The sequence below is a fragment of the Astyanax mexicanus genome, chromosome 6, assembly GCF_023375975.1.
Source record: "Astyanax mexicanus isolate ESR-SI-001 chromosome 6, AstMex3_surface, whole genome shotgun sequence".
NCBI lineage: Eukaryota > Metazoa > Chordata > Actinopteri > Characiformes > Acestrorhamphidae > Astyanax > Astyanax mexicanus.
The window spans coordinates 34,715,109-34,859,287 of NC_064413.1; the positions used below are offsets into that span (position 1 = coordinate 34,715,109).

At 36.9% G+C, this 144,179-nt stretch overlaps 6 protein-coding genes across 10 annotated transcripts; 5 read left to right on the top strand and 1 right to left on the bottom strand.

The window, feature by feature from the left end:
* Positions 1-229: 229 nt before the first annotated feature.
* LOC103024027 (tRNA selenocysteine 1-associated protein 1) lies at positions 230-3,914 on the top strand. Its single transcript, XM_007249594.4, has 7 exons — positions 230-339; positions 1,317-1,414; positions 1,502-1,601; positions 1,807-1,859; positions 2,117-2,270; positions 2,440-2,479; positions 2,588-3,914. Exons 1-7 carry the CDS (start codon positions 316-318, stop codon positions 2,710-2,712), a joined length of 594 nt encoding a protein of 197 aa, XP_007249656.3. The 5' UTR covers positions 230-315; the 3' UTR covers positions 2,713-3,914.
* Positions 3,915-5,387: 1,473 nt separating this feature from the next.
* On the top strand, positions 5,388-13,646 carry stx12l (syntaxin 12, like). Its single transcript, XM_007249592.4, has 10 exons — positions 5,388-5,706; positions 7,273-7,389; positions 8,407-8,476; positions 8,887-8,986; positions 9,069-9,206; positions 9,612-9,652; positions 9,856-9,961; positions 10,238-10,310; positions 10,465-10,547; positions 10,653-13,646. Exons 2-10 carry the CDS (start codon positions 7,308-7,310, stop codon positions 10,743-10,745), a joined length of 786 nt encoding a protein of 261 aa, XP_007249654.2. The 5' UTR covers positions 5,388-5,706; positions 7,273-7,307; the 3' UTR covers positions 10,746-13,646.
* Positions 13,647-14,987: 1,341 nt separating this feature from the next.
* popdc3 (popeye domain containing 3) lies at positions 14,988-36,274 on the top strand. 2 transcript variants are annotated; one of them, XM_049480126.1, is made up of 6 exons: positions 14,988-15,217; positions 26,762-29,517; positions 30,943-30,981; positions 31,653-32,463; positions 35,465-35,573; positions 35,677-36,274. In XM_049480126.1, exons 4-6 carry the CDS (start codon positions 31,967-31,969, stop codon positions 35,971-35,973), a joined length of 903 nt encoding a protein of 300 aa, XP_049336083.1. In that variant the 5' UTR covers positions 14,988-15,217; positions 26,762-29,517; positions 30,943-30,981; positions 31,653-31,966; the 3' UTR covers positions 35,974-36,274. The 2 variants fall into 2 exon arrangements, with proteins under 2 accessions (XP_049336083.1, XP_022529453.1); XM_022673732.2 differs by having other exon boundaries at positions 26,762-27,022.
* A 3,246-nt stretch (positions 36,275-39,520) lies between these two features.
* Positions 39,521-54,503, top strand: bves (blood vessel epicardial substance). 2 transcript variants are annotated; one of them, XM_007249591.3, is made up of 9 exons: positions 39,521-39,627; positions 41,804-42,051; positions 43,261-43,385; positions 45,290-45,477; positions 46,233-46,341; positions 46,475-46,642; positions 48,834-48,972; positions 49,320-49,349; positions 52,657-52,748. In XM_007249591.3, exons 2-8 carry the CDS (start codon positions 41,829-41,831, stop codon positions 49,340-49,342), a joined length of 975 nt encoding a protein of 324 aa, XP_007249653.3. In that variant the 5' UTR covers positions 39,521-39,627; positions 41,804-41,828; the 3' UTR covers positions 49,343-49,349; positions 52,657-52,748. The 2 variants fall into 2 exon arrangements, with proteins under 2 accessions (XP_007249653.3, XP_007249652.3); XM_007249590.3 differs by lacking the exon at positions 49,320-49,349 and having other exon boundaries at positions 52,657-54,503.
* LOC103022253 (protein lin-28 homolog A) lies at positions 54,069-77,637 on the bottom strand. Of its 2 annotated transcripts, XM_022673731.2 has the most exons (5): positions 77,068-77,637; positions 72,339-72,387; positions 68,700-68,884; positions 61,253-61,440; positions 54,069-57,772 (listed from the first exon to the last, which is right to left on the bottom strand). In XM_022673731.2, the coding sequence occupies exons 2-5, from the start codon at positions 72,370-72,372 to the stop codon at positions 57,445-57,447; spliced, it is 735 nt and encodes a 244-aa protein (XP_022529452.1). In that variant the 5' UTR covers positions 72,373-72,387; positions 77,068-77,637; the 3' UTR covers positions 54,069-57,444. The 2 variants fall into 2 exon arrangements, with proteins under 2 accessions (XP_022529452.1, XP_007249651.2); XM_007249589.3 differs by lacking the exons at positions 72,339-72,387; positions 77,068-77,637 and adding an exon at positions 69,378-69,623.
* Positions 77,638-78,002: 365 nt separating this feature from the next.
* hace1 (HECT domain and ankyrin repeat containing E3 ubiquitin protein ligase 1) lies at positions 78,003-101,203 on the top strand. 2 transcript variants are annotated; one of them, XM_007249587.4, is made up of 24 exons: positions 78,003-78,647; positions 79,167-79,221; positions 79,338-79,427; positions 80,158-80,262; positions 80,413-80,488; positions 80,758-80,889; positions 82,437-82,519; positions 83,349-83,445; positions 84,376-84,477; positions 84,971-85,077; positions 85,170-85,320; positions 86,642-87,033; positions 88,803-88,871; positions 88,988-89,075; positions 89,797-89,908; positions 90,031-90,128; positions 90,361-90,448; positions 91,141-91,290; positions 92,752-92,948; positions 93,370-93,501; positions 97,647-97,745; positions 98,822-98,892; positions 99,582-99,695; positions 100,074-101,203. In XM_007249587.4, the coding sequence occupies exons 1-24, from the start codon at positions 78,560-78,562 to the stop codon at positions 100,174-100,176; spliced, it is 2,799 nt and encodes a 932-aa protein (XP_007249649.2). In that variant the 5' UTR covers positions 78,003-78,559; the 3' UTR covers positions 100,177-101,203. The 2 variants fall into 2 exon arrangements, with proteins under 2 accessions (XP_007249649.2, XP_007249650.2); XM_007249588.4 differs by having other exon boundaries at positions 78,004-78,647; positions 86,717-87,033.
* Positions 101,204-144,179: the final 42,976 nt, after the last annotated feature.

The following is a 144,179-nucleotide window of genomic DNA, read 5'->3' on the forward strand; positions in this document are numbered from 1 at the left end:
ATATTTGACATATCCAATGGGACTCCCAAGTTTACAAAAAATATTATTATTATTATTATTATTATTAGTTGTTGTTGTTGTAGTTATAGTTAAATTAGTGGTAGCACTAACACATCTTTCTATAGCTTTTTTGGGCTACATAATGTAGAATAAACAGTAGACTCTTATCAAACTGTTATAAAAGCATTTTGTTTTTCCTGGTTCGCTCCAGCAGGTGGCGCCAAGCACCTCTCCGGGTGATCCGGGACTTCCTACAGAAGAAGCGCCTTCTGAGCTTTCAAACAGCAGACGGACACAAACAGGTCTCCTGTGATCATGAGCTGCTTGTGGATGGGAAATGTAAGTGTGTATTTAAGGGACGATTACACGTATTATCAACAGCTACATTTCACTTGAACTCCCTTAGAGAAGTTTTAATTTGTTAAGAGTTAGATCAGCAGTCACAGTAAACTCTGTGCAGTCTGTGGCTGTGCAGTTCTGCTAGCTGTAGAGTCATTTATTTACTAACTAACTAACTAACTAACTAACTAACTAACTAATTAACCGCTCATAAATTCCCTGTGAAACAGTTTTTAGTCTGCTAACCTATCATTTCAGCTTCAGCCATGGTGTTTATAGAAGAGCAGTTTGGGGCTACTTTGTTTTGTAAAGTTTCTCACTAAGCTGCAGAGGAAGTTGTTCTGGCTATTTTGGGAACAACAAACGAACTGGGCGTCCCACAAAGTTTTGGACCAATGTAGTACAAATGCAATCTCTCTGGACCTATTTCCTGTTTTAAAAACTGTACACTAAAGCATCTTCTATTTAGTCCAGGCCCCTTGAAGTAGCCTTTATCGGTGCTGTGTAGTCAGTTCAACCATTCCAGAAGCTGTTAACCCCCTGACCACAAATATCTAGCTTTATATTATAGTATTATAAGGCCTACTATTGATGAACGTCTATTTTCTGTTCTGTATTTAGATAATAAGGCACATTTTAAATGACGATAGTAAGGAACAGGAGTGCTTCAGTTTATTTACAGTAAGCTTAGATTCCCGATATTTTAAACAGCATGGTTAGCAGCAGCTCTTGCCATGGTTAGCAGCACATAGTGCTAGTAAATGCAGACAGAGCTACACAGGGACCAGAAGCCAGGGCACTATCAGCGGCTAATGCTAATACTGCTCTAGCTTTGGTGCTGGAGAAACTTCACTGAAACTCCTGTATAATGCTGTATTACAATGGAGTGGGAAAATTACAGGATTATTCACTTATAAATACGGTATATATTATTTATTTGAGTATCTTACTTTTATTCTCTTTTTCTTTGTTTAAAGCTTGAGCCCTACATGGATGAACAATTTGTGTCCCGTGCTTTTGCCACCATGGGAGAGCTGGTGGTTTCTGTAAGGATTATTCGGAACAAAATGAACTTGTAAGTTTATGATTAAATTAAATTTTATTTAATTTTCATGTGAGTGAGATGAGCATTGCTAGACTTTATATGGTGGCTGTATTGCAGGGCTTCTTCTGGTTATTGTTTTGTGGAGCTGACAGATGAAGCTACAGCAGAAAGATGTCTCAGAAAAGTCAATGGGAAACTTGTTCCAGGGGCAATGCCGGTACTTTATCTGCTTCCACTTTAGCCCCAGAACAACCATGTCAATATAAATGTGCATCATGTTTTTTCTGAATGCTGTTCTTCTGACCTAAAAAATACCCAGTTTCTGGCCTCTTTAGACCCTCTGCTTATGTTTCAGTACTATATTAAGTAGTCCTAAAATATCATCACTGTACAAATATGTTAAAATATTTTTTTCTTCTCAGCCCAAAAGATTCAAACTAAATAAGGCAAATTATGGGAAACATGGAGCGAACAGGTAGGCATTCTTATACTATAGTATTCAAATTATATTATCACCTGAGTAAGTCTCAGAAAAAAAAACTGCAATAAATTTTGATATTGTAAAAATGTAATTATTATGAGAGGTATATGCCCCAGTACGTTTTGTTATCATAAGCTATTTGTGTGTGTGTATGTGTGTGTGTTACAAATGATTTATTGATTAACATTAATAACAAGTGTCCAGGGCCTGGTCTATCCATTTACATGAAATATTGTTGCTTATTTTCCCAGAAACAAAAGTGGGTGCTCTCAGCCCTACCCCTATGACCAGAACCAGCATTATCAGCAGTACTCTGACCCTAGCTACTACTCAAGCTGGGGATATGATCAGAATGCAGGCAGCTATGGTGGCTACAACTACAGTTCATATAACATCTGTGACCAGGTATGTTCTAACGTCAGATGTAAATGGATGTCATTAACAAAAAAAAGTTAAATTAAATAAAGTCTCAGTCAAGTTAAAACTTTTGTTTGTAGTATTATATTCAAAGTATTGGTCACTTTTTTACTGTGGGTATCTTTGTCTTAATATGTGGTGTTTCTCTCTATTTTAGGACTCTTATACCGATATGCACGAAGATGGGGGACTTGAAGGTAAGCATGCTATCAGTTGTGTTAAATTACCTGTTGCCTCAAGAGATTTAGAACATGTACTATTGTTGAATTTTGCCAATGACAGCATTTTTCTTACCTCTTCTCCAGAACCTACTGTGGACTTAGATGTGGTGGCAGTGAACAGGCAGTTCCTAGAAGACAGTGAGGAACTCTATGATGCCCTCATAGAATGTCATTGGCCTGCTTTGGACTTACCTCACTCTCCTGAATAGACTAGTATTTTTCTGATGTGAGTGAGGACTAATGCGCTGATACACTTCAGGAAAGTGCTGTGATGGTGCAAAAATGAAAGTAGGGCACATGTAATTTTGAAATGGATATTTAAACTTAGTTTAAATAGTGCCTATCAGAAATATAAAGGGTCCTTTAGTGGGGTTCATGAATGGCAGTGCCCCACACAGGATGTTGATTCACAATTTAAAAATGGATGAGCCGCAGATGTTCTTGATTGTTATTTTAACTAACCCTTTTTACACTCATAGCATTGTGCTTATTGATTGATTTGTAAAATTATATTTGGATCATTCCATTCTGGGAATGTTTGGTGCCCCTGGTGTCCCTTTTAAAAGGCTTAGGCTGAAAAAATGAGAGCTTCTACAACAGTATAATGATCCAAACATATCTCATGAGAAACATAGTGAAACTTCTGAAATGACATTTGTCCACATTTGTGGATGGATTTTTAAAAAGCTGTGCTGCAAGACAACCAAAGAATATATCAAGTCTAGAGGCCTTTAGCAAAGAAGGGTGGAGAAAACAAGGACTGAAAAAGTGTTAGCTGGCTTCAGGCTGTGTTATTTTTGCACAGACAAATAAATGATTATGTAATATTATGAAAGAAACGAACTTGCTTAAGATCATTTATTATCAATTTTAAGCCTGCACCTTCCCCCAATATAATTTGATATTTGCAGACAAACAGGTATTTAAGTCACAGTATAATTGACTACCTTTGTTACCTCAGTTAATCATTAGTTTGACAGGTAGGATATAATCATCTTCTGTAGGATTATAAGAACAATCAAATATGGGCCTCTCTGGTATTGGAAGGATGGATTTCTGCACAGGTTTTGTGGTTTGACACTTTTACCTTTACTTAATTCTCAAAAGCAAGTAAAGTTAATACTTAACTGGTACACACCCTTTGTCAGTTAGAGTAGCTCCCATTGTTTCACTTCTGTAGCACAGAATTCTAAATACTGATGTAAATCTACTTTAATTTATTGTCATGATCTCATCGTTTTTGCATCAGGTTTGTATAATTTTAACTGTCATTTTATTTGCTGACTGTCAACAAATCAATTGTGCTGAAGATTGTGAGTTATTGCCATTGTTTAGAAGAATCTACACATATCAGACTAACACTTTCATAAAACAAGCAAATAATAAAAAAGTGCTATTTTTATTCTCTTGATATTCCCAAGTTTAAAACTTATTTTTTTTTTTAAATTTAGGTTGGATAAGTGAGGCTGTTTCCTAGTTTTTGGCCTTATATTAAACTACTTTTGCCATTCCGCATACTGTTTAAATACAGAGAGGACAGTGCCTCTGAAAATAAGCAATGTGTAAAGAAATTAGTGTGGCTGGCCTTTCACTTTTTGTGGCGTATTTTAGTTAGACAAGTTAGTTAAAGGGACAATACATGTAACACTTAAGAAATTACACATGCAGAAAAAAAATACAAAATTGTGATCCACCAGTTTAGTCTCATACCTGTAATAAAATACACCAGATTAACCTTGTATTGACTAAAGGAGAATGTACTGAAAAAAAGAGGAGTTACAAGAACTTGAAAGCAACAAGAAAATGAATTAACAGTGTGTTTTTAAGTAAATGTAACTTGTCTTATGTTACTTAAAAATATACGTAAAATAAATGAAATGCTCTGATTGGCTGAAAGCACTCTTACGTGCAGATTTCTGTGGCTCAGCTGCGGAATCAACTTCAGTGACAACCTAAGTGTAACTGACGAAATGCAAGATCAAAAATATGTGTACTTTAGTACATGGAACCGTACAAGTGTACAAGGAGGTCAAAATGGATGTATCAAAGTCAAAAAAGCATACATGTTGGCACATCTGCAAATAGTGCTAAATTTGCTTAACTAAAGTCTCAACACAGCAATCCTACCTCTAACTGCTGGTGTTCAGCATTGCAAAAACAGCATCCAACGCCCAAATACACCTGAAATACAAAAAAAAGCCTGTTACATTTAGCTTTTGAGCAAAGATCACACACTTACACCATGAACAATTTAAATAATTAGAAAAACAGGCAAAAAAAAATCATTCTGTATTAATGATCTTTACTTCAAAATATTAACAAATGCAAACATGTATTTTAAATTTCCCATTTAAATATGTGTGCCACAACTGTGAGCTGGTACAACTGGCACCTTAGGGGGGAAAAAAAGAAATCTTACTTTCAGCTTATGTATACACTGATGCACCTGTAGTTAATAATGGTGAAACGTTTAATACAGAACTACCCCAAATGGTGCTTAGTTTACTGTTCATGTCAAGCACTGCAGACTTTACTTACAATAGTAACAAAATTGCTGTTGTGTCATATATGTTACATCATGATTTTAGGATCACTGGATTTATCTGATTAAATTATGAAATTGGTTTCAATATTCAGAAATGAGTCTGGGTTTTTATGGGTTAAATATAATAATGCAAATAGAATTTGTAAAAAGTAGAAATGGTGAATTGTTTTTTTTTTTATTTATTGCAGAACTTTAACCACATCATGCTCAGTAAAATAAAGGTAGACCATTCATTCATAATAGCATTCCTTACACTGCAGGATTTGGCTCTGGGCAGAGGTCATGTGAGTGAAACACTGGGCTTGACATCTATTGGAGTCCTGTGAAAGTCATGAGACAGGCACGATGCTGGGGTTTCTATACACACAGGGCTAGGATAGAGGACGTGGTATCCTCTGTGCTTGTTTAGGATGGATATATAGGCTTTTTTTCATAGTTCAAGACAGGGGAAAAGTAGAGTTATTCCTCAGTTAGTGTCTGATATATTGTATAATATAAAGAACAGGGTAGAGTGGTGTACAGAGAGCGCGGGGTTGGTAGTGGGCGCTGCTGGTCTGTGCGGGTTTGTGGAGCGCGCTGTGTTTAGAGTGAGCGGCGGAGAAAGGGGCGGAGCTTCAGCGGCGGACAGCAGCACACAGCTTCATCACCACAGCAGAAAGTAAGACATTTATTCTCCCTTACTCGATTTAAATCCGTTAAATTGCTTAACGTATGTCTCATTCTGCGATGCTTTATTGCTCTGGAGCGTGTAGAAACTGCTGTCAGCTGGCGGCAGTGTATGAGCGGACTGTAAACATCAGTAAGGCTGGGTTTGGGCTGAACAGGCTGAGCTCACTCTGATTAAACCCAGTCTAATGCGACAACAACATCAGCTGATACACGCAGCCTGACGCCTGGTCCAGGCGTTAATTCCTGGTTTCTGATGTAACGCTGCGTGGTTTATCTATGGTTAGATAAATAACGTGGCCGCGTGTCCTTGATCAGATGTGGGTTATCTGCTTTAACCACAGGCCTAGTCCAGAAAACGGGCCACCCTCACTCGCTGGCGCAGGTGCAGAAACTCCTGATATAGTGGAGCTACATAGTGGTGCCTTACATGAAAATAAGGCCTATCAATGATACAAATAAATAAACATTTCACACTAAAATCAGCTATGACATTTTACCAGTAATAATAATAGAGATACACATCTATAAACTTCTATAAATCCATTCTGACTATGAGCACATATACATAATGTAATTTTGACTTGTCATACTGTATGTTAAATAGTGATCTACATGGAATTGTCACTCTCATCTAAAAAATCCAGTTGCAGGTATCTATACTGTATATTGTCCTTGCAAATGTTCACATGCACCATAGTCAAATTACATGTTATGACATTTTTCAATATTATTTGTTTTGATACAAAAGTAGCATTTGCACTCTCATTTTCTTTTTTTCTTTCTTATTTAATTGTTTATTGAAAAGGACACAGACAATGTACTTGTTTACAAATCCTTCAGATCAGTAAGTATGGTTAACAAGTTTACATATTATTACATGAAGACTAGCACACGCCTCCTTCAATACATGTGAAGTCATTGCCGAGTTGCCAGCGTGCTCGGAGGAAAGCACAGCAACTCGGTTCCAATACATCAGCTCACAGATGCCTTGTGCTGATCGACATCACCTTTTGAAGTGATGTGGAGAAAGAGCGCCATCTACACACCCAGAGAGAGCAAGGCCAGTTGTGCTCTCTCAGGGCTCCGGTAGCTGATGGCAAGCTATATGGACAGGATTCAAACCGGTGCCCCAGGGACTCTTATTGGTGTAGCACAGTATAGTCACCCAGACCAGGAATTGAACCCTAGTCTCCCATTATGTGGTAGCTACAATATATGTACATGGTCCTGGTAATATGACTTGCTTTGTATACAGTATCTGTGTATCTGATATATTATTAAAACCAATTAGAGCTGATATCTGAAATGATAATTTCCTTTACTAAAAACTTTTTTTTTTTTTACAGAGATCCCTCATTGAATTTTTTTACCAGTAAAAAACTGAGTTCGCACAGCTTGCTGGGCAGCTAGGCTAATAAAAGCCTTGATAATTTAAAACACATGACAGCCTCTAATCCTCCTGCAACTATTTGTGGTGGTCTTAGAAGTAGGGGACTTAGCAGCAGCCATCGTATTCCCAGTGCTTCTTACATGTTTTGATGATGATGTTTTGTAGGCCTTCACTGTGCTGCTGTTACTACAGAAGTCATCATGTCTTACCGCACCCAGCCACGAGACTTCAGCAACCTCATACAAACATGCAGCTCCAACATTCAGAAAATAACCCAGAACAGTAAGTGATCCTTTCCCTGACATTCACACCACACCAGAAATCTTCTATGGAGCCAAGGAGCTAAGTGACATTAATACAGAAACATGTCCTAAACACCATCGTGTCAGCATAATATATGTCTACTGTTACAGTACATTATCCTATTATTCTCTGAAAATATCTAGCATAAATTTAGTTAGCAGATTTTTCAAGAAAACCACAACATATGATAAGCATTCAGCTGCATTACCTTTTAATCAGGATCAGGGTCTGGGTCAGGATTAAATTCCCCAGTAATTAATCCTTGGAAGCTGTTTATTTTGTACTGTGGCAACAGAGGAAAAGAAATAACAACAGTGTATAACCTCTGAAACATGAATGTGAAGAGTTAGATCAAGGTGTTCATTTTTAGTTCTCTCAAATAGCACTTTTATAATTTGCATTATTATTGTGGTTGCTATCTAGATCATATTATATGTTATATACTTTAATTTGGTGAGAGCTCATTAACATGATTGGTATATTAACTTCATTTAAAAATGTATTTATTTAGGATCTATATTTTTAATTATGTTCCAATTTAAATGTCTGCAAATTCTTAACAATTTATTGTTCAGTAATTCAGTAAGACTGTAGTTGCATTATTATGCAATTACATTGTTATTATATCAGTGGCATAAAAGAGCCTTTTAAATTACTATAATATTGTCTTTCACAATTATTTCTCGGACAAAATATTGTCCAAACAAATATAATTTTGGTGACAGGCCTAATAATTACAAGTGGACATTCTGTTCAGGATTATTTAGATAGTGTAAAAAGGGTGCTGTTAGTGCTTGACCTCTGTAGTATTTGGGTCTAAGCATGTAAACTGACATTGCATGGGACTCCAGGGAACTGTGTTAGCTTGTTGGAAATCAGGTACAATACATCACCTTCAAGAACACTTCCCTCGCCCAACAATATTGGTGATAAATATGAAATGTTACATTTTCTGTACATATCCCCCAATCATTTTTCCTTGTCTTGTGTGCTCAGCTGGCCAAATCAAAACCATGCTGTTCCAGCTTGGCAGCAGACCAGACACACCTGAACTTCAGGACAGACTGTGAGTCAAACCTGTCTTCACTGCTAGAACATTCATCCATCATCCAGTTTATCTAGAGCCAATTGGAATGCTCAGCTAGTCCCTCTGGAAATACACAGCCTGCACAAGATAATTTTGTGAGAGCGTGTCCCAGTTATGATTTTAAATGAAGAATGAATCAGGGACAATGGGTCTAATTTCCCCACGAGATACATGTGCTCTGACTAAAACGTGTTTATGATAATTCTCTAATTTATATTCCACATATGTACTTTGACAAGCATAATGAGTTTTTGCAGATCTGTGTCTTACTGCATGAATCCCCAGCTTTTAACATGTTGATTGCACTGTGCCATTTGTTATCACAATTATTGTACCACAATTTACAGGTCTGCCTTTATAACTTGTCAGTATCTCTTTATGGTGCACAGTCAGCAGATGCAGCATTACACAAACCAGTTAGCCAAAGAAACCAACAAGCACTTGAAAGAACTGGGTTCTCTACCTCCACCTCAGTCTCCGTCAGAGCAGGTGAGCTTATTTCTCTAGTTTACGCTGGGGCAAGCTAAAGGTGAGCAGAGAGCAGTTAAACACATGTAGATTCTCCACACAGCGGCAGCAGAGGATCCAGAAGGACCGGCTGATGAATGACTTCTCTGCAGCCCTCAATAACTTCCAGGTGGTCCAGCGTCGAGCAGCTGAGAGGGAGAGAGAGTCAGTGGCTCGGGCCCGGGCAGGTGGCCGCCTGCTGGTATGTAATAGTGGACTCCACCTTGCTATTCATAATGACTAAGGGGCTAATTCCCGGACAAGGATTAGGCCTAGTCTTGGATGACATAGCATTTTGAATTGAGATTTTCTGTTCAAAGAAAAATATTATATACGACTAGGCTTAATCGTTGTAAGGGTTTATATCGACTTCTATTAAATGTTAAACTGTTTTTGGTTCGATTTTTTCCCCTTCTTTTGAAACGTTGCATTTTTAAGAAGATTCTTGCGTGACTGTGACAATATATCACTATTTTGGAAGTGACATTCAGGCCACAATAATACATAAATATTTGTAAATGGTATACATAAACTGTTATTTAAATTATTGAATTGTTTGAATCTAAAATGCAATCATTGTCTGGATGATTCCTTCATCTTTTTCTAGGTTGACGAGGGACAGGATGAACAACTTGTGACATTTGAAAAGTTAGGTGAACTCATAATTAGCATCTTTTCACATTAAGCCATGAATAATCACAGTCAAAACAGCCTTTCCAATTTTGCTATAAATTGCATGCATTATTAGGGATAGAATACATATTTCTATAAAATATAAATTTAGCAAATGATGGCCAATAATGTGAGCTAAAACTTTAGATAGCACTAGTAAAAATGTGCTGTTTGTGTAGGAATGAAGACTTGAGGCAAACACAGAGTCTGACAGAGGAGGAGCCCATCACAGAAGATGACCTGGAACTGATCAAAGAGAGAGAAACCAACATTAGGCAGCTGGAGGTAAAGTCTCCTTATCAGCAGAGTAAAACCAGCTTTGTTGAAATAACTCTGTAGGGTGCTGAGTTTGACCCTTTATGATTAATAAACTTTAAAAAAAAATGAATTAATACATTTGCAAATTAAATTAAGTTGCTAATTACAGTTTTAAATGGTAAGATCTAACAATTTGCAAAGTTAAAGATATTCTTTTGTGCATATTCGATCCCAGATGGACTGAATTCAATAAATTAATTGAAGCATGCACACAGAAACATAATTCATTTCTGCTTTTTGCAGTCAGATATCATGGATGTGAACCAAATTTTTAAGGACTTAGCAGTGATGATTCATGATCAGGGGGATATGATAGGTGAGTCTTTAAACCCATTTCTTCCCACGTGGTCTTTAAAATATTGTTTGCACTGATAATCTCCCATTTTAACAAATTTAAGATTTATTTTCCTGACATTTGTAAACTTCATTGGGCATAATAGCATAAAATCAGCTATGCATGTCCCACACAGACAGCATAGAGGCAAATGTGGAAAGTGCTGAAGTGCATGTAGAGCATGGAGCTGAACAACTCCAGCGTGCTGCTTACTACCAGGTACAATGACTGCAGCATGCTGCACATAAAATCAACTTAAAATCATTTTATTGTTGCAGAAATAATTTCACAATGCGTTAAATGTTGTCCTTTTGTCTCCTGCAGAGAAAATCACGCAAGAGGATGTGTATTCTGGCTCTTGTGCTGTCCTTGGTGGTGACCATTTTTGCCATAATTATCTGGCAGGCTATCAAGTGAGGTGATGCCATTTGTTCGATTTGGTGCATTTTACGATATTCAGTGTCGAATGGAGTGAGATTGGCTGGATGATTGAGCATCTTCTTTGATGTGCGTGTGTGCATGTGTGTATGTGTGCTAAAACTACTGTTTATCAAAGAATGAAAAGTTCCTCTTATTACCTAGAACACGTCTGGTAAAATGTTGATGTGCAACAGAAATACTGACCTAAATCTTCAAAGCATCTTGCATGGCCAGCAGCCCTTTCTACAGGTTACCATCATGATAGTGCTAGTGAAGTGAAGGTGTGTCCAGTTCCCAAATATTAGGCAACATAAAAGAGAGAGAGAGAAAATTATTTGTTTATTTATGTGTATGGGTGAGTGTGCACAAATGTGCATGTGTATGCAATACAATCCATATGTAACTGGACAGTGACAATTTTTGTGGTTTTGGCTTTGTACTCCTGTTCATTTGATCTGAAATGGAACATTAGTGATAGTAAGAATGTCAGCTTAAATTTGAAATATGACAACTGAATTTTTTAATACATACACTTTCATTGACATGCTTAGTTTTTTTCGGCTAGTTGTGAGTTGTTACAGAGCACTGAACATGCATTCCACTTACTGGACACAAGACTGAAAAATAAAAGCCTCAAAAATAAAGATATCTACAGATAGATATAGATAGCTAATGTCTGGAGATATTCATGGGTTGGAGATATGAATTATGATTACCAAAACTTAGTTCTCAAGCTGTCAAATTTAGGGTGTTTTCATGCCTAAAAGGTTCATGTGTTTGTTACATTGTCTACATTTGGTGCAGTAACCATGGCATAATATGTGGCCTGATTCACTGCTATAGCTACTAATGAGTCAGAGAATCTGAACCAAATAGAGTGGGTGTGAAAGCAACCTAAAATGCAAAAATATTGTTTAAAATATAGATTTTTTCAGAATAGCTCAATGTCTCATATATTTTACTGTACTAAAATAAATCAAAAGTTGTGATTCTTGTGTTGACTGTGTGGGGCAGTTACCCAGACTGAGCTTAAACCTACTTAGACATAGCTTTTTAAATGGAGATTGTCCTTTGAAAGGAAAATATAGTTTATGACTAGGCTTAATCCCTGTCTGGGAAACCAGTGTGTGTGTGTGTGTTTGTGTGTTTGTGTGTGTGTGTGTGTGTTTGTAAACATGGTTGTGATATTCTACTTCCATTTCTGATCCAGTGTGATGGAGCACAAAGCCAAAACTACTACAAATAAAATTGTTAATATCGATGTTTATTGCACTAATGGAGGTAATGCACATATTGTACATGTACTTACTAATACTCACTGTTTTTCCCTGTAATTACCATAACAATTACTGTATTTATACATAGTGTATTCTACTGTGGCACAATGTCTTTTTTAAGTGGTATGGTGTCCATAACGAAAGATCAAAGTCACTCCAAACCTGCTGCTGTTCATATAATGCAAGTACATATATATATAAGCTATGTGCTTTTACTGTAGCATCATACGAGTCTAAACATCCATTGAGACTCAGCAGGTCACGGGAATTAAATGTTTAATCTGAACCTCAGATTTGGTACATTTGATTATAATGTAATACCTGATGAAATATCAGATTATACTATTGCTGTCTGTATGTCCTATGAATAAGCATAGTGTTTCCACTGCACAAAGTGTATTTATTTTAGAAACCTATTTATTAATGAGGCTTTAGAATTGTTACGTTAATTTTTACTTTGTATTTCTCTTTATTGATTTTAGCAGTTCCTTTTTATTATCAGATGCTCTAACTTCACACACATTTATGTTTTGATTTGTTTAAACACATTTCCTGAATGCCTAAATAGTTTTGATTTATCTGAAGTTATAATTAATAGGTAAAACCAATGAATATGTCAGTTGTATCATACATATCCTGATGATTGCTGTTCTTACTGTACAAGTACACATTGCTGTGGAACTCTGACTGTTTTTATGTTAACCACTGGGTGGCACTCAGTGTACAGAAAAAAAAAAGGAAAGCTTCATTCATTAGTCCAATATTTACATAACATGTAAATGAGCACAGAAATCCTCCAGGTTTTAACCAGAGCCATTGCTGACCTTAGCTAAAATGAATTGTGTTGTGGTCTGGGACACTGGGACTTGAGTCTATATATTTAGCATATTTCTCCACAAAAGATCTTTCATTCTTATAGGTGTCCTTGACTTTATATTGCAACTATTTACACAATACCCATGGAGCATTGTATTAATTTGTATCTTTGGTCATTTAAGTTTAATGGGAACCTTCAAAATCCTCAGTTAAATCATTGCATTCTGTATGTGCTTGTTTTGTTTTTTAACTATTATTGTGATGCATTTAAATTATGATTGTATTTGTATTGCCTAGTTTTGCATACAGTCCTTAGATAACAAGGACCATAATGAATTTTTCATTTGAAGCCCCAAAAATGTCCTGAAAGCGACAGAAGACGAACTGCCACAGACATCTCCCCTGAGGACTGAGCCCATCACGGCTCCAAAAGAGTGTACTTAATATGATTTAAAACTTAATGTCACATTAAATTTGCATATTGTCTGACAATAGTCATAGTGTATAGAGGCTGTCTTACCAATATGCTTTATACATGTTCCTTGACTGCATAATGTAATCATTTTCAGGAATGAAATATGAAAATATGTAGTTGTTGTTAAGCAACATCCTTTCCCTTTTCCAGTTTCTGTAAGTGGACTGATGATTAGATCTGATGAATCGCAGTGTTGCCTTAAGCAGATTGTAAACTGATTGATTTGGTTTGTTACACATGGAAAATGCCACTGTCCTTTTTATTTTATGTTAAATTTGAGGTCATTTGATTTGTTTAAAACATTTATACTCCATTAAAAAGGAAGACTTCTCCCAGTGTCATCTGCGTGGTTTTTGAATATGTCATACGTTGACACTTGTATTCTTAAGTTGCATTTTTCTGCAAAAACCATGTACTTGAATTAAAGTAGAAATACCCAATGTAAAATATTCAAAAGTAAATGCAGAAGTCCTCCATTTAGATCTCCACTTATGTGAAAGTACAAACATATTTAGTTTCAAATGTTCTTAAACTTTAAAATTAAAAGTGCAATTTTATTTATTATGACCCTAATGTCCTATTTAGTCTAATTTTGGTTCACCAATCGCTTAGTAGAATGTCGTAAGGTAGTCTGATGCTGATGTCTATTAAATGATCATAAACAAAAAAAAAATTAAGGCAAAGTTTCCTACAGGTATAACTATTGCATGTAGTTTGTGAATATGCGATGAGTTTTCCTTTACTATACTGTACTATGTATATATATATTCTACTTTTTATGTTGGCATTTGCAATTTTTAAATTGTATAGCATTGAAGCATATGCTTGCACTAGGTATCTGCAGCTCTGGAAAAAAAATAAGAGACCACTTAAAAATTATGAGTTTCTTCGATTTTACCAAATTGAAAACCTCTGGAATATAATCAAGAGAAAGATGGATGATCACAAGCTATCAAACCAAGCTGAACTGTTTGAATTTTTACACCAGGAGTGTCATAAAATTCTCCAAAAGCATTGTGTAAGACTGGTGGAGGAGAACATGCCAAGATGCATGAAAACTGTGATCAAAACCAGGGTTATTCCACTAAATATTGATTTCTGAATTCTGTGAACTTTATGAATATGAACTTGTTTTTTTTTTTTTTGCATTATTTGAGGTCTGAAAGCTCTGTATCTTGTTTGTTATTTCAGACATTTCTCATTTTCTGCAAATAAATGCTCAAAATTATATTTTTATTTGGAATTTGGGTGAAATGTTGTCTGTAGTTTATAGAATGAAACACAAATGTTCATTTTACTTAAACATATACCTATAAATAGCAAAATCAGAGAAACTGATTCAAAAATTGAAGTGATCTCTTCAATTTTTTCTAGAGCTGTATATAGCTATAATGTAGTGAAATTAAAGTTGAAGTAAAAAGTCACCTGAAATTTTTAATCATTTTGTAAAAATACAAATACACGAATAAAATAATTAAGTAAAATAAGAGAGTAGATTTTACGTTGTTACTGTTCACCACTGTTCATTTGCGGACAGAACTGTGAGAGATAAAATATACTTTTAAGACTACTGCATTAGAAATACTACAATTCCCACAATGCAATGCAAATCGAACGGCGTACATCTTAAGCTTCCGTAGGGAGCGCGCGCTGATAAACTTCGGTTCCGCATTATGTTGGTCAGTCTTTTCTAGCTTACTGTGTACCGAGTATTCTCCGGGCGATTACAAGCACTAAACAGAGTTAGTTCGGCTCGAATACACGTTAACCCCCAACTTTAGACTTTACAGTACTCACTAAAAGAGCACAATAGTTTACACAGGCCTTCCGTAACATTAGTGTACCTGCACTAATTTGACTACGTAGCTCCCCTCTCCACGAGAGTTCTTGGAACACTTTTGGTAAGTACTGATCTCTGCATATAAAATAAATAAAATACTTGCCTGATAAGTAACCAACATATTTTAGCTCATATGTCCAGTACATGTTTCCTAAGTGATTGAAACCCATCACAACACTAAAGCAGTCACTTTTAACATCATTTGAAGGTAAGACTAGGTAGAGCCATTTGGTGTAGTAATATTAATCATAGATTAACTAATTATAAGAAACTATAATGATATACAAATATGACTATTGCCCTGAGGTAAAAAAAAAAAAATAATAATAATAATAATTATTATTATTATTATTATCCTGAACATTCAAAAAAATAAAATAATAATAATAATAATAATAATTATTATTATTATTATTATTATTATTATTATTATTATTATTATTATTATTATTATTATTATTATTCTGAACATTCAAACAAAAAACTTTTTAAAGGCTTAAAAGGCTTCCCGTATCTTCCTACAACATATTGTGCAATAAGGGGTAGTTTCTTTTGGAAGTCTTTGCTGACAGTCTGTTCTAAAACACTGTTCACACCAGTGACCGTCACTGGTGCACATTATAAGCTTTACATATATTTGTTTCTGTTTTAAGTCTTTTAAAATATGATACTTTATTGTTCAATAATATTTTGAAAGAAAAAATAAACACAATTGTATTCTGTTCATAAACAGAACACATTCAGTCTACAGTTCTAGAGCTTATTTTACACTATGTTCTGCACATTGTGCATACTCATCCTTTACATTATTCAGTTTTTCATTTACCCTCATATATTGGAGCCACAGTAGCAGCATTCCATATGTTACTGCTGTGATGCGTCTTGCACAAAGGGAGTTAATCAAAAATCTTTTTTAAACCCCCTTCTAAAAATAATCCATCTCTAGACCAGCTGGTCATCCAGAAAAAACAACAAAAACATGACCTAAGTTAGTAGGCTAGATTGTAACTAGCCCTTGACCAGCATATTTATATGTCAATATTATGGCTGATTTTCCAAACTTTTTTCCAAACTTTTCAACTTTCGTTTATGGAATGTAACTTACTTTACTTTTTGTTATCTAGCCTACTGCTTAGATAACAGCATGCCCTTTGGCTAGAGAAAAGCCTCCCAGAATCTGATGGTGTCTTTTGACAGTCTGAGTGTGTGCTGCAGAGTTTAGAGTGATTCTCGAGGTGCTGCTGAGTGGTCCTTATTCCCTTTCATGCGTCATGCGTGGTATCAATCAGCCAGCGTCCACCCACGCTCCCCTCCACAGCTCGCTGGACTAAGACCCCCATCACTTGGCCATGCACGTCTCCCCCTCTATCCACAGCCATTAAGAGTTAGCTTTAATCGTGTCTGAATTGCATCGCCCCCTTCATTAATGCTAAGCCAACCCTGGGTGAACGAGGTGCTCGCCACTTGAAGCCATGTTTGTAGTATTGACTGTGTGGGTGTGGTGAAAATCCATTGCTCACTGCGGTGAAGGGGATCAAAAATTAGTGATCTCCCTCTTAGAAACACCTCTGCTCTAGAGGAGGACACTTTTTCATGGAGTGTCTAGAAGAAATGAATGTTGGTCGTCTTTGAAATCATACTGCAGTATCCAAGATCTGCGAATTAAGTTAGTTGTGTTTTCCATATTGATGTGCTTTACAAAAGTAAAAAAAAATATGCATTAAATGATGATTAAGTCACAATTTACAATGCCGTTTTACACAATCAGCTTTTGACCAAACACACGTGAGAAGCAGAAGCCAGTTACACACAACGCACTCTCAACGAGATCAGAGACTAAGGCAGGTGTCGGCAATAGGTGGCCCGTGGGCCAGATGTGGCCAGCAAGCATGAAACATCTGGCCTGTGAGTTCTTTAAACTATAATAAACGATAATGAAGGAAAAAATGCCTCTTTGGTGAGCTTTTGCTTACATTCCTCTCCTGTTTCTCTGTCGCACTCTGCGTGACTTTAGTTTCTGCCTGTTCTCATTTTTCCGCCTGTTCTTGGGCTCCCTGTGGTGTCGACACAGGTTCTGCATGAGGAGCAGTGTGTTATTTATTAATTGTTTCCTTTCTTCTTGGGTTTACTGGCTTTGAGATCAACTGTTCTACAATTGGGTTCAACAACCCTCTGGGCTGGTGAGCTATTAGTCTGTAGCACTCCATCTGATTACACCTTATTTTCCAAAACAGAATTTTTTAGAGTTGTAAGGCTGCCCTGCAACAACCCCTTCTGTAAGGCAATTCTAACATGCTGTGTGGAATATAGATAATATAATGATGTTACTGTACAGTATGTAGTAAAGGGGTAGCAAACTAATTCGATGTAACAGACCAGATGACACACAGTTCATGTTATCAGCATATAGGATTGTAGGCTGTAATTATACACCTGCAATTACAGACTGTAGTTTATTTATTTCTTTGCATACTGGTACTTTATTATCCTCCTTTCCCCCTGTTCTTCAAATATCAGGAGCCCACATGACCACCACAGAGTAGTTATTATTTGGATGGTGGGTCATTCTCAGCACTGTATGGTGGTGGTTTGTTATTAGATACAGCAGTACTTCTGGAGTTTTTAAACACCCCAGTGTCACTGGTAGAATAAGAATAGTTCACCAACCTAAATATCCAGCAAATAGCTATAATAGATGAGCCTTTGTGTCTGACTTTATATCTGCAAGCTGGACCAGCTAGAAAGGAATCTCTAATATAGTGGACAGGGGCACTTCTATGCCTTATCCACTCATAGCATCATTCATTGATGTTATAAAAAATAATAGCTCCTCAACATTGACAGACCAAGAAGTCCAAAAAGATGCTAAAATAAAGGATGTAGAGAAGAATAAACCTCAAAATTAAGATAATAAATTAGGTTTATGTGCAGAGGATTTGGTAAATTAATCTGCTACAGAATCCTCCTTTAGATATGAATCAAATCAAATCATATATCACTATAGCACTTTTTTCAATAGATGATAATGCAAAGCTGCTTTAAAAAAATCTCTAATAAGACAAATGAAACACACATGAAACATCATATCAACATCAAATATCTGTGGGCAATTAACACACTCCAGTCTCTTCCAGTTCTCACAAAACAAAACAAACTAGGCTTACAAATTGGTCAATGGTCCAGTGTAATCTTCGAAACTCACTGATACTAAGAGCTCAGAAAAACAAAATAACAGAGTCACAATCATATCAGTTGCGTAGAACTGACAAATGTGGTTAAATATGATGTTTCACATGATAAAAAGTATATGAGGATACTGATGTGCATTAGCTTGTCTCCAGGTGCATTAAATATATATAGTATCCGTGTCCTTTGTACCGCTAGAAGGTAAGAACAAGAACTGATGTTTTAAAGGCATTTTACTTTGCAGTCAGTTCAGTTCAGTTCAGCTGAGTCCACTGAGATTACACCATAGCGAACGTGAATGCACTCACAGTGAATATTCTCTCAGCAGAAGAAGCGTACACGTTTTTAATCACTCCACATATTCGAGTAGAAGATAATCTCCAGTCGTTTTTCTTACCAAGGGTGATGGACAGTTTAAGTGTCCAGCAATGACAATGTGTATATTTGTGTATGATGTAAGAGACCCTATCTGGCTCTTAAGTGTTTCATGACTTATTGTTCTAACTTAACTCTGCAGCCTCATTTCTGTAAACAGCTTTGTCATTATTGTTAATCATTCCAATTACAAAGTAGAAGATGTAATCAGCTACGGAGGGTTGTTGCTTTTACAACATGGCCAAAGTAAACATGGGGTTCAGGCGCAGAAATGAGATTGGAGTCGTGAGGAGATCGGTTTTCAAGACCAAATAAAATAATCACTAATATTGCTAAAAAGGCATCAGTGTAAATCAGTGTTCAGTATGGAGTTCGGAAGCTGTTTAAGGGCTCTAAAAACTCCCTTAGAGAAAATAGCTGCATAAAATATTTATAAATTCACTACCTAACACCTGGGCATTCACACATGGATTCTAATGCAAAATAGTATTTTAATTCAATTATGTGTAAAATCTTAGTAGACAATTACAGTAGTAAATTTAATAATTTACAAAAAATAGAGATGCCCTACTTGAGCTGTTGAAATTGGGATTTCTGGTTTACTGTAAAGAAATATGTATTTACCAGTATGGTTCTGTACCATTAACCATTAACTCTGTGTTATCACACAGAGAAATTTAGTTTACATCCTAACTATTGAATAATGTATAAATTATAGAAACTGTAGAACTTAGTTGAAAATAGTTCCCTTTTAATGGCAATTCATTGGATTTTTTTTAAGTCTTTTGAGAACCATTTCTTTCTTATCTAGTGGAATTTGTGTTTATATTAGAGTAGCAATTAAGTTTTGCAGCTTATAATAAAGTACATTTTTGTGATCTTAAGTCTAAGTTTGGTCTGATCTTAAGTCTGTGTGATCTTTTTGAAATAACATAAAATATAATCCTATTATAGTATAATTTATTTTATTATTAGGAATAGTGCATTATATAGTGAGTTAGCCATTGTAGTCTGACTAGTCACGTCCTTCATACAGTAGTTTACTATCAAACTCCCATAATGCATTGGAAAATGCAGTGTACACTCAAATGTCCATTGTATCCTTAAATGCAGTGAGGTGGTGTCATACTGCTGGCTAAAAAAGAGTTGTGGCATTGTGTTAGACACATCCCAGAGTATCAGACACCAGTTTTATAATATGAATGTAAGTATATATAATTTTTATTACAATGATAGTATCTACTTATTAAGCCCATGCTAATCATTCCTATGTCAACCATTAAAAACTTAATGTTTCAGTTTTAATTATTTATGTTCAACACTGTGTGAGCATCCTAATTACAAAAATGTCGGGTTTGATTGGTTTATGCAACAGAAATTGGATGATCATAAAGTAAAGTCTGATGCTGTTTTTTTTTATGAAGCAGTGCTTCTGATTGTATGCTGTGTGTTTAAATCTGGAGGTAGCTAACTGTCTCGATGCCTTCAGGTCCAGACTCTCTTAAAAGGCAGAGTAGTGATAAAGGTGACTGTAATCGAACAGAAAAGAAAGAAAGAAATTGTGACACTGTCAGGGTATGGACTACTCACAGTTAGATACGGGCATGTAGCTGAATCAGTATCAGTATATGGTACTTTTTATTTTTCATATTTTATATAAACACAGTGTAACAATACATTTAAGATTTACTTTTAAAAAAAACACGTTATTACAAATAGAGAGGAATGTTATCCCTTACTTTAAAGTACTTTTAGTACATTTTTTAGAGTTTTCTTTGATGTGGAAGGTCGGGTTTTTGCATGTATGCAGTGCTGCATGCTAAGTTGAATCATTCTTTAATGGTTAAGTGGTAAAAAAAAACACATTAAAAAAACGTAAGTGTCTCAAACTTAGCCCAGGTAATGCTTAGGCTGTCCACACCATGTTGTGGTAAATACTTTAAAAATAAGTGTATCAAGGTCATAATGAACAACTCTAGGTCTTCCGTGTTTACATCAAATCTCAATTTTCACTAAAATCGAGTGGATGCAAGCATGATAGGAAATAAATAGGAAAACGTAAATATGTAAGGAGAATATGATTTCTGTACAGTCTGAAATCTTATACATATAATAAATAGTCAAACAAATTAAAAACTTTAAATCATGCATATTTTTTATGTTATGAAATCCCAAAATGTTTTTTTTTTTTTTTTGCAAAAATCAATAAGCTGTGTTGCCATTAACTATTAGCACTTTTATACCCGATAAAATATATGACCTGACTGGGTGCCTTTCCGGTCACTTTACTATGCCGCAAATGCAAGTGACTAAAGAATATAGAGAGAATGTTATCAGCATTTCATTCCTGCTTGTCAAATGGGCATGTCTTACAATTCTCTCATAGCACCACTGCCCCGTTGGACAGTGCTGAAACCAACAATAAGGATGGCCAGCAGGGAGCATGCTTGTTCACTGTTTTTCTTCACCATGCTCCACATAAAGAAAGAAAGGAGAAAGGAAAGCCCTTTGTACATCAGTAGGAGTGTAAATGTCTCCTGAGCCAAGAGAGAGAAAAGGTCAGATAGAATTCAGCCGTCTGCTCAGCCCTTATTATGCGTTCCACATGAAAAGAGCGATGTTTGTTCTTCATATTCCCTTTTGTCGGAGATGGCTTTTTCCTCTCTTGCCCTTCTTTTCATTTCCTCCTGCAGAAAGTCATCTCTGATTCCCAACTGTGATGGACACTCCACTGGCGATAATGACTGCGAGCTTCTCTGTGGTTATACATGAGAGGAGAGGAAATGAGAGCGTAGTGTGTGTGTGTGTGTGTGTGTGTGTGTGTGTGCATCTTGCTTGTTTTATTCTGAAAGAGAAGTCGACCTCCCATTCATCATATCACAAGTTCTTTGCCTCTGGATGCTCAAAATACTTTCTATCAAAAAATACTAAATACAACAAACCTAATATTTAGTTAAATTTAGTTAAGTTGCTTTGGAACATATAATGTTGCCAGATGCTTTTGGCAGCATTTAAGAGAAATATTAATGTCTAAAATGGTGACTTTATAGGAGAAGACAAACCATTTCTTAATGTTAAATGGATGTCAATGTAAAATAAAGGATTTTCCTGCATATTAGCACTAGTATTGGTCAATTCATCCAGTAGTAAGACAGTACAGAGAAGTTACAGGGTTTAATCTATCTTTGTTTGTCTGTCACAGGCCATATCTTTAAGCACGGTCTTGCTTGGTTGGTGCAGTGGATAACACCACTGCCTGCCAGTGAGCTATCATGTGGAAGACTGGGGTTTAGATCCAGCTCTGAGTGACTGAATGCTATGCTACACCAATAAGAGTCATTGGAAAAACTCATAACACTACATTGGCCCACCTCTGTAATAGAAATAACCTTGTAAGCCACTTTGAACAAGAGCATCAGCTAAATGCTGTAAAACATGTCTACATATTTTAGGTCAATGTTAGCTTAATGTTAGCCCACGTTATCCCACAGCCACCTTTTGATATGAGTTGTATGTGAGGTTATTGCTGTATGGCCCATGTGTGTCACTGGATATCATCAGTTCATCAACCACATCTGTATTAGCTGTGAGCTGTTCAATCAGTGAAGCCCAATAATACAATGACATGCATGTCCATGATGAATTTATGTAAACGTCCAACCTAAAATGCACTTGTTCTGTGCACCCAGCACCCTGTTGTGAGAAGCCAAAGTGTGTAATGTTAAACAGGCCCCACTGCCTTTGTTCAAAATGTCTTCTTATCCTCTTCTAAAACTCCCAGAGTGTGTGTTTCGCCGGATCCACTAACAAGGTTCAGCAGGCAGCAGGCTTGTCATATCTTCAGCTGATAAGAGAAGGACTCTAACTGGGTACAGCTTCAGCTAATCAGCTTGCAGGCAACCATCAACCCAGTGTGAAATTACTGTCGCCACAAGAGGAATTTGTCTTTTTCTTTACCATTTAGACCAAAAGTATCCAATGTGAGTCAAAAACCTTGTATGTCCAATGTTGAATCTGGCATTTGTTAGTATATTGTGTCAGATTTCATAATGAGGGGTCTGACAGAAATTCTCATATTACATTGACCTCCATTGAAATCTATTCCTCTTATTATTATTAACTTTGGAAGTTTAACATTTACTTCTTTCAATGTTTTATTATCTCTAAAAAACATTTTTGTGCATAACTTTTCCTAATTAAATGAAAACAACCTAGTACACATAAAATTAACATTAAAATATAATTGTTGTACACTTTTTGTATGCACTGGTGCTCTTTTAATGGGTCAGAAATTCCAGTTATTGTGTATACATAATCATGCTGCCTTATTGAATAAGAAAAAGGATGAGTGCAGGCTTCTTGAACATTAAAAAAAAAGAAAAACTGTGTAGATCAATAAATGTAGATGATTGCCCTTGTGGCTTAATTAAATCACAAAACTGTCTTTAGCAGAATAATTAATAAAATAGATCAATATTACTGAATTAATAATCTTATTACTAATAAAAGCAGATTGCTGTTTGCAGTCAAGTACACTTTGGGCATGAATACTCCATGCAGGTTTTGGCATATTGCTTTAACATTGTGTGCTTTGGGATTACATGTTACGCGTATTTCTTTCTTTCTTTTACTGCTGTGTCGACACTAACACACTCGTTTTATACTCATTTGTTAATTGGGGTGTGTTTTCTACAGTATAAGGGCAAAAGTATTGGGACACCTGCTCTGTCATCGGTTCTTTTGAAATCAAGGGTATTAAATGTATTGTGTGTGTTGGCTTTTTGGAGTAATGCTCTCTACTGTTTAGGAAAGGCTTTCTACCAGTTTTTTTAACTATTGCTGTGAGGATTGGACTGCATCGAGTGACAAGAGTGTTAGTAAGCTCAGGATGTTGGATAATCACTACCTCATCCTGAACTTTCCACCTCATCTCAAAAGTATTGGGTTTTTGGGTTTTTAAAGAACTTTATTAAGCAATCAACAACATTTTACAGGCATTTTCTTTACATCACACGCAAGCAAAACAAGATTTACAGTATCAACATCATTATATGTCCCACTTACTTATCCTTTTTTTTAAGATGTATATTTTAAGAAGCCCCATGATCATTTATTCTTCCTTTTAATTTCATATTTTTGTTTTTGTTTTAGTTTAACTGAAATTTGTTTTACTACTTTTTCACTAGGTATAAAAACATTATCCGTAGTCATTTTGCATCTTGTTGTCCAAATTTGATTTACAATTAAACATATACACAACCAATAGGGGATTCAAAAGTATTGGATGGAGCAAGACAGTTCCAGAAAACACTCAGTTTTACACTTCTAGACAGTGCCTGTATTAGGCATTGTGTCAATTTTATCTAACAGTGTGAGTGCATTTGCACATCTGTGTCAGCAACGGGTGTAACACAAGGTGACAATGTATTCATTAGAAAAGGTATTCACAATCATTTAGACCTGAAGAGGTCTTTCAAGGACAAGAGCATAGACGTTTAGGCATAGTGAGCTCTGTAACATTCACTATAGCAATAATTGCAACACTTTTCTCTATATTTAGCAAAAAGTATAGAAACCTGTTCACTTGAAACACTTATAATTGGCTTCTGCTGTGAGTTTTTGCATCTTTATTTTTAAAAGTGTCGGTTGAAGAGTTGCTGATGTGGTGAAAACTGTGCTAGGCAGAAAAAGACTGACTAAGCGTGGCATTGAAGTTGACTGTCTGCTGAATCGGCCTAGTATGAAATCACCTCAAGTCATTAAGGAATGTTTTGACCACTGAGCAGAAAATAAAACACTTTAATCTTTTCAGTCAGGTACATTGCCTGAAAACAGCTGTGTATCTCTAAGTACTGGCATTTAGAACTGCACGATATATGAAAATTTGACATCGCAATGAATGCTTTTTTCCTTTTTTGACGATATATCGCAATGTTCAACAGTGCAGGGCCTGTGACCCCACCTGCGCATGCTCTTGCGTCAGAGATCCAGATCAACTGAATTCTGAGTCCGCTATTTAGAGTAAGCCAATCACTCCAAACCCAAGGAAAACAGCAAAACAACAATAATCGCCCCTTTAATCAGGCATTTAAATAGCCTTTTCAGTGGCAAATAAGAGCGTTTTTCTGGGATTAAAGGTGTGACTTCAGCTGTAACTGGAAATATCTGCGCAAAACTGAGCCAAACTGAGGTGCACAGCTTTTGACAGGCTGTCAGCCCCTGCATTTACAAGCACATTCCCAGCCATGTGCAGGAAATGCTGTTATTATGTTTGTGTAATAATGCTGTGTGCATTATGTTTCACATAATTTAAAACTTTATCATTGTCCATCAGTATCATGTTTACACTTCCAGTTACAGCCTGCAATAATTTTCTACCACTTTGCACAATGGGCTATATTTTAATATAATGTGCAATTATTTACATACATATATATGTTTTTGTTCTTTATTTATATTTTTTATGTCTGTTAATGCTGAATAAAAGGTTTACTAGTCTTTTGTATATTTATTACATTTGCACATTGGAGCCTAAAAAGAAACGCAATCTAATTTAGCTTTGCACTCCTTGCTGTATAGTCTAAATGACAATAAAGTTCACTTTGACTTTGATTTTGTCTTTGAAAACCTGTATTCCTTAAAAATGTTGAAAAATGGATAAAAGAACTACCATGAAAATACTGCTCAGTTTTAAAAAGCTCTTCAGTGCTCATCTGCATGGTTGGCAAGGACACTCAGCATTAGACTCATTATTGAATGATGAGATGAGCTTTGAAACCCTTGAATGATGATTTAGACGTGCTAATTGCACATGTTATTTAGGGGCTTTTGACTTTCACATCTTATTAGCAATGTCAGCCTTGACTACAAAGCCAAACTCTGAAAAGCTGTCTTAGTTTCCTATAAGCACCTTAAAACCATTGCTTTATGCTTGTTTTTCAGAACTAGGAAGATGAAATTAACTATAAATTATCTTATCTATCTTAACATGATGCGTTCAACACAGATTTACCGAAAACTGTTTTGCTGATATGCTGCGTGTGTAGTGTTATTGCTGCTTGTGAAGAGAAATAATGGTAAAACTTTTTAGAGGCTACCTACGGGGAATTAATGAGACATGCATCAATATTGTATAATATCTTTTAAAAGCATTGCTTGAGTATTTATGAACAGCTTAGTATTTGCAAGTTTTATGAAGTGGATGAGATTGTTCTGGCATAAGAACCAGAACAAGTTACGATGATTTATAAATAGACCAAATGCCAGTCAACCCTAGTGAAAAAGGAGACTCAAGATTGCTAAACTTTCTTATGCTAAAGTTCACTAAAGTGTACTTGCAGCCATACTAATGATCAGTGTGCTTACAGAGTTTTGCACTTTTACTTATAGAGTCTAGTAGTAAATGCTTCAAATGTAAATATACAGCTCTGGAAAAAAATAAGAGACCACTTAAAAAAATGATGAGTTTCTTTGATTTTACCAAATTGAAACCCCCTGGAATATAATCAAGAGGAATGTGGATGATCACAAGCCACCAAAGCAAGATGAACTGCTTGAATTTTTGCACCAGGAGTGGCATAAAGTTATCCAAAAGCAGTGTGTAAAACTGGTTGAGGAGAACATGCCAAGATGCACGAACTGTGATTAAGAACCAGGGTTATTGCACCAAATATTGATTTCTAAACTCTTAAAACTTCTCTTTGCATTATTTTAGGTCTGAAAGCTCTGCATCTTTTTTGTTATTTCAGCCATTTCTCATTTTCTTTAAATAAATGCTCTAAATGACAATATTTTTATTTGGAATTTGGGAGAAATGTTGTCCATAGTTTATAGAATATAACAACAATGTTCATTTTACTTAAACATATACTTATAAATAGGAAAATCAGAAACTCATGGTCTGTTAGCTTTTTTTCAGAGCTGTATAAGTTGAAACTTAAAAGTATTTCTGCATCACTATTAAACATCACATGCATTATAAATGTATAGAAACCAACATTAAATATCTATTCATCCATGTTCTTATCCACTTCCTTCTTGTCAGGGACACGTTGGTTTGGAAGCCTCAAAATCATTGAGCACAAGGCAGGAATCCCCCCCGGACCAAGTGCCAGGTCATTACAGGTGACCACCCATGCCTTTTTACACCTTGGAGCAGCCAGTTGACCTACCCTGTGTGTTTCTTGGAGATGGGAGGAAACTGGAGTACAAGAGGGGAACCCGCACAGACACAGGGAGCACACACCAAACTACACACAGACCGTAACCAGTACAGGGGTCATAACCCTGGACCTGTGCGACACAGGTACTACCTGCATGCACATACCTGCTACCCGCCACCTCGACACCACTGATTTAAACTATTTGATTTTTTTAGTTATAAAAATAAAAGTACAAAATATACTTCTAGTAAATATACCTATATAAATATAATAAGCACATTTCTAGGGATACTTTGTAGTGAGTAGTAAATCTTTTTGGATATACTGTACTACACTTGTTTTAAATATACTTTCCAGTTCAAGGTAAAAAAAACATTTAAAGGTAAAAAAACATTTGGCAACCTAAAGGTGGCCAAAGGGGACAGTGAGATAAAGAAGGAAATAAGTTTAAAAGTAGTTAGTTTGTTAGGAGAGTAAGTGCTCTTTAAAGAGCTCTGTCTTCAGGAGTTTCTTAAAGATAGCTAGGAATGCTCATGATCTGGTAATAGAGGTTGTTTTACCAAATGTAAATATATATATTTTTTACATTTCACATGTGTTTTAAGTGAATTATTAAAGTAGTTGCAAAATCTATTTAAAAATAAGTATTAAAGATATATACTGATTTAACAAAAGAAATACTAAAAGAAATGTATTTGTATTAATGTATATATAGAGTTAAAATTGTAAGTATTGTAATCAAAGTTTACTTGCAAGTATGGAAAGCATGACTCTAATGTATTGTTAACATATTATAAAGGAAGTATATACATTTCCTAATATATTTATGTACAACACAGATAAATCACAGTCTCTTTTAAATACAATTAACTGTATTTTTTACAAGGGAATTTAATATAACAGTTCAATATGAACTTTAATATGTCCATTCAGTGTTATTTACCTTTTAAAACACATTTTGTCATGTATATAATATATAAGACGAAAAGTGTACCTTTTTTCTTATTTGTATGTGTATACAGTTACACATATGTATACAAACAATGCTTTAAGGTTTGTCTGATGCCTCTTATTGTTTTGATATTGTTTCTCAGCAATTAAAAAGGTTTCTTTAGTTTCACTGGCACAACTCTGATCCTCATTACAACATCGGAAATAAAGTCTAAAATCTAAATATACAGTGTAATAGATGTTATGATATGAACATTAACAAAACATTTCTACAACATGAACATTAATAAAGATGATTCACATTATATGGGACGCATGCTTGTGCTTTGAATTAATGCAATTTTAAAGACTGAATGTTTTTGTTCGACAGCATAATCAACTATTTAGTAACTACATTGAAGCTAAAATGGATAGCTACAAAGGTACTGTATATATCGATATGAAGATGTGTTTTGAGGATGATAATTGAAATGTGGCCATTCCTGCACTACACAGTCTTTTTAACACAACCTCCTATAAAGTCTGTGTACACAAATTACATTATATTACAAGTTCTCCATTATGCATAAATTCACGGGTTCTGTGACCTTACTGTAACCTGCTGTATAGTCTATGTCTGGATTAATTCTTATTCTCTCTCCTGGAAATCAGACCACTGGGTTTAATGGGTGAAAAACAACAACAACAAAAAAAACACCATAGTAGTATCATATTTTGCTGTATTATATTTTATACAACAAATACTTAGTAAACTATACAGTAAACTTGGCAACTATCCCCTCTTTTCCTTGCACCCTGGGACACACACACACATTCAAATAGACAGCTGCATTCTGGTTCTATATATAGATGTGTTGGGTGTCTGATATCCACCATTAAGAGGCCGGGTACAGCTAGTATGTGTGTGTTTTGGTCAGTAGAGCCTTTTAACAGTAAATAGAAGTTCAGAGTGGCTGCACTGCACACTGCAGAGAGAAGTATACTTACAGAACTACTACTCAATTTTATATTAAAACCTTTTTAAAGATCCTTTATTGTTTTTTATTGATTTATATTTTCGTATTTACACACATACTGTGCCAAACATACAGTATATAAAAACGCAGAAGAAGCACTTTTCGTTTATAAAAGAGCCGTTCAGTCTTTTAGCTGTATGAACAGTATATATAAATATAAAGGAGGAGGAGGAAGGAGCCCCTATCTATTTTGCAAGGTCAAACTAAGTTTAGGGACTGCAGCAGAATGTCGGTGTCTATTGTAAAGCAGGCATTACTCCGCTGAGGATACAGACTGTGGGAGGTGAGATGTATTTTCTATGAAATGTAGGTCATATTTTCACACTGCTGGGCCTGCAGCAAACACATGTCCTCAATCTCTCACTCAGGTGAGCTTTCTTTTCCAACCCAGAGCACCGCAAAGTCACCTTCCACTGCCAGGTAGCCCAGGAGAAACCTCAACAGCTATTTTAGACCAGAAAGCACACTGCTGTCTACTAGAGGGCAGGGACACTGATTTATCTCTCAGAGAGGAATGAACCAGTGTCACTGAACACACACACTCACACAACCACACACACACACACCTTACTGTGCCTCATTCGACAGAGAGTTTTTTCACCAGTGGAGTCCTTCTATCCCCTCCTCGAACTGCTGTGAACTGCCATCTTTAACAGAAAAAGAAGATCCAGGTAACAAAGGACAACACAATGATTTTAGAAAACTTTTGTGTATACTGATTTCTAGAAAAGCTGATTATATTATTATTTCTAAACAAACTAAAGAGATCGGGCTTGTTAACTTGCAAATTTAGATTTTAATAGATATAAATTTAAATGCTAGAGTGTCCCATATTACCATATTATAGTATCTTAAAAGTATACTAAAGGTGTTATATCATGCTATACATTAGGAAAGAAAAACATTTTTGATTCCCTTATGAGAATGATTAGAAACACTTTCCTAAATGCTAATAATCATAAGGTTGTAATGCTCCTTCATGCACTTAAAATAATGACTATGCACTTTACTGTTTACAAATTATTAGCAATTTTAGTTTAGTACTTCAAATTTTCACTTTGTGAGACTAAAAATATTTTCTGTAATTTTACTACAAAGAAATATCTCCGTAATAACTGTGAAATCTACAGTATACTTCTTTGTACATTACATTAAAACAATTCTATTGTAAAATTACAATGAGCTGATGGTAGGATGACGGTAAATTGTATATTTAAAGCATGACAATGTAAATTCATGTATACTGTAATTGGGTAGTCTATAATAAACTAAACCAATAAATTAACAATGTGTTTATAGCTAAAATGTGCAGTAATATGTTTAATTCAATTAGTTTTAACTGCTGTGGAGAGGGTGAGCAGCACCAAGTTCCTGGGTGTGCACGTCACAGAGGACCTCTCCTGGAGCACCAACTCAGTGTCACTGGCCAGGAAGGCAAATCAGCGTCTCTACTTTCTCCGCAAGCTGAGAAGAGCTGGAGCCCCCACCCCCATCATGACCACCTTCTACAGAGGGGCCATCGAGAGCATACTGACCAGCTGTTTCACCGTGTGGTACGGGGCCTGCACAGCATCCTGCCGCAGGACCCTCCAGCGCATCGTGAGAGCAGCTGAGAAGATTGTTGGCACCTCTCTCCCCTCCCTTCAGGACTTGTACAGCTCCCGCCTCACACGGAAAGCCCTCCGTCTGGCAGGAGATCCCTCTCACCCACTACACAGCTTCTTCATCCTGCTGCCATCAGGGAGGAGACTGCGGAATCTCGGGGCGAAGACCAGCAGACTGCGAGACAGCCCCATCCATCAGGCTGTGAGGATGCTGAACTCTCTTCCTGCTCTACCCCCCATCCCAATCCTGCCCCCAGCACACACTCACTCAGCAACCCCACTAATAAAGTACTGAAACTCTGCACTACAATGCACAAAGTACTGGTCCCTTCCAAACGGACTTGCACTACACAACACCTGTGTAACATTACTTGTAAAAGTGATTTTTTTTCATGCTTTCTATCTTTTATAAATCAATATGCAGTAATCTGGGATATGGTAATGCGGGATGATATTTTAAATATTTACTGGATTGTGCTTATTCCTGGTCAGGGTTGCTGAGGATCCAGAGCCTATTCAGAATCATTGGAGGTAAGACAGACCCTCTGGAGAGGGCACCATGCAGTCCATCACATATTTCTTTGAATCACCTACGTACATGCTTTTTAGGACAAATAGTGTAGCCATCTACCTAAACATGCTTATTGCTTATTCCATGTATGTGTTGTTAAACACTTGCTGAGGTGTAATGACAGTGGCAATGAAACATGAAAACCTTTCATGTTTTATGTGAAGTATGTTTATATAGGTGTGTTAGTTAACTGTGATGAATAGGATATGTATGTAGGTGTCCTACTGTCTTGTGAAAATACTCATACACTGTAAAAAAAGAGAAAAATTCAAGACAACTTACTGAACTAGTTTTTTTTTTTGTGCTGTGGCCAACTCAAACTTTAAAAAGTTTGAAAGAAAAAAAAACAGACAGTTGTCTCAACTAAAAATCTTTAGTTCAGATATTTATTCATTTTCTGTTTTATTTGACCCAATTTAAGTAAAATGTGCATTGTTTTGCTGACTACTATTTACTGACTACCATCAAGAAAATTAGTCTTTTTTTGCAGTTTTCTTTTTATGTATGGTTGATTAATAAACCCAATCAGGAGCTTCTACTGCACAATCACAGCAACTACACAACAACTGTGTTTAATACACACACATCTCATATGAATCCTCCTGCTGCTTGCTCTACTGTGTGATCTCAGGTCCAGACCAGCACTGAGGAGCTTCAGTGGTGTAATAATGCTCTCCATGAAGGAGCTTTTTTAAAGCTTCACAGCTGACATGTCGGACAGCAGGACCTCGCAGACTTCGCTGCCACCGCGCGGATCATATTTTAGGGTGCAGATCAGAATCAGACTGTGACATTTTCGGACAGAGGAGGAGCAGTCGCTCCAGCAGAAGCAGAGCTTTCAAATCAGGCTTTCTCCGGATTTAACAGCGTATTTATGGACAGAATGTGGCTCCGGTTCTGATCTCTTCAGCTCCGGTTCGGAGGTGACTTGTAGACTGTGTAAATATGGATCCAACGGCTGCGTCGAGAAGCGGGAACTTGTCTCTGAGCGAGCACCCGGAGTGCTCGGAGTGGCAGGAAACCCCCGAGGGCGCGGTGTTCCACTTGGCGCACATGCTGCTGGTGTTGGGCTTCATGGGCGGCAGCGGGGTGTACGGGCTTCTCTACATGTTCAGTTTCCTGGCGCTGGGCTTCCTGTGCTGCTGTCTGCACGCCTGGTCGGAGCCGTGCGCTCCGGACGCGTCCGCGTGGCCCTGCGCGCTCGCCGTGTTGTGCGTGGCGCAGGCGCTGCACGTGGCGCACCGCGCGCGCGCCGTTGCTTTTGGCGGAGAGCTCCAGGGCCTGTACGCGCGCCTGTTCAGAAGGCTGGGGGTCTCGCTCGCGCAGTTCGGCGAGATCGTCGCGTGCAGCGAGGATCAGATCCACACCATGGAGAAAGACCACTTCTTCGCCATCGAGGGAAAAACTCCCATCGATAAGCTGTCTGTGCTGCTCTCAGGCAGGTGAGTTCAGACCCTGCTCACTAAAAAAACTGAGGTACGATAATTGTACCCTTAGATGTATAATATGGGTCTTTAGAGGGTCAAAGGTGTTCCCTCTGAAGTACAAAAGTCTTTCCTAAGAGCAGAAAGTACAGATTCGTAACATTTAACCAGCCAAAAGGTACGTTCGCTATTTTGCATCACTGTTCTAATAAACAATATACAGCCCTGGAAAAAAAAACACTTAAAATAAGAGACCACTTAAAATGAGATAAGTTTCTTTGATTTTACCAAATTGAAAACCTCTAGAATATAATTAAGAGAAAGATGGATGATCACAAGCCATCAAACCAAGATGAACTGCTTGATTTTTTGCACCAGGAGTGGCATAAAGTTATCCAAAAGCAGTGTGTTAAACTGGTGGAGGAGAACATTCCAAGGTGCATGAAAACCGTGATTAAAAACCAGGGTTATTCCACCAAATATTGATTTCTGAACTATGTTCATTTTACTCAAACATATACCTATAAATAGCAAAATCAAAGAAGCTGATTCAGAAACTGAAGTGGTCTCTTACGTGATGTATAGAGATGTATATTTTAATTGGTACTTTTCATTTGAAAGCCAGATAATTTTGAATCATGAAGTTTTTGACACATATTCAGTTGATGATAATGTTTTTAATCTTTTTAATTTTTACTGATACAAAAAACATGGGCACAAAAATACTTCCACTTAAAGGTATTCTGTTGTACCTCAATATAAGGTACATCCCTAGCTACAGCTTTCTGATTTGTACACTTTTAAGTACAAATCTGTTTGAGCCACAGTGGCTACCATAGTTCACTATAGTGAATACCAGTAACTCTAGAAACTCTAGGAGCTGCAGCCATCAACAGGGCTCGATTTTAGCACAAGAGAATCCATATGGCTAAATATATAAGTCCAAATGTTTGTTGACAGCCTCTCTAATGAATGCACTGTGCTACTTTAAGTGCCACAGATACTTTAAAAGCTGTGTAAAGTTCCTTACAGCACTCTGTCCTTCACTTTAACTCATTAAGTCCTTAAAATTGACGTATACTTAACATCTTGAGGCATTATTTCAGGACAGTGTGTAAATTAGTGTGTGCTTATTTACAGAATGTATGTGTGATGGGTTAGTGCTGGAGATAAACAAAAAAACACATTTTAAAAGTGTTTAGCTTTTAAAGCTTTAATGAAAATTTTACATTCCATATATCTAGTTCTGACTCAGTTTTTTTTTAGAAAAAATTGTTAAAATACAAGTTATAAAATTGTTTTTGTGTTGTTTGTTACATATGGACTTTAACCTTAAAATCTTAAAGTCATGGACTCTTTTGATCCCAATATGAACAAAAACACTTGAATTGTTTAATTCATTTAACAAAATTGCTGTTTTTTAATTTTGTATCAATATCAATTGTGTAGACTGGGCTCTATTGTGCCTATTGCTGACACAGATGTGGGGAAACACACACACACACACAGCTTGTCTAATTCCAATAGAATAGGACTCTCTGGATGAAGCAGATGAAAACAAGAACCTACATGAGCCATAAACCATGGCTCGATTTTAAGGGGTGCTGGGGGAGAGCAAGGAGATCCATATAGCTAAATATATATGTCAAAATGTTTGTTGACCGCCTCTATAATTAATTAATTCAGTTTATTTTAAGTGAAACTTATTGCTGACACAGATGTGTATATTCACATACACATGCGCACACACGCTGTCTAGTTCCTGTAAGGATGGATTTCTAAAAGAATTGCAATCTCTGGAGTGGATTCAAATATAAAACATAAAGCAAGACACAATTTCAGGGGAGCATTGAGCTAGTGTGCAAGGGGATCAAATATTTGACACCACTGAGATACTTTAAGTTGCGATGCACCCAGCTGGCCACCAACATCAGTAGACAATAATTAAAGGTTGAATGTTGGTCATGACACCAGATGACAAAAAAATTACATAAGGATAACGTATAATACTGTTACGTGCCTGCAGGGCACTGAAGCAAATAAAAACATAAACCTATATGAGTCATGGGCTCATAAAACCAGGGCTCAATTTTTAGGGGGGCGGGGAGAGTGCAAGGGGATCCATATATATATATAAATACATGTTGTAATGAATGCATTAAGCTAGCTGAAGTTACTCCCATTGCGAACAAAGACACACACACTTGCACACTTTGGGGATGAGGTGGGGTGGTGATCATCCAGCATTCCAGGATTTTATTGCATTTGAGACAAGAGCGATAGAGTGTCCACTCTATCGCTCTTGTCCCAAATGCAATCAAATCCTGCAATGCTTCAAATGCTTTAAAACCTAATAGAAGCTATATTTAGATAGTAGTGAAAGCAGGATAAACTGTTTTAATGCTCTTTAATTCTGAAAGAAACCATGAATAAGCAATGTTCCAATACATTATTGTTTAAAAGTAATACACAGCAGGATTTTCAGTGTTAATTCAACACTTTTTTGCATTAAAAACAGTAAAAAAAAACTGTGTTTTACATTTAGGCATTTAGCTGACACTCTTATCCAGAATGACTTACAAGGTTATTTCTATTACAGATGTGTCTCAATGTAGTGTAAGGAGTCTGCCCCAATGACTCATATTGGTGTAGCGCACAGTGTTGGGCATGTTACTTTGAAAAAGTAATTAGTTATAGTTATTAGTTACTTCTCCAAAAAAGTAACTGAGTTACTCCACTATAAAAGTAACTAGTTACCAGTAAAAGTAACCATTGTGTTACTTTTGTTTTACTCGCCCCCGTAACCCCACAATAGTCACAATAGTTCTTCAACCAATATGTATAACCTCTCTAATGCTACTGAATGTACCACCCACCCCAGTGAGAGTTTTGTAATTTTTTTCTAAGAGTGTATATGAAGAGTTAATTTGAAAAACAGATAAAAACATATCTTACAGTGAGTTTGTGAGAAAGATCTGTGTGACTTTACGTATATACATAATGGTTTTAATCTCTGCAGAGTGAGAGTCTCAGTGAATGGAGAATTTCTGCACCACATTCATCCCTTCCAGTTCCTGGACTCTCCAGAGTGGGATTCCCTCAGGCCGTCAGAGGAGGGACTGTTTCAGGTCAACAGCTTTCTCCATCTTACATTTTACATTCCCATTCTGTATGTGTGGTCCACCTGGGGGTGATCAAACCTTTATGTGTCCTCTATTGTCTCTTCTTCAGGTGACACTGAGAGCAGATAGCAGATGTCGATATGTGGCGTGGCGGCGTAAGAAGCTGTATCTGCTCTTTGCTCAGCATCGATATATTGCACGGATCTTTGCACTGCTGGTGCGCAACGACATTGCGGACAAGCTTTTTTCACTGAACACAGCAGCGTTGGATGAAAAAGGCTTCAGATATGACCTCCGCTTACCCAGCTTCTGCCACGGCCCACAGGTAGAAAGGACAGGTTTGGTTCCCCCTCCACGACCGAGCAGGAACAGAAAGACAACCAAACCTGTGGAGAGCAAGTCTTAAAAGGACACGTTTATTTTGAATGTTTTTTGTTTTTGTGTTCAAGGTACTTGAACTCATTGACTTCACTGACTTGTATTGCTTTAATATTCTATTCTTGCATTTGTTTCAAGAATAATATTATTTCAGAATATTCACTGTTCATTCATGCGTCCTCAAATGCCATTGAGTGAATTTTCTATGTGCACAGATATTTTTGGACTTCTTTTCATTCACATACGTTAGTCTTAAAAGCTGGTAAAATGTTTGTATTTCATTTGCATTTCAGGATCTGTAACAAACCAAATAAACATTATTTTGTAGAGCTTTGGTGAAAGTCATGTCTTCAACTACATCTCCAGACTACATCTGGCATTTACATGTGGCCCACATATCACTTAGAATGATGGTCCAGAAGTGGGCCAGATGCAGTTGCTGGAGATTTAAAATTAGATCCAGTTGTTAAACTAATGGTTGAGTGTTGGGTCAGTTCATACAGTGTTGGTTTTAAGATGGATGGGATTCTACCTTCTCACATCTGTAACAGACTATAATACTATCCAGTTTCATTAAATACTGTACAGTGATAGTAATACAATTTATTATTTATTATTTTCTAGAATTTGCTAACATTTAATTATTTTAATTCCGAATATTCTACTAAATGGCACTGTTTAAGGCAGCAGTCCTTAAGATTTTTTTTCTTTTAAGCTGAGAGCAGTAGTAGTTTTGAGTTGGGAGGGTCAAGATATTAATGGTATTAATTGTATTAGTGTCCCTGCATTGTTTAATATATTTAAAAAAAACAGAATGGTCTGGTAGATTTGCTGGATGTAATTGCTCTCTACATTTTGACAGTGATTCATAAATGGACAAAATAATTAAAACAATATACTTAAAATTTTACAGTAATGAATTTACAACAACTTGCTAATTAAAGTACTCTTCCAATTCTTCCTCTGTGCAATTACACAGTCTGATCAGAGGGATCTCTAAAGCCCCAAATCCCAAAAACATATGAACTGTCACTTTAAGTCTGTGTATCCATTCATCAGATGTCAATCAAAAGACATAAAAATATAAATGTGGGCTACAAAACCACATTTCAACATTTCAAGTGAAATTTGGGCCACTAGAAATTGCCAGATGTGGCCCAGGTTCAGGGCAAAGTTGTGTCAGGGCTGGCATTGTTTTGTCGCTGGCCATGGTGCTGATTCTGAATAATCTCACTGCCAACCCAAAATAAGAAACATCTGTACCTTCAAAGTTACCAACTATTGTTGTAAGAACAGTTTCCACCTACACTGATCCCACAGCCAAGAGATGAACAGTCAGTGAACAGTCAGTTTTGCATTGATTAATACCAAACCAATGCATAAACAAAAGTGATCCAAGGAAGGACAGCTGGTGAAATTATGACAGGGTCATGGGCACCCAAAGCTCCCTGGTGTGATCCATGGAGGCTTTACCATGCATCCCACAGGACTCAAAGATCTGCTGCTATTAATGACCTGGTGACAGATACAACATTGATAATAGTAATATCAATAATGCAAATATCTCCCAATCAAAATTCAAACTAACTAAAGTTTCAAACTTTAGATCATGTATGATCCTGCATGCCTTCGTCCCTGCATCCTGGATGCTCCTGTTTGCGGCTGCATAGAGCTACGTGTGAGCTTTCCACAGTTGCATTCAGACAGCAGACGGGTTTCTAAATTCATAAAGTGGGTGTGGCAGAATAGGAATAACTCTGGTTAGCTTGTTAAACTGAAATATTGGTTCATTTAGGAATGGGCAGTAGCCTCCACCACTGATTATAACAGGACCCAAAATGTGATAAATGTCCATTGAAGGTATTTAAATGAACCCTAGCTGACTGAACCATTGTAACGATCCAGGGGCAGAATGCGAAATCAGTCTTTTAATTATTAGTCATTACAAAAAAAAGACTATCAATGACTAACTAATAAAGAAGCAAAATAAGCAAACAAAGAAACACAAACTAAAAAAAAATCAAACCAGAAACTGACTCAAACATGGCAGGCCTGAGGAAAAGCCAAACAGCAATTTAACATTAAAACATGGTCTTACTGACAGTGTCAAACACAGAGACTGAGGTGTCAAACATAAAAAGCAAAACCGAGAATAAAGACACATGTGGTGTGTATACAAACTGGGAAACTGTGAACACCAGGGGAAGAAAACGAGGGGGGCAGGGAAACAAACAGTATCGGTGGATACACTAATTACTGGGTGGAGAAAAGGGAAGAGACAAGACAGAAATAAAACAAAGCCATGTGCTATGAAGCACATTGCAAGGCAAATACAACAGACTAAAAAAAAGGATTGACAAAGAAAGAAAAAAGGCTAAGGTGTGACAACCATCTTGACCAACTGGCAGTCCTGTGTTAGGCTTAAGAAATTCACAATAGGTCACTGTATTTTTCAGTAGTATGCTTTTGCAGTTGTCATCCTTAAATCACTCCACACATGTGGGCTATCTTCAATTCTGTATTTGTGGTTTGTGTTCTGGTTTTACTACAATGTGTAATTTCAAATGTCTCATACAGATTTACACTTACAAACAAAGAAAAAACATGCTAATTGTTTTGTATCATTGCCGTACACAAACAAACAATCAGAAAATCCAACAAAAATGCTCTATTGACTATTTTTCTAGGAGAGGACAGTAACGTTTTGTACAGGTTCCCAACCCTGGACAAAACATTTGTTTTTTGTTTTGTACACTCCTATACTTAAAGACCTGTTTTACCAGTTGTATGCAGTTATATACATAGAGCTCTGGAAAAAAATAAGAGACCACTTCAGTTTCTAAATCAGTGTGTCTATTAATAGGTATGTGTTTGAGTAAAATGAACATTCTCGTTTTATTCTATAAACTACGTACAACATTTCTCCCAAATTCCAAATACAAATACTGTTATGTAGAGCATTTATTTGTAGAAATGACTGAAATAACAAAAAAGATGCAGAGCTTTCAGACCTCAAATAATGCAAAGAAAACAAGTTCATATTATAAAGTTTAAAGGTTCAAATATATCAACGTATCAATATTTGGTGGAATAACCCTGGTTTTTATTTACAGTTTTCATAAATCTTGACATGTTCTCCTCCACCAGTCTTACACACTGCTTTTGGATAAGGTGCAAAAAATCAAGCAGTTCAGCTTGGTTTGATGGCTTGTGATCATCCATCTTTCTCTTGGTTATATTCCAGAGGTTTTCAATTTGGTGAAATCAAAGAAATTCATAATTTTTATATGGTTTCTTGTTTTTTTCCAGAGCTGTAAATACATTTGATTAGTTCTGTCAGTTGCACGGATGGCGGGAAATCACTCCAGGATCAGGGTTTTGGAACCACGGGTTTAGAGCGATGGAGTTGCGCCTCCTGCTGGTGAGCGGAGTAACTGCAGGAGAGAGAGGCGAGGCGCTGTTGACGAGTGTCGCTGCGCTTCTTGCCCATTTTAGTCGATGCCTGTCAGCTCGCTGGAATGCGCTACTCACATTGTGCAGCCCCCCACTAGATAGATCCCACTCTACAGCCTCGCGTCACGTCTCTTACTTTAACCTCTCTCTCTCTCTCTCTCTCTCTCTCTGTCCTGCTGCAGACAGCGGCCTGCACAGACTGCACAGCTTTAGAGGCTCAGTAAGTCTGGTAAGTGTTTATTTCTTACTACTTTATTCTCGTGTTGTTTTTTTTTTTAAATGTTTCAGTGTCGGAGAGGAAAGTTAAAATAACGCAGTTATTATAAGTTCACAGCTGCCCCACAAGAGGGGGATACATCCGGGGAAGTCCGCTTTATTTTCCATGCACGACTTTCTGTTTTATTTTAATCGAGATTAAGAGAAAATGTACAGTGGGTATCAGTTAATACATAATTTAACATGTGTTAATTAAAGCTTAAGAGCTTCTGAAAGTGTTACATTGTGTGTAAATGCAGGAAATGGAACTGTAAATTGTCACTAGCCCTTTAGGAAAATATTCACGAGTCTGTTTTTTTTTTTTGTAATTTTAGAATCTCCTTCATCCACCTTGAGCAATATAAATGTTTTGAAGCTGGAGTGTATCTGTTGACCGAGGGCTCCTTTTCAAGGTGTTTTCTAGATATAGGAATAACGAATAATAGAGGAGATTAATCTAAATTAAGTTGTAAAGATAAGCACTGAAATAATATGGAGAGTAGGCCCCGGTGACTAGACTGTAGAAGGATGAAGTTCTTATTTGGCAGCTTGTAGCTTGAGCCAGCTAATTTGTACATTTATAAGGCATGTGTACTGTATTTATTTGGGTTGTGTGTGAATGTCAGCAGCAGCATGCGCAGTGTAAGTGTTTGTGTGTGTATGTGTGTGTGTATGTGTAAGAAGAAATACACTTAAAAATAGTTTTCTTCTAAAATTAAGAGTGTTTTAAGGCCTCATTTTCTCCCATTTCTGTTTGTTCATACATTGTGACATTTTGACAAAATATAAAAACAACTGTCAGAATTAAATTATATAAAAAAAAAGAAAAACAGCCAAAAATGTTTTTGGTTTTAGCATGACATTGGGAAAAAAACAAACATAAAACTAAAAGGTACAGAATTCATCACAGGGTCAAATGTTTTGATTGTGATTCTTAAATACTTAATATATAATGGAATCTATTGAACAAAACATTTGGACACTTTTCGTTTCTTCCAAGATAAAATGTATTTAAAAGAGCTTCTCCTACTTTCTTTGGAGTAAATGTCTCTACTGTCCAGCGAAGGCTTTTTACTAGATTATTTCTAGCATTGCTGTGAGGATTTAACTGCATTTAAATAACAAAACCATTAGTGAGGAGCTAATGTTGGGTAACCACCTCCACATTTGATCAGATTTTAACCCCTTAAAATCTAGTCCACACCTAGATATAGGCACGTTGCCAACATTTTCATAATTATCTGTTCCAGAGAGTCCGGTTCTATTGGCCATACTTCACTGCTGAAACTAGGCAAGCAGTGTGTTTCTGTGTGTGTGTTTGTATGTGTGTGTGTGTGTTTGTGTCCATGATATACATTGTGTGCTGTATTTACACTCTCTTATTAGATTATATTAAAATAAAAAGCTATTTTATGCAGGCTCAAACTTTAGTTATTAGTCTATGATATTATGCTGTGAGTCAAATTAACCCATTATGAAGTTTAAAATACAGGAAAATGTTATTAATCATTTTCGAGAATAAAAGCTTGATCTTAGCCCTAAATGGACTTGAATGGAATTGGTATAATCGCTATTTAAATTACTAATTCAAATTGTATGTATGTTCATATTAGACACTTGCTGTTTGAGTCAATTTGAGACAGAAGTGACAAGGATTTCAAACTGTAAAACTTTATACTAAATCTGAGGACAGGTCTAATGAAAAAATCATAGTAAATTTTAATAGGTAAGCAATGATTTGTAAGTGGTGAATATTAAGATTTATAGATTGTTATTAATTGAGATTAAGACCTGGGAACATTGCTGTTCTATACAGTTGAATTTAACAGGAACAAATTTATTTACATATATGTTTCATAAAAATATATTGAACAATTGACTGTTATTACTGATTAAAGTAATAGTTACTGAATAGTATATCATACAAATAGAATCGGTAAGTAATTATATGGTTCAATAGATTAAGCAAATCATTATCGACCAATGAAAAACATGGAGACAAAAATGACAAATAACGGACATACACAATATTTGTGCATTCCAGTGTGCAAAAGTGTAACCTCTGTAATGGATTTTGACCTCATAGTTCAGACAATTAGGACGTTTTTAGTGATTGTTTTCTCATGTTTTCTTTGTTCATTCTCTTCCAGATAGCTTCTTCTTGGAGTGTCAGCAATGTCGTCTCTAAACACCATTTTCTACACCACCATGGCCCCACTGGACCCAAGTGGGTCACCTGATTACTCTGATATGGCATCAAATACTACAACCTGCCAGGAATGGGAGAAAGCCCATCATCTGCTCTTCCATCTTGGCAATCTGAGTTTACTATTGGGGCTGCTCATTCCTACCACAGTGGGGATCCACATGATCCTCCTCCGACTTATGCTGATGACAGGTCAGAGAACGCCCTCTACTGGACACCACACACACACACACACACACACACACACACACACAATAGCCGAGTGATGATGTGTTGATATGAGTTTGGAACAGTCTCTCAGATGTAGTCTGTGTAGTGCAAGTTTTTTATATCCCAGGGCTGGTGGCTTCACACCATTTGTATGCATGTGCTTTTCCTCTTTTACTAGAATCAGTTTAACCAATTTTACTGGTGTAGTAGGGCTTTCTGATATATTATATCACATACAGTTATTTTTACTAAATGGCATTAGCACTGATGTTCCTATACATGCATTAACATTTGGATCTGGGCTTTTCATTGTTACTGAAATGTTTGCTCAATTTAGTGATTACAGCCCTACTCGAGGAATAAAAATCTTAGTGTTAAAAGACTTTGGCTGCATGCTGGACAATATGATTGAGTCTAAACCAGTACTAATTGCTCATTAGCATTAGGAATAGTATGGATTCAAATTGAATGCAGTGGAAGGTAGATTCTTCTTCATATCTTTGCAACTATGCCCAGTTTTCCCCTCATCAGCCAGACCTTGTTTGTTGCATAAACTTTGAGGTTTGCAAGACATGCTGCTTGAGAGAGCACATTAGGCTTTGCTCTTTCAGGGGTGGGGTAATGCCATTTTCTTCCCATAACACTCCTTGTGTGATGTGGGTCAACACAGGTATCTGTTAGCTGGTGTATCAAAACTGGGATTCTGGTGCTTTCCTCTAAACACACTGGCTGCCTAGTGATACTGCATGAGTGGCAGTTAGAAAAGAAAAGATGCCGTGGCCAATTTCACCAGTCTTCACCTTCCCATAGTCATTAATAGTGATAGGGGGAGTTCATATGAACAGGGATTGGGTAATTGGCCTTCCAAATTGAAAAGAATATGGGTGTTAAATTTGAAATTACAATGTTTAGTACTTTTGTTTAAGGATGAACCACTAATGTATCTAGCAATTTACATTTTTTTTTTCATTGAAACTGACTTGTACTTGGTTGCATTAGAAAAGTATAGCTTCAGTACAAAAAAGGAAGAACATTTTGGACACTGAACACATCCTAGCTAGCTGTCTACATTTGGAGTAAATAAAACCAAATGTGGGTTATTTGACCTTTTGGTGAATCATTAAATTAAGGCTGAATTACTGAATGAACTGTAATGTTTTTCAGTAAAAATCCAACTTCTTGTTTTTACAGGGTGCTGTCTGTTTATAGCCTGGGCTACTCTGTACAGGTGTACACTGGATGTGTTAGTATGGAACGCGGTCTTCCTCCTAGTCAACTTTATGCATTTCTTCTTCCTGCTGTACAAGCGTAGACCTGTAAGTACTGACAGTCCAGGTACACTCTGTGCTGTGATTTTAAAACGTGTGTGCCAAACACCATCTGACTTTTCCCTGCTGTTTTACTGAAAGGAGTGGATGGAGCTGCCCTCCTTTACCCACATATTCACAGACTGAGCTGTAACTGAAAGTGTTGACAGTGGCAAAGAACATCATTAACAGATGGAATGATGTGCTTCACACTGCCATTATGGGCTCATGACAGAGCTACCATGTTAAAATAACACAAGGCTAAAAACACGACAAGAGAAAATTAGTGAGAAATGGATTAGTAGAAGGAGATATTGTAGCTGCACAGAGGAGCCATTTTGTTGTTCTTTGGGGAGCCATAGGTTATTTCTAAGGCCAAGCTTTAGCTTCACTGCGTGACAGAATGAGACCACCGCATCTCTATTAGCTCCACAGAGCCCCAAATCTGAAGCCTTGGGGCCACCTTGCAGCCTGATGCCCCAATAATTCCTGCTGTCTTGAGCTCTGGAGGGATGGACTTTTTTCATCTAGTGAAATTTCAGTGTGTAATTGTGCAAGGGGAACAATTGGAAATGGGCTTTTCACATTTTGACTTTGCTGCTGAAACTAGGTGCTCTAGTGCTCTATATCAGTGGCAAAACTAAATAGTACAATGGCAGAGGCATTACCTGAACTTAATTCTTGAACGACACAGCATTTTAAATTGATATTTTCCATTAGACTAAACCAAAAAAAATGTCTGGGAAATTCAGTCACCCCTTCTAATTGGTGAATTCAGCTGTTTTGTGTTTAGTTGGACACATTCACACAGATTTTCTACATAAAAGATTTGCTAATGTAACTAGATGCTCAGACGTAGCCTCACATCCAAGGGTCACTATGTTGAATACCAAGTGTAGGATTATGGGGTGTAGACTATTTTCTGATACAGTGAAACTCTATTCACTGGCGGTGCAGAGATCCATCACATTCAATTGAAAAAACTGTAAAAGAAACATTAAATAAGCAGGTGCTGACGTACTTACACAAAATTATAAGGACAAACTTAATTCAGATGTTTCATTCAGTCCTTTTGGCACGAGTGTATAAAATCAAGCATCTGGACGTGCAGTCTGCCGTTACAGACTTGTGAAAAATAGTTGATTTTAAAAAGATCACTAAATTTAAGTGTGGTTCTCCAATAAGATAAGACTGCAACAAGTCCATTTGTATAATTAATATTAATATTCAATAATCATCTGTAAGAGGTATAATTGAAAAGTGCATGTAGTATTCAGTAACCACCATCATAGCTCCAAATGTATGCCTATGGATTTAGAATGGGATGCAATAAACGGGATAGGTGTCACAATATTTTTTTTCCATATACTGTATGTAAAAAGATTTATGTGCTACTGTATAAAATTATTCTAAATGTTGTAGATATATGTAATTTGTTTCATTCTGTAGGTTTATCCTGTTTGAACAACAACTGTATTGAACTGTATTTGTATAGAACTGTTCACCATGATGCTAGTAATGAAATATCATCTGAATTGTTACTACATTGTGCAACATTCAGTGGTAAAGTACTAATTAATACCTTAACAATGTTCTGTGATCATTTGATATGCAACAGTGCAAAATAGAGGACCTGATTGCAGTTTAAGTTTCAGTTCAGCACAAAGTCGGTACACAGTCACCTGAAAACTAAGGTCAATCTTGTGCTTTATCACCTTGTAAATCCAGGACAGAACAGGCAGCTGGGACGTCACTTCAGGCTTGGCATTTGTGTCTTTCACACTCTGCTGCTCTCTCCTTGGATACATTGTGGATCCAGATATTTTTAGATTAAATCATGTATTCTTGTTGATGGAAATGTATGTTTTGTACTGAAATCAAAGATAAAATATTGTTTTTTTTTTGTTTATCAGATTAAGATTGACCGTGAGCTGAGGTCGGTGTATAAGCGGATGTTTGAGCCGCTGCATGTGCGTGAAGCTCTGTTCCAGAGGCTGACCGGGCAGTTCTGCACCATCCAGACCCTGAAGAAAGGCCAAATTTATGCTGCTGAGGATAAGACCTCAGTGGACGAGCGCCTCAGCATTCTTCTAAAGGGGAAGTATGTGGCCCACTTTTTCACTACATTTTAGACTACGGATGCATTAAAATGTTTGTAAGAAGTGAAAAAACTTACTTTTAAGGTAAAATATTCAGTGATTGATCACTGATTTGAATCCCAGTCATGCAGCTTGCCATCAGCTGCCGAGCCCTGAGAGAGCACAATTGGCCTTGCTCTCTCTGGGTGGCTAGATGGCGCTCTTTCCCCTCATCCCCTGATGTATCGGAAATCGGGTCGCTGCACTTTCCTCAGAGCACACTGGCTACGCGACAATGCTTCACGCTCCTTGTGTTGAGGCATCACTAGTGAAGGGAGATATACAGCGGACTAGCAGCTGCATGGGTGAGACACTCGGCCTAGCTAAATTGGGGGGAAAAGATGTGAGAAAATGTGAAAAAAAAAAAGTTTAAGAATATTTTATAGTAGTTTTGTAAGTGCTTTTTTTTGAAAAGCAAGAAAAATATGCATTAAGGCTATTTACTTATTTTGGCAAAATGAGCCTACCATGTTCTATTACCATGATTGATTTGTTTCAATGTCAAAAGGGAAAAATTTGTTTTGCCAATGAGTCTGAAAAAACGTATGTAAAAAGAATAGGCAAACTGTATTCTAGTTTTTTTTTCTTATTACAAGATGACTGCAAGGTTTAAGATTTTATTTTTGCACTGAGGATGTTTCTACACATGTTTATCAACACATGAGACCTTTCTGAAAAGTCTTTACTCCTCCTGACCAAGTCTCTGTATCTGTTGTAGAATGAAGGTTTCATATCGTGGCCATTTTCTTCACAATATTTACACCAATGCCTTCATTGACTCTCCGGAGTTCAGATCAACACAGATGAACAGAGGGGAAAAGTTCCAGGTCTGTATGTGGTACTTATTGGGAGTGTCATAACTTTATAAGAGCATACAATGTAGATGCTTGTCATGTTAATAATGATGCTCCATTAGGATAGTTTGAATCATGTTGGCAATATGGAACTCTTTATCTACAGGTGACAATCACAGCTGAGGAAAATTGCAAGTTCCTGTGCTGGTCTAGAGAGAGGCTGACTTACTTTCTGGAGTCTGACTCGTTTCTAAATGAGGTGTTCAGATATATCATCGGCAAGGACATCACCAACAAGCTTTACTCTCTTAACGACCCCACACTTAGTGACAAGGTAAGATTAACCATATGACCATGACCCATATTGTTAATGTCCAAAAAACATGTTTATTTTCCATATTGGTAACTTTACTGGAAAAATTATTTATTTCAGTGGAACTTAATAAAAATGTAAATCATTTTATTTAAAATTAGCTGGATTTACACCCCCTTAAACCAAAAAGGAAAAAAGGTGGGAGAGTCAAACAAGAGATGCTACATGGCATGGCTCAAACAAAAGACAGACAAACAAACTTGAAAAAGGAACTTAGGAAAGATTAAAGATCTTTTATTTTGTGTGGCTTCCATTTAAAATCTCTTTGCTTTCTTTTGAGATTTTCCTTTTTGTTCTTTTTTTAGATCTTGTTTTTGGCTTTTTCTTTTCTTTTCTTTTCTTTTTATTTTCTTTTCTATGCCCTCTGTTACCAGTCACCCCTCTACAAAGGTGCGACAGGGCATGCTGCTTGCCATGGCCTTATATGTTAGTGCCAACAGGTGTCCCTGGTTTGCAGTGATCACCTTCTGTGATTTAGAGTTCCTTTGGGTGACAGTTAATTTTTATCTTCGCCCTCTGCTGGCAGCTGGCTGCAAAGGCCTACCAATTACACCATATTAACAATAGTCTGTAATGGGCAGCTGCTGTGTTAAAATTATGTAGAAAAAAAGACAAATACTTGTACTTTTACAGTGATATTCCAGTTGAATATAATGATAAATATTATACATTACAAATAAAAAATGTAAATATTGCATTGTATAAGCATATGTATTACCTCCTGCATGAATTTAGGAAAATCACAATTACTCTGGTGTATGTGCCTGGTCCAGATTATGCTCTAGCAGCCGAGCACATAGCTGAAAGCTATAATAAAGCACAATGTGACCTGCTGATGATCCAGTCTTTTTGCTGGGTGATTTTAACAGATGTACTTTGTCGACCCACCTGCCAAACCTGGAGCAATATGTGTGTTGTCCAACGAGAATGAATAAGACTTTAGATCAGTGCTTTGGAAATGTGGGGGGTGCCTATGTGTCCAGGTGCAGCCCACCATTAGGCTTGTCTGATCATAATGTCATTCATCACTTGCCAAAGTATCGACAGAAGTTAAAAATGGAAAGGCCAGTTGTTAAAAATAACCAGGTTTGGACAAAGGACTCAGTCGAGGAGCTGAAGGGCTGTTTTGATGCTACTGAGTGGAATCATTATATTGTATTATAAATCCTTTCACTTGTTTTTAATATATTTGGCTTCCTCTGCTCCCAGCACACCTGATTCAACTAATCAGTTCCCATGTACTGTGCAATATGTTTTTTTTATCTCAATATGTGTCTTAAAATATCTATTAATAATAAAAAATATATAATTAAACAGGAATTGTTCCACTCCAGCAAACATCTAATAGTCTGCCTCAATTGAACACTTTTAGATCTGGTGCTTTTAAGAACTCACACACTATAGGTGCATCTATTTCTGATCTGAGCAAGTGACCAAAGTGGGGATGTATGAGTAACACCACTACTGCACCTTGTTTTTGTCTCATGTATGTCTGTGTCCCTGCTGCTGTATTGTACACATAGTGTCTCCCCTTTTTCTTTATTTTTCTTTATTATCCATTATCTGTACTTGCTGTAAAATTGGGAAGGAGAGTAACGTAATTTCAATTCTATGTATGTCCTGTACATATGCAGCATTGACAATAAAACTACTTGACTTGACTTGACTTGAACAAGTAACAGTGTACCACTCAAATGCAAACTAAGGCCTTTTTTTACACATTAGGTCTCTTAAGAGTCGTAAAATTAAACCTATGCTATGGTTCTAAATGATTTTTTGGATCTGTTAAATATGTTTTACCTCCAAATGTACATTTATTTAAATCTGTTTATTTATTGTGCTGAATTAAACCCGTTTTGGATCAGGTGGACTCATATCAGTTCGTGTTTGCTTCCCTCTGTTAAAAGAACTGCCTTATTTTAGTACTATAATAAAATTTTTGTTTATGATCTCAAAAATGTATTGGATAGCTTAATATAACCTCTGCTGCATATTACTTCACACTCCAATATTTGTAATATATTTCTTTATTTTGCATGAGGCTGATGTTGTGACACAATATATGATAATTACGATGCTTTTGATGCACATGACATGAATGTAGATGGTGGCTGATGATCTAACCATGGTGATGATGCTGATTGAATCTCAGGCAGTAAAGAAGATGGAGAGGCAGCCCAGCCTGTGCTCTCAGCTGTCTATGATGCAGATGAGGAACAGCATGGCGAGCACCAGTGACACAGATGACGTACTCAATCAGATTCTGAGAGGATCTGGGGGCTCTTCACTACGTAAGTCTCACTTACTCCTTGATAAAAATCTGATGCTAAGCTAATGCTGATGCTAAGTGCTTAGCACTAACACTAACACTAACTAATTGATAACTTCCTTACTTACTGTGCCTTCCAGGAGGCTCAATTCAAGACTTTATTTCATGCCTAATACACTTACTTCGCTACAGTTCAAAGAGATATTTGATTTCATTACATATAACCTCCTCATTTCCATCCTATCAGTCATCTCTTCCAGTTTGATCCATTATCATGAACTAAATGTCTGCTGCTGTACTCCTTCCATATGAGCTCATGTTATTGTGAGAGTGTTTCACTGATACTATTTCCTCCTGTCCCTACTCTAGCTGTGACCTCAGATCGCGCCTGACGGGGGTGTAAGACGTTTTATTTTCTCTCACCATCCTCTTATTCTCCAACCTCCCAATTATCAGCTCAAATATAACCACATCACAGAATGACGTGTTATATTAATTCCTAACTCTCTTCCAGTGTTCTGACAGCGTGACTCCACTCATAGCCTGACCTGTTCAAGATCACCATTAACGATTAATCAATACGGCTCGGTTTGCCAGAAATTCTGCATCTCAAGCCAGAAATCCGTAACACATCATGTCATAAACGTGAGGCCATTAATATTTTATAGAAAAATGTATTCAACTTATACAGCTCTGGAAATAAATAAGAGACCGCTTCAGTTTGTTTCTGAATCAGTTTTTGCTATTTATAGGTATATGTTTGAGTAAAATTAACATTGCTGATTTATTCTAAAAACTACGGACAACATTTCTCCCAAATTCCAAATAAAAATATTGTCATATATAGCTTTTATTTGCAGAAAATGAGAAATAGCTGAAATAACAAAAAGGTAAAAAAAAAAAAAAAGATGCAGAGCTTTCAGATTGCAAATAATGCAAAGAAAACAAGTTCATATTCGTAAAGTTTTAAGAGGAACCCTGTTTTAATCACAGTTTTCATGCATCTTGGCATGTTCTCCTCCACCAGTCTTACACACTGCTTTGGATAACTTAAATACATTTAAGCAGTTCAGCTTAGTTTGATGGCTTGTGATCATCCATCTTTCTCTTGATTATATTCCAGAGGTTTTCAATTTAGTAAAATTAAAGAAACTTATCATTTTTAAGTGGTCTCTTATTTTTTCCAGAACTGTATATACACACACAGATACTATATGTCCAAATGTTGGTGGACATCCGTTGTCCAGATATTTAAAGTTGCACCCATTGCTGAGACAATGCCTGTAGAATTCTTTTAGATTAACATGAACCTATTTACACGAACATCATTCTAAATGCCAGGCTTGAGCAAGGAGGGTATACAGCCTCAGGGCACTGAGCTGTGGAGTATTGCAACTGTGTTCTCTGGAATGATGGGATGAGTTGGGGAGTTGGGGATGAGGTGAGGGGGTAAGCATCCAACATCCTGACCTCACTAATGCTCTTTCCATGAAGTGCAATCAGATCCTCACAGCAATGCTCAAATATGTAGTAAAAAGCTTTAATTATCGTGAGATCGCTGGTTCAAATCCCCGCCATGCAGCTGGCCATCAGCTACCGGAGCCCTGAGAGAGCACAGTTGGCCTTGCTCTCTCTGGGTGAGTTTATGGCGCTCTTTCCCCTCATCACTCCTAGGGTGATGTCAATCAGCACAAGGCATCTGTGAACTGATGTATCGGAACCAAGTCGCTGCACTTTTCTCCTCATTTTTGAAAAGATGCCGTGGCTGACTTCACATGTGTTGGAGGAGGCACGCACTATGCTCTTTGATTTGCCCCTCTGGGACATATAAAGTTAACTGAATCTGAATCTAGTCTTTACCCTCCTTGTGTTGTGGCATCACTAGTAATAATGGATATACAGCTGACTAGCAGCTGAATGGGTGGGACATTTGGCCTTGATAAATTTGGGAGAAAAATGGTAGAAAATTAGAAACAAATCTTAAAAAAAAAAGAAAAGGTTCCATTAACAATAGAGACAGGTACTCTGACAAAGTAGGATATACTTTTTTCTAATATCACTGAATTCAGAAGAAACAATAAATAATCAGGTGTCCCAATACTTTTGTCCAGATAGTATATCTTTACTAGAATCAAGTTTTTGCATTGCTCTCACACAAAAGTGTTGTATCTTCATTTTGGCTATTTTTTGACATCATTTAAAGGTGAATTGACAAACAGAAATTGGACAGAATGACAAAGAATAAAATATTCTTACATTGACTTCGATTTAAAGTTAAGTAGGGTTGTTTCTTCACTTGTCAAGTTATTGTTTTAGAAATACAAGTTTTGTTGGCAAAGCAGCAGTGTAAACAGTTATATGCCTCTAGTTTCATAGTAAAACTGCTATATACATTTTACTAATGTACAACAGACTTCTGATATTAATAGCTAATTATCAGTCTTGATTTTGTAACAAGCATGTTTTTTGGCAATTATACTGCCTACGTGAATTATGAATTTTCACACCCAGCTCTAATCTTGATTGGTATGGATGCTGACATCACCCACACAATCAAGCTTAAGATACTATGACTTCAGAACAGTGGAAATAATTGATAATAAAATTACAGCAGATTTGACGGAGTTTAACAGTAATTAGCATCAATATTGATGCCACTAAAATGATCATTTGCCATGTTTCCCAAATTACTGTTTGTTCTCCCTGCTTATACTCCTTTTCTTCTTCTGGGGTAGAAAGGGAGATGCAGAAAAGGAGGGGGAGGACAAGAGCAATAGGCAAACTTTCTGGATGCAGCCAAATAGCTTTGATGGCAGTAATTAGATGGAGAAGTCGGGAAGGATTTAGGTTGATGCTAAAGTCTGTTCTAACAGTCCAAGAGAGCTATTTATATTATAAGCATCACACATTGAATAAGAGCATGCTGTTTAAATTTACAACAGTCAATTCATTTAAAAAGTTTTTTACACCCTTACATAAACTATCATAAAACAAGAATGTTTCAATCAGAAGTGTCAGAGTGCATTGCTATTGGGAAAGAAGATAAAGGTTACCAGGAAACAATACATTGTAAAAAAAAAAAAAAAAACTGATATGGGAATTATTTTATAAGCTACACATACTGAAGTAGTGCCAGATGTCTTGGCATGGAGTACTAATAGTTTCTAATGATGTCCAGCAATAATCCATCCAGTGCGGCTTGAACAATGCTGCAGATTTTGTAGAAGGAATGGAGTGTTAATTGTGTGCGAAACAGCATCCCAAACATTTTTAACTGGGTATATGTCTGGTGATGCAGCTGGCCATGGCATGGCATCTGTCTTTATCCATCAAGTCATGGCAGCAGTATGGGCAAGCATTGTCCTGCTGGTATAGCGCCCCGGAGTGTGAATTCAGAAAAGTGCATACACTCTACTTCTGTATGTGTAGTTTACCATTACAATTACAGTCACTTCCTTTTGAAAGACACCATTTTTTGAGTAAGTATTTATATAGTATGTACAGTATGTAAATTATATGTTAAAAATGTAAGTGTTCACATTCTATATTAATCAGACAAAGAATAAATGTATTGTTAATAAATGTAAATTTGATTATTTAATGTGACTGCATGTGTTTGACATAACACACTTGTGTTAAATTTCTGAAAAGCATAAACTTTAGGAATTCATCACATGAATTTTCACTATAACACTTTACTTTTCAGAGAAAAATCCACACGGCAAAACCTCCACAGCCATGAAGCCAATTGAAGAAGCGATGGAAGATGATGTTTTTGAAACCGACTCACCTACTGCCTCCCGGCCCAGCCCCAGAACCCCAGAAGAGGTGTAGATTCACACCCTGCCTCCAGTAACATCTGGTGGGCTGTTGTGTGAAGATGATACAGACTTCTAGTTCTCTCAAAAACACCACATCACACTGTCTGCTCTAGATATGGAATATAAGCAGTACACAGCATGTCCCAGCAGAGATGTAGGTCATGATGTTATGATTGCTGCATCTCCACATTTTTTTTATTTTATTATTGGATTTGGGGGTTGGTTTTGCTTTTTAAGTGAATTCTCTAAATACATTAATGTATTTCTTGTTCAAAATTTAGTTGACGTTAGAATTTTGTTTATTTTCAACTTCTATTTTTAAATATCTTGTTTAATTATTTAGCCTGTAGGTGGCACACTTGTATTCATTAAAATGTCATTTGCATATGCATGTCTGTCATCATGAATGTCAGATAGTACACAGACTAGCAATTTGACTTAATGTAGATAAATGTAAAGTAGCCATGTATTTTTTTCCATTCACTATACTCAACAAGGATGACTATTTTTAAAGCTTGGGGTACATCTTTATAATTTTTGCTAGTTCACTATATATAATATATATATATATCTTTTGGGGTAGTTTAGGTAATTTATGTTTAGAATACAATTGAAAAATAAATAAAACATATTTTAAAGAAACAATCAGTCCATGTTTTATTCAATAACTCAATCATTTTAGTCATTAAAATAGTTATTATTTTTAAATTTTAAATTTAAATTACTATAATAAAAAACAGGTGTTGCCAAACTTTTGCAACTCAAAGACCACTTAACCCACCCACCAAAACATCCTGGTGCTCTGACAAAAAAGAATTGATCATTTGAAATCTACACAAATAAGCACCACAATTAATGTAGTTTATCAGATTGTTTCATATGCTTGAACTGCTTTAGGATCTTCTGTTTTAACTATTTATTTGTAGTGGGTACTAATACTCAGTACTAATAATAACATAATCTGCTTGCAAATCAACCAGCTAGCTTTATCAGTCATGTGACTGTACTATGCCAAACCAATGAGCTACTCCTAAATATGTTAAATATAATTTCAGTCACATCCTAAATAACGTGTGCTGAATTATATACACAAACACGTTAGAAGGATCTTTTACTTAGCAAAACACAATTTATTTTTTTGGGCAATGCCCCCCTACCATTACCCCTGCAGCCTACTGGTGGGCTGTTATGGACTGCTCAGATTATATGTGTGTCAATAAAATAATGCTGTAATATAGCTGCACATCAAATAATCACATTTTTTATGTAAAGAAGTCAGACTCTGTGACAACATAGCTAAAAAAAAAATCTAAATCAGATTTATTTTGCCAAATGCAAGTTGCAGAACATTCTTTAAGAAGGCCTTTAAATGCACTACGCATATTTCATCAAATGCATATTTCTTGTCCAAGAAAAGATTTCAAGCATTCAAGATCAGCTCCTGAGGTTTATCAGTGCTTGTAATGAATCTCATGACCATCAAACCATCATGTTCATCCAAAAAAAAAAAATACATCATTAATTGTCCGATAAAGCTTTTTGAAAATCTTGATCCTTATAAAAAATATATATTAAATATCAAACAAATGAAACAACTACTGATAAATGACCAGAAAACATTTAACTAACACCCACACAAACACACACACACAATGCCAAAACCATAATTTCTGTTAAAATCTTTGGTTTAAAAAATAAAAATAAAGTCATGATTTTCTTTGTTTTTCTCAAATCAGTGTCTGACCTTTGATTCCTTCAAACAAGAAATACTTCCTATAAAAAAATATATATATTAACGGAAAATATAAACATATCAGTAGTTCAGGTTATTTATCACTGCTGTCAGGAGAAAACCTCCACTGTCTTTACAGAAAGCCGTTTTGCTGTGGTTTCTAATGAAACGTCAGGGTGGGAGGAATTGATTTTAGGTCCCACAGGTAAAGACAGGTTAAACAAAAAAAAAAGGTAAAATAAGAGTCGAGAACTTGCCTCTTTACATCAGTGTTGTATAGCATTAAATATTTCAAGTCCCAGTAAAAATAAACAGCATTGTCAGTTGTTAGTATTAACAGAGGTCAGTACAATCCCAATATCACCCACTAAAGGGGACATTATTTACTGTGTATAAGATAGATTCAGTCTTTAAAATAATAAAGCAAAATAATACATCCATATCTGACATTCAGCCTGCATTTACAAATCAGAGAATATGTGCACGGCTAACTGTAATTACATCCTATCGCAGATCTATTTACAGTTAAAGCACATCAGAGCAAGTCAACAAATCATTTTCTTTTTCAAAAGCTATAATCCCTTATTTGAGCAGTAATCAGGTTTTATGACTGAGAAAAAATAAAAACAAATGAGGTAGGATTTACTGTAAACTGAAGGAAAAAAAATTATAATAATATAAGAAATCACCCTCCATGACCACTGAGAGGCACTAAACTTTCCAAACTGCAGGTCCACTGCTACCCTTAGGTCCTTTCTTTAAAAAGATGCATCATTAATAACGTTGCCTGAACGTTTACATCTACAGATATTTAGGCTAATTAAACACTTATAAGAAGTCAGCACAGAAATACACTTTAACAGCAAATAAAGACTAAACATTTAATTTTTTGGTAAACAATTCCCTGAGAGAAATTCTTCCCACTAAGAAGCTTTTGTTCAGTCATGTGTATACGGCTTAATAACAGTCAGGGATTCAGCTCGGCTTATGCTTGATTATGAATTTATAGGCAATAATATGCAGATGCATGAATGCAAGTATATACACACAGTAGTATTTATTATCTGCTGTGGCTCAGGGTGAAAATAATTATAAGTTAAATTATAGTTTAAAAAGTTCAACTATATTTCAGCTCTAAAAACAACTTTAATTCTTATAAAAGGGGGTTATGTAAGATATGCCCATCACGTACGGTTTTAATGTTAAAATTGTAAATTATTCACATATTTTAAATAGGTGCCATTAATTAAACATTAGAATATAGTAAATATTTTCTTGCGATTCAACTAATTGGAGAAAATTGGAGAAATTGATGGAGTCATATTACATAATCTTACAAATAGCCCCAATTAAAAAGCTGCTGATTAATTGTAAAAATATGTTCATTTGCTGATGTTCACACCTACTGTATATCTAACAATCCCCATATTAAAGCATACGAACTGATCACAGCTTTAATGTGCCATTAAATCACTTACAAAAAAAAAACTAATTTACTCCTTCCTCTCAACATGCATGAGTCAGTTAAATATGATTAAGATGCTCAGGTGTCTGACTGATGTGCTTGGTTTAGCATAACAAGTAAACAATTGACTTAATTAACTAGCCTGTGAAAGACCACCAATATTTAAATGTCAGAAATATCATAGAAATACAGGTAGCAGTCTCAAGAGGCAACAGTACATTATTAGTGCATCTCAAAAAAATTGAATATGGTGAAAAAGTACACTGTTTCATCTCACAATCTAGTTCAGCACATTTAACCATAATAAATGGAAAGATGGCTGGCTATTTGCAAAGTGCTGTATTAAAGAATATTAATGGAAAATTGTCTAAAAGGCAGAAATGTGGTAGAAAAAGAGCATGAGCAACAGAGGTGACTGCTGCCTTGAATGGATTGTTAAGAAAAGTTAATTCCAGAACTTGTAAATGCGTGACCTTATATGTAATGAATATAAAATAGATATGCACCAAAAATACTTTTGGTGTTCAGTTAAATAAGTGAAAATACTGAATGTTTATATTGAACAATATTGTGCTTTGTTGGTATGTCTGCTGGAATGTTCAAAAAATGTTCAGTGTTCAAAAAACATGTACCCAAAAAATACATTTAGGCTATTTAATTCATGCAGTTGTAAAAAAAATATGGCAAAAAAAAAAAGTTTTACGTATTCAGTTTTATTATATCCCTTTAAAATATAAAAGTTCATCTTTTTAGTTTATATAGCAGTTCTTGTTCACTGTATTCTATTTTTGAGATACACTAGTAGAGGCAGCAATATACAATATACAACTATATACCTGATCAAGCACTTTAAAATACACTTTACCCAAAGCAGGTCAATACTATGATGGTTGAAGTTTAGATCCTGATAATAAAGATGTAAACAAAAATACTTTTTTTTAAGAAAGTTTACATCTGTTCAAGTTCAGTTCCATGGTTTCCTTCTATTATATCTCACATTAACACTAGACTAGTCAGGCATTATTTCTGATTTCTTATCATTGTTCTTAAATCAGAAAAAAATGGGTGATGTACTGTAAGGCTGTTGATGTTATTAAACAGTAAAAACTGGATTCTTTGGCTCAAGACCACTTTTCACATTAGGCAGCATGAATTAAAAAGGAAATTAAAATGAGCAAAATATTGCAGTCTATGTATGTTGTGCATGAGGTATCAGTTTTATAAAAGCATTAGAAACCCACTCTGAGTTTTCCTAATCCTGTTCACAGTTTAGTTGATAATGAATAAAAACAGCAGCAGCAGCAGCAGCGTTTCCTCCTTTGCATGAGGCTGAAGAGGTCCAGAGATGTCGGTCTGGGCCATACTTATCAGACTGAGGTAGGGCGGATGCAGCAGAATGTTTACACGTTGGGGACCTGGATAAGACGAGGTGGCCTGAGAGGTTTTAAAGTTGTACCACAAGAGACTCTCTCTCCCTCATTTTTTCCTCTTTTTTCTCTGTGATGAGGCAGCTTTTGGCGTGGGGTCTTCAGGGGAGCTGGAGGGTTTGGAGGTGCTGGAGGTGGAGCAGTCCTGAGCTGAGTAGGAGGCTCTTTGGCCTGCATCTGAACAGTGAGGGCTTGATGTCTGGCCTGAGCTGGAGGCAGGCGGATCCGAGCTGTATCTTCCCTGAGCGGCTGAGGACGCTTTGTGCGGACAGTGCGCCACCATGTGGGTGGAGCTCTGGCAGTAGTGGCACTTCTTGGGTTGTGGGGGGAGACCGCACTCTTTGGCATGATGATCCAGACCACCACAGTTATAGCATCTGACAGTAAAAAAAAAAAATTGATCAGCAATTTGGCACAAACAAAGAAATGGGTATATATTTGAGTGAAATGAACATTGTTGTTTTATTCTATAAACTATGGAAAACATTTCTCCCAAATTCCAAATATTGTCATAGAACATTTATTTGCGGAAAATAAGAAATGGCTGAAATGGCAGACCTCAGATAAAGCAAAGAAAACACGTTCATATTTAAAAAAAGTTTTAAGAGTTCAGAAATCAATATTTGGCAATATAACCATCTTTTTTAAATCACAGTTTTCATGCATCTCGGCATGTTCTCCTCCACTAGTCTTACACACTGCTCTTGGATAACTTTATGTCACTCCTGGTGCAAAAATTCAAACAGTTCAGTTCAGTTGATTTGGTAAAATCAAAGAAAATATAACATATAACAAAATGCTAAATATGGTCTGCTTTTAAAAGGCAACATTTATGAAACAGGCACATGACTGTCAAGAAAATGATTTTTTATTACACTGTTCAAAACAATGCTAACAAATAATCAAATAATTGTAATGGGAGATCTACTTAAAACCAATTATTATAAGCCATACTTTATACAACATTTTGCTTTGTAATAAACAGCTCATGTACATTCAACACATTACTGATTTGTTGACTTTGTTATTAAGGAGAAAAGGACCCTAAATTGTTGGTTTAATACAGATTCTTACATTTCATGCAAAAAAGTATCCAATCTAAAAGACAAATGTAATCTAAGGCAGTTTCTTACCTGGACTGTTTACCAAAGTGTGTATTAAAATTTGAGTTTTTGCAACATTAATTGCATCGAAATGCGTTTTATATTCTGATATCTTGAGTAACCAGGTAAAAGAAAAACTCTGAACTTTATACATTGCAACAAGCTAATAGTCCTACAGAAGCATGTGATGTAAACTTCCTGTTGAGGTTTTTAGTAAATGGTAAAACCCCCATTACTGTTTTCTGACAAATCTGTGTCTTTTCATGGTTTTGATAGCACAACACTGCCCTTATTATTCTAGCCTTTTCTGTTTTGTTACAAAGATGGAGAAAAGCTTTTTTTTAACCTATCCAGTTACATTTACATGCATGTGCAGACTTAAAAAAAACGTGCTGAGCAACCTGATTACTAAGCTTACATCTAGCTCTCTTTATCAGATTTCTTAATCGGATTAGTCTAACCAACCAAATCAAAAGAAAAGATGTAGTAAGTGTGCTTACATGCACTTAGTAATTCTATCATAATCAGATTTCTGCACTTTACAGTCATGTAAACAGCATACTCTGATTTCTTAATCAGATTTCTAAGTCTTAATCCTGGTCAGAGTATGCCTTTTACATGCCTACCTGAATAATCAGACAACTTTAGAACTCAATAGACATTTTTCTTTTGGCACCAAATAATACAAATGTTCATTAACTTTCAGATGCAAGCAATCACTTTCAGGCTGCAAATGCACAGTGTAAAACCACTCACATACAACAGGTTACTGATAAAGTATCTAACTATGAAAATTGAGACTTTTTTTTGTAGACTTTGCTTCCATACACTCAGCCAAATTACCTGCACACTTTTGCAGGAACAAGCACGCAGGAGGACGACTGAGAGGCAACTGGGGGAATGCACTTCCCACATTTGTTCCCTCCCATTTGTCTTTCAACACGTCACACACTTCAGCTTTGGATGACTTTGCAACATTTTTCTATGTGTAACTGCATACCAACCTATAAATATGAACAACAAATCATGCTAATAATTATTATAATTATACTTGTATTTACCAGCTGTTGTAAAGGAAACAAACTTGTGCACAACTAAGCAGGAGGCTTGTGGGGGGTCCTGCATGGTGGCATCTTCAATTAGAGTGTGAACAGAAAGGGGGAAGGGCACTGGAATTTGGGACTCGTCCTTGCCCTGTGACCTACCTATCATCCCTTGATCCCCTCACAGCCTGCACTGCTGCAGTACATTCCCATGTGTTTGAATTACCACAGATTCAAGAGACTTTTGCTTTTAAAATAAGAGATTTTGTTTGTGGAAATGTGACATATATACGAGGAATTACATAAAATTTCAATATGCTCCATTATCAAAGACCAATCCAAATTATAAAGGAAAAAAAAAGAAATTAGCCTTTACAGCTTTAACATCTTTTTAAACATTCAACACTGTAGTTTAAATAGGTTTAAAGGACAAAATAACTAGTAACACTAGTTGGTGCACTAAGAAGCACTTTAAAGATATATTTGGAAATTACCTTGTTAATTCCAATCCATTGTCTTTTTTATTCCGCATTTTATTACAAATCTAGGATTTGTTAATTTGGTTCATTTGCACTGAATTCATTTGGGAAGGTGTGAATGCAGCAATTGCACTCGGATGTGGACCAATACAACAAACTAAAGACCTTTAAGAGGAGATTGTCTTGAGCCAGTCTCAAGTGAACCCTAAAACGATTTGTTAGTGGTGAAAAGGTGATCCAACCTTGCCAAGGTTTGAGCTAAATGACTCCTGTAGCCAAGTTTAACCTGGTATATAACTCAGATAATTACAACAGCTATGAAGAAGCACCAAAATGTGCACTGGTCCATAACAGAGGATCTTCTTATTGGATTTACTTTCTTGTTCCCACCAAAGAAAAATCTGACTAATAAGCGGAAAGAATGTTCCTCCATGGTTTGTTGTTGTTGTTCTTAAGATCTTTCCCGTGTGTGAACATAAACCAAACCAAGGGGAAAATGCTCCAAGTTTACAAACGAATTTACTGATTTGGATCAAAAGAAACTACTGGCTTAAAAATGCAATATGTCAGAATAAGGATTTCTCAGATAACAAGTCCTTATAGATATGAATTGCTGTTACTGTTGTATTTAAACTGTGTTTTTCCATGTGCTACAGCAGTGTCAGAATTAAAGCAAATGTAAAAATGTAACTGGCTTATTCAAAACTGACTGTGCAACATGTCTTTAAATGTTATTTCAAACCTGGTGCATTCTAAAAGGTAACTCATGGCTCCTTAAGCATCATCCTACCTAGGTAAAATCACAAGTAAATTTTGGCTTTGCTTCACCACACATTTATCAACCTTAAATCTTCACCCAAACCCCAGCAAAAATAGCAGCAATTTAGCAGGGAAAAAGGCTCTCACACACTATTGCGATAAAACCATGGCAACAGGAACAAACCCAGAGAGCAACAGCCTGAGAGGCAGGGTCGTCTCTCTCAAAAGGATTCGGAGGGACCACCCATCACTGCTCAAAATAACATGAAACATACAGGATACATACTACCGGCTACTCACAGCACCTCAAATACAGCCCTGTTACTACTAATCACTAACTGATCATCTACTTCTTCAGACAACCACAGCAACCATTTCTACTGAAGAATCCACATCACATAGGCCTCCATAAGAAAACATCAATCACTTACTGCACCTACAGAAAGAGCTGTAAGGCAATGTTGCCTACTCACCGGTCTCCCTTTGGCTTTCGTTTCTGCTGCACACTCTTTCCTTTGGGTCTTCTTTCACTGCCCACACAGTGGGCTCCTCCAGGACCTGTAACTCGCACACACTCAAGGCCTTTAGAGGACTTCTTAAAGGTGAACTCCACAGCCTCGCCTTCCTTCAGACTCCGAAATCCCTCCATGTGCAGCTTACTCTGAAACAAACCCAGAAAAGAAGCATATATTTATATATTTAAAACATATATTTATGATTCTTATTAATAATAGAATAAAACAATATGTTAAGGGGTGTTACAATTCAGATTTTATTAATTATAAAATAATTATTATAAGAGGCATTTAAAAATAAATAGAATTGAATTTTACTGTTCCATTTAGTCGGTTTTATTTCATAAAAAAAAACCCCACAAAAAATGAAAGTTCTCACTGAATTTATATATTATTTTACAGTTGAGTATTTAAATTTTACAGTTCTTTAACAAAATGCATTAACTATGCTCTTATCAGATGCCTGTGATTTCTCTGAGCCAATAAAATTTGATCCAAAATATAAAAGCAAATTTAAACGTTCCAGTTTCTATACTTATTTCTGGATTTAAAAACCTTTTTTTTTAAATAGTGCAAAAACTGCAATATGCACTTTATTGTTAAATGTGTGCCTTATTACCCAAACAGTTATGCTACTTTAGAATGCAAACAATTGAAAAAAGTATGTACATTTATACATAGATTAACGTATAATCAAGTATGTACTGAAAGGTCTAAGAAAATGTTAAGTATCTGTTTGATGTGACAGACAATGGACAATGACAGACATACCATTTTAGGACATTTTGTATATTGTTCCTTGTACCCGACTGTCTGTGGTTTCCATTTTTTATTGCTTGTAAAATCAGATGATATGACTTCTTCCCTTCTAGCTGCACCCGTCATTATTGACCATGTGGTTAAGAAAGTGCACATGTTATCTTTAGTACTTTAAATGGTATCAATGAAATGAATGAATATTTGGTTAACAAATGAACAATTTGATTCTGATACAGTTCACAATAAACAATACTAATTTTAAATTTTACACATTTCCTTAAATGCAAAAGAAGAAAAAAACTTTCACTATGTCAATAATTGCTAAAGACTATACCAAATCAAAAGAATAAATGTTGCAATGCACCATCATAAAGAAAATACTGAAAATATTAAATAAACTGTTTAAAACATAACTACATTCTGCAGTACAGAGGTTCACTTATCTGTCAAAAAAATGTTACCTGTAGTCATTATTTAAAATCATAAAAAACAATGCAAAAACAGTTAAAATCACTGACCATTTAAATAAATCTCAACAGTATTTCATTAACAAAACAACTTTAAAAAGGTTTTACATTTACTTTAAATCTAAAACCAATGTTTTTAATACCAAATTATTTGTAATTTTTATTAAGTATCTGCCTATATTTTTGCAAGCCTTCAAGCACATTACTACAATAATGCACCAATTTAATCACATAGATAGGCAGACAAATATGTACAAATGTTAATGCATTTTATTATGCATTTATTGTGTAATAGTATACAAACAATTAATACGATAATATACTACATTTTTGTATTGCATTTGTATTTATTATATAAATCGAATTATATCATGTTTTTTTTTTTTTTTACAACACCTTTTTGGGGAAATCAGGCATTGAAATTATTTAAATAAAAAAAAAACACTTTTCACATATTTCTGGGTTTAAGTTGAAAGATTTAAATATAACCCATTATGACAAAGAAAAAAACAGTATCTAAATATTTCCGTTATTAAATGGAATGTATTTTGATATTCTGAAATAGTTACACAAAAACCCTGATATATATTTGTTAATTTACAATTATTATAATCCAGTACAACATTGCACCCTCACTTTACAACAGCAATAAACCAAATTATTTAAACCAAATAAATTGTTTTGCCATTTCAATAAATAAATCATTTAATGTCAATAAAAACAAATGATTATAAAAATAACAGTAAAACTCATAATTATAATAATAATACTAATGCATTATTTTTACTACATTCAAAACCATTCTGTATGTATAATTTTATCTAAAAGAAAAGGAGAAGGAAAACCCATGTTTATCATCATTTTATACTGAAATGCATTCACAACCAATGCATGACATTTAAATTGTGGATAATAATATTCTAGACCTCGCTGCTCAGAAACATATTAGTCCTTCTCTGTCTCTACAGAACTATCTATAGCTGTGCCCTTGCTACCGCTTCACTGGCAGCCATCTTGGCTGTTTTGGTTTGAGGAATGGATGAGAAGGTTTGTAAGAAAGGAGTGAGACTGAAAGAGGCTGCACCCATTCCTTATTTAAAGAACAATAATACACCAGCAAAAGCTGAACAATAAATCCATAAACACTCATTTGTGAAGCAAATACCCATAATAATGTACCTGCATATTAAGAGAAAAAACAACCAACAGAAACAGCTTATTGTTCTTTAAAAGAAGATAAATAAAAAAATTCTTCTGACATTAAACAATAAACAGTTAAATATTAGAAAACATCTGCAGAAACTTATTCTGCAACACATGATTTATTAAAGTTTATCTGTGCATTAAAATTTTTATTTGTTAAAAACACTAATATCAGAACAAAAAACAAACAAACAACCAACTGTAAATTGTACAAAAAAATGCTGTAGAATTTCTTTTAAAATAAGTAGATATTTGAAGAACCATTTAAACCGTTTTAAACACTTAAAAAAATAACCTTTAATAGGAATCCATGTTAAGGTTCTTTATCAACTAAAATGTTCTTCACAGTTACTGCTCTTTTTCAAAATGTTTTTTATTCAATTAAATAAAGTTGTTTTTATTCCGCTGCTCAAAAAGGCACCTTTTTTTTATTGTTAATAATAATCGCAATAATTTATTAGTATAATTTATTGCCATTTAATGCTGAGACTAACAAATTTAAATAAAGCCCTGGACTTGTACACCGTTCTGTATAAATTATTCCAATGTAGAAAATTCTATACTAACAAAATACTCTCAAAAAATTCAAGTAAATGACAAATAAGAATTTAAAATACAAATGATACAAATGCATTAAACATATTAAAGAACATATCCTCGTGGCTATATTTGGAAACTAATTATGACTATCAATATGTAACAGTGTTTTCAGCTCAGAATAATGACAACAGGCAATTATAAACTGTTTCTGGCAACCCTGAGAGGCCACTCACTCAGAGGCATTTCTGCTCCTCCCAATAGAGATCAAGCATCTATGGATGACTCACAAGAGGAAGTCACGTGAACAGAAGGTGGCTTTTTTTCATCCTTTCTTCTTTTTTTGAAGGAAAAGAGAGAAAAAAGCCCATGAGCAAGAGAAACAAAGCCTGGTATTAGCTGAGAAGGGTGGGGCCTGCATGCCAAACGGTGAAATGGGCTGCTAGTTAATCTTACCAGGGGCCCACGTGGTCCTCCCAGCGCACTAACAAAATCTAACCTTCTGAAAGGGCGACACAAACCTACCAGAAATGAGGCTGATCATCTAGTATTCAGTCTAACTGCTGCACTTGCAGGTACAATCTGCAGTGTATGCAGTATTGGAAAGCTTGAAAGCATAACCAACATTTTTCTTTAGGTTTTTTCGTTCATACCTTCACCTCAGAGAAAATGGATCAAAAGGAACCCTTCCCCCACACTCATATACCAGCAGTGAGCACAATAACCAGACACTTTCCAGAGGCCCCTGGAAATTGTTTTCTGTTTAAAAACGGTTTCTGTCTCTTATCAAACAAGCTATATCTTTCAAGAACCATTCTGATGAGCAACACTGTTTCCAATGACAAGATATATAGGGAGAGTGCATAACATTCCAAACATAGCTAGTTCAGTTTAAAAAAAAGACAGAAAAAAATAATAATAATAAAAAATAAAAACAGTCACAACAAAACACCACTAATATCACAGTAAATTCTGAATGCTGTTGCAATGATCAGAAACACTTTTCAGACGGCCTATCAATGCCTGATATAAATTACTGAATGTATAAAATGATTCTATATTAATCTTCATTTTACAAATCCAAACAATACAGGAAAAAAGAAACAAATTATAATATAATAAGTATGACAATGTAACAATTTTTTATTTTTTAATATATAATTTTCTTTTTTTGTCTTAATGAGTTTAAAGAAATTTTGTTTATTGGATACAGTAAGCAAAAAAACTGGGAACTGATAAAATTGGAATCTGTTTTGCTGCTATACTGAGCCATGCTTTAAAAGCATGGTATTTAATAGCATAAACATGATTTTTAAGCTCTCATTATTATATGTGTACTAAAATATTAAGTTTAATTTTGTAAAGTAAGCACACAACAACCAAAAAAAGCATCTGATATCACAGGAAAAGTCACTTATTCTACATGTGTAGACAGTAGATTCACATTGCTTATTAATTCCAATAAAGACCATCATCATCAGACATCATCATCACAAACAAGCTTCCTAACATAAGGGAAACTAATCAAATGGTGCAATACACCTTGGGACAAATATCTGTAGACACTGTGGCTTTTGAATGCATCAGAAGAGAATCCATTCATTCAAGCTTGCAACAAAACATCATATACACAGTACTTGGTCATTAACACAATAACGCAGGACTTTAGTGAGGAGTTCAGAGCTGTTAGCCTAGCATTAGAATAGGAAACACATGAATCACTGCAGTTAATTAGGCCATAAGCATTCATCACAGTAACACAGCTTTTAGGCCCACAGGCCTGTAAAACCTTGCAGAATCTGAAAGATCAATCATTCCTGTAACACTATCACAAACTATTTTTAACGAAATTGCTACTAAAATAATGAACAAGCAGACCTAGGCATGTTACTGAACAACTAAACAACCTGCTTCCAAAAAGCACCCACATGGTTAGTGTTTTGTTCCAAGTGTCCAAATTATGTGTAACGTGCATGCTCACGTCAACACCAAACTTTGCCAAAACATTTGGCTGGCAAAATGAAAGATGATGTAATGGCTTTGTAGTTGAACAAACAGGGGAGGTGTAGGAACAATTACACAAGATGTCAACACAGTTAGTTTTACACTAGCTTGTAACTAGGGCTGCACAGCATTTTTGTTGTACTCTATATACAGCTCTGGAAAAAATTAAGAGACCACTTCAGTTTCTCCGATTTTACTATTTATAGGTATATATGAGTAAAATTAACATTGTATAAACTACATTTACAGACAACATTTCTCCCACATTCCAAATAAAAACATTGTCATTTAGAGCATCTGTTTGCATAAAATAAGAAACGGCAGAAATAACAAAAAAGATGCAGAGCTTTAAGACCTCAAATAGTGCAAAGAAACAAGTTCATATTCATAAAGTTGTAAGAGTTCAGAAATTAATATTTGGTGGAATAACCCTGGTTTTTAAATCACAGTTTCCATGCATCTTGGCTTGTTCTCCTCCACCAGTCTTACACAAAGCTTTTGGATAAGTTTATGACACCCCTGGTGCAAAAATTCAAGCAGTTCAGCTTTATTTGATGGCTTGTGATCATCCATCTTCGTCTTGATTATATTGCAGAGGTTTTTTATTTTCGTAAAATCAAAGAAACTGATCATTTTACAATGGTCTCTTATTTTTTGTCCAGAGCTGTATATATGTTGCGATAAGAAAATACAATAATTTTCACATTAAATCAATAATCCAACATGATTTTTTTTACATTATAATGAGTCAAATAAATTATATTTGAAAGATATAATCTGTCTGTGGCAGATACAGATTGGAAAACTGTATCTATTTTAATTTGTCTAACATGACATTGCATATTAGGCAAAGTAAATATTGGACATTACCACACTGGGATGATAAAGACAAAATTATATATTGTACAGACTAACAGTAATTTTGCCATTTAACACAATATTAATTTAATAGGAAACGTGCTTATTTAACACTGGGAAATTTACTGTGGCTTGTAAGTCACTTAAACAGAAAAGATGCAAGTAGACAATACTTTATGTGCATGAGTGGGAACACAAGAATGAACCTAGATACAGTTAGTATATGAGTAAGAAAAAAACAATGAACATAGCTATGCTATGATTAGTTGTGCTCAACCACAATTATTGCTATAATCATTAGCAGCCTGTGTTGTCTCCACCAGTATAACCACATTATTTCTTTGGTTTGTTTGTAGTTGGTCTTGTGTGATATAACAAAGAATACGATAGACTGAGAAAGACAGCACCACCTCACCTTGTAGCAGCTCAAAAAAGCAAAACAACCCAGCTGGCACACAACTGACCGATAACCATAAAATGTGGTTGAAATATGATTTAAGTAATATCTGTTGTTGTTTCAATGTTGAACCAACATTAAATGTTAAATGGTTGTGCAAATGTTGACATTTTACACTAAATCAACATAATGTCCTCAACCACCTTCTCCTTTTGAATTAGCATTTTACATTTAATCAGGATACAATTAAAAAACAAATGGTTGGATTGAGGGATTTAGTAGTAATTGCTTTTTAATTTGGCACCAATTACTCACCATACCTGGGGTATGATCATGTTCTATTTGTTTTACTGTTGTGTTTTTGAGATCAGATGTTCAGTAACGAGATTGGTAGTGGTGGGTAAGCTTCTTTATACTCAGCTTTACTACAGTAATGTAAGTTTATTGTGAACACTGTTAACCATATGATTTTCTAGTTTTTAGCTACTTGTAGTGATTAAAGCTTTTTGAAGTTGTACAGTTTCCACCTCTCAGAGATGTATATTTTGAAAGAGAGAGAGACTAAAAATGAAATTGTTAATTTTTCATTACGGCCTCTTCCATACAATTTTAGCATCCTAATTGTGAGTTATGGTTTGTTAAAGGTTGAACGCACGACGTTGAAACAACCTTTGCCATATCTACGTTTACTCACTTTTCAAAATAAACATAAAATCCAAAGTTGATTCAATGTTGAAATGCCAGCTGGGAAGACAACAACAATGCACGTGTTTCTGATAGTCTCCTGTTGCATTTAGAAAAACGGTTGGCTACTGTGGCCAGTCCTGTTGTGTAAATGGCCAGCTGTGGTCATTGCAAATGGCGACGTCCACAATTAATTAAAATGCTAAAAACTAACTACCCTTCAAGTAAACACCAAACTCGTCTTAGATATTATCACTAATAGTTTTCTGGGAAGAAGAAGAAACATGTGGCTGTGGTGTTGACGGAGGAGAACCACAACACAACACAAACAAAGTAACACAAAAAAGTGTTACACAGAGAAAACGTGGGCGTGAGGTAACATAACTAAGTTACACACTCAGTCAAAGTCAGGCCTAGCTAGAGGAGTTAAACAAGAACAGGCCTATTGAAGTGATCTTCTCCCCTAAGTTGTTTTGTAAACTTGAGGCAAACTTACTTGGTGAACAAACACATCCAACGGAGGATCAATAGGATTTCCTCCGCGACTAGTCATCGATATGAATCCAAAGCCCATTCGTACATTAAACCACTTACAGTGGCCTGAGCCGTACATGGGCAAGGGGTCAGTTCCCTCCTCAGACTCGGCAGGCGCCCGGCTCCCTCGACCTTTCCCCGCACCTCCTGAGGGTGGAAAGAAGAGACACGCTGGTGAGACACATCAGGGCTACATTTATTATTAATTAATAAAGCGCTCTTTGCCAGCACTGGAGGTAAAAGCTTTCCACTGCTCATTTCTCTCAGGCTTGTTTGTTGTTGGCGGTCAACTTCAGTAGCCTACACTGTAGGCTATTTTGTAACAGGCTAGGCTACTTATCTGTATCAGTAAGCCTGAAATGAATGTGTATAGCCTAAACCGAATTTAGTGCAGTCCAGTGAAACAAAACAGGTGTTGCCTTGCGTCTTAAAACGGCAGCCCGAGGTATCAGGAGAGCAATCGGAGCCTGTCCGCTTATCTCCTCCAACCTCAGGGAGTAAACAGAGGCACCAAAAGCCCTGCGTTTCAAACCCAAGGCGCCACACCAGTGGACTTAGCTACAACACCAGCCAGAGCAGAGCAGAGCACAGCACAGCAGTGGAGGGGACGGTCGCTCGCTACAACCATATAGTAGGATACCTTCGGCCATGTTTTCCCTTGGCTCCCTTCTTCCAAACTTCTCACAGTGTAAATCCTCCTCTGAAAGCGTTTGATCCTCTTCAGAAATTGAATACAATGCTTTAAACAAACCATAATGTAGCGGGCATGATCTAGCGTGCGCAGTACAACAGACGGTCTTTTTTCTTTCTTTTTTTTTACTCTAGTGCACTCCCCCCTTTCACTCCTTTTCACTCTCTCCGCCCACCGTCCACTTTCCCATGTGCCTATGCCAATGACTTGCATCTCATTTCTCTCCGAGTGAGCGTTTTGGGGGCGGGGCCTGGGCAGCCTTGGCCTCGGGGCAGCCAATCGTCGTTGAGAAACATTCACAGAGACCGAACACGCTAACTTCTCCTGATAGACACAGCACATTAAGCGTACATATCTTTTTGTTTACTAGCAGAGAGAAAGACAGACAGACACAGGGAGAGAGAAGGAGAGAGAGAGAGAAAGAGAAAGAGAAAAGGAAAGAACAACCAATTAACTAATTACGTAGATTTTATTATTTAGACGGGAATAATTTAGTAATAAGCAGCTCTGAAACAAAAGAAAGCACGGGTGATAATTAGCCGTATTTATAAGCTGTGAAGCTGTGTGTTTCTTTAGGTTTCGGGTCTCTTTGTCCGTTGGCTGTAACTGAAGAAGATTGGTTACTTTGGTAAGTAGCTGGAAAGTCAGTAGCCTAATCCATAAACTCCGCATTTACCGACTTTGAGGTAGTTTTTAATTACTTTAAAACTACCTTACCGAAATACTAATGAACGCAGTACGCAATGTATTCTGTTAGCTATATGTTTCAAAACATACCGCAGCCGATTAAAGGGGACCGTATAGTATACTGACGCCTATAACTCAGAACTCTCCGACAGTCACTGTTCAAACACATTGCAAAGTGTTTTAGTTACAATTACGCTAAAATAAAACGTTTCAATATTTAAACAAATACAACAAATCTGCAACAATCTCGACGAGAATAAACTCTGTCTAAGCAGTAAAGTAGCGACTTTAAAACAAGACTCAAGACTCTTACGTTCTAAAGTTAAATAGTTTACATCCTTAAAAGAATTTGTCTTTTTCCTCAGCAAACATTTGGTAGACAATTTTAACAGATTCACTACGCGAACTAATCACCTCATTTGTTAGGTATTTGAGCTTGTTGCAGAGAAAATCTTCTGGAAAAAAATGTTTTGCTCATCAAAGTTGCTGACTTGCACTTCAGTTATGACTCACTATAGAAGACATGAGCTGCACTGAGTCAGTGCCGACCACCGGATCAAACAGACCAAAACAGACTTCTATCTATACTATTTGTCAAGAGAAGACCAATTGTTCATTAGAGAAAACAGTTTCATGCATCTTTTAAAATTATTTCCCACCATAATTAGTCTGAGTTACTACTAAAGTTAGCCTAGATTTGACGAATTAATCATTTATTTCTGTATGCTGCATGTAAACAGGGATGTTTCAGAGTGATAGTAAAACGCATTAAAACCGTCTCTGTCTGTATCCGAAGGTTACTCTGTTACCGTGTAAGTTATTGTGAACTGTCTTGTGAGGTGACTTCCATTAAAACATGTTTACACATTTAAACTGTGTTATCACATATCAGACATAATCTGATTAGAGGCAGTTGGCCTTGGCTTAGCTGTACAATCCTTAAAATAACCTAAGAATTTATCTTGTGTAGTCTAATTAGGAGCTGTAATTAATTATTTCTACTATTAGGGGAAATCTGATTCTCAGATGGAACTAAACTAGACTGTTTACTTTTCTAAGCAAGGTAAACGCTAGTGAACATTAATAAGTCGTTCAATTAACCATTTATTCTGACATAAATTATTTATTATTCGCTGGTTTCGGAGGAGAGTAACTAGGTTTATCTGCATACTATCGGTGTGTGAAGGAAACGTGTCACGCACTGACTGTCAACTGCATGTGGGGGATGTTAAAAAGTGTGGGAGAGCCTCACAGCAAGTTATCTCTCTCTCTCTCTTTCTTTATCGCTTTGATATAAACATACATCAATATAAAAACTCTGAAATATATATATACTTTACTTTACAAACCTTATATTCATCTAGTCGTCTATTACTCAGACCCCCACAAATCTCCGGGCTTTTAAAGGTGAAATAGTTCTGGGGGCGGGGTGAGTTGAGTGGGTGTATATGAGAACATAAAGCAGAAATACGGCTATGCTATAAACTCCCGTGCACAGCTCTAATATTCGACAATAAAATGCATTTCAATTAAACATAACGACGCTGCAACAATGCCCAAATTGCTGTAATTCTAATTCACAGCACTGCGTAAAAACTGAAAGGCTCGCAGGCGACTAGGTTAAAGTGCTCCAGGCGTCGATAGGTCGCAGAGACAATGTGTGCCAATGTGTGTGAATGGGGGTAGGGTAGATCAACATGTGAAACCCACCGTCAAAAATGAAATCCACTGCAGCTTCAATTTACACACCAGAGAGCAAGAACAACACAAACAGACCTTCCAATCTTATTCCCTACTTTGTAAAACGATTGGCAATATTTATACACATTATTTAATCCATAAATGTCCATTTATAAGATTGTATAATTTCTTTATTTCATGCTATATGATTTCAGAGCTTATTCGACCAGTTCTGAATTTCCAAACTGTCCAAAAGTTTCTTTAAAATGTACATTTAAATCACCTAATCAATCACATTAAATCTAGCCCTTTAATATATTAAATAAACCAAGTTTAAAGCCTGCAATCAAACAGCTTCAGGAGTAGTGAGGTCCAATGTGTGATTTACATAACATCATCACTTCAGGTCAATCAGAACAAGTTTAGATGCTGTACATGAATGGGTTCAACAGAGCTGACCCATTCCAAGCAAGACATAAGATGCAATCTGTATTTGAGCATCTCAGATCTGTAGGATGTGGAACAGAGCTGAACACCGCCCACCTGAAGCCACAGAGGCAGATCCTGAGGAGCTCATGGTCTTCTCAGAAAACTACAAGAAAAAAAAGACATATTTCTTTATGACATGTATAACAGCAGCCTTCTTTGCCTGAAAATTTGCAAAAATGGTACAATGTGTTAAATAATGTGAGGATTACAGCATAAGCGGGAAAAAAAAAACATAAGACATTAAGTATTAAGACATTCCATTAAAAATAAGGGCACTTTATGTTAGAGTGATGCCGACAAAACCCATTTTTGCTAAGGAGTTCTTTTTTTTAAGTTTCTTCACACATTTCTCATACAAGAATGTTTTTTTTGTAGAACCAAAATTGATTCCTGTATGCCATTGTGAATTGTGTAATTCTGTTTACTAAAGTTTAAACTCTGCACTCTTGCTTTTGGTACACATAATCTTATTTTTTTCCATATGCCAACATGTTTCAATCTGGTAAAAACAAGAAAGCATAATAGACCTCTTGCAAGCTTGCCACTGTTTTTGCAAATAAACATGGTTCTTCAAAGACATAATAACTGAAATAACTATTTGAAGCATCTTTTTAATTTAGGGAACGATTCAGTGGATTCGGAGCCTTTTACTTGTGAATTTGTATTTTTAACCATTAATTACCCATTATTTATTCACTGAGTAATACAACTACACCCATTATGGCAATGTAAATGTTTTATATTGGTTAAAAAACATGTAAAACAAATCTTCTTTGCACAAAGATATTCTGACAATTTATTTAGTACTATAATAGAAGTCTCTTTTGCAGCAAGTAATGCTCCAAGTCCACTGCACATATTTTTGCACAACACATTAGTCATTTTTATGTATCACCTGGACATAGACCTTCATTATGTACCCTATGTGTATGATACATACATTGTTAGTATTTTTAGTCCAGGGAAAAGTGCAGAGTAAGCATTTCAATTTACAGTGTAACTATGGCAATAAACTCTTAAATCTTAAATCTTTAAGTTTTTGTGGTGTCTTTAATTAACCATTTGTCAAATAACCCCCCAGAATGATGCTATATCATCATGAAGTCTAAGCAAAGGACTTGCTCTTTTATTTTATTAAACCAAAGATATTTTTAATCATATTGCAAGCTCCAGTAAACCTTCTTTTCAACTACGTATGTCTCATTCAAAAGTATCTATTTCATTTTATGATGAATGGACCAATAGAAATTTAAAAAAAATCAGTAAATGATTTTACGTTGATTTCCTTTAAGAGTTACTCGTTATAGTAGCCATTTAGGAGATACAGTGTTTCTGCAACAATAAACTTTTTATTATACCAGAGATTCTTTTTTACACATTGCACTCCAAGAGGGTTTAGAGTAACTGTTTCCTTAAATCTTATTCAAAATATTCCAGTTGGATTTTTAACTCAGTGTTATAAATTTTAAGGACAGTTCCAGGTAAGCAATTCCAAGCAAGATTAATTTTGATGTGCCACTTTTATTTGGTAAATACAGGTTGTTGATTTTTAATTAACTTTTAAATCAAAACTGTCCTTTTTGTAATGCAAAAGACACATATTTAATTTTTCCTGATTTTCTTTACATTATGACATTATTTAAAGCTGGAAATTGTAGAAAGGAATACATTTTTTATGCTGATTTCATTTAAATATTAAAGGGTTCAGAACATGTTCAAAGACATTGAGGATTCTGGATTCTGTGTGAAATATTTAATGGTGTAATTTCAATCAAAGCATAAAAAAAAAACACTTCAGCTGTTAACATGAAATATCAGCATTCAGGAAAAAATAGTTCTTTAACTTTATTAATGCCTAAACATAATTTAATATCACAATACCATTATTTATCATAACATGTTTTATAATAATATATTATACCATTTTATTATGTTATCATATATTATTATAAAATATTATAAAATACTATACAATATTGTAACATTTTGTTTAACAATACTAGAACATTTTATTAATATATATACACTAGGCACAAGGCTCAACAGTGTCTAAGAGAGTGTTGTGCAATACAAATAATGTTTTAAGGTACATGGCATTAACATACAAATTAATAACAATAATAAATAAATGATTGTGTGTGTTCTTAACCATAAATATATAGTTAATTTTGGACATACAGCATTAACAGCATTTATAGTTGCTGGAGGAACTAAAAAATGGATACAGTGACTAAAGTCTACAGAGAAGACCAGATCTAACAGTTCCTCTTACCAATATCTGAATCTGAACTATACACACAATCCATGCCTTTTTATTTTTAAACTGGGTGTAGATATTTTTAAACATATTTTACATTCATTCTAATATACATTATAAGACATATTACACTAATTTAAATATTTTTAATTATCTTAGTGACTGCCGAGACCTTTGAGACTGCATTTGGTTCTTACACAGTCTGCTTCATGTACGTCTCTTCTTTGTGCATTTATTCTCATGGCAGATAAATACAGAAACATTTTCTGCTACTAAAAAGATTTTACTGCTCGGGATACACATACACAAGCACACATGAAAATAAAACTGCATGGTAAATGTGATTCATTAAATCAGTACAATAAACAAAAAATACTTAAACCTAAAATGTCTTTACCTCAAAAACTCAATATGATTCAAGTAACAAAACTTAAAAGGCAGAAATAGATTCAACAAGAACATTTAACACTCTTAAATTAAATATGAATGCTGATTACAGATGTATAGTTTATCTGTATTTTTTTTAAAGGTCAAAGAGGATAATAGGACATTTTGCAAATGTTTTAATTGCAGTGCCTTCATAAACATAAAAAGTGTATGTGGTATTTAATTTAATAGATGAAGATTATAAGATAATCCAATATAAGAAAATATCCAAAATAAACAGAGCACAAATAAGAAGGAAATTTGTCGTTGTTAGTATATTTCTTTGTAGTAAAATTGCTTATTGGCAATAAATCTTATACCTTTGGAAAGCCTGGTGCCACATTTGTAAGGAACGTGCATTTGTGTACTTGGGGGGTTGTGCCCATGCACTCACACCTGCACTACTGTTTATACTTGCACTATCATACTCACTTTAATTGCCCCTACAACTGTGACATTTAAAGAACTTATGTCACTTTACCAACCTTAAGCATTTATACCACTATATTGCACTAAAGTTTATACAGGTTCTGTTTACAATGGTACTGCCATTCTATCTTTAATCCCCCCCATCACTATTACGCTATTGTTTTGTGTCTCTTGTCACATGTATGTCTATATCTGTGTCCTTGTTGTATTGTATATTTAGTGTTTCTCATTATTTTATATTTATATTTTATATTATATTATTTATATTACTTTTATATTTATATCTTGCTGTATTTGCTGTGACTTTGGGAAGGTAAGTAACATAATTTTAATTTTCTGCATGTCCTGTACATTGCAGTATTGACAATAAAACTACTTGACTTGACTTGAAGAATTTTCCAAATCTTCTATGCCATTGCCAATTTTATGTCAAGAAGCATTGTTACAAAAGGAAATAATCTAACAGACACTTACTATTTGTGCTATGTTATATCAGTAAACTGTTTTGCAGTTTCAAAACACTTTTTTAAGTGTTTATTTATATATGTTATTTTTTTTATTTATGTGTTGTTGTTAGAAATTAAGGAGGCAGTTTAAACTTTAGACTGCAGAGCATTTTAAATAGAGATTCCCTATTGAAATAGGAGTCCAGGACTAGGCTTAATTAATTTATGGGATTTTGTCCCTAAATACAAGTAACTACAATTCAGTATACTTATTTAATCATGTCTTATTTAACCCTTTCAGACATGAATTATGTTCCAGTGATAGAAAAATATAAGAATGCTGTTTTCTGTCTGCAATACACACAAAATAAGACACTACTATCCTAATATAAATCTATATTAAAATAGATCCAATTAACTACAATATTTTCATTCTAAATAAAATGTTTATTCTAAAATTAGCAAAAAATTTTAGAATAAACAAAAAACAAAAAATAGTAAAAATGAGTTTGTATTACTTTGCCTTATTTGTTCTGTAGTGCTGACATGCCCTAATGCTTTTTTTTGTCCAGTGCAGTGGAAGGGGCTAAGCTACTGTTTCATTGGCTGGTTTATGATATATTATGATTATTCTAATTGACAACAGGTCTCAGTTAGTGTTATGTGCAACAAAACATTCGAAATGAGAAACTACATTAAGTCTATTCTAATTCACACCGGATCTGAAAGGGTTAATCATGACTTATTTAATCACGTCTTATTTAATCATGACTTATTTAATCATGTCTTACGCCCCCTAGTGCCCAGCTTTAGTAACTTCCACTTAGACCACTTAGACTATTTTCTTAAATCTTATCATTAGGAACTGTCAGATTTACGCGCTGTTTTGCTGTGTTCATTCAGTCTACATACAAAATTCTACAAAACATGTGTCATGTTTATTTATTTATTTATTTTGTATTTATTTAAAAAGATATGGCTGGATATGAGCCAATGAGCGCGCGCGCTCTGTTACGTAGCAACCCGGAAGGCAGAGTCGCCCACACTGCTTCAATGCAGACCATTAGATAAAAGCTGTATAATTCTGTTTACTAAAGTTTCGCAACGTTACAGAGAAAACTCCGGGCTCGGAAATGTTCACCTATTTTTTACTGTTTTCTCCGTATTTAAATTAAAGAATCTGGTTAAAATGCGAAACTAGGCAAGGCGTAATAGCTGCTCTTACCAGTGCGCCATCGTCGCTGTAAATAAACAAGGCTGTGAGCAGCAGTGGAGGAGGAGGAGGAGGAGGAGGAGGAGGAGGAGGAGGTTCAGGATGGCTGGAAGCAGCAGGAGGAGCAGGAGGAGATCTCAGGGAGGTGTTTTGAGCTTTCTCGGCTGATGATGCTCGCCTCTGCTTTAGTGTTAATCTGTGAGCTGCAATAACTCATAGTCCCCTCTGTCTCTCACCGCTCACTTCTCTATAGCAGCAGCAGTGCAGAATCACCTGGTCAACACGATAACAAGCACTTCCCAGCTTTCCCACAGCATCCAGAGACTTCTTTAACAAAACATGGGCCCTTCAGTGTGTATGCAGCGCAGGCAAGTTAGGACAACATAGGGTAGCTAACGGTTAGTTAAGCTATAAGTCTCCCAATACAATTCAATCAGTAAAGTGTTTGGTAATAGTAATAGGAGAAGAGAATAAACAAGCCTAGGAAAACACTGTGCCAGACGAAGCTTCTCTATAGATAGTTCCCAAATAACAGTGCAGGGATGTCTGAGTAGACAGCAGTGATTTTACCAGAGAGCTGTTCCCTCTATTGGACCTGCGCCCCAGCTCAGCTCATCCTTTCTCTCTGTGCTGCTGCTGCTGCTAGCTGCCTATGTGAAAAATCCTGGTGTTTGACAGGAACAGTAGCTTGCTTCAAGAGCTGTGATTAACTCTTGAGCTCAGTATTAAAAGGCTCAGTGTGGAAAACATTTAGATGTAAATCTAAATGTAAAAAAGTTTTATATAGATATAGATAATAGGTAGATAATTTATATAGATAGATAATAGATAATAACTAAAATAACTGAAAAATAAAATCAATTAATACTAAATGTATCCGATTTTTTTATGTGAATAAATGTAAAGGTTGTAGCCTAAATATTAATCATATAGGAGGTTCTGCCAATGGTTCTGTCTGCATTTTTTTTTTTTTACAAACATTAACATAATCTTTTGGCAAATTAATTATTTTATTTGTTACAGGATATGATAAATAGATAAATAAACGAGAAAACAGATAGATATATCACAATTGACCCCAGTGGAAAATCACATTACAGCAGTATAAAAATGGAAAAAACATATATTTGCATATTTAATATATGTTATTTCTTTAATTACACTGTTTAAAATCAATACAACACTAATCCAACATAGATTCATATTTATCTTCCTAAATATTTAATGAAAAGGACCTACACGGCTAAGAAATACAAAAACTACACTTCCCGGTGTGCACCGCGAGCGCGAGTAATGAAAACAGGAAGAAAGCGTTCCCAGGAAAATAATTGTCAAATGAGTCAGAGAGGAGCGACATGTTTGCTGTCCTTCGGCTGAACGGTCCGAAAACGAACCGTCTGACCAAATGGATAACATAACGCGCTTCGTCAGACAGATGTAGACAGCGCACGCGCCCCGCACGCTTAATTATACCCGGTTCATCAAGGTTCATCCTTGTCGTATAATGGAAAGGGCGATGGAGCAGCTCAACGTGCAGCTGAACCGGCTAACGCGCTCTCTGCGCCGCGCCAGGACAGTGGAGCTCCCAGAAGGTAAATAGCTAAGATCAGATACACCCATACTCACACATACAAAGCCCATTTACCGTGCTTTATCTGATTACTGTAGCTCGCACAAGAGTGTGTGACGTGACCAGTCAGGCTGACACACACCTTCACACCCCTTCACGACTAAACACATAACGTTAGCTAACGTGCTTCTGATCATAATCAGGAGTTCTTTATATAGCCTTTATTTGAAGTTTTATGGCTCTGTATATGGGGTTGTTATTGTGAAGCAGCAATATCTACTCCAGTGTCTATTAGATAAACTTACTGTACTGTAGGTTCCCAGATCAATCCATCCATCATTTTAACTATAGACCCCTATTCCTTTTCCTTACTTTAAAGAACACACATTCATAAACAACACTTTCGTAACGTCTAACTATCTAACTGCAGCTTTGGATAGTGGTGTGTAATGGGAAATGTAATATGTGTCTTTGTTTCTGAATCTGAATCTTGTCTTTGATTCTAATCTGAAGTCATTGTTCTCATCTGTACTTCATATAGACAATGAGACAGCTGTCTACACACTCATGCCCATGGTGATGGCTGACCAACACAGGTAGGGAACTATAGGAACAAATCATAAGTTGATGTATGTTTTGTGTGGAAATGTAATACCATACCGACTGTTAAGGTAACTAACCACTACAATAAAATTTGGGTTTTCTCTTGCAGATCAGTCTCTGAATTGCTGCTGAACTCCAAGTTTGATGTCAACTATGCTTTTGGACGTGTAAAAAGAAGTCTTCTACATATTGCTGCCAAGTAAGGAGACTGTCTTACCTGTTATACCTGGAGTGGTTTTACTTTTAGTACAAAATAAAATGTTTAAAAGTATGTTTTCATTTATGCAATGCATCATATTATATACCTATGTGCAGTGGCGGCACAGTAGTTAGAACACTGGGTCATCCATAACAAGGTTGTGGGTTTAATACCAATTGAAGAAACCCTAAACTCTCTCTGCTCTTAAAGCTCTCTAAACATGGCTTTCTCAGCTGGGACATGCAAAAAGCAATAGACAATGTTAACCTGTTCATGACTGGTTTTGATATCGTGGTTTGACAAGCTGCCACTTTTTGGGCCCTTAAGCAAGCTGCCACTTTTTGGGCCCTTAAGCAAGCTGCCACTTTTTGGGCCCTTAAGCAAGCTGCCACTTTTTGGGCCCTTAAGCAAGCTGCCACTGTTGGGCCCTTAAGCAGGCTGCCACTGTTGGACCCCTGGCACCACAGCAATGGCTGCCCACTGTTTTGCACACATGAGCTCTCTATTTTACTGTTTGTGTTTGCTCATTGCATGGATGGGTTAAAGGCAGAGGCCAAATTCCTTCTGTGTCCAGGACAAATGGTGAATATGGTTGTCCTTTGTTTTATAAGATCACTTGACTAAGTCACTTGTGGTTCTGATGTAGACTACATGCTTTACTTCACTCCAGCTTAGTTTTTGTTCCCTTTGTTTTCCTCCTAATGACAATTGTTTGTGTTTCTCCTCTTAGCTGTGGGTCAGTGGAGTGTCTGGTCCTTTTACTGAAGCGAGGAGCAAACCCGAATTACCAGGACATTTCTGGCTGTACCCCACTCCACCTGGCAGCAAGAAATGGGTACAATGATTCTCTTTTAAGAATTATACAATACTGCCATCTACTGGTCACAATGGATTTATCTTTGCACATTTGCCTCTATCTTTGGTTAAATCACTAAAATTGTAGCACTGGAAAAACCTGAACTAACCTGCTTATTAATTTTAACAGACAGAAGAAATGTATGGGAAGGCTATTGGAGTACAATGCAGATGTCAATATCTGCAACAACGAAGGCTTAACTGCTGTAAGTATTTGTTGATCATGGTATTTGTTGTTGTTGTTGCTTGCTGATTGTACCCACAGATCAATATTTAAGGATTATATAAACTATTATACTTTGGACTTTCCTGACAAGGCTTACAGGATATTTTTTCTGCACTGTGACAGAAATATAAACCTATTCCTCCAGGTCATAGAAAATAGCTGTTGACATTTTTGACTGTTCTGTTGTTGTTTTTGCGTTTTACTGTTATCTCTTTATCTCTGTGCCTTTCCTGTTTTTTATGTCTGTAGATTCACTGGCTGGCAGTGAATGGGAGGACAGAGCTGCTTCATGACTTGGTGCAACATGTATCCAATGTAGATGTGGAAGATGCCATGGGTCAGACAGCCTTACACGTGGCCTGCCAGAATGGACATAAGACTGTAAGAAAATGTTTAAAAAGAAAGATTTTAAATTAGACAGTTTATACAAGGCAGAGGGACCCTAAAGGAGTTTTGTTATACCTTTTATGCTGTGACACGTTAAGCTTTTAATAATGTTCTCATTAGAGTTTATTCTACAAAAGTTAAACAGGAAGCTTTTTGTTAAATCCTGCATGATATTGTTATTAAAACCAGTAGTACTCGAAGTCAGCCTGGGGTCCTGATTCTCTTCATAATGTTTTTCTTTTTTCTCTATTTCAGCACACTTGACCCAGCAGATAAGAGGCTTGTTTATTAGTTAATGAGCTGAATCAAGTGAACTAGATAAGAAAAAACACAAAAGCAGGTTTTCCATTCAGCCAATTTGCAGTTTTTAAAGACATATTTCTAAAAGGTCTGTTAAAGGAAATTTGAATGCATTATCGTTTCTATCAACTTCTGTTACGCACAAATTCTTAAAGATATCATGACACACTAGTTTGAATGCACAAAAGGTACCAGAGTTGGGCTTACTGTGTGTGGTGTAAATATTTTTTCTCTCAGAAGAGCAGTTTTGATTGCTCTCTATCAGTGTATCTGCTTCAAAGAAACACAAAGAGCAGGCCATAAATAAAAGCTGACTTTTTTAACCCTATACTGTTCAGTTCAATGTTCTGTGAACCACCATTAGATGTGCGTGTGTGTGTTAGTGTAATGTATAGAAAGACGTATGTGGTTTGGAATGCAGATGGTATCGTCACTGTCTACTGAACCCCTGTAAATAAAACTGCTAAAAACAGGTCTGACCACACATAGTGCCAAACATGTAACTTTTAATCTTGCTCGCTTATTACACATATAAACAGACAATGTTTCTCATTTAAAAAATATACAGACTAGTGAAAAATGCATTTCATGATATTTTATGATGCTTGTTCATGTAGGTTTTTTTTTAAATGCATAGTAAAATTCACATAAAACTGGTGGAGGAAAATCCTTATATAGAGATGGATCCAGGGTTAAGAAACCTTGTTAAGTACACAATAGTGTATTCAGTTTAACATAGGGAAGTAAGATCAGTGGGATAACAATAAAGGTACTAGTACTGTAGTGTGTGTGGCATTTGCAACTGTTATGTCTGGTCATCTTGTAAAATCATGCTGCAAAGAAAAGCTATATTTGGATATAGACCACATTATGATTGTATTTTGCCCTGTCATTGGAATTTGATACCATACCACTAATGGGTATTCATTGCAGTACAGCTGACTATTCTGTATCCAGAATGCATAATAGCATAATATCTCTTTCATTTGAGAAAACCAGTGATGTCTTAAATATATGCAGTGATTTAGTTAATTTCTCAGTTTTTCTTAAATGTAATCAAAGACGTCTGCTGTTAAGGGGAGGTTAGGGGAATTAAAATTCCTAAAGATCATTATGCATATATAGTAGGCTTGTGTAAGATTTGCAAATGAGAGTTTTACCATGGCTGACTGGTTCTCTCTTGACTACAGTTACCATTATACATTCTGCTCATAGTGTGGGTGTTTCTGTGGTTTCTGCAGACGGTGCTGTGCCTCCTGGACAGTGGAGCTGACATCAACAGGCCCAATGTCTCTGGAGCAACTCCTCTGTACTTTGCCTGCAGGTCAGTAGGATAATCCCCATTATCCTCATTATTAATAACAGTGAAGGCTTCACTGCAGTGTGTGCTTTGAAATGATATGCCTCAAGTTGGCAAATGCGATTTCAACCCTAAAGACCTCATGCTTACAATCCAGCTGTAATCCCTTCTTGCTGTCTCTTCCAACTGTGTGTTTAAAGTAGTGAGTTAGGAATAACAGGAGGAAACCTATCAATCTCTGCCACAGGGGTAGACTAATGAGGCTGCCATTTGATGAGAATGCAGCAACTGACGAGATGTCCAATCTGCTTTTGTTTTTCCTTGTGTATCGCGCCTGACACACTTGGATGAGCTTCGTTGCCGAGCAACAGCGCTCCTCCATCCTCTTGTTTCAGTTACAAATAGCCGTAGATGTCTTGTCTGCTTATAGATGCTTCTGCGCTTTCAAGGAAGGCAGCTTTTCTAATGGATAATTCAGACACCTAATTAAGGCAGTGTTCGTTAATAGGGTTCTGAAAGGCTTAGTGCCTGGCCTGCACTTTCTTTTAGATTTGATGCTGCTGGCGTTCATGATATATGTGTGCAGAAATTATGAGCTTTGTCTGGTAGTAACTGTCTACAACACATTTTGATCTCAAATTGGAAATCCCTGCAACTAATCCATGTTCCATGTGGCACCTGTGGTGAGGACCCAACAGCAAACAGTCATTTGTAGAATTAATATTGATTTGATTTAGTGTCCTCACAGTGGTAGATCTGTTACCGCTCACAACAGTGTCTGCGATTCGTTATGCATCAAAATAGCGTGCTGATTTTATATGCTAATATAAATATTTACTACTCTGTCTCACAGCCATGGCCAGAGGGATACAGCCCAAATCCTGCTGCTCAGAGGTGCCAAATACTTGCCGGACAAGAATGGTGTCACACCACTTGACCTTTGTGTGCAGGTGAGTAATGTATAGATTTTACACATTGATCTGTCGCAATAATTACAATATTGAGTCAACATACAGTGTATGATCATGATCTCAATAATATATGCTAAAATTAAGTGAAATTGAATGAGCTCGTACGTCAACATTTAAACCGAAAGATTTATATTTATATTTATTTTATATTTATTAGGGCTGTCAACGTTAACGCGTCTCTCTCTCTGCCTCTCTCTCTCTCTCTCTCTCTCTCTCTCTCTCTCTCTCTCTCTCTCTCACACACACTCTCTCTCACACACACACACACACACACACACACACACACACATACCCGTGCTTTCCTGCCCTTTTCCTCATCCCTAAGATTTTTATACTCATCAAATTAAGTTTGAATTTAGAAATCTTCACAACCACGCTGAGACATTTACAATCCAATTTATCATGCATTCCTTATTCCAGCATCCTACATTGATTTTATCTCCCCTCAAACAAGTATATACTATAATTTTAATTGACACCACTAATATAACTTACAGTACATATAATTGCATTTTACATAAAAAAAATAATATAAAAAAATTAAACTGAAGAAAAACAAATGCGATTAATCGCAGTTAATCACACATTTTTTAATCGATTGACACCATTAATATTTATATGTTTTAGATGTTTTATATTCATAGATTACATTTTCAAATTCCATTATCTAAATATTTGTAAATAAAGGTTCATTGCTCTTTTAAGAGTCTAAGTTTGTTATTTATTATTCTATTACGTTATACTTTTTTCAGTGATGTAATATGGTCATAAAATGACACTAATATAATGTATCACAGATTTCCTTGGTACAACATATCTCAGATATTTATCGTGATGACCCTGTCTACATGTATACAGGTAAACATATATTTGTGCACTCATCCTCATATTCGTCTTCTATCTATTAAGGGTGGCTATGGGGAAACGTGTGAGATTCTGATCCAGCATCATGCAAGGCTGTTCCAGACCCTCATTCAGATGACACAAAATGATGACATAAAGGAGAACATGGTGAGATGTTTTATGTGCCTCTTTTTCTAAAATACATATAAAAGGACAGTTGATGTTTTTTTTTTTTTTTAATGCAGCATTATGTGAGAATTACGTTTGAGGTCCCCTTATAGTCATAAAGTGAAATGTACACTTTGAAACACTTCAAAAACATGCTTTACACATGCTTTACACAGATAAAGGCAGTTATTGAAGTGTTAATGTAGAAATGAAGTGTTGAGGCATCAGAGTAATATTGCAGGATATTTGCAAATTAGTAATATTGCAGGACATTTGAAAATTAGACTTGTATACTGATACACAGTTCTCGCAAAGGTTGTCCTGCCCACTTCACCAAAGTTACATAGTGCAGTGGAAATGATAGAAAGGCTGTTCTCCTTTTTAAAACTCCAGTGATACTGTGCACCTTTAAAAATATTTTAAAGCTGTTTGTTATACATAATATACATACTTTGTTACATAATGTGTGTATCTGTGTGTGTTCATTTTTCAGCTCAGGCAGGTTCTTGAGCATGTATCTCAGCAGACTGACTCTAATTATCAGAGGATCCTCACAAGCCTGGCTGAAGTGGCCACCACTAATGGACACAAACTGCTCAGGTGGGCGTCACCTTTATCTTTGACCTTTTCCTCAATCCGAATAAAAGGTTTGATTCAGTATCTTCTGCTTCACAATTTCTTTCTCTCTTTAGTTTGTCTAGTAATTACGAGGCCCAGATGAAGAGCCTGCTGAGAATCGTGCGAATCTTCTGCCACGTGTTCCGTCTCGGCCCATCATCCCCTAACAATGGGAACGACATGGGGTACAATGGCAACAAAACCCCACGCAGTCAAGTCTTCAAGGTCAGTATGTGCTGCATTATCTTTGCTACAGCAGGAGTTATTAGCCTGGTTTCTCCCATTGACTGGTGAGAGGTGCAATAGTGTAATTTTCCCTGAAGATGGTGCTAGTTGTCTGAATTCTTCAGTATAGAGTTTACACATATTCTAGTTTTACAGCACATTTACAGCACTTACAACTGCTTTGGTTTGATAGAGACTGATCACTTAGTCTGAGTAAATGAAATACCCATCTGAGGATTATTTTTATTGCATCCTATATTGTCATATGTACGTCCTCTTTTTAAAACAATTCAACTTCCCGCTCAAACACCTCAATTTTGAAAAAAAAAAAAAGCTTTTGAGCAGTTCCTGTGTACTTTCTATGGAAACATTTGAGAGGTTTTTAGTATTTATAGTGACCCCTGTTTTTATATATTGATATTCAGATTCAGAATTAGGGAAAGTTTTGGTGATTTAACAGAGAAAGTCCTAAAATTAGACTGTAAATGTGTTCCTCTAAAGGTAATATATTTTAGGCATGTTTTTAGCTGGACTAATGCTGTATTCCATTTACCTAGGATGCTGGATGTTGGAGCTGGGAATTATGTCAAACCCTAATTGACAGCATTCCACCATTGGATGTTCAAATAATTAATTCAGATAATTTTACACTTCAAAACATCTCCAAAAACAAGATAACTGTATATTTTTAACATAAAAGCTTACTGCCACTGGTTTGACAATAATATACATGTTTTATGGTGAATCTAAAAAAATATATCTTTCATTGTTTTTTAGTATTGTTCCATGTCATCAATTGTTAGCATTGAATTGAATACAGTATTGGGCACATCCAGACACTATTAAAACATGTCCACAGATAGAAATTGGAGAGTACTGTGTGTATGACTGACGTAATCACACACAATTGAACAAAAGTAATAGTAAACTTTATAATACTGCTGCTGTTTTGTTGATGCGTGGTGCAGACATTTTGGATTCTGAACTGGTTGGCGATGCTTTTCTGATTTGCTGATTAGGAAATCCAACCTGTGGTGATAACCTGTGGGTTTAGTTAAAATTTCCCACTTAGATCTAGAAAATTCCAACATCTGAGTTCAAATGGAATGCAGCATTAATTTCAAGTGCTTCAATTACAATTCTTTTACAGCACATATTTGTTAGAGATAAGATTTATTAAAAAGCATTTTTCGTGGCAGATGAGGCACCAGCCATGAACTGTAGCTTTACATGTACACATTGATTAAGTTGTACCAAAAAAAGCTTCAAAGCTATGTTTAGGTTTGCATGTCAAAACTAAATGACCTCCTCTTCCTTTCAGTTTGGTAAGGGATTAATTGTAGATGTGAGAGATATGGATCTGCCCTGCTTCTCATATGCCAGTGCTGTTGTTCAGCCTCTGGAGCTGCTGTGGCACTCTCTGGATGAGTGGCTGGTGCTCATCTCCACAGAGCTGGATAGGAAGTGTGGAGACGCGACCTCGTCTTCACCGGGAACTGACATTGCCTCGCTCCTCCTGAAGCAACGGGAGGCTGACCCCTCTGTTGCCATGGAAACCCCTGCCCTGCTCCCCCCTTCGCTGGACCCGGAGGTCGTCATGAAGACCCCAGAGGCTTACGTGGACGGCCAGGATGTCATCTCCATGACAGCCAATCGCTTGAGCGCTGTAATCCAGGCCTTCTACATGTGCTGCTCGTGTCAGATGCCGCAGGGGTGAGTATGACTGACTTCTCACATTCACCCTCAGATCCTAGAGTCAAGTCCTCAGAGTCACTGATTATTTTCTGCCCCTGTTCTTTTTATCATAATTGATTTAGGTAATGGCATTTAAGGAGAGATATCAATTGCATTTATCCAGAATTTTTGCAATTGTCTAGTTTCAAAATGACAATGAAGTATCCATCAAAATGTTTAAATAGTACTGATGTTTAGTAGTAAAGTATATACAATTGTATGACTGCCTCCATTTTTTAATCGGATGAATGCAGAAAATGTCAATTATATTATTATGTCAGTTATTACTGAGGAGACCAGCCACTGGCTGAATTATGAATAACAGTTATTGTGATGCTTAATGTGGTGTCTAATCACAGATAAAATCCAGCTCTTCAACAAAAAGAACCAGTCATTTTAAGGGAGCGTCAGCATTCTGTGGAGATCTGCGGAAGCACAGTAGACATAAAAATATTTTTTGGGTGCATTTATTGAGCTAACTTTAAACTATTCATGAGGATTTCATCAGACTTTATCCATGATTTAAAATAGGTTTTTGCAATGGTAATTTGACCTTCGGTACAGGGTATTTTAGTCTCTCGTGGTATCGCCATATCAATTAATTTGAAGTATGAAGAAAGATGCAGCCCATGTAGGAAATAAGAGGACACAGCAAGGTTCTTTAGGAGACTCAATAAACTACAGTGTGAAATCACTACTAACCTGACGAAATGTATACAATGTAACAAACAGTATTAAAATTTTAGGTATTATAACACCCTTTAAATGAGCTGCAATTATAGTTTAGAATAAGTAACACATAATTAGGAAGTGCGCATTGTTTGATACAGATATATCATAATTGCAAGCTAACTGGACTATACCGTCTGCATTCAAGGATGACTGATTATATACCGAGTAATGATTGACATTTAATCAATTAAAGATCCTTTTTATTGACTGTCTTCATGCACTTGTCTCAGCAGATTTGGAATAGCCTTCTGTAGTAGATATGTGGATGAAAACACTACTGAGTGACAGACATTCCTCTTGGGTGTTCTGTCAATAATCATAATATCCCTTTTGATATTTTGATGTTTTAGGATAATTTACGACTAAAACATCATGTAGCCTTAACAGCATGTTCTCGTTCTAAAGATGTGCACATGCCACATTGGTGGCCTTTTAGGTGTTGTGGTTTAGATTAAGAGGATCCAAATATAAAGGAGAGATATCCTCTTTTTATTGTATCTGTTCTGGTAATAAGTGTTAATCTTTTTTTTTTTTAATCAGAGTTTCCCTTTGTGTAAATATAATTAGAATATTTGAGCGAGTAATAATCTCTCTTCTCACTTTTTCCTGCACAAATAGCCTCTGAAGCTTTAACTGCTTAACTACTTGCAATTAGAACATTAAATAGATGTTTAATTAACACTGAATTGTTGATTTTGTGTCTGCACGTTCTAGTGAGATGTCTCCCCATTTTGCGTAGTGTTTTTTTAAATGCACTTTTCATTAGAGTCTGAATTGACGATTGTTCACCCTTTAGAAAACAATATTTAAATAATTCAGCTTATTGTGTTTGCTGAGGAATCAATAGTCGCAATGACTGCACAGAGTATCTGTGTAATTAGAGATCCATTGTGCTGATAGGGGCCTCAGATTATACGTAGCTTTTTTTTTTCTTAGCGTCCTACTTCTCTAATGCCTGTCCTGTATCAGTGTGTATGTAAAACCTATTCTTGGTTTGTCTCCATTTTCTCGCCTAGCATGACGTCCCCTCGATTCATCGAGTTTGTTTGTAAACACGATGAAGTGCTGAAGTGTTTCGTAACCAGGTGAGCGAGGAGTGATTTTCTAGAACTCTGAAGTGGCCGTGTCTAAAACATCAGCCTTTCCAAGTCTGTTAAGGTTTCATCTTGGCACCTCCTGTTGTTTTATTCTCTTTATTCAGGAATCCCAAGATCATCTTTAACCACTTCCATTTCCTGCTGGAGTGTCCTGAGCTCATGTCTCGCTTCATGCACATCATCAAAGGCCAGGTATGCTGGGTGATGGGCAGGTAAAACCGAGCGCTCTGATTGGCTTCCTATGTATAACGCATCATCTCATTTCACTGAAGTGACTTTCAGTGCAGCGGCACTCTTGGGGCTTGTGCTGGAGTGACTTTCAAACACCTGTCTCTCTCTGCCAGGATCATTTAACTGTGTTATTATGCCGCAGATAACACTTGTCTTAAGTCCCGTTATATAGCTTTGTAAGTTTTAAGTGCCGCTTCACCGTGTAGTGTTCGCTGAGGTTTCAGTATTCATATTTGAGCGCTAGCACTCTGAGCCTCGTTACCTCCAGATTATAGTCCGCTGGGGAATACGGTGTCGTTTTAATTACAGATTTGAACCTTGCGAATACGATTTCATCTCCTGATTTTCCTCTCCATGCGCTCCTGGTGCCCCTGGGGGAAATGGTTCCGTTCAGTCGGATTAATTTCTACCACTTGCAGACTTCTCCCACTTTGCATCAGGAACAAAGGCGTTCAAATATTATGCAAATGGATTGCAGTTCCCCCCCTAACCGTGTAGCTGAAGCATTTCTTTTTCCCATCATCTAGTCTTTACTTATATAGTTTCTGTGGTTTATATCGTAACGAGTGGGTGATTAATAGTGCAGGCGACTCCTCGAAGGCCCAGGTATAGGGCTTTAGAGTCTAATCGATATGAAGAAGTTTTAATTACCTTTTTTCTCTCACCTCTTCCTCCTCCGCAGCCCTTTAAGGACAGGTGCGAGTGGTTCTACGAGCATCTCCTGGCAGGACAGCCTGACTCGGATATGGTCCATCGGCCGGTCAATGAGAATGACATCCTACTGATTCATAGAGGTACTGGAATTTATACCCTCTGTGTTTGAGGGCTTCTGCCGCGTAGAAAAGACCCATTTACATACTCACTCTCTAGAGCTCAAGGGCTTTAATCCATCCCTCTTTGTTATATCCTCCCTCAGACTCAATATTTCGTAGCAGCTGCGAGGTCGTGTCCAAGTCCACCAACGAGAAGCTCAAGCAGGGCATCGCTGTGCGCTTCCATGGTGAAGAGGGAATGGTTAGTATTAAATAGTGCTAATAATATATTGCTTCCTTGTCATCAACAGACACACCTTTCATTCTGTTCCTCAGCTACTATTTTCAGCCGTTCTGCACTTCAGAGTGCAACCCGAATGCTTGCACCATCACAATAATCAGAGCCTGCTGTTCATGCTGCGATGCAGCTTCAGAAACAGATCTGCTGCTGGTGACATTGGCAGATGGTGCTCATACTGTCCTCTCTGTCTCAGGGTCAGGGGGTGGTTAGAGAGTGGTTTGACGTTCTCTCTAATGAGATCATCAATCCAGACTACGCTCTGTTCACACAATCAGCAGATGGTAAGCAACGTTCTAACCATAACTGTGTAATATGCTGACTGTTCATATGGATTGTGTTTAACTCTGTTAGCCTATGTTGTTCTATCTGTAGCCTAAGTTGTCCTTATATGCATTTGAGTTTGTGCTCTGTAGTGTAGTTCATGTAGTGGTGGGCAGTGTTGGTATCTTAACCTTTAGTTTATTACATGTTTAATAATTGTACATGTTTAAAAGAACTGACTCTGAGTATAGTGAGCATACACTGCAGTGCCATAAATCATAAAAGTTGGCTTTGGGTGTTTGTGAGGTTTTATTATGTGTGTGTGAGGTTTTAACCCAGGGAAGGGTATTGTGCAGTGTGTAGTGTGCATTGTATATTGAGATTTTTTTGTTTGCCATATTGCCCACCTTTTATTTGTTCGCTTCCTTCTTTTTCTGCTCCTTTGAACTAACTTTGTCATTCTTGTTGCTATGGGTTTGTATTTATGGGGTCACTGGTGGTTATATGTCAGTGACTGTGAGCCTCTGTGTCTTTTTCTCTCTGTAGGAGTAACAGATAATGGCATATAATGGGGAATGAGTGCTGCAGATCAAAGCCTTTTCCTGTGATTGTTCTGAAATACACCACTGTATGATTACAATCCTTTGTTCTTATTCATTTGGGTGTGTGTATATGTGTTCTGTGTGTGTGTTTGTGTGTGTGTCTTTTACAGGCACTACATTTCAACCCAACAGTAACTCCTCTGTCAACCCAGACCATCTGAACTATTTCCGATTTGCTGGTCAAATCCTTGGCCTGGCTCTGTACCATCGTCAGCTGGTCAACATCTACTTCACTCGCTCTTTCTATAAGCACATATTGGGTAAAATACGCACACAGATTACAATATAATTTTAATATTAAAATAATATTAATATAAAGGATGTATATTAAGGATTTACAGCTCTAGAAAAAATGAGAGACCACTAAAAAATGAGTTTCTTTGATTTTATCGAAATTGAAGACCTCTGGATTATAATAATCAAGAGGAAGATGGATGATCACAAGCCATCAAACCAAGCTGAACTTCTTGACTTTTTTCACTAGGAGTACCATAAAGTTATCCAAAAGCAGTGTGTAAGACTGGTGGAGGAGAACATGCCAAGATGCATGAAAACTGTGCATTAAAACCCAAGGTTATTCCATCAGATATTAATTTCTGAACTCCTAAAACTTTATAAATATGAACTTGTTTTCTTTGCATTATTTGAGGTCTGAAAGCTCTTTTTTGTTATTTCTGCCTTTTCTCATTTTCTGCAAATAAATGCTGTAAATGACAATATTTTTACTTAGAATTTGGGAGAAATGTTTATAGAATAAAATAACCATGTTAATTATACTCAAACAGATACCTATAAATAGCAAAATCAGAGAAACTGTGGTCTTTTATTTGTTTATTTTTTTCAGAGCTGTATATTATTGATGCATTGATATGGGAGTCTGATATTGATTATTGATCAATTACTTAATTTTCCTAATATATGAGAAGTTATAGAATGTATGAAATGGGACTGTGGACATTTCAGACATTTTAAGACAGCATTGTCTAAATGTTCTTGTCTTCTTCATTGCATTAAATAAAGTATTTCTTAAAATTAGGTATTTTAGTCATATCTAAACATCTCTTTAATGCTGTCAATATATTTTGTGTTAGAGTTTGGATGAAGGGGATTGGTGTGGTCCTGCTCTTGTAATAATTTGTCTCATGAGTTTTTGTAGACGTCTGAGTACTTGGCAGTTGAGGCACGGACCATGAACATAGTTCGCTATGCTTCTGGATTCTTGTCGAGCCAGTATCAGATGGTAGTGGTTGCTGTGTTCTGCTCACGCAACTTATAATGTGATTTATTGTGTGTGATTGTGCTTAGGTAAGTGTGTTGTTGCCATAGTTAAAGGAAGTGAGCTTAGATTAAGGAGGGATTCTGTTTGTTCATAGGTTATTTTTTGGTAGGTCTGTTACTTGGCAGTTGAGGCAATGGACCATGAACATAGTGTTAGGCTGTGCTTCTGGATTCTTGTCGAGCCAGTATCAGATTGTGGTGGTTTTGCTATTGTTGGTAGTTGAGTGAGTAGTAGATCCTGGCTGAGCCCTATGCATAACCCCAGCTGTTAGGTGCAGGATTTGTCAATTTCCTGTATTATATTACTTACTAAACAATTATCTTTTTTGTATCTATTTTAATCAGAATATGATACGCTTTTTCATGTCTAGTTGTATAGTTGTTCTCTTCTTGAAAAAAATGAAAGCACATTTGCTTATTCTTTCATCTGTATATCTTTGCAGGCATCCCTGTGAATTACCAGGACGTATCCTCCATTGATCCAGAGTATGCCAAGAACCTGCAGTGGATACTGGACAATGATATCAGTGACCTGGGCCTGGAGCTCACCTTCTCTGTGGAGACAGACGTCTTTGGAGCCATGGAAGAGGTTGCTCTCAAACCAGGAGGAACCAGCATTCAGGTCACCCAAGAAAACAAGGTGAAGCTATGAACAGAGATGCTTCAGTTACACTGGCAGCTCCAGTAAGCAATAAAAAGTAAAAACGTAGGTAGTTCCTGTATTGACATCCACTGTTTGGCCATATCTTTTGAATTGGCTGGTATTCGATGTGAATGTATTTGCATGCGCAGCATTTATGTGTGACATTAGAGCGTGCGCAGTAGCTGAGTTAGCAGAAACATTTTCATGTGAAGGTTGACTCTGTATTCCCACTGAGGGAAAATGTCAGCGTGCGGTTGTTTCACAAAGCTGTAATTGAACAAAGCGATCGATAGAGGGCAGTATTATCCAGATGATGATGCAGTACGTGCTGTTCTATAGGAAAAGTGACTACTCTGTCAGGCTTTGTTTCAGTCCTTCTCTCTCTCTCTCTCTCTCTCTCTCTCTCTCGCTCACACAGGCAGAGTACGTGCAGCTGGTAACAGAGCTGAGGATGACTCGAGCCATTCAGCCTCAGATCAATGCCTTCCTGCAGGGCTTCCACACCTTCATCCCTCCCTCGCTCATCCAGCTCTTTGATGAGTATGAGCTGGTCAGTAGCTTCCTCTTTCTTCTGATGGGGCTTTCTTCTCCTCATTCAATTCCTGTTTGCTCTTCATTGAGCTCATTTCCTCACTGTTTATCCCATTTTTTCCCTCTTTGTCATGCCTGCTCTCCCTCTCTTTCTGTCTCTCTCCCTTTCTCAATGTCTTTCTCATTGTCATTTTCACACTAATGAGTTCGATTTCATTTTGTTTAATATCACAACCAATCTCTTTTTACAGGGCATGAAATATTGTGAGTTTCTTACGAGCATGCCAATGACAGAAATGACAAAAAGTATCTTTCCTCACAGAGCGTGAATGAAGCTTGAGTGGAACTAGCAGTCAGAAGTTGGAATCCATTTTTCTTTGGCTTTGACTGCAGAGAGAATCAAAGCACAATATAGTGACATTCAGAGATTCACGCTGGAAGCTGCAGGATTTATTACATCCACTCAGTCAAAATTGAGAGGTAGAACCTGGGAAGATAAGAGTTTAAATATTAAGAGGGCTGTACTGGGGCTTGCTTGCTTATATTGTGCCACATATTGTGCAGGGCAGGGCTTGGAAATATGAGGATACACTATATAGAAAAAAGTTTAGGGACAATTGGACCTCCATTGTTTCTTCTTTTTTTTTGGAGTAACTGCCTCTACTGTCCAGGGAATCTTTCTATTAGAATTTAGACCATAACTGTGAGGATTGCATTGCATTCAGTAGCAAGAGCGTCCAAGAAGTTTTGGATAGAGCACCATCATTCCGCCTGCTAATGCCTCAAATTGGCAGCATTTGTACCATTTCCACCCACAATGTAGACATTTTGGCTCTGTACTGCTAGCAGTCTCACATATATTTCACAAATAAATCATATTCTTCTAAAACAACATGGCTAGTCGAGTGGATATCAAGCCACTTAAATTGTATTGTTAAGCAGGCTGATTGTTTTTACTACATGAAAAAGTATAATAAAAGTAAGACAATAAAAATACTATATACTAATACTATTAGACTATATAGACTTTACATTGTGATATGTTAACAGTTATGTTGTAAACAGTTATATTTAGAATGTTTTTTTTTTTATTTGTGTAATTAATTATTTAGCTTCTTTGCCCTATGTTAATTAGGATTTGTAATAATTCGCCTTATTATTATTATTATTATTATTATAATTATTATTATTATTATTATTATTATTATTATTATATATGGACTATTTATTCAAATGTGGGTTTGTTCTACACATACGTTCCTTCTTCTTCTTCACTTACTTGATTGGTTAACTCGAGTCTACAGTTCTGGGGCGCTTTATACCCCTCTAACCCAAACCTTTAGGCATTAGGCATGGTGCTCATGTGCCAGCAGTGGGTGCAACTTAAAGTAGCTGAATGCATTCATTAGAATGAGTGTCCACAAACAATAGGACATGTATATTATGTCTCAGTAACCTTTGTCAGGGTTGTATATCTAAATCTCATGTTCATGACCTTTGGGCTTGGATGAGGAATTAGAAATGAGACATGCATTAGTCATGAATCTGCTAAGGCAGGAAATAATATAGGAAAAAAATACATATTGTAGAGTAATAATGGACTCAGACCGTCTACGGTATTTTGCATGAAGCTCATGAGTGCTGGGGCATGTACACAGGGTCATGACTAGGGATACGTGGGCAGATGACTACACAGCAGGATTGCTGTGGATAATACTGAGGTACTAGTAACTGGTTTATGACTTGCATCTGCTATTGACAAAAGAAAAAGGAAGAAAATACAAAAAAGAGGGAAATAATAGCTTCCTACGTCTGTTAGGAGCACTCAGGCCAATATGCACATATTATGTTTAGCCACTACAGATGGCTGATAGAATAAGTAAAAGAAATAAGCATAATTTTGAAGGAAGATCTGAAGGCTTCGCCAATCATCAGTATATCTAATGTCAAGCAATTTAAAGCAGTGCATGCAAAAATGGCATATAAAGGCAACTGTCTAACATCACCCATCCACCTCACCGCTTTAATTAGGGGTGGATGGTATTGCACTACTTTACTGTTGTCACATAGAAATATGCTTTTTCTGAACATACTGTTCAGTGGGCTGGCAGTATATTATGAAATCTGAGGAACCTCAAGCTTTATTAAACATACGTTTAACAAGAGCACTCAAATGGTGTAGCTGTCTACGGTTTTGCCTTAGTGTCAGGAGATTGTGAGTTTGAATTGTCAAGATGCTAGGATGTCATGAGAGCTTAATTGCTTTAATATAATTGGGTTTCGTGACATGTAATAAAAGGTTAGCTTTCTTTTAACTATGACAGTTCTAAACCTTGTCTGACTTTCTCTTTTTCTTGACTTTACATACACCCAAAGCTGAAGCTGTTACCAATATGAAGTACTGTTTGAAATCTGGCCTTACTTGAACTGATATCACTGTTCTTCTGACACATTTACCATATAGTCACTGGCTAGTGTTTGCGAGAGTAAAACCAAAAGATTTGAATTGAGCATTTGAGTCTTGAATCGCTGGTTCAAATCTCGATCGTGCAGCTTGGCATCAGCTGCAGGAGCCCTGAGAGAGCACAATTGGCCTTGCTTGAGGCCACAGGCGGAGTAATACATGAAGAACTTCGATAACAGTGCATTACTGGCTGATAATGGCACTCATGGAACGCATTTAAGCTAATGACATTGCAGGCTTGGAACTAACTGTGGTATAATCAGCACATATGTAATGCCATTTGTCATAATGTCATTTTTTAAGATCAAAAAAATATTTTTTTACACAAAGTTTAAAACCCTGCCTAATTAAAGTCTGTATTAAAAGATTAAGTAATTTGGGAACAATTGCATTTGTCCATTCGTTCTGTAATGAATGGACAAATGCAATCTAAAAATTTATTTATTTATTTTTTACAGCGGCCCGCTTGGTAATGTGCCTGCTTGTACATGCTGTAAGGTGTTATCTTGTGAGTAAGGTTGAGTGCTGGCCAAGCTGTTGAAGTTTTAAAATTATATATATATTTGGACAGAAAAAACAAGATACACACTGGAGAGTCTGTTTGATCTAAATAAGCAGAAAAGCTTTCCAGAGTGGAGAAAGAAAACGAGCCCTTCCACCTGCCCTTTTTATCTCTATGCTAATTGCCAAAGCCTGCACCTTTTGATTGAATCCTGAGTGCAGGATTATGATGAGTGTGATAAGAATGATTAGGTAGCCAATGGAAGGTAATGAAGTGGAATGAATGTGTTCAGACTTTATAAAGCATCTCTGGGAATTCTGTTTTCTGGGCAAACTTTCGAGTATATTTAGATACAGAGGAATATGTGCCTTATTTCATGGTTTATTATAGTTTTAACACAGACAGAGGTACCGGTGTTCTTTCTACTATCTTATAGGTATCAGAAAGACAGTTTGTCTTTCTGTACGACTGTCTGTCTTTGTTTCTCTTCCTTTCTCTCTCTGTCTCTCTCTCACCGGGGCTCACTCAGGCATCAGACTTCACCTTGAGGGCTCTTCCGCTCATTCCATTTCACGCCTCTATTTCTGTGTATGTTCCAGAACGCAGGTGCGCTTTCTCTTTCTCATTCTCTCAGTCCGTTTATTTTCTCTCTCTTTCTCCCTCCCTCCGTCGCTCCCTCTTTCTCTTTCTTTCAACCCCTGCTCTGGCCCAGATCGATGCTCTCCCAGGGCCATTACCGCACGGCGGGCCTCCTGTGCACATATATGTGTGGGCCCATTCCCGCGGTCACACGGCTTCAGTGAGCCCACTGACAGGCCCCAGAGGAGCTAAATAATGAGGACCAGTGTTTCAAAGCACTTTTAGTCCCATGCTCTCTGTGTCTTTATTATCTGTCCCTCACCCGTCTAATCGGGACAGCGAGCAACCAGCGAAACCCTTCACGCCGAGTGCGTGTTCAGTGATTAAAGGCGCTTTTCACAGCTCTTCTCCGTGCTGTACTTTGCGCTCATGTCCTTTATGAAGGAGTTCATGGGAAATGTCGAACACTTTGGGAGCAGAACCGTGGCCGTGTTATGAGTCAGCCTGAGCTGGATGAGTTATTGATTAGATCTGCTGTTATGAGCTGCCTGTGTGTGTCTGTGTGCGTCTCTGCATGTTTGTGTATGTAACATATATATGTGTGCGTGTGTGTGTGCAGGAGCTGCTGCTGTCTGGCATGCCGGAGATTGATGTGTTGGACTGGAAGAGAAACACAGAGTACACCAGTGGCTATGATACAGAGGAGCCAGTCATCCAGGTTAACAGCTCCACTGCCACATGCACATCAAGCTCACTGACTTAAATTAATGAGCCGTCGCTAATGTTTTAGGACAAAGAGAGAATACATGTGTGTCTTTTGGCAAATCCAGCCATTAAATCCACTCGAATCTGCATGTACTTCTGCATTAATCTGCTTAGTAGCAGTTAATGTACTTTTTGGTCCAGATGTAGAAAGTTTTTTTTTTTTTTTTTTTAATCTATAATTCTTCCATAATTCTCCAATAAACAAACTCAAAAACATTTTCCACACATCTAAATACCCTTAAACCAGTCATAGAACCACATAATGAATGAGTAAACTCAATAGTCATATATATATATATATATATATATATATATATATATATATATATATATATATATATATATATATATATATATATATATATATATATATTGTATTGTTATCGTATCGAAACCTCCACTGGTTGCTATTGGCTCCTTTTTATACTGCCCGTTTTACACTAAGCCCATCCTCCCCACTATTACTGTTGACATGGGAGACCCACAGATATTGAGAATGGGTGTACACTTAAGTATTCAAATGGTTATTTGGGGGCCTGTCCACATGTATCAGAATATGTTTTAAAATATGTTTAAAAATACGTTTTTGTCTTGATTTTGGCCTTCTGTCTACATGAAAACGCCATTTTTTTCATTGACAACAGATCTTTAAGACAACGCTCTTCAGGGTGGACATTTTTTGACAGCACTGGTTTCAGTGTTGTCATGCAGATGGAGAAAACTGAACTATATGAAACACTGACATCACAAAGCATGCATCATTCTGACTGAATCTCAAATACCACCTTACTCCCTATATAGTCATAAATCAACAACATCTTAATGCAATTTGAAGTATGAATAAAATTTAGGTTCTGTTTTATTTAACATAAAGAATGCTCTGTTTAGAGGTATAATCCATAATTTTGGGATACACATATTACACAGCTGGGTATAGTGTGTAATTTTAACTTAAAACTCAATATTAGTGAGTTTAATCTTTTAATCTGGTCACGTTTAGAGAGTCATTTGTGTTTACTTGTTTTGCAGTGGTTTTGGGACGTTGTGGAGAGTCTAACACAAGAAGAAAGAGTTCTTCTCTTACAGTTTGTCACAGGGAGGTGAGAATTCTTATTACTATGCGTCTAACAAAGCACTGTCCCTTAATGCATTGCTATGGAAAAATTTTAAACAAATATTTTAGTAAAGATTTACAAAAACCTATTTAAGCAGTGTAATGAATTATATTATTTCATTTGTTACTGTTTGCTTAAACAATGATACTTTCATTGTAGAATAAAAAAAAAGTCTCATTATTTTTGTCATTGAAAAGTTACACCCCTACTAATTACACATTTTTTATGACTGTTAATTAACTAATAGTCCTTATAATTCAATAGCAAGTATACAGTTCTGAAACAAATAAGAGTATTTATAAGAGACAAAAATGATGACTTTATTTTCAAATTAAAAACCTCTGGAATATAATCAAGAGGAAGATGGATGATGACAAGCCATCAAACCACGCTAAACTGCTTGACTTTTTGCAGCAGGAGTGGCATAAAGTTATCCAAAAGCAGCGTGTAAGACTGGTGGAGAAGAACATGTCAAGATGCACGAAAACTGTGATTAAAAATCCGGGTTATTCCACCAAATATTGTTTTCTGAACTCTTAAAACTTTATAATATTTGATAACCACATTGATACTAATGTGTGGGTTTAGAATTTAAGGGACAAAACAGATCGCTTGGTTCTCTTGCATTCACCTTGTGCTGTATTTTTCTGAACTCTTCTGCTTTTGTCTCCCAGCTCTCGTGTTCCGCATGGTGGATTTGCCTTTATTATGGGGGGCAGCGGCTTGCAGAAGTTTACCATCGCTGCTGTGCCCTACACCTCCAACTTATTGCCTACCTCTAGTACCTGGTAAGAAAGACAAAAACACACCCACACACACAATGATATGTTTTATTTATCATTTTATGTGCTGGTCATGTTGGCATTGGTATTTTAGCATCTATGAGCAGCAGAGGGCAGTGTGGCTCTTTGAGAATTTACTACTGAGGCCCTGTAACTGAACAACAGCGACTCCATAGCATGATAAAGAATATTAGAGATATGATCACATAGATGGCAAAAAAAAAATAGAAGAAGAAGAAGAGGCACGACACCCGGTGCTTACAAGGGCAGTTTTTATGTCGGGGAGGGAGTCGAGCATATGCAGCTCTGTTTGACTTGCCTGCTCAATCCACAGCCCAATCCCTCTGACCCGTCTGTCCATCTCTGTCTCTCCGGCTTTCGCAGTATCAACATGCTGAAACTCCCAGAATACCCCAGCAAGGACGTCCTGCGCGACCGACTGCTCGTTGCACTGCATTGTGGGAGTTACGGCTACACTATGGCATGATGCTGGCCCATCTGTGGACTTCTATTGCTGCGACTCCTGCGCCATAGACACATACAAACCCATACTGTACATGCAAACACACGTACACACGTGAGTGTGTGTGTGTGTGTGTGTATTTGTATAACTATCTTCAGGGATATTCTCACACTCCTCTGAAACTTCCTGAAAAGCCTTTGTTTGACTATGTATATGGCATTATTTTAGATACACAGATCCAACATACCAGGGCAAGTATGAAATGATGAACGATTATTATTATAACTTTAAAACTTTACACGTGCCAGTGACTCCAATCTCTACTGCCAGTGTTCTGTGTCAAATATTATTATTTTCCGTTCTTCAGTTGTATTAAGGGATATAGTATGTTTTTTATTTTAATTTATACGTGCTACTTAATTTATGTACACTCATGTACACTCGTATTAAAGTGTACAACATTCTATAAAATTACAGATATAGGAAAATGCAAACCATGGCTGGATATTAAATAGAGAACAAAGGGTTTGTCAGGTGGCATGACAGTGCTGGTCTCCTGTATGCACATGTAGTATCCTCTTTTTTTTTAGTATGCTGGTAGAGAGTCATGCTTGAAACGTAATCTAGAACCTCCCTACTTGTGTCATGTCTGCCGTTCTGTAGTCTTCGTACTGTTAAAACTTTTTTTATTTTTGTACATAGTCTTAATCGTAAAATCCTTTAATGTTGAGTGTTTCCCCCTAAATTATCTTGTGAAAATATGAGTGAGCAGATTGGATCAATGGTGCCAAATATTCCTAACAAATGCAAGCCTAAAATTTTTCGTTTTTTTTTTTATGTAAAAGGGATATCATATCATTATTTTATGAATGTAGGAGGTTTAAACGAGTCCTGTCATATGTAAGTGTGGTCATAGGTTATATATTTCTTAAAACTGATCTCTTTCATTTGGTTGTATTTAAATTTTTTCTCATTTGTAAACAGACTTGCTTATTGTATACATGATCTTTCAGGACCTGATTTCGAATATTGAAGGATGTATTTTACTACATACTACAGAGTTTCCATTTATTGACTGTGTAAGAGTGTTTGAGCACTTCAGACAAATAGCTTGCACGCACGGACACGCACACACACACACACACACACATACAGAGTTGGGGCTGTTCACAAGGCAGCGTTTACTAAACTACACTTGAGCTGCCAGTAGCCAAGTCCATCACACACACAGCATGCCAGCAGTGGTAGACGATCTACTTGGCTTGTTGTGTGCTGATGGAATCAACAATCACAAAGCTAGCTTATTGCTACGAGGTACTGTACGTAATGTTCTGTTCTGATCAAGTCAGGATCATGAGTGTTATGAGCAGATATTACAACCTAAAGATGGCTCTTGTTTCTGCCTCTCACAAAAGCACTAAAATAGTGAATAATAATAAATAGTGATAAAATATTTTACGGTTAAATAAGAATGTAAAAAAAATGTATTTTAAAATATATGATGTTAAAATGTAGAATTCCAAAGTTGGCTGTTATTTCTGCCTTCAACTTTTATATACTGATTTTGATTTATATTTACAAATATGTTATATAAATTGTGTGTATAAGCATTCTTTCTATAGGTGTTGCCTCTCTGGCTGTCTATCTTTTCCTTTCCGTATATATATATATATACATATATATATATATATATATATATATGTGTGTGTCTTTGTGTGTGTGTGTGTGTGTGTGTGTGTGTGTGTGTGTGTATATATATATATATATATATATATATATATATATATATATATATATATATATATATATATATATAATATTTATGCAATGTAGTATATATCTTTCAAAATTTGGAATTTTGAAAGATATATGAGAGAATCTGGGTGGAGATTACCTCCAAAAGCCGAAACAAAATGAAATAGTAAATTAAATAGAAAATAGAATGAATTGACAAAGACATTATGAGTTAGTTTCTCCAAACAGAGGTTAAACCTAGTTTTGGACAAAACTGCATTTTGAGTGGAATTTTTCCATTAAAAGGATGTTTTCTATAATTATAATTATGGCAGTCTTTCAATTGGTGGACATTACCTTCCAAAGCTGTCTGTTTCTGTTTAAAAAAAAATAAAAAGGTTAAGAATTTTACATTTTTAAAGTTAAATTAAAGCAGCTGTCCTTAAGATATTTTATTTCAATTTATTTCAATATTTAATAGTTATTTTAAATACAAATATATTTGTTGTGTCTGGTATGTTCCGGGACATTTTTCTGTCTATAACAGCTTCTGCTGGCTACCTTAGCAACCATGGTGCTGCTAATGATGCTGATATAAGAGCCTACTGCAAACAGCAAACTGAGTCCTCATCTCCTCATTAATGCACTGTGAAAACAAAAAAAATCCTCGCTAAAAACACTGAAGTCATTCAATCTGAAAGAAGCCTGCACAACAATGCACTTTTTTACAAAAGTACTTTTAAGCATGCTCAGTTGACATTTGTATAAGAGACATTTATAGTTTATAAAATTACACATTTTTTTGGTTTAGTTCATTTACTTTTTAGAGAAAGGGAAAAGAGTAGTGACGATTTCTGTCCCTGTTTTATTTTAAAGGTCCACTGTTCATTTATCTGGAGAGAGTTGGTAAGGATCAGTATTCAGGTTAGGGTAAAAAGTTAAGCTGAACAGATTTTAGGAGATTATCTATGGTACATCCAAAATTAGAACTCCAGAGAATTTCTCACAAGAGTTACGAGAAAGAAGAATGAAATAAGCTGAGGGTTAGAAAGAAAGCAGAGTAGAAAGAAAAGGCAACTTTTAAGTTCCATGCAAATGCCATGTCCTTTATTAGATTTTGTACCGCGGTGATATTGTGTTCTGGCTCTCAGGATTTAGAAAGCACTTTTCTTGATATTACCTGCTCACTATGGCAACGCTATTGAAATTACAGCTGGCTCTCCATGGCAACACGGCATCCAAAACCCATTCAGCATGGAGCTGCCCTGGGCTGGGGAGCGAGCTCAACATATGTCACCATGACAGACCAGTAACACAACGGAGAGGGACAGTGGGTGAAAGAGAGAGAGAGAGAGAATGAGTGAGAAGTAGGCAAAGGGAAGGGAGAGCGAGAGAGTACGAGAGTGTGCGAGCATGTGTGTAGTTGGGTGCAAACAAATGTGTGTGTGTGTGCTGGGGTGGATAACAGAAGCAGATCAGAAAATAAGAAAGCAACTTTGGAAATCACTGTAATAATTCACTGATTGTGATAAGGAGAATAACATCTATGCATCATTGCAACTCTATACTTCACGCCATCACGCCTACTGCACTATGTAACTCTGGTGAAGTGGGCAGGATAACACTCAAAGGAACTGTGTAATGCTGTTGCACATCATATCTGTGTAAAACCAGATGATATTGCTTTTCTTACATGTTCATTGAGAGTTGTATATCTTTCAGCTTGTTCAGAAATGTGTGTCCTGTAGAAATGTCCCAAAGCCCAATTAACCCTTTCCGACTGTGGGAAACCGAGGAGCAAGAAATTTAAAATTTGCATTAAATTAAATGCTGCTTTAAGGTCTATTTGCTTAAATGAAAGGTAATTAAGAGGGATAGTACCATTTTGGAGACAGATGGGTCTGATCACACTCCAGTCCTTGTGATCAGTTCAGTTATTGTTTGGATAGAGGGCTAGGGGGACGTGTTATGGATATATGGCTCTGATAACAGATTTTTCAGGAATGTAATCAGACTACACAAGTGACCAAAGAACTCCACAAATTAAGTATTTTCTTTGTTACAAAAATACAATAACTATTCCTTTATCTTACTTTAATCAAGTTCCAATGTATTATGACCAATTTCTCCATAACAGGCATTACAAAAATCACCATCAATGTGGGGGATTTTAAGGTGGCATTTAAGGTGGACTAAAAAAACTAACTTCATCTCCCAATCTGTGAGGAACTATGCTGCATGATAAAAATGTTTCATTTCACCCCTTGACCCTTCCACTAAGCTCCACCCCTCAGTTTTGTGTGCTCATATAAAGAGGTAAGGCTGTTCCAATTCTTGTTGGGCAGATTTTGTAAAGGCCCACTCCAAAGTAAAGGATGCAAAAGCTGCTAAAGAAACCCACAAGCGTTTAGTAGATTTTCTACATTAAAAAGCGATTATAACCATTGAAATCATAGTTTCAATGTATTATGAGCCATAAAAAAAAATCAGTAGAAGTAGTTTGTCTCGCTAACTAGTTAATTAGCTATATTTCCCATTCCCCACTTCCCACCTTAAATGGTGCAGCAGCTGTTACTGAGGGTGCTGCATTATTTAAGGTGGACTGGTACATTTGGAACAAGAAGCTAGCAAATAGCTTACTTAATCTTTCTGTCTGTGAGAAATTAGGGGTGGAAAACAATAAATAATTGTCGCATCACACCTCCCTCCACTCTTTTTAAAGAGATATGATCCCCTAAATTTAATTAAAAGAGAACTCCAGTCTGAAATAGACTTTGGGTGTATTAAAACGTGATAAAAGTGCTTATATTATATATTATATTTCTGAGATCCAGTATTTTGTGCACTTTGCCTAAACAGGATTTAAGAATGGATGATACGGGGTAAGTCTTGCGCCTGCAGATAAATCACATTTTAACAGCGTTATTCAGGTTCATTGTAGTTCCAAACCTTATTTGTAGAATCTAGAGAGCCCTCACATTTTAAATAGGGCATTTAGAACTTTAAAACTGCATAAGAAGTTTCTTAAAAGCCACTGTTTACATCCCATAGCATAGGTACATCTCTATGTGCTGCCATCTTAAATATAAGTCAAGATAATTCAACCGTCAAGCACAAACGAATAAGTAGGATATAGATTGCAAAATTAGTTTCTTGGAAATGCAAAATATCAGGTTACTGTCTATTAGAATCAAAGAATCAACAACAAATTACATAAACACTGCTCAAAATGTTTTACTATTCATGCTCGATGGTTGACTTATTGTGACTTAAATTTAAGATGGCGGCACCCAGAGATTTTTCCTATGCTATGGGATGTAAACAGTGGCTTTTAAGAAACTTTTTGATCAGTTTTAAAGTTGTAAATGCCTTGTTTTAAATGTGATGGCTCTCTAGATTCTCTAGGAGCTACTTTGAGCTTGGATAACAGTGGAAAAAGCTATTTATATGCAGGCGCAAGACATGCTCCGTCTTACTCATTCTAAAAGCCTGTTTGGGCAAATTGCTCAAAATACTGGATCTTGGAAAGCTGTGGGAGAGCGGAGGAGGGCTATTTAACAAAAGTAAGTACCTTTTATCATGTTTTAATACACTCAAAGTCCATTTCACATCGGAGATCTCCTTTAAAGTCCTCTGCTATCACAACAGACTGGCACGGTTGCCTACAGAGCATCACTAGTAGCCTGCTAATGAAGCAGTGTTCCTTTTTTATTTATTTATTTTGATGACCTTTGATGGCTTCTTCAAGAGCTGTCCTATTTCTTAGGGGGAGGATTTCAACCACTTGGGTGACACTTGAAAACAAGGGGTAGAGGTACAAATGAGAAAAGGGATTGTTGGATCTTTGGTTAGTGTGTGTGTGTGTGTGTGTGTGTGTGTGTGTGTGTGTGTGTGTGTGTGTGTGTGTGTGTGAGAGAGAGAGAGAGAGAGAGAGAGAGAGAGAGAGAGAGAGACACACACACACACACACACACTGGTGCTTGCTGGGCCTTTCCGCTCTGTCCCCATCCCACCCACATACGTGGATTTAACTCTTGCATCCAATTCCATTTCTATCTGTTCCAGTTCAACTGAAGTCCCAGCCCATGAAATCGGAAAGATTGGGGGTATCTCCCGGACCCCCGAGCACAATCACTCATCCACTCTCCCCCTTTCTGACTCGCCCAGGATTGAGATATCTGTTGCTCTCTCTCTTTCTGTTTTGTGTTTGTGTAATAATCAAGCATGTCTCGATTCTCATAGTCACTAGAGGTCAGAACATATGTACAAGCACTCACACTCTTTCTCTGTCAGACACACACAAACACACACACACACACACACTGGTTCTTTGTTTTCACCAAGCTAATCTCCGTAACATCTGAAGAATTTATATTGGCCGCTGCCCCGTCCACCCCGTGCTGAAGATTGCCATGAATGAGCTTTGACTTTTAATTCGCCGTCAGCTGGCTGTAAGAACTATGTGATTGGACTGCCAGCCTGACAGACACAAACACACCTTTCTATTCTAGCTCATGCAGTTATTATCTCTCTATCAGGACGTGCTGATTGCTTCCTCTGTGTGAGAAAGAGAGAGAGTGAGTGAGAAAGAAAGAGATAATCACAAACTACATACACAGAATAGTTGAATGACATGGTCAAAGTCAAATATTATTAGTCAGCCTCTCCCTCTCTTATTCAGACACTCACTCTTTCTCACCCCCTCACTCCATACGTTCTTCCACATACAAAAAAAAAAGGAAAAAAAACTCACATAGTTCAAAAACTGCCCCTCTTCTTTTCTGTTTTCTGCTGTGTATTGTTTCTATCATAAAAATGACATAAACCAGCAACTTTACCAAAGGATAGAACCTTACCAAAGATAAGAACAAAAAATATTTCAAGTCATATTAATTAATTTCTATTTGTTTTTAACACAATGTAAAAAAAAAAACAACTGTGGCACAATCAATTTCAAAAAATCAAAGTAAAAAAAGTTATTTTTGCCCAGTTTAAACTTCTGAGAAACATGTCATATTAATCTCACTTCAGTCTCAGCTGAATAACATTTATTATAGACTAGTGTAAGATCCCATTGTTTAATAGGGCAGAATGAGATCTCACGCTTTTCTAATTTGTGTCCAAACATCACCAAGTGCTGATGTTGATTTCCTCATTTCTCCTTGAAATTTCATTGAAACAATATTTGCTTTGATTTTCTTTGGACAAAGATAAGAATAGAAGAGGAGACATTATTTATTTGGCACTAACTGTAGAGAAAATTCACTCAGCATCCACTCCACATCCTTCATCATTTTTAACAAGCTATGCCAATGAGGTCTGGGTGAGTTCCTGGGACCTGAGTACACACATAGAAAGACTAGCCAGAAAGGATGTTTAGTGGTTGAAGTGTTGAAATTATGAAAAAGTGAATGAGCAGCAGGGTGGTCTCTCTAGAGAGAAAAGATTGAATTCACAGGATGTTAAAGTTCTCATTCCATAATTTTTTTGTTCATTTTCATGTCTAGTTTCTAGTATGAACGAATGAATGCCATGTAAGCCATTTTTGCCTGCTTTATTTTATTGATTTAGTTGTCTCTGAAGAAAGACAGAATTTCGGCTCTTGCTGATGTGTATTCATACATGCAAATATATCGCCTCTGATTCACTAGCAGCACTGCAGAAGAGAAGGCTACCTGCCTAGGCCTCTAAAATTTAAAGGACAAAATGTTTTCAGAGATACAGCCTTGGTTGTAAAGATATAGCACTGGGTGCTAAGTAAAGTGTCCTTAGTAAATGAAACCCATGGTGGTCTTTTGCATTTTAGGTCATCTTAGATAAAACCTCAAATCACAAAACGTCTCAAAACGTTTGATATGAAAAATTCTAGTATTTACTGCATTTACTTTCATTTTGAAAATGATGCTATTAAACTCTTACCTTAGACTTGATGATTTGACGTGAGCGGCACTCGTTTTGACCTGTGTTCTGTCGAATAGTACTGCCTTGAGAAATCGCGCTTCCCTAATATATATTTAAGGTCTTGGTAAAACACAGAATCCACCAAATATCTGATTTAAACCTGTAGTTACTTACACAAGATAGCTAACGTTACCTTTAAATATTTACGGCATTTACTTTGGTTTCTTAACAGACAGTATGTACCCAAGATGGTATGTTTTTTAAATGTGTTAATATACATCCATTCTTGCATTAGAGGCCTGTATTACATTCCAAAAAAGATGGGATGGTTTTTTGTCTTTGGTCCAGAGGAAGCAGTCTCTGACCACAATACACATTTCTACTGTGTCTGTCCCAGATGCATCTGAGCCAGAGAAATTAGCATAAGGTGTAGTTTTATCAGGTATTGTAGAATGATAGTTTTTGAGGCATTGCTGTCTGAGGGATTTAAGATCATGGGTGTTCAACTTGAACTTGCATCCTTACCCTTTACATAGGGAATTTTTCACTGATTTCTTAAATCGTTTGAAAATATGCACTGTAGATGAAGTAATATGCAAATTCCTACTAGTCTTTCTCTCAATATATTGTTTTTAACATTACAATAATTTTCTCTTGCATAGTTACAGTTACAGTATCCCAACATTTTCTGATTTGGGGTTGTAGCATGCAAGACTTGTGCAACATGTGCAGCTGATTCTGTTTTGCATGTCATTGCATTGTGCATACACTTCATGCTGTGTGTTATCTATGCTGAAATGTGTAGGCCTGGGTCCAGATAAATGTCTCGAGGCCATGTCAGGATTTTTCTCTTCCTGCTGGAGACAGGCATCGGATAACAAGCGGCTGAAGAGAAAAGATAGAGGAGGAAAATGTTTTTTACATTCTGTTAGACTGATGGTTCACCCATTCGTGTATATACTCTCAATAAACCAATGACTCCAGACTTAAAAAAAGAAATACATGTATACATTTTTTTACTTAAAATCCTATAAAACAATTATACTAGTCCTGGCTACAGTACTTAACAGCAACCACAAGTCTGTGGTTATAAATATATAAAGTTTTATACAACAACAAATCAAGACATCAAAATTACAACCAGGCGGACCTTTCAGTAGAACCACAATTTATTCACAACCATATAAAAATAGATATTTCTTTACAATAATGATCAGAAAAACATCAGAACGCTATTAATAGTATGCATGAAGACCTGCAGCATCGCTTTAAATACATACAGAAATATATACAGAGATTTAATGACATCACGGTAAGCTGTCACTACCATACTTCCTCTGCCCCCCTTAATTATTGCTGCAGCCAGCACAATTCTCACTGGGAAGGATAAATTGCTATTAGGCTTCACCTTGTCCCCGCAGTCCATTTGATCAAATTATGGGTGAAAGTCGGAAGGGCGTATGGGGATACTATGGAGCTTCGTAAGCATTTGTAGTTGGACCAAAATCAAATTTACCATGCATGCTAACATGGCTAATACGAAGTGAAAGCTAGGTTCTTTAAATTGCAATTATGCATATGGCTTCTAGTTTTCTAGCTAGCTTTTACTTTCATATCCTGGTTTATATCTTAGAATTCACTAATGCCTGACCCACACTACAGCCCAGCTCTGGGTTAAATCCAGGTTCGATTCTTGCCCAAATGCTCGGCTCACAACCGCATGTGCTCACAACCCCAGTTGCCTAGTATAGTATGGGAATCGGCCTGAGCCGTTTCTGCCAACACCCCGGTTGCTGAGTATAATATGTGAATTGGCCTGCGCCATTTTATTTTATTTTTTTTACAGATTTTTTGTCTGTTCTTTGACAGTCACCAAACTCCCCACACAACATGATCTTCCCTGAAAAAAATAAAAAACACCACACACTTTAAGATTATACACTCCTACGTTGATGGCTTCGATCCTCAAAACCTCGTTAAGTTTCTCAGAAACTGTTAAATTGTGAGAGCAGGTTGGAGTTATTCTTAAAACCGGATGTAAACTAACATGGCGGATGACTTTAAAACCATTGCAGTGTTAGTTGTGATATTTCCTGCTCAGAAAAACAGGACAAGAACAAGGAAAGTACTTGGATGTAACCATGGCTGAAATGAAGCAATCAACAGCATTTATGCACCCTTCAACGCAGGCTTGAGGTGAGGAAAATGTTTATTATATATATTTATATACAAAATAAACACAATTTAATTTTAAATATATATATATATATATTCAAAGTTAACACAGTATTAATCCATATAGTATATCTATATAAGATCAAAGTCAGGTTTTCCACCAGAGAATCAGCATCCATTCCACACAAAATGATACTGAGTGGTAAATATTGAATGTGTGATACATTTTGTGATTTTCCTGAAGAAAAAAAATTGCCTGATTTTCCTGCAGTGTGGGTCAGGCATAAGTAAGTCAGAATTCTGTGTCTCCACTGAACATAGCTTAATGCCACATTTGACCACTCCAGTTCCTCGCCATTCATTGTCCTTAATCTCTGTTTCAGGGTCAGCTCTCGCAGAAGCGTCACCGCTGACTAAAAAAAACAAATGCGTGGATCAGTAGGCCAGAAAATAAGGTACCAGATTGCCTTTTGGCTGGACTGATGCAGCGCTTGCAGTGGTTGGCAAGACGAGGCAGTGTATCCCATTTGTATTGTGTACTGCCCTTTGTAGTAATCTGGCAGCTGGCCTAACGCGGGGTGACTTACAAGGATGGCACAATTCAAATCATGAGGACAGTAGAAAATTAGCCATGTGCAGAAACAATCCAGATGAAATGCAGTCTCTCTGGCAGCACGAAGAGATGACTATTCAGTAATGAAGCGATTAAATTCAGCTCTCCAAAGCAGGTTTTCAGCTACATTTAAACGGCTTGCTCTTTACACTGTTTTTGAATGCATTAATGAACGTTATCAGGTGAGCGGGATCTGAGGGGCCGCAGATGCAGGCGCTCCTCTCGTCTTCTCCGCCTGCGATGCCCTGTGGAGTCAGACTGCAGCGCTCACAGACGGTTACTGTGATTGGACAGCAGCCTTAACGTGCTCTGGCATCCTCGTTACAGGAGCTGCTTTCTCTCGTTAATTCACTCGCCTGCTCCTGCTCGCCGGCTGGCTGGGTGCTGGGGGCCAGACAGAGGGAACAGGGGAAAGAGCGGTGCCAGATTGTATCGTTTGCAGCGCCATTGAATATGCACCGTCCGTCCTCTTGTATGAATTGCTTTTGACATGCTTTGTGAATGTTTGCCCAGACCATCTTCTGCTGCCATCCAGGAATTCACAGCGTCACGCTGTTATTTAAACAAGGGTAACTTCACACCCACACTCACACACACACACACACACTCATCCCCACACATGCACATTTTCCCTCTCCTTCCCTGATAATAAAAAAAACACATTTGAAGGCGAACAAAAAGCAATAACCAGAGCTGTTCACACATTGGACACAATGTTTCCCCTTGTACCATACACAGTTTTTCTTCTGTCAGCTTTGCATCACTTTGATAGTGCAGAATGTGCTGACTGAGACAGCTCACCATTACAGGCAGACTTTGAACGTTGGCAGTCGTGTGTCACAAGCACTGCACTGAATTTAAAACATCAGCATTAACTCGCAGTGTTAATCTAGGCGGGTGATTAGATTCAGTTTTAGTCTTAGCTTAGTCTTTAGATTAAAAGTTATATTTGTGTCAATCCCAGTAATTTAGTAATTTAGTTTAGCTTTAAGAAAAAAAAAAAACAATAACTAAAAACATTTCAGTTAAGTTTTAGGGATAAGATAATCTTTTATTAATCCCAAAGCAGGGAAATTTAGTCAAACACTTCAAGGTCGTATTGTTTTCCTAAATAACAGCTTAAAATGGGCATGTGTGCACATTAAACATGCACAGTTCCACTGTGACTAAGGGTTACTTTGCAAAGATAAACGGCCCTGTGCTGCCCCTAAGGTTCGTTACATTAATAATTCAGCAGAATTTCACATGCTATAAATGAATTGCTGTCTCACGGCTAAGCTAATGATGATGGATTACACATAGGCCTTCCTCTTATTGACTTTAAACGATGCTAAAAGCCAAGAATGAAACATATCAAAGCTAAAGTAAAAGCACATATTGTTAACATACAGTATGTGCACAACATCCCTCTATAAATGTGAAGACAATTTTAACTTACCTCTTTGTAAATTTCTGGGTGGCGATCGGGTGGTATGTTTCTTGAAGTTTGTTGTTTGTTTAGTATTTTTAATGTAGGTAATGGTATATTGGATATTCAGCAGATTTTCGCCTTATAACGAAACACCAATATGATGAGTATCTCTACGAATGTTGTACGTTTTTACACAGAGTCCATAGTTTAAGATAATCCCTTACTGTCTTTTGCACCTGCTGCAGGAATTTTAGCTATTTTGATTAAATGTACTCAAAAAGACATACAAAATATATAAGACACAAAAATATATACAATCAGAAATGTTACTGTGTGTTTGTGAGAAAAAGAAAGGCAATAAAGCAAATATTCAGTCATAGGAATACACTGTGTACAACTGGTTTAAAAAGCCATTTTTAAGCTGATTACTGGACAGATAGAAAAACTGTTTTTCACTCTCATATTATAGTTTAGGTTTATTTGTTGATAGAAATACAACACTATACACATTTTAATATATTTTTCATATTCAAATATTTTTTTTGTTTATTTATCTTGCTTTCTTCATGAAAAATAGGTCATGCACCAATGTTTCCTCATATGTATTTGTAAAACGAAATTAACACTGTTTCCTCAAACATTTTAATTTTACTTGGTTATATACCAAAGATTTTGTTATTAAAACATTAACATTTGAACAATTGATCTTGAATGAAAGTAACTGAATAAATGGATTTATCACAAGTGGAACTCAATTTGAAGCAGAATTTAAGAAAGATGAATACCATAGTTTTGCTTGGAAAATTGTCGGCCTTTTATTTTTTATTTGCTGTTTGAGACAACTTGAGAATTATGTTGTTTATCTTTTAATTCCATCTGTGTGTCAGGACCAATAATTTACAGTCTCTCACAAATATATCATTATTTTACAGTAAAACCAGGTAAAGTGAGACAAAACATCTGGATACTTCATCCTTCTTCATTTTCTCTATATATCCCAATTTCTGATGTATTCCCCTCCAACACCCCACCCTGTTACCTTTCATCCCATGTCTTCTTTTTGCTTCAAGGCAGTGCCTTTCTCCACCTGCTCATCCCTCAAAGACTCGATGTTAGCATCTAACCTCTTCCATTACTGCTGCTGGGGCTACCATAACCTTCTCCAAACTATGCTTTCTCCTCCGGCCTCTTCAACACTTCTTCACCCTGTCCATCTCAGCCCAGTACTAGCCCTACAGACAGCATTACTTTCATGCTCAGGCTGCAGGCAGGCCTCTCGTTTTCATCATCCTCCTGCACTACATCTTAAGGAAATCTCTTTTGCTAGCTCCTTCTGGTAACATGATCTTTCTGCCTACTTTCCAGACACACTAATCAACTAATCCATCTGATTCCCTCCTCTGTAGCTTACTGTGGGACTCCTATTCTATCTTCTAATTTCAATCTTATTTGTCTATTTATCTTTGGCCCTGATGATCTGATTGATCCCTTTCATTGTTTCTTTCATGGCCATCACTGCTGTCATCCTTCTTGGCTCAGTCTCTTCACATTGTTCCTTTGTGAACGAAGATTCAGCACTCTTATCCACTCTCTTAAATGTTGATTTTTGAGTTCCCAGGAGACTTATTTTATTTTTGATCTCACTTATGTTTAATTTAGAAATCCACTTTGACAAAGAGATGTTTCTTCTAAGATTGCTTAGAAGAAATAGAATTATAAAAATGAAAGGTGATATTCCTTCTAAAATTAATAGAAATTACCCAGGATCTGTCCCATCTGTTTTACCTTCTTTTGTTTTCATCTTTAGTACTTGCTCATTTATAATCCCTCTGTTTATAACCTTCCATCATGTGGTTGGTTGGTCTTTTCATTGTTTGCTTTCAACAGTTTCAAACATATATTTTTTTATTTCTGTTGCTTTTTATAATACACCCAATATAAAAGGTCTTCTGTTTGCTCAGCTTTAAGTACAGGATTAATTGTTTGGTCAAGGATCAAGGATACTGACAAATCTCTAGTTTATTCAAATACAAATTTGATTCATGTGTTTGTTAGCTGTACAGTACAGCTATTAAGGTAATTCACAGTAATTCATAAGGTAACTCAAAGTCTCTTATTCCTACATGAGAAATAGTTGAGTTTCCCTTGAACTCCCCTTGATTATGTACAACAGTTGTTTTTAGCCAACACTAGCAGCATTATTAGGAAAACAGGAAATTAAGCAAATGTTTATAGCATATTTATTTTTTGCATTTGCAGTAACAACAACAACAACAACAACACACTTTTAAAAACACATTTTTAAAAATGTTTTCTTATTGACTCAACTTAAAACTTGCTGCCAACTGCCAGCAGAGGGCAAGGACATGGGAACTCCAAATCCCAGAATTCATGATTTCATTGCAAATCATGCACACCTGTTGGCACTGGTATATAAAGCCATGGCAAACATCACACCTTTTTTTTTTTTACATCTTATAGAGGGGTAACAGAGGGACAAGACCAGACAAGAAAGCACAAAAAGAAAACGAGAGATCTCAAAAGAAAGCAAAATAAAGATCTCAAAATATGGAAAAAGAATCTCAAAACAAAGTGAAAAGAGATCTGCAAAAGCGATCTTAAAGTTATAAGTTCCCTCTTGCTTCATATGCCTGCTTAAATTGTTTTATTTCTGTTGGTTCTACCTGATTTTTTTGTTTGAATCACACAATTTTGGTGTCTCCTTTGTTTGACTTTCCCGCCTCTTTTTTTCTTGCTTTTGGCGCAATGGTTGCTGGTTCAAGCCTTGCTTCAAGCAATCGACCTCATACTGTTAAAAGCACTCACTGTCCTTCATCCTATTATCACCCTTTATATTAGCAGCCAGTAATATATAAAAAAGTACTGAAATATATGTGAGTATGTGTGCATTTATAACCTTCACAGGTTTTACTCACTGTGCAGGGGTCCAATCCCTGATCGTCCTGTGACAACATATTGCTGTTCAGACTTTTAAGGCCTTTTTTTTTTCAAACTGTAGGTTGTCTTTCAAAGTGTGAAGAGCTTTTATTTAAAGATAAAATAGTTCTTGATGGTTCTTGACCAGTTTAAAGGTTCTTCACATATATCTCTTGTGACAAAAATAATTCTTTACAGAAAAAATGGCTCTTCTATGGCATTGCTTAGAGACACTTTTTGCAGCACCTTCATTTTTAGGTTTATAATTTTTTTTATAATTTTTTTTTTTGTTAGTAAAACATTTTCTGCACATTACAGTTATAGTTCTGAAAATGTTAAAACTTTCAAGTTTTTCATTAACGTTTTTATTTAATGTTTTAAACATTCTGGTGTAGGGGAGAGATAACAGCCATATGCTTTGTGCCCTATGTTCTGTCTTTACTTTAAATGAGATTTAAGTGAGATTAATTTTAACCCATCTGACTCCAGTTTCTAAATGGAAACAGTTAACTGTTAACCATGATCTGTAGCACTCCTAATAAGAAGTACATTCTTGTCTAAAAGAACCAGATCTGGTTACAGCGCCCTCCATAATTGTTGTGTTAAAAGCCTTAAAATATATATTTTTAATTTGTTGCAGAAGCATAATCCCTCTGAAAAAAATTAAATAAAAAAGCAACTTTCAACTCAAGTGAATAATTTTTTTTTTAAATAAATCCTGACTGAGAAATATTTTTTTTTTCATAAAATGACCTGTTCCACAATTATTGGTACCCTTAACAATAATGTATTTGAACCATTTATATCATTCCTACTGTTGTTTCTAAAGTGGATCAAAGTATCTAGGAACCTTTAATTAGTAATTTATCATTTCCTGTTTCCCTGGGGTATACATATGGCGTTACACAGAGGCCCATTTCCCTTACTCACTCCTAAACATAGGGAAGACACATATAAACAAACTATTCAAATAAGGTAGATGTGTGTCGACCTTCATAAATCAGGCATTGGCTACAAGAAAAATGAAACTTACCTGCAGATGCCCTTATCTACAGTCAGAGCAATCATCACAAAGTTTAAAACACCTGGAACACTGACAAACAAGCCTGGAAGTGGATCTAAGTGGATCTCTCCACCACGCAGAGTGAGAAGGACGGTAAGTGAAGTGAAAAGTTCACCAAAGCTCACTGTTACAAGGTCTCCCAAACAGTCATCATATGCTACATGATAACAAGCTGTTTGGGAGGCATGCAGCCTAAAAAAGAAAGCCTGGACTGAGTTATAATCATAAGTGTACACAAATGGAGTTTACCAAGCGGTACTTCGATTTTAACTGGGACTGTGTGCTTTGGTCAAATGAGACTAAGATTGAGCTTTTTGGCAACAAATACTCTAAGGATGAGTACACAGAAAAACACCTCATGCCCACGGTTAAGTATGGTGGAGGATCGGTGATGCTGTGGTTCTGTTTAACCTCCAAAAACCAGGGAACCTTGTAAGGATACATGGGATCATTAACTTATCAGGTCATTTTGAATCAGAATCTGGTGTCCTCTGCCTGAAAGCTGAAGATGGGTCATCACTGTTTTTTTTAGTTTTTTTTTTTAGCAAGATAATGACCTAAACATGTGGCAAAATCTAATCAAAAATGGTTCACAAGGCACAAAATTAAGCTCCTCTCATGGCTATCTCAGTCCTCAGACCTCAACCCCATAGAAAACTTGTATTGTTGTATTTTTAATATAAATATTTTTTGAATTTATTAGAAGCCAAAGAACATTTCTTAACCAGGGGTATCCATAATTATGGAGGGCGCTGTGTATATATTCTCATAACGTTCTCTGTTAGCTGGGCTGTACTAAAGCATATAGTGCTCATGCTCGCAAGATGAGACGCGGAAGATAATTTTGCTATATTGCTATACGAGTTCTCTGGTTATGCCGCACATTTTGTGTTCTTTTGTTTCACAAATAGAACAGGAATCCTGATTGTTTATGCATACTGACTCCAGAAATACATTTCTTGGCAGGAGCGGAGCTTGTTGATGTCAGTGGGTAGCTGCAGGTGCACAGGGGTTTGGGTACAATCAATAAAGTAGGAAAAAAAAAAATCAAGACGTGCTACAAATAGACCAATATACATGTACTGCACTTGTTTATGTAATCATGTGTTTGTTTGTTAGTTAGTGCGCAGTATAAATGAATATCAATGTAGATATACTGTAGAATTAATTCTAAGTGTATTCAGTGATTTTTGGGATATTAGGTTGGAAAGAGTGAGAGAAAAACAGAGAGAGATATTGGGTGAGTCTATCACTCATGAATACACATCAGTGCTTTGTAGAGTCCATAGGTCAGGAGGTCAAAGCGTTAAATGTGTTTGTATGTTTGTATTCCCCGCACCAGTGTTTGACATTGGCTCTGATGTTCTGAGTGTTTGGCACCCTGGCTGCTGTGTTGTACAGCCTCTTTATTCACTGCTGTTTGGAGTTTTGCTTAAAAAGGCTTTGCAGTCTGCCTGACATATCGATCGGGTCACTCTATCCCTCCAACTCAATGTCAAAATGTCTTACATCATATCAAACTCCTCGTTTTACCACCAATTTTGTTTTCTTTTTGGTGTAATAGTGCATTGTAATTCTTGCATAACCTTCTCCCTTTATTCACACTCAACAAAAGAGAGAGAAAGAGAGGAAGAGGGAAAAAAACATTATCATTATATTGTAGAAGTAAGAGAGAAATTTAACAATGTTAATTTAATTTGTGGCTTATTGGATTACTGGAATGAAAACAAAGATTACACAATTACGCAAATTATTGGCAAAAAAGGGAGCTTGACAGTTTTATAAAGAAGAAAAGCATATATTATGACAGTAATAGACCACATTTGACAGCAGTCTATTAAAGGCTCATTTTTAAACCCATGTCTTCAGTTGCCTTTTAAATTTTGTAACTAATTATGTTCAACACACATCCAAATGCGCTGATTTCCAAGAATTTCTGCTAGATAGAAACTAGAAGTGCTTGGATATGTTTTGTTACAGTGCATTTGCAGAGCATTTGGGCATATATTTATATTTGGGCATGTGAAAGCTTCACATAATTACTCTTTTGTGTTCCTTCCCCATCAACAAACTACACTTCATCCACTTCATTCACATTAGCGGCATTTAGCAGATGTTCTTATCCAGAAAGATGTATTAGTTCTCCATAATACCCTTCAACTAAGACCCTATTAGACCTGGAAGTTTGATAACAGGACACACAATAGACAAATACGATATTGCATAAATGCAAGAGACATTTTAAAAAGAAAGTGCTCTTAAACGATACTCAAAGAGATGGAACAGCATGGATATCTTCTGCTCAGATCATAGACTGTACATAACAGTTAGCAGTATGTGCCCTATTGTAACGCTTTGAAGCTACAAATGACTGAAATGGAAGCTGCCATCTTGCATGTGCAGTAGATTAAAATTAAAGCCAGAGCGTGTCCAATAAAAACAAGAGCCGAGGCTTATGGAGTCAAAAAAGGGTCATAAAGATTTTGAGTTTGTAAAACAGAAGTCACAAATGTACTGAAACTTGTAACTGCGTTTAAACAACTGCATGCACAAAAATCCAAATCCACAAATTAACTGGAATGTGCAAAATTGAAACAGAAAGTAATATTAATAATAACTCAAATGTACAAATGTGAAAAAATATTTTAATTATATATAAATATATATTTTTAAATGTGTAAATCCAATCTCTTGAATGTGTGAATCAGTACTGCTCAAATGGCTCAAGCTGGGTCAGACCAAAAATCACATGGAATTTGTGAGGTTGTAAATGTGACAGTGGGTGTTTTTCACTGTGGAGCTAAAAATCCTCTCATTCATCTTCTCTGCTGCGTGTGCGAAGCTCTAGCTGCAGTTGCGAATTTTGACCCTGTTTTTACGCCTGATTGATGGACCAATAGGAAAGCTTTATCTAGACCAATCAGGTTACGGGGTTTGTTTAACCAATCAGAACACTGGGTGGGTCTCTGCAGCTCGGAGTACTTGGATTTACACATTTAAAAATATATATTTATATATAATTAAAATATTTTTACACATTTGTACATTTGAATTATTATTAATTATTTACTTTCTGTTTCAAGTTTGCACATTCCAGTTAATTTGTGGATTTGGATTTTTGTGCATGCAGTTGTTTAAACGCAGTTACAAGTTTCAGTACATTTGTGACTTCTGTTTTACAAACTCAAAATCTTTATGACCCTTTTTTGACTCCATAGAGGCTCTGTGCTTACTTATCTCTTTGCATGTCTATATGCCAGGAGCATGCACAGCATCTGAACTTATTTTTTTCATTAGAATTGCGAGGACACAATTTCCACACAATAATATCTTGATCAAGTGTTTGAGAAATTTCTAAGTACGCCCATAATGCCATTTAATTTTTTTTAAATAACTGTGCATTAACAAGATCTGACTGCCCATAGCAATCAGCAATCACTATCACCACACTTCTCTGAACGTTGCCAAATAACTCCTATTATATGTGTTAATCGCTAAGAAATACCTTTCATGCTTCCATAATTAACAGAAACTGTCAATTGTATTGTAGCCAGATGTTTTGGCCATACTTTTAAACTCTTGTCTAGATGTTTTCACACCTGTAGTTTATTTCTCTGTAATCATGTAAATCAGTTGAATTTGTTTCCTTATAGTGTTTTTCCCCTCAGTTTGGTTTGTTTTCACACAGGCAAAAACCTGAACGCATCAAAATGCACCCCAACAAAACCATGCAAATGTGTTGTCTCTTGATTGGTCAGTGCTGTCTGGCACGGGACCAAGAAAGTAAATACGGCAAAAATGTTCCAGACCAGTGTGTATAGTTGTGCAGCATGAAGCTGCTTGAATACTAAACTCTACACTAAACACCTGCACTTTTTAATCAGTGTTTTTATCAGGATGTCTGTGGCCTTGAGCAGTGAACACTGCATGTAATTTTTAGTGTGAAGACAGTTTAGCATGGAGCAGCAGGACAGATAGTGTTTGTCTATAGCTATGGTAAGTATCTAGGTTTAACTGCACCTGAACAGCCGTTTAGCTCAAGTAAAAGGAGTATATTTGGTAGCTTGATTAGATCGAGACCAGATCAGGTTATCAGTCTAGGCTGTATTTGTATGTATGGACAAGAAATGCAGATGACATTTGGATTGGTTTTTAAGTACACAACTGATGTATCGCTCCAGGCCTTAGATTACCAAAATTACCAAACTGTTTACACAAATGTTAGATATAGGTCACATAAAAAATGATGAGAAAAAAAAAACCCTTAAAAAAACTTTGTATTGGGAATAGCCTATAGTGGTTTTATTGTGAGCGCTCTTCTGGTGGCTACAGAATGCACAACGCAACAAATAAGCAACAAGCAGACATTAACAGATATTATGAACAATTTCATAAATTACTGTATTAGTTTAAAGCTAATGCTACAATTTCCTGTCTGTATGTAACAATATAATATAGGATATTTGGAATTTGTGACCATATTTTATGTAAAAAATTGAAAAACTAGTAATATAGAGATAAATGGGAATACACCAAAACCCAAAATGTTTTGTATATTCTAATATGTAAACAATGCAAGTAATCCTGGGGAGCAACAATGATACCACAGGTTATTTCAAGTAGGGCAGCTGCCACCCTGTGGTGCTCATATAGAGATTAATGTAGCCACACCCACCCTCCTCTGACTCTGGTCTGTATGCCTGCACTAGACAGTCGTAAGTCTCAGTTTAAGACATAATATATGTGCTAATCTGAAATGTATAGATGTAATGGAGCAGTGAGGGCTGTAATATGGTTAGCATGTCTGGCTCTTGTTAAAACTCTGACTGCTGATTGAGATTAAGCATTGACTAAAGCAATGAATACAAATGGTGATGTATCACACAGAGAGAAGAGGAAATGAAAGAAATGGGATGAGAAAATGTGCTGTTCTAACTGTTCCATCCACTGTCAAACAGTTGATGATTGGTTCACTTTGAGTCTTCTTTTAATGTTGCCAATAGGTTACATGTTTTTACAGGGATTGGATGTTATAATGATTTATAAATCACAATGGATTCAAGAAGGATATGATGATAGATGTTTCAGTAAAATATCTAAGGGAAACCAGCTATGCCTGTCCACTGCAGCAGAAAGGTTTGCTCTATACAGCTAGCACTAATAGCGGGTTTAGATGGAGCTACAGGGGTGCTAAAACCTTGCTTTTTTATAATTTTATTTTTAATTTTTCCCATTTTCTTCCCAATTTACACGGCCAATTACCCAACCTACTCATTAGGACTCCCCCTATCACTAGTAATGCCCCAACACACCAGGAGGGTGAAGACTAACACATGCTTGGAGGAGAGCGCAGCGGCTCGGTTTCGGTACATCAGCTCACAGATGCCCTTTGCTGTGGACATCACCCTAGGAGTGATGTGGGGAGAGAGCGCCATCTACCCACTCAGAGGGAGCAGGGCCAATTTTGCTCCCTCTGAGCGCCGGCAGCTTGATGGCAAAACTGCATGAGCGGGGGTTTAACCCTGCGACCTCCCGCTCATAGTGGCAGCGCTTTACACCGCTGGACCACTCGACGCCAACCTTACTTTAATGGGTGGCATTTTTGTGTGTGCTGGTGTGTGTGTGTGTCTGTGTGTTCTAGTGCAAATAAGAAAAGTATCAAATGACACAAATCACAATATAATCAGGTTATTATCTAAATATTATCAGGTTCAGAATGAGTTGGAGACAGTGGGTTAAAAATAAGCACATTCTAATAGCATACAAACATCCAGTATGAACTAATTGTATTGCTTGAAATAAAGATGGAAAAAAAACAACACACAAATTATTAGGTTTTCATAGGCTTCCACCCATCTCATATACGTGCAAAATAGGTTAAATATCTCATGCTAAATTGCCAAATAAATTTAAATGACTTTCGTTTTCAAATATATTTATTTTGAAACATTTCTTTCAACAAGGCACTTAATCTAACATTTACATGTTTCTTTTGAGAAAAAAAAAAAAAAAAAGGAGAAAAGCAAAAAACAAAAAAATAAAAAATTGACGCATACTTAAACAACAAAAAAGGCATAGTGACAATATCCATAATAACAATGAGAATAATCAAAACACAAGAGGCAGTGACATAGCAGTAATTATAACACTGAAAATATAAAACAATAAACAGCAAGACCACACAGCCACAAGACATAAAGGACAAACCCCCCACCCCCAAGTCTAGTTCTGCCCCCCATCCCCAAGGCCCATCCCGCCCCTCCCCAGGAGTGCCATGCTATTGGTCATGTTAATCGTTTATTGAATTCAGGTAAGAGACTAATGGTTCCCATATTTTTTCAAACTCTCTCAGTTTATCTTTTAAGATGAATCTGATTCTTTCCAGGTGGAGGGTACCAGTCAGATCTGATAGCCAGTGTTTAAATGAAGGCACTTCTTTTCCCTTCCAATGTAAAAGGATCAGTTTCTTGGCAGTTATAACACCGTACGATAGGAGACGCTGTTGTGCAATGTTCAGCTTTAAGAGCTCATCGGATATTCCCAAAATAATCAAAACCGGTTCTGGGTTTATCTGAACTTCCATAATCTGAGACAGGAAGTGAAATATGTCACCCCAATATTTTTGTAATTTATGACATAGAGCATAACTGTGTGACAAGTTAGCCTCTGCGTAATCACATTTCTCGCACAGAGGTGATACATCTGAAAATATTTTGTGCAACTTGGCCTTGGAGTAGTGTAATCTATGCAGAGTTTTAAATTGTATCAGTCGGTGTCTGGTGTTAATAGAGCAGTCGTGTATATGTTCAAGACATTCTTCCCACACTGATTGAGATATTTGGGTTCCAAGCTCTGCTTCCCATTTATCCTTTAAGAAGTTTGTTTTGGGTAAGCCTAAGCTCAGCAATGTATCATAAATTTGGGAAATTGTGGAATATGACCTGGCAGATATTTCAATAGAAATCTCCACAGCATTTGGCGTTACCGCCTCAAAGTTAGGAATATACGTTTTAATATAGTTCCTAATCTGGAGAAATCTGAAGAAATGACTCTTTGGTAAATTAAATTTCTCTTGAAGTTGTTGAAAAGAGGCAAAGGTCCCTCTAATGTATAAGTCCTTGATGCTTCTAATCCCCAACTCCCTCCACACCTTGAACGCTCCATCCAAGGTGGAGGGGACAAAGGTGGGATTGGCCGCTATCGGCAGCAGAGAGGACAGCACGTTAAAGTTAAAATGTTTTGTCAGTTGTTTCCATATCCTAATAGCATCATGAATAATTGGGTTATTATTGTAGCATGTTCTGTTGATCTTCACAGGTGCCAATATAACTGCTCTTATTGAATATGGTAAACAGTCTTCGCGTTCCATCTCCAACCCACTGAAGGGTGAGGGAGCGTCCTCCATCCAGTGTGCGACAGAGCATAACCTAGCAGCCCAGTAGTATTGCTTGAAGTCGGGTAGTGCTAACCCTCCGACAGATTTATGTTTAGAGAGGTGTTCTTTTTTAATTCTATGTGCTTTATAGTTCCATACAAAAGGGAGAATGATGGAGTCCAGTCTCTTAAAAAAGGATTTAGTAAGAAATATGGGTAGATTTTGGAAGAAATAAAGTATCTGAGGGAGAAAAATCATTTTAATGGCATTAATTCTTCCTAGAAGGGAAATTGGCAGTGTTCTCCAAAACTGAATGTTGTGCTCCAGTTTTTTTAGCAAGGCTAGGAAATTGGCCTTATACAGGGCGTTATAGTTCTTGGTGATTGTCAGTCCTAGATAGGTTAATTTATCCTGGACTACACGCAAGGGAAGCTGTTTAAGCCACTCCTGATCTCCCAGTCGTATCGGTAACAACTCACTTTTACCCCAATTAATCCTATACCCAGAAAAGACACCAAACGAGCTAACCACTTCGAGTATTAAAGGGATAGATATTGGCGGTTCTGTAACATATAACAATATGTCATCTGCGTATAAAGAAATCTTGTTCTTAGTGTATTCTGTATCATAGCCATGTATCCTGGGATGTGCACGGATAGTTTCCGCCAGCGGTTCTATAGCTAGGGCAAAGAGCAGAGGACTAAGTGGACAGCCTTGTCTGGTACCTCTACTCAGCTGGAATGGGGCAGACAATGTCTGATTTGTAAGTATCTTGGCGCATGGTTTATTGTACAGTAGCTTGATCCAAGACAGAAATGTATGACCGCACCCAAATTTTTCCAAAACTGCCAGGAGGTAAGGCCACTCCACCCTATCAAATGCCTTCTCGGCATCTAAGCTAAGGATGACGATGTCTCGTGTGGGGGACCTATTACAGTGCATAATATTAAGAACACGTCTGAGGTTGTGAAAAGAATTTCTATTTGGGATAAACCCAGTTTGGTCTTGGTGCACTAATTTGCCCATGAAGGCATTAAGCCTATTGGCTAGCGTCTTAGCTAGAATTTTTTGGTCAGAGTTCAATAATGAAATTGGCCTATATGAGCCCACTTCTTCTGGGTCCTTTCCTTTTTTTAATAATAGAGTAATAGTGGCTTCAGTAAGAGTTTGCGGTAATGCACCATCCTCAAATGACTGGGTGTATAGTTTGCACAAATATGGAGCCAGTAATAAATTAAATTTTTTGTATATCTCATTGCTGAGCCCGTCAGGGCCAGGACTTTTGCCATTGTTCAGCGATCTAATAGTTGCTGTTAGTTCCTCACAGCTAATGTCCGCATTTAAGATCTTGCGCTCTGCTTCAGTCAAAGATGGGAGGTTGCATTTATCCAAAAATAGCTGTGCCGCATCTGACGACGCATTATGTTCAGATGTATATAAATTTTTGTAGAATTGCATAAATCTGTCATTCACTTCTTTATGTGAAGTGAGGGTTGATCCCGTTCTTGAATTGATTTTATGAATTGTTCTGTCATTTTCGATTTTACGTAATTGTCTTGCTAGTAGTCTATGCGGTTTATCGCCAAATTCAAAGTGCTTCTGTTTTGCAAAAACGAAGGCTCTGCTAATCTTATCTGACAGTATTCCATTCAGCTCGTATTTAAGTGCAGCGATCTTTGTATGTTTTTCTAGAGAGGGTTGTTGAGCATTATCCTTATCTAGCTGACTAATTTGTTTTTCTAAATCCATTTGCCGTTTCTTATTACTCTTTTTAAGGGATGACTGAAATGAAATTACACAGCCTCTGAAATATGCCTTAAAGGTTTCCCATAGTAGTTTGGGTGAAACAGCATCTTTGTCATTAGTTTCAAAAAAAAGTTTTATGTGCGTTTCTATGTATTCACAGAAATTGATGTTTGTTAGAAGTTGTGGGTTGAATCTCCAGTTTTTTTGGTTGGGTATATGTCCAGGGAGCTTAAGTGCAAACGACACAGGGCTGTGGTCAGAAATAATAATGTTGTGATATTTGGCATTGTAACTATAAGGCAACAGTTTGCCATCAACTAGAAAAAAGTCTATCCTTGTGTAAACATTGTGTATTTTGGAGTGAAAGGAGTATTCTCTGCCTGAAGAATTAAAAAGTCGCCAGACATCAGAAAGATTCATATTCTCCGTGTATGATCTAAGAAGATCGCATGCCTTTGAGGGTTCTATTCTAATAGTAGAAGATCTGTCCAAATATGTATCCAAAACAAAATTAAAGTCACCACCAATAACTAGGTTAGTGTTGGAAACGTCTGGTATCAAATTTAGGACTTTCCTGAAAAATTCAGGGTCATCATGATTTGGACCATATATATTTAGTAAGGTCATTGGGGTAGAATGAATTTCCCCAACAACAATTACATACCTCCCAGCTGTGTCGACAATTGTGGACATTTGTTTAAAAGGAACCCCCCTGCGGACTAAAATAGCTGTACCTCTAGCCTTCATGGAGAATCTAGAGTGGTAAATTTGCTGTATCCATCTACATCTAAGTCTTCCGTGTGAATCATTCTTTAAGTGCGTTTCTTGTAGGAAGATAATATCTGCTTGTAATGATTTAAGATGAGCAAGCACCTTGCCCCTTTTAACTGGTTCATTAATACCGTTCACGTTCCAAGAACAGAAATTTAAGTTGCCATCACTCTTCTCAAACTGTTTCCTACCATGCATTATATGGACCGCATAAAGGTATACTTAAGTCTCTTCTTTTCCCCTCTTTGGCACATACGATCAAAAGCTATATAGCACTCCTTCCCCCCCTGACCCCTCCCCCCTCCCACCTTGGAAACATATAGACACAACAAAATAATACCGACACTAACAGTACTAGCCATAAAATAAAATAAACAAAAAGAAAGAAAAAATTATATATATATTGTCAGCCTAACAGTTAGTGCAAAATAAGAACCTTTCAACAAGAGAGAGTATACTCTAAATCTTAACAACTAACAGTAAATGACTCTTTATTCTAGTAGCCCTGCAAATACGGAATTCTTAACGAAACCGATTTAAATTGAATTAAGTGTTACATATCCCCCTAGGAATAAATGGGCACTATGTGACCTTCAAGGTGCTATCGGTCCATTGTTTGGGAAAGGCAAAAAGAGAGAAACCAAGACTGGAGTGATATCAATAATAATAAGTAGCCATAGAGAATGGGTTAAACTTAGGTTTGCTTTCCCTTTCGTTCCGTAAACAGATGTGACAAAACCAAAAATATCACTTAGGAAGAGAGAGTAGTAGTGCTATTAGGCCTACCCAGTAATATCAGCCGACCAAGGCTCAAAGACCCATCCAACATATGTCCAAAAAGAGGAGAGACTGCTGGTTTTGGCTCACAGCGGTGTAGGTGGTTTCACGCATTTTCTCCGCCGTCACCTCTTCCTTCTTCAGGTGTCTCATGATCACGGCCAAATAGGCGCTCAGCAAACAGGCGCGCCTCCTCCGCATCTGTAAATGTAGTCTCCTTCCCGTTGTGCGTTACTCTTAGCCTAGCTGGGTATACGAGGCCGAATCTCACTCCAGGTTTATCCCGCAGTAGGTTTCTGGCAGGGGTGAAAGCCGCACGGCGTTTAACCACAGCCGGAGGAAAGTCTCTGAAAATTTGAATTCGCTCGTTTTGATATGTGAGGGTTCTGGACTGCATTACTCTCTTCATAATCTCTTCAAAAGTATGACAGTAGTGTACTCTGATGATCAGGTGCCGAGGTGGTTGATTGTCGCCCGTTCGCACCCGCAGTGCCCTGTGAGCTCTATCAATCATTGGCTTTTCCTCCAGTTGTAGGACATCTGTCAGCAGCTGTGCCACAAAGTCCCTAGCTTTCCGTCCGTTTTCCAGTCCCTCTTTAACTCCTGCGATTCTCAGGTTCTGTCGTTTCGACCGCCCCTCAAGGTCCAGGCATTTCTCCGAGAGTTGGTCAACTTGACTCTGGAGTGCCTTAACTTTAGCTTCGAGGTCCGTAACAACATCGGAATTAGCATTAGCAGTTTCAGCTAAGCTTTTCAGTGTGTCGTTTTGACCATCAAGGCGAGCATGCACAGCCAGAAATGCATTGTCACTCTCCACCTTCAGCGCAGCGATTTCGCCTCTCAAAACTGTACTCACATCAGCGATCTTTTCCTCAATCTTAGCGCAAATGTCCGTTTTAGCTTGTGATAACTCCGCCTGCAGAGATGCTATAGCGGCTAGCACAGCCTGTTGATCCGCGCTTTGCGTGTTCGTTTCGGGATTGTCTCTCCCACTCCGGCTCGGTGCCTCGGCCGGGCCTCCAGTCTCAGATGGTTCGGCCTTGGCGCTCCCTTTCGTTTTGCCCATTTCTGTCGTCCTTCAGTCACTTTAAGTACCACAAGTCCACCGTCATCCAAATAAAGAATTTAGTTTGAGTAGTTTTGTTTTAAAATGAAATTTTAAGTGAAATTTGGCAGGAGCTACAGCGGGCGCTTCTTATCTCCTCATCGCTCCACAGCGCCCCCCCAATTTAAATGACTTTCAATTTCAAGTATACTATTCTTCATTTTAGGGATATTAAAGTAGAATTTTAATAGACTAAAATGTGGGCTACAGGTATATAATTTGTATAGATAAGTTCAGTTACAGCATCATCAAAAAACAGTTGGATGCATGTTAAGTGTGCATAATTTGTCATGTAAACCAGAATGCAATGTATTTACTTCATAACCATAATTCTGAAGTGAGCCCAGCATGTTTGGTCCATTCCCTGAGTGATGTTCTTTTCATGCCATTTTTCTAAACAAAACTTATCTGCCAAAAAGTTTGAAAAGTCCACACCATGCATCGGGCTTGTATAGATTATTTTGAAAACATCAGTTTAGACGGTTTAACCCTTTACAGAATGTATTATCTGAACAGACACATTAAAATATTTGTCGTACTAATCAGTTTAATCTATAAATATTTTTGTTGGCATGTTCTCCTCCACCAGTCTTACACACTGCTTTTCCATAACTTTATGCCATTCCTGCACAAATTCAAGCAATTCAGCTTGGTTTGATAACTTGTGATCATCCATCCATCTTCTTTCACAGAGCTTTAACTATAGAGTACTGTGGCTCTAAAACCAGTAAAACACATGTCCTAAACTAATAATTGTGGCAGAGGGTGCTCAGCAGTTAGAGCATCAGGGCATCAATGACAATGGAGGCTTCCACTGTTGGACCCTTTAGCAAGGCCCTTGACTCTCCCTGCTATAAACAGTATCTGTTCTATTTTTGCATACAAACAAGACACACATGCAACCAATAAAAAGTTCTTTAACAGGACCCAGACAACAGAAAGGTGCACTGAGAGGCCTAGCTTTTAAAATTCTACAAAGTTCTACACACAAGGCCATGGTCACTCTCATTCCTCGTCATTCAATTAATGTAAAAATTTTCAAGTATATTTAACATAAACGTCTGGCTCATAAAAGACAGGAAACTGTTGGTGCATGAACTCACTCCTTGAACTTTCCGTGTCCTTATTTACTTTGTGTTTCTGGTTAAAAAAATGCTGATGAGAGTGCCTTGGTCTGTGGAGTTTTCGCCAGCCGTTTACTCTTCAAGGTGATTATGCGGCAAATGGGCCTTTTGTTATCTCGGGGAGGCAGTCAGTTGTAAATAGCTCTGAAGTTATCGGGGCAGCACAGTCAGTTGGAGAGGAGTAATTGGATAATTAATTCAGCCTCGGACAGGTCAAACGGATTTCCCTCATCTGCATCTCAGCAGCTCTGCAAGGTCTCCAAGACGCATGATTGATGTGTGCCACAGCTGGATAATTACAAAGCCTTCATCATTCCGTCACACGCCAGATAAAGGTGGCGTGATTTTAGTTCGAGAAAATGATTAGTAGTAAGAAAAAGAGACCGAGAGAGATAGAAAGAAACAGAGGGGAGGAAAGAGAGAGAGATTCATTATTAAATAAGAATAATGTAACATCTGTGGCCTATTTAGAATTTTTGTGCATATTGTTTTTGGTTAGTTCCCCAAAGCCAATTTTACATAATGTTCTCCTGATTATTAGCCTCAATTACATCTGTCTCTGTTGAACTTAACAAAAGCAAAATGTAAGCATTGTTAGCTTAATACAACCTATAGTTTACTGGCAATTTGTCCAAAATATCCTGTGGAACTGTGTGTTACATATTAAATTCTATAGCAACTATTGGGGGTGTTAAAGATTGGACAGACTTGGGAGAAGTTTCATGTCCTGGTCCTGTTTCCTGTCTGTCCTCGTGCCTGTGTGTGTCCCACGTGACCTGTGCCCCTGTGTTCTGTCTCAGTACTTTTCCACCTGTGTCTATTTGTAGCTCCGCCCCCTAGCCCCAGGTGTTTCCACTTCCCTTGTGTGTTATAAAGCCTTCCTTTGTCTCTTGGCCTTCGTTCTTGTCCTTGTTCTTATCTCATTTATTTCCATAGTTGCCTGTTTATTTCCATTGTTTCTCCCTTGCCCCGTTTAGTTTATTTATTCTAGTCTAGTTAAGTTCTTCCTTGTCTATTTTAGCTTCTTGTTGTTTTCCTTATATATATATATATATATATATATATATATATATATATATATATATATATATATATATATATATATATATAATATATATATATCGTCTCCCTGCCTGGGTCAACCTGACAAGAAGTTCAAACATTTTTGCCATGTTTTACTAGCTTGTGCAGAAAAGGTGGCTGGTGTAAATTGCAAAAACTTTGATGCCACAAGTAAAACAATTCAGCAGAATAAACCAGATGTAGCAGAATAAACCAGATGTAGCAAAATTAGTGGTAACACCAACATTCAGCATTTCAGTTAGAAATTATCCACATATGGTTTATACACTGATATACTGCACATCATGGCGCATAAACTAGTATTGTGACATTACTTTTGCAGTTTACCATGAAAGCTAAAGTACACTGCACTGACCTACAGTATATGCCTGTAGAACCTCCTGAATCCATTGAATATGGATGTGATTTTCTAAATGAGTAGCTTGTGTGTTCACTTAGTTAAGTATAGCCAGGCTGCAATGTCTGAATGGTGACGCCTTCTATTGCATCTATTACTGCAAGCAGATAAATGCACTTTCCTGACTAATGTGTTTAATATATTACTGGTTGTAATATAAGATATGATCTCAACTACTTTACAATCCTGCTTATAGATAATTTCATAAAGAGAGTGCTTGGAAAAGTGTTGTGTCCTTTAGATTTCCATTGTTCAGTGCATTTCACTGAATTTAAAATGAAGAAGAAGGAGAACAAGAACAAAAATCAGGGCTCTCAAGTTTTGAAGTTTGGTGGTCGTGAGCTTGGGAGCTGTTTTGTTTGGTGGTGGTGGTGCGCGCAGTTCTCCCTCAGTTGTTCAATGGGGGGGGGGGGGTGGAGTGCACACAGTTCTTCCTCAGTTGTTCAGCGGGGTGTGGGGGGTTGGGGGGCGGACCTCTTACTAGGTCTGCCTTACAACAGAGCGATCTATATTCTGATTGGCTCAACGAGAGTACATTTATAATATACAGCCGATGGATTGGCAAGCGTGAGAAATACCATTTGTGGCGTGTGAATTCGCTGAGGTGCGTGTGTCGCACGCTCAAAGCGTGAGACTTGAGAATACTGACAAAAACACAGGACACTACAGATACCACACCCCTATAGTGTCAATCAGATCTGTGTCACTATTGAAAGGATCTTTCTGAGTATTCACCAGCAGAAGTCTGGAAAGTCCATTAGAATGATTACTTGGTGGCATATCTTCCTACTATTGACATCTTAACCACAGAACAATTGTATTACAATACAGTTCACTGGGAATTTGTCCAAAATGTCCTGTGAACAGTATGTGTTTGGCATAACAAAACATGGTATAGCAAATATTGGTAAGAAAAGTTGAAGCTTGTTTTAAAAAAGGTGGCTGGTGTTAACAGCAAAAACTCTGATGCCACATATTTGAACCAGAGTTTAATAAAGTAATAAACTAGATCTGTATGATCATGACTCTTTCACAACCGTGGTCTAAATGGAGCACATATCTGGTTTTATTGAATTTTTTTATTAAATCAAATTTGTGTTTTCTGCCCCAAGTTGTATTATCCATCATGGCATGCACTAAAAAAATACAAATTTGCAATTTGCTGGAGTCAATATTTTACAGCAATTGTGAACTGTGAACAATATAGACTGATGTATCATAAGATAAATGCTGTATGCAAAGTGTTATTTCATTTCATTGTGTTTTATTTTATTTAAAGATCTAATAATTTCTACAGTTTTAAAACACAACTTTACTAACAATTATTTGATCATTGAAGGCTTTAAAGGGTCAAAAAAGTTTTGAGGTAAATATGACTTAAACTAGCCTGAGCCTGATAAATAAAATAGGACTACATGGACAAAAGTATTGGGGTAACCACTCTTAATTATTAAATTTAGGTGTTTCATTCAGTCCAGTTGCTGCAGGTGTATTAAATCAAGCACCTTGCCATGCAACCTGCCTGTACCAACAGTAGTGAAAACATGGGTGGTTGTGTGTAAATAACTGTGAATAATTCCAGTGTGGTACTGTAATAGGATGCCACTACTATAACAAGTCAGCTAGTAAAATAGCTTCCCTACTAGATATTCCATCATCAACACTGAAAAGTGAAAGTGTTTAAAAACCACAAAAAAAAAATCACAAAAGGTGCCACTGAGGGCAGCAGGGAGTACAGCAATTATCCAAACCTGCACTAAGGTATGGATCAACTCCATATTAGGTGCCTATGGATTTAGAAAGGATGTGTAATGTGACTTGTAGGTGTAATCAGACCAAGTATATCTTACTACTAGCACCTAAATTATGCTTTAGGTCTCCTGCTTATTTTTTTGCACCAGGAGTGCATAAAGTTATCCAAAAGCAGTGTGTAAGACTGGTGAAGGAGAACATGCCAAGATACATGAAAACTGTGATTAAAAAACATTATTTGAGGTCTGAAAGCTCTGCATCTTTTTTTTGTTATTTTAGCCATTTTTTTATTTTCTGCAAATAAATGCTCTAAATGACAATATTTTATTTGGAATTTGGGAGAAATGTTGTAGTTTATAGAATAAAAAAAATCAATGTTTATTTTACTCATATATAGCAAAATGAGAGAAACTGATTTTAAAAACTGAAGTGGTCTCAATTTTATTAGCAGTACATTTAACACCACTGTAGCTTTAAATTTGTAGCAATGTATATATACTTTTTCACACCTTTTATTAATTCTTCATACTGTCATTCTTTATTTCATCATTGTTTAATGCCACTGAATCCATTTTCCCTCCTCTAGTTCAAGTTAGTACAATAAAGGTACAATAAGATTGACTGAAGCATGCACACATTGTTTGCCTTACTTCTTTTATTCCTTTGTTTTATATCTCTCCATCCCACCATAGAAACCTATTGATTTTCACACTCCTTGAATTTCTGAGCTTCAGCGATCAAATGTGTTCTAATGATTCAGCTGCTGATTCAAGCACACAACTGCACTTCCCACTGAGAGAACTCCTGTTATCCTACTATTCTTTATTTTATCTAGTTTTACATCTCATTAAAGTTCTTTGATTTGATTTAGCTACTTCTTGAATCTTTTTACCCACCAAATTTGATTCAGCTCTTTACGCAAAGCACATAATTGCATGTCATGTTGATAGCACTCGTCTGTTTAACTCTGCTGTGCTTTCTTTCATCTTTCAGACTCTCATAAAAAACACAGACTTTGTTAGTCCTTGATCTTTCAAACAACAGCCATCAAAAGTGACCCAAAGCATAGACCATACTATGAATCTCAACATACCATGGCCTGGCACGTAAAAAGAACTAAGAAAAGATGATGATTATTTTATAACTCAGTTGTCATCCCACACTACATCCTTCTATAGAAACTTACACACATAAATCCAAGATACAACCAAGAAATATAAGGTTACTGTTGAAATAAAGCACAGGAATGAAATCAACACAGCATTCTGATTGGTTATTTGACCACTGAATCTTGTCAGAATTGGTAGAGTTCAACTAAATTCATTATAAAAAATATGTTTGATGTATAGGCAGTCCACATATATTTTTTAATTGTCTTTAATTTTGGACTTTGGACATTTAATATTCATGAATGTATCCATTCCACAATCTGCTTTAATGTGTGTTTGAGGTAATTTGCCGTTTGGAACATCCAATTATGCACAAATCTCAACTGTTTAGATGATGGTTTGAGGTAATGAGTTCTTCATTACCCAATCCATTTTGTGCAATGTAACGGCGAAACAGACAGATGATGCCGCCACCACCATGCTTAACAGCTGGTAAATTGTTTTGTCTTTGTCTCTGAAACCTTCTTCCGTAAGAGATTTTTTTTTTTTTGTCCATGGGTCCACTAGAAAATTTAGTTGAAGTGTGAAGATGCAGATTTTTGATTAGGGGATCTTTCCTTGGATGGCAACCTCTTAGTCTGTGCCCATCTAAAACATGGTTGACTGTAGATAGAGACATTGTTGTGGCTTTGTTTCTATAGGTAACAGTTTGGGTGTTCTTTAAAAATTTCTTTAAAATTCTCTCTGAAAGCCTTCAATAAAGATCACATGTTAAATTAAGAGGCATTTGTCTTAGAAAATGGAGATTGTTGTTTCATTGTTTCAGTCCTGATGTTGTTAGTCTTTCTGCTCTGGAGTCTGAAGGACACAAAGACTCCATTTCCCAGCATTCTCTCACTCGGGACTACAGTAACTCATTGGATCACTTGACACTACGGCGTTCCAGTTCACCTAGCTTTTGATTGTTTGCACCTGGACTATGAGTATAAATACCAGTATAAATACACCGAAAGGCTTTTGGTTTTGACCTGTTTCTGTACTACTGATTACCCTTTTTGCCTTGCTCAGTTTATTGCTTGCTTCCTGTTGCCGACCTTGCTTGTACTTTGACTACTCTTTTGCCTCTTCTCCTTCTGCTGGGTCACTGTGCAGACCCTGCTTGCTCCACTACCTTTGGTATGTTTTTGTTCATGCTGCCATCTTGTTGTTAACTCTGCCTGTCCTAGACTTTCCTTATATGCCTGTCCCCCTTGTTAATAAACTGTTAAAACTGTTTAACTCATATCAGTGTATGTCTCTCCTGGTCCTGGTGTTTTTTATATTGGAACTTCCAGCACCACTGAATTAATAATCTTAGTTGGTGTTATGTATAATGTTTACCTTACATTTTATCTGTTGATTTCTGAAAAAGTTTAAAATTTTTAAAGTTTCTAATTCTGCCCCAGTAAAAGAACAGCCCAAAGATGTCATGAAAAAACTAAAATTTACATTACAGATGTTTTCAAACCTGTAAATCTGGAACATTCCTGTAAATAATTCCCAGTCTGAGCAAAAGTCGCAGTCCGGCCCTGGTTACTTCTATATTCACATAAACAGTTCTAGCCGGATGTCGCTGGTAACAATGATTACCACCCACTGCACTGTCAAATGTGGATGGTAGTGCTTTTATGACATATACCCAGCACACAGGTTACACTGTGTAAAAGCACATTAGGCAACACTTCTTAATCAGTTTGAAATCCCATTATTTGATATAATATTCATTTGGGATTGGAAGTTAACATACACTCATGTTAACATATTCATATTGTACGTACTCATATCCATACATAAAAGACTCATGCGATCATCTCACATTTGGGAGATTATTAAAAGATGTGACATTTTCAACATGAGCGATTTCCACCGTAAGTGGCTTAAATGATCATACAGGCAATCTATAACAGCACAATAGCAGATTTCTGAAAGTGATATGGACTGTGTTTTTGCTGGATTTACAGCTGACTGTATAGAACAGTTAGAGGCAGTTGACAGTTAAACAGAAAATCAGCTACATCTGCACATATACACACTCAGAAACAGAGAGGGGAGGGACAAAGTCTGTTGAAGGCTGGGGCTTGTCCTTGACAGAGAGAAGAAAAAGTAATATTTATTGGTAAACAGACAAGGACTCTGAATTAAAAAGCATGTGTTCAGCAGTGGAATACTGAAGGGAAGAACTGAAAGAAGAAGAGGAAAGGAAGGTAGAAGGGAATAATATAGAGAATCGGCAAAATATTATCTCCACACTATTGTGATGGCTAGTAGGAAAAAAAAACCCTTTGATGTCTAGTTGGACAGTGCAATGCCTTTCAAATGACATTTTATTGACGTAAGCTAAAACCAGATTTTTTTTTTTCAATTTTGATACTTTTTGGTGATTTATTGTACTGTGATCTCATAGTGTGATACACTTAACTGAGCACCATATAGGTATCATTAGCACACTAAGACTTTAAAAGAGTTAAAAAAGGTTATTTAAATTGGTTATCTCATACTTTTTGTTTTCCAAAGGGATGGCTGCTGAATTAAATAAAAGCATGGTGGTGGTAGCATCATGTTCTGTTTTTTTTTTCTCACAGAGGAAGTAGTACATTTGCACAAAGTGGATGAAATAATAAAGATGGAAAATTGATTTTCAATGCAAAATTTTATTAATAATGTTTTGCATGAGCTAGGAATATTTCTAGTCATATCAAAATATAAGGACATCACATAAAAATATATTTAAATATGTGGAGACATTGGTGTAGAACATAGTCACCCAGACCAGGAATTGAACTCTATGAACTCTCCCACATGATGTGGTGGCTCACTGGCAGGGCCTGCACCACATCAACCACAGTATAATGATTTTTAATAATATCAGGAGAAAAAGAAATATTTTATATGATGACAAAAATGTTTTGGGGTGTGCTTTTTTCCACATAGCATTTAATATTGTAATGCATTTTATGAATTGTATTGTAAGTAGTGATTAGTATACACTTTGTACAAATGTTTGTGGACACCCCTTCTAGTCTCACAAATACTTATAAATGTATAATATACCATTAGAAGTTTTAAAGTCTTATTGTATACATTTACCTACAGCTGAAGTTCCTGATATGTGCCGCCAGTGTGGTAAGTTAGTTTTATTGCTGGTAAACTCATTGATCATTGATCAAGACTCCTAAAAAAGCCACAATAAAACACTCATTCCTTCACCTATATAACTGTTCCATTACATCCAGACACAATCGTGTTTATGACTCGTACCACCATGATCGTCTCTCCTCCTGTTAAGTTGATTTGCTCCCCCTAGGGTTCTGTTTGGTTAGCCTTAGCTTGAACCCTGTGTGTTGCGGAGCACTGTGTGCAGCCAAGCTGCTAAACGACTCTTTGATAAATCACCCCCACCCCAAACACTGCTGTAGCCCGAGTCGCCTTTCTTCTATCTACCTCAATCACCATTACCTTCACGACTGTGCACCCCCAGAGGTCATATTCAGCAGGGAGAACACAAATTGCTCCCCATTCTCTATATACAATTTACTTTGCCCACCTCTTCTCTCTGCTTCCCTCCCCCTGACTCAGTCCCTTAATTTCTTTCCATTCATGTCATACATAATATCTCAAAGTAGTGAACCCACATTGATTTAGAGCCAAATAGACATAGCTATCACAGGACGCAAACTAACCGATGGTGGCCTGGAATTGTATGGGATTGTGGAGGCACTCGTAAAAGGCACGCATTTATGTGCAAATGCGGCGTGTTAGCTACTATACAGTCCTATGGTGATTTTATTCATGGGAAATCAAGTCCTATGAGGTTTCTGATGGCTGTCACCAGCAGCTAGCCTCAGAGTTATTCATCATTCTCTCAGCCAGAGAGCCATCAAAAAGCAGTTTGTTGATAACTCTCACCGACATCAAGACGGCTGCCGCACCTCTCGCCCTGCCAGGCAAGCCTAGTGGGCAAGATCTGCAAGCTGTCGATGCACGACCCTATGGAGCAATTAATGTGAATAGCTTAACCTTTCATTTCAGCTTCCTGGAGAAATCATTGTGACGTCATAACCCAGGTCATCAATAACTCCTCAACACGCAGGCCATTTTCAGAAAGGTTAATAAGTGTAACCTGCTCCCCTTTGCGCTGTCTTAAGCTTTGAGCCCTGCCATCCATGTTTTTCAGCTCAGTGCTTCCTCCTTTCCCCATTTGTTTGTGTTTTCATTAAGGACATGTCTTTGTAAGCCCGCAGGTGCGCTTGTAATGCTATTGATCCTGTAAACAGGTTTTTTTTCCCCCCTCCTTCTCTCTCCTTAACCCAACGGAGGGAATCTGATTTGATAAAATCTATTCCTTTAATTAGGCCATGCTGTGTAGCTGTGCGGACAACAACTGAATCAGCAGTGCCGGCTTATGCCCTCTTATAACCAATGAGCAGGGCCCTGACCCTCAATTTCCTCTAGAACTATTGGACAGATGGTATTTTTGGTGTTATTTTTGGGATGATTCGCAGGTGCTGATCTAACCTAGTAGTATGATGGGTAAAACTAACAGAAAAACATAAAAATAATCCTTAGTTATGTAATTGGAACAACTTCTATGAAAAGATATGATTTTTTTGGCACTAAGGCTCAAAACACGCTGTAGCATCAATGGGCCATTGTCTAGTTGAGAGAACAACAAAGTTCTTTCATTAAATGTTGGCCCATCTGTGGAGATCCTATCCACCCTCCAACCAAACACCAAAGCAATCGCCACACCTACATCCCACTTGTCAAAACAAAAACATTATCACCCATAACCCCCCACCCTCAAACAAAATAAAAATAAATTCCTCTAAAAAAAAAAAAACACAAGTAAAGAAAAAAAGACAGCCGCTGAGCACACAGGTAGCTTCTTAAGAGTTCCTAAGACAGCCTGAGACATTTAACATAATTGAACACAAGGGCATTTGATCTTCATTTGAACAGTTTTTTAACAATTGTTTAAAATAAAAAATCAAATGTCAACACGTTAAAATACTGCATGTTAACAATTTACATGTCATCAAAACAGTTGTCCCCAAGACAAGGTGAGACAAGTGCTGATTATAAAACACAGGTTTATTGTTAATGCAGATCCCAAAGGGATTGGTGTACAATGTACAACTAGTGAACAACAGGGCAGCAACATCCCAAAACATTGTGATCCAGAAACAGGGCCAGTACACGGGTAAACAGTGGGGATAAAAGAAAAAGGCAAGAGTAGTCAAAAAAGGAAGCAAGGTCAGTAACAGAATATCCACAGCAACAAAAAAGAGGACTATGTAAGAGAGAAAACTAGGAACAGAAATAGGTCAGTAACAAGAAGTAAGGAGAGCAAGGAAATGTGTCGTAACAGAGCTCGGTAAACTAGGTAATAACTGGCAGGGAATAGAGGAAACAGAGGAGTATTTATACTAATGCAAACAGATGTGGGAAATGAGCAATCAGGAGGTGGGTGAGGCTGATCGCTGCAAAGTCACGTGTTCATTGTCATTGTAGTTCATGGGCTGAGAATGCTGGGAAATGGAGTCTTTAGAAGAACCTTAGTCCTGAATGGGCAGACTGACAACAGTATGGTATAGAATATGATTTTATGATAAGATATAAAAAAGTATGTAGTATGTATAATTGTGGGTAAATGTAACTTGTACAGGTTTTTTGGCAGAAAAAACACAGGTATACACTTGAACACACTTTTTTATCTGTAGGACAGAGTTGTGATTTATCTGTTTTTAGATGAATGCTGTTTGCTTACCAATTAACACAAATGTGCCTGTAGTTAACTTAACAAAGCACCTAGACAGGTTGACAAACTTTCCAGTGCAGCCTATTTAAAAAAGCTTGTCCACCTGTTGAAGTCTAATGAAGCTGTATTTCTGTTTTTTTTCCTTAATGATAATAATGCATCTCACAAGCTCTCATGGTGCTCTTAGCTGGGTAATTTATGGCTTATGTGGAGTAAACGTTAGCACACACCATGGCAAAAAAAAAAAAAAAAAAGCAGCTGATCATTATTCATCTTTGTGCGAGTTCTCAAACTTGTCCCGACAGATTGCAGATACAGACACAGCCCACTTGGTTTTGCTGAGCTTTCAACTTAAGTGGAGCAAAGCAGAGAGATTAATCCTGTGAAAACAAAGATTTTTTTGGAAATTAAATGACAAGACACAATTTTCCACCCCGCTGGCCTGCTGCACGGGTGCTGGAGGCAGACGGCTCAGGAGATGGGTGGGAGTGGGGTGTGGTGGGGGTGGTTTGTGTGTGTGTGTGTCTCTGTGCTTCAAGAAGGAGAAAAAGAAGAGTTCCACCAAGCTACCTCCAAGATCTTCATTTTGATACAGTATCTCATTAATGTGCAGATCTGCTTGGAATAAAATTGGGTTAATTAAATGAGAAATGAAGAAAATAATTCCTGGAGTTTTACACCGACATGTCGCATGTCATGGGACAGTAATGCTGCATTGACCTGCGAGATATGTGTGTGGGGCCTCCTTCATTGAATATGAATGTGATTTCTGATGTGAGTCACTTTGCATATCTGTTTGTCTGTGGCACTGTGGATTGAGGGATGTTAAACACCCTCACACATCTTGATCCAACTATCAGGCCTCGCTCAAACTCAGATCATTCTCGTTACCTTGCCATGAGCACACTGGCCAGTGTCTAACCTCACTCACAAGATAGCACCTCACAACTTATACAGGTGTGGGTTTTCCCACACCCAAGAAACATTTCTTCAGTAAACATTCTGCTGCTTTTGGTAATTTCTGGGATTCCTTTACAGAACAGTTACGTTATTTTGTCATTTGGAAATAACAGGAAAATCTGCAGAGTTACTCTAAAACAGGGGTTCTGAAGCGTCCTCACTGTGCGACCCATTCTTAGGGTTCTAAATGACACAGAACTCACCACACCCTTTCAACAACTCATATTCCCTTCACAAAAACAAACAACTGGCAGTACTACTGTCTAAAAATATGAGAATAATTATTACCGTATTTTTCGGGCTATAAGGCGCACTTAAAATACTTATTTTTTCCCAAAAATCGTCATTGCGCCTTATAATGCAGTGCGCCTTGTGTATGGATTTTGCTTGTGTTTACTGACCTCGATTTTTATGTGGTACACGGCGCTCTGTTGTGCAGAATTCCTCACCCACGCCAGAAAAAGATCCCCCTCTTGGGCTAGCGCGCGGTTACCTTTGACTGCCGTACTGCCTCTCGGCTGTGGTTCAGGGTAGCTAGTTTCCACTGTAGCTCCGTGGCCAGAACAAGGTGCCGGTAAACTTTCCTTTCCACCCGTTCTGGGGTAATAGCACAAACCGTTTCTTTTTAGCGCCCACTTCTAAGTAAAGTTAACCTCTTAACACGCGCTGGCCCACCGGCGGGCCAGAAATATTTAATATTTCATAACTGGCTGTGTTTCTGAATAGTTATGAACAGTTACAGGTTCAATATAGACATCCAATATACCATTTTAAAGCTTAGAATCTCTGCTTTTGAGCTATTTAGCCTATTTAGCGGAATATCCTTTCAGAAAATAAACATTTAGGGCGAAATATGCCTTGGTTATGATTTTAATAATTCATAACTCTCATATTTGCGTTTATCGTTCGTCCATATTTCATCGAATGCGGTCATGTCATACACCATTCGAACCGTCTGGCTCTCCGGATTCCAGAACTGTGCTTTTACTGTAGGATGTATGTTTCATGAATTAGAGCTGCGTCAGAGCGCATGTTTCCAGTAATAAAAGGCTCTCCTTTTGTCCGGGGTTAACCTCCGGTCACTGCCGCCACCCCCCGAACACACACCCGCGCTCAGCCACAGGTCCTACCTTCAAAACGCGTCCAGACTAAAGAGAATCCATCAATCCAGTCTCCTGTAATCCACAGTTATATCCAAACAGCGCTGGAAATCACTTCATCCATAAATGAAACTTATCCAATCTTTATCTCTGTTTTAAAACCGTTTTATTCACCGAATTCGGCACAACACGCTATTATAGTCAGAAGCCTCGCGGAGTAATGCGGTACTTGCTGTGCTTCAAGTAGTATTATGGTCTGTCGGAGCGTTGCGGCTACCGTTGTCAGGAGCCTCGCGGAGTAATACGTACTTGCTGTGCTTCAACATAATATTATGGTCTGTCGGAGCGTTGCGGCTACCGTTGTCAGGAGCCTCGCGGAGTAATACGTACTTGCTGTGCTTCAACATAATATTATGGTCTGTCGGAGCGTTGCGGCTACCGTTGTCAGGAGCGTCGCGGAGTAATACGTACTTGCTGTGCTTCAACATAATATTATGGTCTGTCGGAGCGTTGCGGCTACCGTTGTCAGGAGCCTCGCGGAGTAATACGTACTTGCTGTGCTTCAACACAATATTATGGTCTGTCGGAGCGTTGCGTCTACCGTTGTCAGGAGCGTCGCGGAGTAATACGTACTTGCTGTGCTTCAACATAATATTATGGTCTGTCGGAGCGTTGCGGCTACCGTTGTCAGGAGCGTCGCGGAGTAATACGTAAGTTACTTGCTGTGCTTGTTGATTTATTGCTCAGAGATGTTGTTATTTTTCACAGATATTGTGAAGGATTTATTGCTCAGAGTTATTGTTACTGATATAAATAAAGTTTCATTTAGTGCGCCTTATAATCCAGTGCGCCTTGTGTATGGACTAACACTAAAAATAGACCGTTCACTCATCGTGCGCCTTATAATACGGTGCGCCTTATAGTCCGAAAAATACGGTATATGAGTTTACTCATCTCATACACCCATTTTTAAAAACTGATACCATTTTTAAAATTGAAACAGCTGAATTCAGTGAGCATCTCAGAAAACCTACAGTCTTTAGATATGATCTGATGAACAAACACACACATTCACACTGTCCTGTAATGATGCACCTAGGATGTTCCGTACATGTCACTTAGGGACCTCATGGGTTAAATTGATGGACAGAAGGGCTTTACAGATCTTTGCACAGATTTTAAAGGATCTGTGACCCATCAAGTGATTATTATGACTTCATTCAGGTGGCAAGATGTATACTCCACACATGAGTACGTAGACTGAGAAACAGTAACACATCATCTTCTATGGTAAGACATGTTCTGTATTTGTTTTTAAAATATGTTTAAGTGTCTGATTTTTGCTAGTATTTTTCATGCCCTTGAAACTGGAATATGGGGGGGCAACTCAGAAGTTTTGGCCAGAATTTCGGGGCAGCTTCGCTGGGAAACGTAAAGATGGGGAGGAGGTAGGGTGCAAATGTGTTTGACACACAAGTAGAGAGGAAGTGAGGGTTTGTAAAGGGCTGAGTGGGAGGAGGAAAAAACGTTGGATCAATCTCACAAAATTAAGTTATATTCATAACTTCACTTGCAGAAAGAATTGGGAATTGGGGGATTCTGCATATTATCTTTTGCATTCAAGCTTCCAGTTCTACACTCTAAAAAGCACCTCTATTTTTAAGCTAACCTGGACAAGCACAAATTTGAGTAGAATAAAATGGTAAATGAGATTCAGTAAAAGAACAACTCTGGATAATGTGCGGACCTGATTCTCCACACATTTTGTAGAGTAAAGTTCCTTAATATTAATCACTCTCACAACCCTCCAGGGGGCTGTGACCCCCAGGTAAAGAACCCCTGCTCTAAAAGTTGCAGCTTCATTCCTCGACCCTCAGAAAGCAGTGGAGTTGCTTGTGTTGCAGAACTGTGCAGAGATGCTTTTAGAAACTCATAACCATAAGGATATTGGCTGACCACATTAAAAATACCAGACCTCATGATATATTCATGCTGGTTCTGGACCACCATCCAAGCACTTAAGTTGGCTTGAAATATTGAAATAATTTGTCCATGTACTTTTTTATTTTTAGACAAATGGTCAGTCAAGACTTGCTGAACATTAGTGATTTACTTACTTTCCCCCTTCAACTCCCAAAATGCTGACTTTGCTAGTTGAACACCCACTACACAAATTACAGCTCTGCCACTGGACTGTAGGACTGCACCTGCCATTTACAACTGCACCTCCAGAACTCTACATTCTAGCAATCTGTATACCTCATACTCTATTATATCACACTGCACATCTGTGTATGTGTGTGTATATATACATCATGCATTATACATTCTGTTAGTGTTTGGAGGTCAGAATACATTTTTTGCATTTGCTTTTGGTGTATTACCAATATAATGTGAATTAATTACTGATTTATTTCTTAAGCCCTATCTGAACGGGATTAGTTTCTCTCTGTAAAAAGTACATGGACAAATTATTTCAATATGTTAAATCAACTTAAGTGCTTGAATGGTCCAGAACCAGCATGAAAGGACCCTTTTATCTGTCAAACATATTTTACACTACTCAGTGATAAAACTCTTGCATCCGGAGAGCAATTAAAAAAACAGGAGGACCAGTGAGTTTTTTGGCTTTCTCGGTCATCACATTCAGTAGCTCCTCCATTTCCACTTGCTGTTGTTTACGTGGATCTACGTAAGTATAATTACAATGCGTAGCAGTGGAGAAACAGCTATTTTATTAAACGCGAGGTGACGAAACTCAGAGATGTGCATTAATTTACTACTAATTTATTTATATACTACTAAGGCATTTTTGTGACACTGTGAAGTGAGTGCTCTCTTATGCAGTTAAATCAAGTCCAAGGAAAGAATAAGCTGCATTCTGGATGGGGTCCAAACTTCAGGTCCATGACCTGTTTTGAATACACTCCTTCTTTAGTAAATTGAATTGCTTTCATGACTTGTTCACAGAAGACAACAATAGTTAAAAAATGTTAAATCAAGATTATGTAGCATTTTTACCTATATAAACTGCTACATGACCAGTGAGGGATAGGGAGAGAACGGCGCTCCCCTCATGTGCATATTCATGAAGTGC

What these genes read in the sequence shown, in the direction of transcription:
- LOC103024027 (XM_007249594.4), top strand. Translation starts at nt 316, where the DNA reads ATGAGCTGCTTGTGGATGGGAAAT. An exon ending in ATTCGGAACAAAATGAACTT is followed by an intron (nt 1,415 to 1,501) that starts GTAAGTTTATGA and finishes GCTGTATTGCAG; the next exon opens with GGCTTCTTCTGGTTATTGTT. An exon ending in TTGTTCCAGGGGCAATGCCG is followed by an intron (nt 1,602 to 1,806) that starts GTACTTTATCTG and finishes TTTTCTTCTCAG; the next exon opens with CCCAAAAGATTCAAACTAAA.
- stx12l (XM_007249592.4), top strand. Translation starts at nt 7,308, where the DNA reads ATGTCTTACCGCACCCAGCCACGAGACTTCAGCAACCTCATACAAACA. An exon ending in CAACTTGTGACATTTGAAAA is followed by an intron (nt 9,653 to 9,855) that starts GTTAGGTGAACT and finishes CTGTTTGTGTAG; the next exon opens with GAATGAAGACTTGAGGCAAA. An exon ending in TGATCAGGGGGATATGATAG is followed by an intron (nt 10,311 to 10,464) that starts GTGAGTCTTTAA and finishes TGTCCCACACAG; the next exon opens with ACAGCATAGAGGCAAATGTG.
- popdc3 (XM_049480126.1), top strand. Translation starts at nt 31,967, where the DNA reads ATGGATCCAACGGCTGCGTCGAGAAGCGGGAACTTGTCTCTGAGCGAG. An exon ending in TCTGTGCTGCTCTCAGGCAG is followed by an intron (nt 32,464 to 35,464) that starts GTGAGTTCAGAC and finishes TAATCTCTGCAG; the next exon opens with AGTGAGAGTCTCAGTGAATG. An exon ending in CAGAGGAGGGACTGTTTCAG is followed by an intron (nt 35,574 to 35,676) that starts GTCAACAGCTTT and finishes TCTCTTCTTCAG; the next exon opens with GTGACACTGAGAGCAGATAG.
- bves (XM_007249590.3), top strand. Translation starts at nt 41,829, where the DNA reads ATGTCGTCTCTAAACACCATTTTCTACACCACCATGGCCCCACTGGAC. An exon ending in ACAGAGGGGAAAAGTTCCAG is followed by an intron (nt 46,342 to 46,474) that starts GTCTGTATGTGG and finishes CTTTATCTACAG; the next exon opens with GTGACAATCACAGCTGAGGA. An exon ending in ATCTGGGGGCTCTTCACTAC is followed by an intron (nt 48,973 to 52,656) that starts GTAAGTCTCACT and finishes TTTACTTTTCAG; the next exon opens with AGAAAAATCCACACGGCAAA.
- LOC103022253 (XM_022673731.2), bottom strand. Translation starts at nt 72,372, where the DNA reads ATGAGCTCCTCAGGATCTGCCTCTGTGGCTTCAG. An exon ending in ATCTGCCTCTGTGGCTTCAG is followed by an intron (nt 68,885 to 72,338) that starts GTGGGCGGTGTT and finishes TTCCACCCTCAG; the next exon opens with GAGGTGCGGGGAAAGGTCGA. An exon ending in TGGATGTGTTTGTTCACCAA is followed by an intron (nt 61,441 to 68,699) that starts GTAAGTTTGCCT and finishes GGTTTGTTTCAG; the next exon opens with AGTAAGCTGCACATGGAGGG.
- hace1 (XM_007249587.4), top strand. Translation starts at nt 78,560, where the DNA reads ATGGAAAGGGCGATGGAGCAGCTCAACGTGCAGCTGAACCGGCTAACG. An exon ending in GTGATGGCTGACCAACACAG is followed by an intron (nt 79,222 to 79,337) that starts GTAGGGAACTAT and finishes TTTCTCTTGCAG; the next exon opens with ATCAGTCTCTGAATTGCTGC. An exon ending in GTTCACACAATCAGCAGATG is followed by an intron (nt 90,449 to 91,140) that starts GTAAGCAACGTT and finishes TGTCTTTTACAG; the next exon opens with GCACTACATTTCAACCCAAC.